The sequence below is a fragment of the Heteronotia binoei genome, chromosome 2 (genome assembly GCF_032191835.1).
Source record: "Heteronotia binoei isolate CCM8104 ecotype False Entrance Well chromosome 2, APGP_CSIRO_Hbin_v1, whole genome shotgun sequence".
In the NCBI taxonomy this organism is placed as follows: domain Eukaryota; kingdom Metazoa; phylum Chordata; class Lepidosauria; order Squamata; family Gekkonidae; genus Heteronotia; species Heteronotia binoei.
Window position 1 is genome coordinate 91884150 of NC_083224.1, and position 120931 is coordinate 92005080.

At 42.7% G+C, this 120931-nt stretch overlaps 1 protein-coding gene across 3 annotated transcripts; it reads left to right on the top strand.

Moving 5' to 3' along the window:
• Window positions 1-24117: 24117 nt before the first annotated feature.
• Window positions 24118-117143, top strand: AHCYL1 (adenosylhomocysteinase like 1). Of its 3 annotated transcripts, none has more exons than XM_060231612.1 (17): window positions 24118-24424; window positions 70497-70608; window positions 74943-75086; window positions 81232-81332; window positions 81749-81851; window positions 94040-94134; window positions 99779-99885; window positions 101470-101586; window positions 101774-101837; window positions 102674-102762; window positions 104925-104995; window positions 105312-105406; window positions 105489-105587; window positions 111681-111749; window positions 112848-112926; window positions 114008-114128; window positions 114884-117143. In XM_060231612.1, the coding sequence occupies exons 1-17, from the start codon at window positions 24314-24316 to the stop codon at window positions 114888-114890; spliced, it is 1584 nt and encodes a 527-aa protein (XP_060087595.1). In that variant the 5' UTR covers window positions 24118-24313; the 3' UTR covers window positions 114891-117143. The 3 variants fall into 3 exon arrangements, with proteins under 3 accessions (XP_060087595.1, XP_060087597.1, XP_060087598.1); XM_060231615.1 differs by lacking the exon at window positions 24118-24424 and adding an exon at window positions 59100-59275; XM_060231614.1 differs by lacking the exon at window positions 114884-117143 and having other exon boundaries at window positions 24150-24424; window positions 114008-114132.
• The last annotated feature ends 3788 nt before the right edge of the window (window positions 117144-120931 follow it).

Consider the following 120931-nt stretch of genomic DNA (forward strand, 5'->3'; position numbering starts at 1 on the left):
CTTCCTAAATTCAATGTGCAATACAGCATACGGAGAAAACTGTAGATACTTCTCCATTGCTAAAGTGCTTGCCACAGGCAGTGTGGCTGAGAAGCTTAGATGCCTACTGGATGTTCGCTGATGTTCCAGGATTACCTAGAGCAATTTCACACTGACTTGCAGCTCATGCTTGATATAGAGTTTGCTTTAGTTGCTGTAGTAATGACCTGCTTGGAGAGAAAGACAGGGAAAATACAACTTTATAGTTTTCCAGAACTTCTTAGCAGCTTTTGATACTATTAAGCATTGTATCCTTCTGGATTAGATGGGAATTGGAGGCTTCCTGTTTTGGGAGTTCTTCTATTACCTGGTGGAATGCTACCAGAAGTGAAGATGGTGTTGGGGGATTGTAGTTTGGTATCATGGCACTTGTGCTACAGGATTCCACAAAGGTCTATTCTGTTTAGCAGCTACATACAAGGAGAATTTTGAAGTGTCATTAAAATGACAATGACATCCAGCTTTTTCTTCTTTTGTGTCAGTGTTAAGGGAGACGATGGCAGTCTTGAGTAGAACACCCTGATACAGAAGCCTGGAATTGGGAATGGACTGAGTTAATAAATAGAAATGAGGTTCAGGGAAGGTTGGGGGTACTGCTGAAGTGCAGTTCAGTGGATTACAAAGTGGCACTTTTAATCAGTTTAAACTGATGACAACCTTTTCACTGTACCTGTGTTTTGGTAAAAGCCAGGTTAGAGTACTGTAGAGAGTTATGGGGCCTTAAATGGCTGTTCAGAATATGACAGCAAGATGGTTAACTAGGACATGCTACAATGAACAACATTTGTCCTGTGTTAAAGGAGCCTCACTAGTTTCTGATATCCTTTCAGGCATAATTCAAGCTGCTGCTTTTGACCTATAAAGGCATCAGTGGCTTGGAACTAGGGGACCTAATGGACTGTCTATTCATAGAATTATATAATCAGCGTTGGAAGGGAACTCCAGGGTCATCTAGTCCAGTCCCCTGCACAATGCAGAAACTTACAAATACCCATGTGAAGTGACCCACCATAACATCTGCTTCTGATCCTATTAATAAGTGAGGCAGGTGGTGAGCCTTAGGACACTCTAAAAGCAAATGTCATGTAATGTGTCTTTATTTTTAAATATACCACCATACACACAATATTTGAATTTACATATAATAAAAATACATTTTAATATTAAGAAATCATTAAGCTGCTAAATCTCTTATTTACTTATTTATTTATTTATTTATTTATTTATTTATTTATTACTTTATATTTATATCCCGCCCTCTCCGCAAGCGGACTCAGGGCGGCTTACAATATCATAAAAACAATCAATTTCATAAAACATATAAAACCATAATACATTTATCAAGTTAAAAACTATTACAATATCTCAGTCTAGTCTGGCGGTATTAGGTTCTGACTATGACCACCAGCTTCTGTAGGATGTCCGGTGGCAGCCCATTTTCAGTCAACCAGAAAAGCCTGCCTGAACAGTTCGGTCTTACAGGCCCTGCGGAACGCCGACAAATCCCGCAGGGCCCTTATAGCTTCTGGGAGGGTGTTCCAGAGTTCTGGTGCTGCCACCGAGAAGGCCCTAGATCTTGTTGCGGATAACCTGGCTTCTTTTGGGCCAGGGGCGGACAGCAGATTTTTTGTCCCTGATCGCAGTGCTCTCTGGGGAATATATGGGGAAAGGCGGTCCCGTAGATAGGCAGGTCCCTGACCATAAAGGGCTTTAAAGGTTAATACCAACACCTTGAAGCGAACTCGGAACACAACAGGCAACCAGTGCAGCTCTCTCAGCACTGGCCGAATGTGCTCCCGTCGTGGTAGCCCCATTAACAGCCGTGCCGCAGCGTTCTGCACTAGTTGTAGTCTCCGGGTTAGCGTCAGGGGTAGCCCCATGTAGAGAGCATTACAGTGATCTATTCTTGAGGTGACCGTAGCATGGATTACCGTCGCTAGGTCGCTGCGGTCCAGGTAAGGGGCCAGCTGCCGTGCTTGCCGAAGATGGAAAAAGGCAGATCTAACAGTGGCTGCCACCTGAGCCTCCATTGTAAGGGAGGACTCAAGGAGCACGCCTAAGCTCCTGACCTTGGGGACCGGTATTAGTGGCACCCCGTCAAGGGCCGGCAGCTGGATCTCTCTCCCCGGACCGCCCCGACCCAGGTAGAGAACCTCCGTCTTCGTCGGATTCAATTTCAGCCGACTCAGTTTGAGCCAGAAGGCCACGGCTTGTAGTGCCAGGTCTAGATTTTCCGGGGTACAGTCAGACTGGCCACCCATCATTAGGTAGAGCTGGGTGTCATCCGCATATTGATGGCAACCCAGTCCATACCTCCTGACTATCTGGGCAAGGGGGCGCATATAGATATTAAATAACATCGGGGATAGGACCGCTCCCTGCGGCACCCCGCAACTAAGGGGGTGCCTCTGGGATGCTTCCTCCCCTATCACCACCCTTTGTCCCCGATCTTGGAGAAAGGAAGTCAGCCACTGCAAGGCAGATCCCTGTATCCCCACATCGGTAAGGCGGTCAGTCAGTAGCTGATGGTCAACCGTGTCAAAAGCGGCTGACAGATCTAGTAACAACAGCACTGCAGAACCGCCCTGATCCAGATGTCGCATAAGATCATCCATGAGGGCGACCAGAACTGTCTCCGTCCCGTGGCCTGGCCGAAAGCCGGACTGGAATGGATCCAGTGCGGAAGTGTCCTCCAGGAATCCCTGCAGCTGAGTCGCCACCGCCCGCTCTATGACCTTACCCAGGAAGGGAAGGTTTGACACCGGCCGATAGTTCGCCAATGTGGCCGGGTCTGCTGATGGTTTTTTTAAGAGGGGACGGACCACTGCCTCTTTAAGAGGTGTGGGAAAGATCCCTTCAATCAGGGACCTATTGATGATATCCTGTAGTGGTTCACGTAGCCACGTTTGGCTGGCCTTTATAAGCCAAGACGGGCACGGATCTAACCTACAGGTCATAGGGCGTACAGCTGCAAGGGTCCTGTCGACTTCCTCCAGACTGAGTGGACTGAAAGAATCCAGAATTGAACCAGAAGACGTGCTCGGTGCCCCAAGTTCATCTACTGTATTAATTATGGCGGGTAGGTCGTGTCGGAGTGACGAGACCTTATCTGCGAAATAGCTCGCAAAAGCCTCACAGCCTATTTCCAATTCTCTACTATTTTGTTTGCCCTGCGGCAGTTCTGTTAATGACCGAATTATACTAAACAATTGTGCTGGGCGCGAGGTCGCAGATGCGATTCTGGATGCAAAGTATTCCTTCTTTGCAGTCCGAATAGCCATCTCATAGGCCCTCATAAATGACCTATATGATGTTCTCGTAGCTTCGTCACGAGCGCGACGCCATTGTCTCTCTAGTCGTCTTAATCGTCGTTTCATCGATCGCATCTCCGGGGTATACCACGGGGCGGATCGTGATCGAGGATGAAGAGGACGTCTGGGAGCGATTTCGTCGATGGCCTCGGAGAACCGGTTGTTCCAGGTCTCCACCAGCCCATCCAACGAGTCGCCGGTAGGCCAAGGGTCCCGCATAGCCATCTGAAGCCGCAATGGGTCCATCTGACTACGTGGGCGAGCCCAAATCTGCTCACCGCCTAAACGGGACAGAGGTGGTATGTCCACACGGGCCTTCAGGACCTGGTGGTCAGACCATGGCACTGCCTCAGCAGATATCTGACCCATTGTTACTCCCGTCGCGAAGATCAGGTCTAGTGTGTGCCCAGCCTGGTGTGTGGGCGCTGTTACATATTGGGAAAGTCCCAGTGCTGCCATGGAAAGCACTAGGTCCGTCGCACGAGTGGAAGCTGCGTCCTCGGCATGGACATTGAAGTCACCCAGGACTATAAGTCGGGGATGCTCCAATGCCCAGCCTGTTACAGCCTCCATCAAGGACGGCAGGGCACTGGCTGGTGCGTTAGGCGGACGGTACACCAGCCAGATTGCCAAACTCTCCCCAACGTCCCACTCCAGGCCCACACACTCCACGCCCTTGATCTCTGGTGGCGGAAGCGTCCTGAAGGAGCAATCCTCCCGCATGAAAAAGGCCACCCCTCCCCCCCGCCCGCTAGTCCGGGCCTGGTGAAGGACGGAGAACCCAGGCGGGGCTACTTGGGAGAGAGCAACTGTCTCCCCCTCCCGCACCCAGGTCTCCGTCACGCAAGCCAGGTCCATGTCCTGCCTGATGAAAAATTCTTGCAGGACTGAGGTTTTATTATTTATGGACCTGGCGTTGCACATCACCAGGGACGGAGGCGAGTGTCTCCACTTGGCCGTCCCGCTTGCCATCCTTGGGATGGGACACAGGCTGGAAGGGGGGCGAGCCCTCTTGTGTCTCGTACTCCTTCCGTTCACATTCTGCCTGTTCCCACCGCTGTACTTTCCCCTCCCCAGGAGCACTGGAATCCCCTGGCCCGACATCACTTATCACGATTTTCCAAAAGCTGGGTCTCTGTCTTAAGTCAGCAACCACACAGCGTGTTCTGTTCATTTGCCCACTCCACCTCAAAATTTCTAACCACTACTAATCATCTCAGCCAATTAAATAATAAGAATTTTAATAATAATTAATTTTTTTTCTTTTTTTTACCCCTTCCCCCTGCTCTCTACTAATTAATTGATCACCCCCTCCGCCAACCCTCTTCTAATTAATTGGCCACTATCCTACCTCGATTTAGTGGATAATAATCCCTTAAGGTCAGATAAAACTATTCAATCAAATTTTAAATCAATTTAAGACCCAAAAATAACCCTAATTAGTAGGTGGGGTGGCTGCTGGTTGCAGCTGGTAGTTTGTTTGCTGGGAGATTAAAGTGCTGGTATGCTGCAGTTCATCCAATGCTGAATAATTTTGACACTAAGTGTTCTTGGTCTCTTTGCAAGGAGAGTTCTCAGTCTCTTTAAGGCGTAGGGTGGCGGTTTTAAAGTGCTGGAGTATTACAGTTCTTACAGTTCTTGACCTTAGGTGTCCTCGGTCTCTTCAAGATGCAGGAAGGCAGATTTAAAGTGCTAATATGCTGCAATTCTTAAAGTGCTGGATAGTATACTGCAGAGATAGTATACTCTAAACCATACTTCGCCATACTTGATCATTATAATGTTCATTTCATCCTCTACTAATCCATGTGGTATATTTAAAACCAATTAAATATTATTTCCCCAGAAAACAGCACTGTTCAATACGCCAAGATCTGCATGTAATTTTTAAAACCAAAATCCTTACAACAGTCTCCTCTCCATTTTATCCCCACAACAACCCGATAAGGTTGGTTAGGTTGAATGTGTGCAACTGGCCCAAGGTCACTCAGCAAGCTTCCATAGGAGCCTGAGGACTTGAAACTGGCTCTCCCAGCTCCTAATCCAGCACTGAATGCCGGATTAAACCCTGTGCAGGCCCCTAGGAAGTCAAAATCTTGGGGGACCCCTTGCAAATTATCTCATTGGAGCATCTGCCCCGCCACCTACGGCCTCTGCTGCAGCCTGCAGGAACCTTCTCAAAAGCCCTTTTAACAAAGCTGTGGGGGAGAAGCAGAGAGAGGCAAACTTGGAGATGAAACCAGCAGTCACACCAGGCACGTTGTGCAAAGAGCAGCTCAATTGCTGGCTGGGTGTGCAGGCTGGGAGGGCTGCAAATGGGGAAAATGGGAGGGGGGAGCTGGCCCAAGACCTCTAAAGATGTGGGGGCCCATAAACCAGTGCCTACTTTGCCTAATTGTTAATCCAGCCTTGCTAGCACTCTAACAGTGTGTGACACTGTAACAGTGTGTGAGCTTTCAGATTTGCTTAATCAGGGTGGGTGGGTAGAGAGAGAGGGAGAAAAATATTCTTTCAGGCCCTTATGTTTAGCAAAGAATGCTTCAAGTTTGTTTCTTAGAGGGGGGCATGGCACTGTGTTGGACATGGCAGACGCTTGATCCCAAAGCTCTCCCTATCCTCCTCCAGAATTCTACCTAGTGTCATTTAAAAAGTGGCCAGACGAACACTCCAATTACCCAAATGAGGAAAAAGCAGGCACAAAGCCCAGCAAAGCAAAAATCAGTCAAGCAGCTTCTAAAAACAAAAAAACCTAACTGAAACGTCAAATCCCGCAGTGACAGGGAAAAACAAAATGGCAGCCACATCGGACACAATGCAGGAGAGCGACAATAAGACTTTCAAATGGACTCCTCTATCTTACAAACTATTCAAGACTCCATACAAGCTTCTATGCGAGACATGGAAGATGCACTGCTTGCTTCAATGATGGAAAAGTTTTCTGCATTATTGCAACCTCTTACCTTACAGCTTAAGGACCTTTCTGACGCACTAAACAAAACAGCACAGCAACCTGATACTGGATTCAACCTAGGCATGGCAAATGAAGATGATTGCATACACATACATGCGGAACTGCAGCAAATCAAGGAGAAAACAATTGTTATGGATTCCTAAATGAAACAAGTTAATTTAAAGTTTAGAGGGATTGCAGAGGGGAAGGAAAATGCCAATGATTTAATAACTTTTATGGGGTTTTGGCTCGCCTCAGAACTTCAAATGATTGAAGGAGCAGTCCCTACAATACGAAAAGCTTACAGATGAGGTGCTCTTAATGTTCCTACTCGAATATGGCTGAGAGACATTTTGGTTATGTTTTCAAATATAAGAGACAAACACTCCATTCTAAATCTCTCCCAGGAAAAAGGTCATCTCACTTATAAAGCAAAGAAAACATACGTGTTTCCAGACGTTCCTGCAGAGGCTCTGCAAATTAGGAAAACTCTTAAACCAGTTACATAGCAACTTCAGGAAACTAAAATATAATACAGATGGTCCATCTCTGGCAACCATACTGTACGACACCAAGGACAACTAAATACAGCTTATGACGATGAAAGTGGAATCAAACTCTTAAAGAAACTGCATATAGATACTCCTTCAGATTTCACCAAAAAATCCTTCAAGAGGAAACTTTCTCTCAGCAACACACCACAGAAGAATAGCAAGGTCCCAGTTTGTCAGGTTTCATAGGACTCTCAATTGTTCTTTCTCTATAATGTATACAATTGCCTTAACTGGAAACTAGTAGGAGATGTTTATCTATCATATGCTGTTAAATTTATATTTTCTGGATACAGAGCAACTGAATTCTGGAGGGGGGGAGAGAACAACAGGGGTCTCAGTTCCTTAAGGAAACTGAAATATTAGAGATAGAATTGGTCAAAATGTAGGTTTACTTAGAACATTGATTTGTTTGTTTTAGATATAGTGATAACTTAAATAGAAAATTATAGGATTGGATAACTTAAGTTAGTTATATAGGTTTAGGAATAGTTATATAGGTTTAAGAATAGTAAATAACATATAGTATTTAGGAGAATATTAAATAAGAGGTATAGTAATTTAATTTGCGTTTTTCTTCCTTTGTCTGTTTTTTTCTCCTTACTGCTAATTTGAGTATATATTATAGCTAAACCTTTGAAAATATAGGCTAAGACTTAATTAAAAGTTTGTCAAGTACAATTATACGGGGAAAATTGGTGTAGAACAGTTCAAGCTTTTATAGCACACAGGTTAGTATAGTAGAAATATTTTATAGGACGTGAGCGTTTAAATGGCTTCAGGATACCATATCACCTCTCTAAATGTGTGAGGCTTAAACAATAAAATAAAAAAAAGAATTTCAACATATTTAACAAGATACAAGCCAGATATTGCACTAATACAAGAAACACATCTTAAAAATCTTACCATCTAATTGGTTTGCCACACAATTTCATTCACCTGGCACCCCATCTTTTCAGCAAGCAAATACAATTTGAGTTGAAACAAATAATTAGAGATCAACAAGGCAGATGTATTTTATTAAAGGAACACTGAATGGACAAGCAACAACAATAGGATCCATCTATGCCCCAAACTCTTTGCAAATTTCATTTTTAGAACAAACTTTTAAAATATTACAAGAATTTTATGAAGGAGCAATTATCTTTGGAGGAGACTTTAATTTCAATACACACAAGAGTCTTGATTGGTCTTCAGGGGAAAAAACACAGTAAAAACCCAATAAAACCTCACATACAGAATTCTATAATACCACCCAACAATATGATCTATGCAATATTTGGAGATATAAGCACGAATCTGAGAGAGATTACACTTATTATTCTGCCCGATTCAAGTCATCTATCAGAATCGATTATATATTCCTGTCACAACCACTGCCAGACAAAGTCATTTCAGCAAACATAGGCATTAAACAATGGACAGATCATGCCCCAGTAGTTTGCCAGTTAACAAGTTTCTCACAAACCAGGACCTCTCCCCCATGGTCCTTTAATTAGTCTATTTTATTAAGGGAAAGCATACAGACAAATATAAAAGGTGATACTGAATTTTTAAAAAATTAACAAATAACAGATATTTTGCAATTAACAAGAGGGGAGGCATCCAAAGCCACGCTTTGTGGACAATTGATATCCATAGCCTCATACCTGAAAAAAAGAGAGAACATCACAAATTAATATGATTCAAAATAGAATTATGAATCTAGAAACACAACATAAACACACAAGAAGCAACCGCATTTACAAAAAATTATTGGCAGAGCATAGGCTCTTAGAATCAATTGGCAACACAAAAATACAAAAGGACTTGTTATTTCTTGAACAATATTGGCGATGCTTGCACAAAACCTTAAAATATCTGGCATGGAAGGTAAAAGAAAAAAGAAAGCAAGACAGGTCTTTACAATTAAAGATCAGAATGGCACAATACAGGCGGACTCCCAAAAAATTATCCAATGTTTTATTTCCTATTATACCAAACTGTATTCTTCCAATCAACCTGATATAAGTGCAATAAAAGAATATTTGGCTACCAATGACTCAATCCCAAAGATAACCCCAGATCATCAAAAACTCTTAGAAGCACAAATAATAGCTAAAGAAGTAAGTGATGCTATTAGTCAGCTAAAAATAAATCAGCACCAGGGATTGATGGTTTCCCTACGGAGTTTTTAAAACTCTTTAAGTCTGATTTAGTTGAACCTCTAAAGGATCTTTGCAATCATATACTAGAAATTGAAATCATGCCTCCTTTGTGGTCAGAAGCAAATATTATTGTAATACCAAAGCCAAATAAAAATCATCTTCAGACATCAGCATACAGGCCAATATCCTTAATAAACACAGATGCTAAGGTTTTTGCCAAGATTTTGCTAATAGACTAAAACAGATATTGCTGTACTATATCAATATGGATCAAACTGGTTTTGTTCTCCACCATAATACGACAGACATTATACACAGACTATTAAACATTATTCAACATTGTCAGAATCAAAAATTAGAAGCCACTTTAATTTTACTGGGTGCAGAAAAAGCTTTTGACAAAGTAGAACTAAATTACCTGAAATTGCTTTTAGATAGCATGGAATTTGGATTAAAATTTCAAACGGCAATGAGTGCTATTTAAAAAACCCAACTGCCAAAATAAAGATAAACAACTATATATCAAACCCCACTGAACTATAAAAAGGAACTAGACAAGGATGTCTGATGTTGCCACTTTTATTTATATTAGCTCTTATGTTTTTAAACAATTTTATTGATAACATATGGTAATAATTTCCATTAATAACTTCTTTTCATCTATCCCATAAGCTTCTTTCTAATCACCCCTCCCCCTGTTACTTGACCCCCGCCAGTGTTATTTACTCAAAATACTATCATTAAAAGGCACCCTTAATTCCTAAGAACTAAAATTAATATTTTTCTTTCTTCTAAAGTTTAATCATTATCAAAAATTGTCCAATGTCCTTTTACTTTCCACTCGTCTTCTACATAACTTCTAAATTTTTTCCACTCCCTTTTAAAATCTTCTAAATCATAGTCTCTTAAAGTTCTTGTTAATTTGTCCATCTCACTCCATGTCATAACTTTTAAAATCTAATCCAATTTTTCTGGTATTTTTTCTTGCTTCCATAACTGTGCATATAGTGTCCTAGCAGCTGAAAGCAAGTACCAAATTATAGTTCTATCTTCTTTTGGAAATTTTTCCATTTGTAATCCCAACAGAAAAGTCTCTGCAGCTTTCTTGAATTCATATCCCAAGATCCTAGAAATTTCTTGTTGGATCATCTGCCAATACTTTTTCACTCTTTCACAAGTCCACCACATATGGCAGAAAGAACCTTCATGTTTTTTACATTTCCAACATCTGTCTGGCATCTTGTTATTCATCTTTGCCAATTTTTTAGGAGTCATATACCATCTATACATTTTAAAACAGTTCTCTTTAATACTCTGACATGTTGAAAGTTTCATAGAGTTCTTCCATAAATATTCCCATGTATCCATCTGTATTTCTTTATTTACATTTATTGCCCATTTAATCATTTGAGATTTCACTACTTCATCTTCTGTAGACCATTTTAAAAGTAACTTATGTGTTTGAAATTAATTTTTCATTATCTCCAAGCAGAACTTTTTCCATTTCTGTTTGCTCTCTTCTTATTCCTTCAGTTTTAATATCGTTTTCCACCAAATTCTTTATTTGCTGCATTTGAAACCAATCGTATTTGTTATTCAACTCCACAGCAGTTTTCAATTCTATTTTACCACTTTGTATTTTTAATAATTGATTGTATGACAGCCATTTTTCCTCACCTGTCTCAGCTGTTATTTTTATCACTTCTACTGGCACTATCCATAATGGTTTTCTTTCATCACCATATTTCTTATACTTCATCCAGGTATTCAACAAGTTATTTCTTATATAATGGTGAGAGAAAAAACTATCCATCTTTTTCTTCCCATAATACATATAAGCGTGCCAGCCGAATTTATTTCCATGACCTTCCAACGCTAAAAGTTTTTTATTCAACAGCGTCACCCAATCTTTTATCCACACTAAACAAACTGCTTCATGATATAATCTTAAATCTGGTAATTGGAATCCTCCTCTTTCATTTTAATCCTTGGTTTCTTCCCAGCCCATACAAATTCTGAAATCTTCCTTTGCCATTTGTTAAATTGTTTACTGTCTTTCACAATCGGAATAGTTTGAAACAAATACATTATTCTCAGCAAAATAGTCATCTTAATTGCAGCTATTCTTCCAAGCAATGACAAGTTAAGCTTATTTCATTTTATCATATCTTCATCCATTTTATGCCATAGCTTTTCATAGTTATTTTTGAACAGGTCAATATTAATTGTTATTTCCACACCCAAATATTTTATTTTAGAGTTAACTTCACATCCTGTTAGTCTCTGCAACTCCTTTTGTTTGTTTACTTGCATATTTTTATATAAAATTTTTGATTTTCTTTATTAACATAAAATCCTGCCAGTTCTCCATATTCTTGTATTTTAGCTAACAACAAAGGTGTTACTTGTGTAGGATTTTCATTTATAAACATTATATCATCTGCAAATGCTCTATATTTGTAAATAAATCCTTTAACTCTCAACCCTTCTATTTCTTTATCATCTTGTATTTGCATCAATAAAATTTCAAGAGTCATTATAAACAACAAAGGTGAAAGCGGACAACCTTGTCTTGTACCTTTGCTGATTATCATTTCATCTGTAAGATCTGCATTTATGCATAACCTTGCACGTTGTTCAGTATATATTGCCTTTATCATTCTTATAAAGTTTTCCCCCAACTCTGTTTTCTCCATTACTGCAAACATAAAGTCCCAGTTCAAATTATCAAAAGCTTTCTCTGCATCCGCAAAGAATAATGCAACTTCCTTCTCTGGATGTCTTTTATAATATTCTACAATATTTACAACAGTTCTAATATTGTCTCTTATTTGCCTTTTTAGGGAGAAATCCCACTTGGTCTTCCTTTATGAAATTTATCAAATATTGTTTAAGTCATTCTGCCAAAATTCTTGTATATATCTTATAGTCATTATTTAGTAATGAAATTGGTCTATAGTTCTTTACATTCGTGACATCTCTATCTTCCTTAGGAATCAAAGAAATTACAGCTTCCTTCCATCTATTTGGTATTTTCCCTTTTATTCTTATCATATTCATTAATTTTTGAAGTTTCGGTACTAATTCTTCTTTAAAAAATTTAAAAAATGTTGCCGAATATCCATCTGGCCCAGGTGCTTTTCCAATTTATATTGCATTAATTGCTGCTTCAATTTCTATTTCTTCAATTGGATCATTCAAATTTTTTTTAATATATTCAGTTAAGGGTGCTATTTTAATCTTTTGCAAATATGCTTCCATCCTTTCCTTCTTTACTTTAACACCTTTAAATAATTTAGCATAGTACTTGAAAAATTCTCTCTTTATTCCTTCTTGATCTACTATCTCTATTCCATCAACCCCAATTTTATTAATAATTTTACTTCCTCTCTTTTTCTTCAGTTACCAGGCCAAATACTTCCAGGTTTATTCGCTTCCTCAAAGGACTTCTGTTGTAATTTTTTCAAATTCCATTCGAATTCCTTATTTAACAAATGTCTCATTTGTGCTTGTAGTATTGTAATCTCCCTTATAATTTTCTTTTTCCCTGGCCTTTTCCTCAGTTCCCCTTCTTTTCTCTTTATTTCATTTTGAATGTCCAACATCTGTTTTCTTTTGCCCTTTTGTCCTTATTGTTTAATGTAATCAATATTCCTCTCATTACAGCTTTATAAGCATCCCACACCATCTGAAATTCTATATCATCTTTATCATTTATTGGGAAGAAAGCTTTAGTTTCATTTTCTAGAGACGTCACTAATTCTTTATTTTGTAGTAAATCTTCATTTAATCTCCATCTTCTCACTTTTTTAGACAATTTTGTAATCCATAATATTGGGTTATGATCTGCACCTATCTTTGGTAAGATCTCTATTTTCTTAGTTATAAGGCCTAAGTCCTTTGTACCCCATAACATATCAATTCTGGAAAAAGTATTATGACTTGCTGGAAAAAAATGTATAATCTCGTACTTCAGGATTAAATTTTCTCCATATATCTTCCAGGTTTTCTTGTTTAACCAGTTCAAAGAAGGATTTTGGCAATTTTCCTTCTTTATTGTTATTTTTTTTCCCCAGATCTGTCCAGTGTATTCTGAATTGTTCCATTAAAGTCTCCCATAATCATGACCTGGTCATATGTCACTTCATCAAGTTGTTTTATAACGTCTTTAAAAAAACATCTTTTGCACCATTTGATGCATACAGTCCCAATAATAAGGTTTTTTTCGCATTTATTATTACTTCTACTGTCACAAATCTTCCATATTTATCTTTAAATATTATTTTTGGGTCCAATTCTTGTTTAATATAAAAAATCACACCCCTTTTCTTCTGTTCAGCCAATGAAAAAAATTCCAGTCCCAATTGTTTATTCTATAAAAATTTATAATCCTTTTGTTTAATATGAACTTCTTGTAAGCAAATTATATTACAGTTTTGTTTTTTAATCCAATGAAATATTGCCTTTCTTTTTTGTGGTGAATTTAGTCCATTTACATTCCAAGATAATAATTTATAATCCATCATGGTGCAAATTCTTTATTCTCTTCAAAAAATTTACGCAGCACCTATGTATTTGTAATTGTAATCCTTCTTCCTTGTAGCTCAAAGCTCAAACCTTCAGGTATTATCCATCTATACCCCATTCCATTGTCACATAGTTTTTCTGTTAATTTCTTATATGTTCTCCTGTCATTTATCACTTGTCTTGGCAATTCTTTCATTATTTTTACTCTGCTTCCTCCCACTGTCAATGTCTTTTCAAAATTTTTATTCAAGATTTTCCCCACCATTTCTTTTGTCATATATCTTATAACCACATCTCTTGGTAAGTGATTTTTCTTGGCATATGATGAATTCACTCTATACATATAATCATACATATTTCTAGTCCCTTCAGGATCTTCCTCCAAGAAATCAGCAATTATTTTTATTACATGTTCTTTTAAGCCTGTCCCTTCTTCTTCAGGTACTCCTCTCAGACGTATTTGTGTCTCCATCAATTTACAGTCATGGATTGTTATTTTTTCTTGCGTTTTTAATAAGGTGGAATCCTGGAGTTGAACTTTCCCTTCTACCTCCTGCACTTTTTTTTGACACCACCACTGTTTCATTTCTAAGCTCTTCCATTTCTTTTTTAAAGTCCTCAATATCTTTTTTAAGTTCTTTTTTGCAAACATTTATCATCTTTTCCACCCCTTTCATCATCCTAGCTTCCATTGCTTCCAACTGATCTTGCATCTTCTCCAATGAGGCAGCCCTTGCACGGGTTACCTTTGACTCTGACATTAAAAAAACAGCGAAAAATTTGATATCATCAAATTAAATTTCAACTTTCAGGTTTGATAGATTAGAAATTGTCCTTTCAAATGAGCCTAATTTCGCCATCCTCTGACCTTCCCAGGCTCAGATATTAATTTTTTTAAAAATTTAGCCTCCCAGTAACGGCCACCGATGTTTTTCTATGGTCATACAATCCTAGAGTAGGTCCACTTCAATAATTACTTCCTGCTTTCCTTGCCCCAAGTCACGTTCTCACTGGTAACAAAGTCTCATGATACTTGACGTATTTCCTGTGTTGACTGTAGAAACTGCAGATCTCTGACGATGGTGCTTTCACTCCATGACTGCAGGTAGACAAAACAATAAATTCCTTTCCAATTTTTAACACTGTCCTTAATTTAACAAAGTCCAAAATTCACCCCTTCTCCTCTTCTTCTTCCAAGCTTGCAAACTTTCTCTTTCCCACCTTCTAATATTATTTTATTTGCTTTAAAATAGTCCCAGAATGGTAGATAGCAATCAGTGCCTTTTTCTAAGGTTATCCAAATCAACACTGGTCTCGTACAGCATCAGATGTTTAGCAGTCTCAAAGAAGATTAGGATCTTGTCAAGCTTATGTCAAATTAATGACTCTGTAAGCTTCTGCAGGTGATGAATATGCAACTCTTCTCCGGGGATCCCTCAAAGCCTCGAAGGAGCTCCTCTCAGGACTCCCCTTGAGCCAAGGTAAATCACCTTAAAGTTTCCTGTGCATATCTTGGACTAATCTCTCACTGAGAAAAGTAGGCAGAAGGCAAAAATTTGCCCTTTACTACCCTGAACAGAAGCTCCAGTCTGCCCCCCTTAGAGAGGCAGGTCAGCTCAGCATTCTCCAAATCCCGGAAGTCTATTTATATTAACTCTTGAACCGTTAGCACATGACATACAACAAAATCTAAAAATACAAGGCATCCCAGTTGGAAACTGAGTAATGAAAATTGGCCTTTATGCTGATGATATAATGCTATCCCTATCTAATCCTATTGAATCAATCACAAAATTACAAGCCATTATACAGAAATTTAGGTCCAAATATCTGGACCTAAATTCAGTCCCAACAAATCAGAAATATACCCAATTGATCTGGAGGTTTTGAGGGCTCTGGGGGTGCTGTTTTTTGAGGTAGAGGCACCAAATTTTCAGTATAGTATCTACTGACTCTCTCCAAAGTATCCGCCAAGTTTCAAAACGATTGGACCATGGGGTCCAATTCTGTGAGCTCCAAAAGAAGGTGCCCCTATCCTTCATTATTTCCTATGGAAGAAAGACATTTAAAAAGGTGTGCAGTCCCTTTAAATGTGATGGCCAGAACTCCCTTGGAGTTCAATTATGCTTGTCACACCCTTGTTTCTGGCTCTGCCCTAATGTCTCCTGGCTCCACCCACAAAGTCCCCAGATATTTCTTGAATTGGACTTGGCAACCCTAGTATACAAGAAGCCTAGAATAAGACACAATACCTTTAGACATCTACCTGCAAGAGGAGGCATAGATCTCCCTGATTTAGCCTTGTACTATGAAGCAGCCAATCTGACACCAATAGTCAGAGCCATACAGAAGGCTACAGATTTGGACTGGGAATATATAAGGAACATGACATTACAGCCTTATAAAATCTCAGATGTACTATAGAATCAATATTTAATTGATAATAATAAACCAAACAAAACATTTTTAAAACACCTTTTTAGAGATATGGAACAGAAGGAAAGCCAAACTAGCTCCAAACATCTCCATTTTAGCATCATTTATTAATAAGCAATTATTTACTGCATGGCGGAGGGCAGGTTATTCAGACTTATTAACATCACAGCTAAAGGAAAAATTCTCACCAAGTAATGGAATGCAAATTAGGACAAAAATAATGTGACATAGATACCTCCAATTAAAACATTTAATAGAATCAGCACAACTGCAACAGACACTACAGAGATCCTTAACTGAGTTTGAGCTTTACATAAAGAAAACAGCAGAACATTCAAAAGGAATATTATCTAATTTATACAGGCTATTAAATAAAGCATTAGAAGAATAATTTCTTCCATATCAAAAGCAGTGGCACAAAGACAGTGTTCACAAATAAGGAATGGGAAGAAATATGGCCTTCAGTTAGCCTATCCTCTAGTGTATTTAGCATACGATATCAAGCTATAAAGGTGCTAATGCGCTGGTACTTACCGCCGATAATAATGCACAAAATAAACAAAGACTATAAACCATTCTGCCATAAGAATCATGGCAATCCAGCAGATTTCATACATTCATGGTGGTCATGTAGTACAATCCAACCCTTTTGGCATAGTGTACATCATCGGATTACAGAAATCACAAATTGGAATTTTAAGCTTACCCCTGAGAATATTTTATTAAACAGAGGCATAGATCAAAAACTGAATAAAGCTAAAGCTGAATTAATTTCAATATTGATATCCGCAGCCGGACTTACCCTAGCAGCCAAATGGATAGACCACTCCCCACCAACTATACAACAATGGCACAAAAAAATCTGAGAACACTTTATAATGTACAAATTGACATATATATACTCGAGTATAAGCCGACCCGAATATAAGCCGAGGCTTCTAATTTTACCCCAAAAATCTGGGAAAACTTATTGACTCGAGTATAAGCCGAGGGTGAGAAGCGCAGCAGTTACTGGTAAATTACAAAATTAAAATACTGGTAGATACCAATAAAACGACATTAATTGAGGCAGTAAACTATTGTTCTGCAAGTAGAAAAGAGGGTCAACCTAAACAATATGGTATCAACAATAACTAAAAAGTACAAAACCTTAGCTCAGGTAAGGGGTCTGAGCCGGCGGATGGGGTGAGAAGCCTCGGGGCCAGCGTGGGCGAGGCTGGGGGAGGCCTAGGCCCCAATCTGTGTGTCCGGGGAAGCCGCGGGAAACCAGCAGCTGCTTTGTAGGCGGGCGGGCAGGCAGGACGGCTTCCTTTCTGCTCCTCTCGGGCTTCCCAGGGTCTACAAGACGGCGCATGGAAAGGAGTCCCCCGCCCACTTGCAAGGAAGGAAGCAGGAGGGAAAGAGGGAGGAAGGAAGGGAGCCCCCGGGAGGGAGGGAGGGAGGCAGAACTCTTGGGGCGCGGAAACAAGAAGCCGGGGAGCGGTTTCCCGGCGAGGCCGGCGTGCTGTGGCTGCTTCACCCGGAGGCCTTCGGGGAATGGAGCAAGCGTACTGGCAGGCAGGCCTCCCCAGCCAAGGAGCTGCAGAGAGGGACAGACGGATTGCCAGCCATTGTCCCCCTCAAGCTCAGTCGGCGGAGAACCACCCACGGCCCCCCGCCTGGGATCCCGCCAGCCACGCTTCTGGCCGGGCAGGCGGCTGATTAATCAATAAAATATGCAGGTGTATGGGCAGGCCGGATAGTGACTCGAGTATAAGCCGAGGAGGGGGTTTTTCTGCCCAAAATTTGAGCAGAAAAACTCGGCTTATACTCGAGTATATACGGTACTTTGACAAACTCTACAGATGTACAACACTAAAACAAAGTTGTAGCAGTATGGTATCCATTAGTCATCCATATGCCAGAACATAATATAATCCCAAAAAAACACTATTATAAAAGCTTGATATATTTCTAAAATGTAGGTTTGGTTATGTAAGAATGTCTAATTTTGATATGATACATTTTGATTGTTACTATCAATAATGTTAATATCAGTATTGTTACTCTTATAGCTAGTATTATTTTTTGGTTTTTCTTTTTATAGGTTATCAGAATACCTTCTGTAAATTTGCAGATTTATAATAATAATAATAATATAATAATAATAACTTTTAATTTCTATCCCGCCCTCCCCGCCAAAGCAGGCTCAGGTTTTAACAATAAAAAAACATTTGAAATTTAAAAAAATTAAAATTTTAAAAAGTTTGCTTATTAGATGGATACATTGTTTAACTTCTGGGGGTGGGGAGCACCTTGATGTTAAGTTTACAGAACAGAAATTGGAGCGTGATCAGAAAAATTATCTAAATTTCATGTGCTAATGAAATTGGCCCTTGAGACATAAAATTTTTTTTCTATTCTCAAATATATATTGTGATTAAAGAAAGAAGATATACTCTTTACTGTTTGCATTAAAATGTCTCCAAACACCAGTTAATCAAAGAGATTCAGTTTTTGCACTACAAATCTTGGTAAAAGTTAGTTAGAAAACTATGTAACTTTTACCAAGATCTGTTTTGCTTCTATCTAAATCAATAAGTTCATTAAAATGTTTGCCAAAAATATTCTTCCGTCAACAAACCATTGGGCCAGTCACACACTCTCAGTCTGACTTCTTCACAGGGTTGTTGTGGGAGACAAAAATGTTGTAAGCTACTTTGTGACATTTGGGTTGGTCCTAATAAAAATATTTCCTCTCATGGATTGCTGCCTTGACGTGGCGAGAGGGCTTGCGCGGTTCAGTGAGACTGTGGGCTATGCGATGCAGGGCCACCCAAGATGGACAGCTGAGAACTCAGATAAAATGCGATCCACTGGAGAAGGAAATGGCAAACCACTCCAGTATCCTTGCCAAGAAAACCCCATGGACAGTAACAAAAGGATGGTGGAAGACAGAAGGGCCTGGAGTGACTTTGTCCATGGGGTCGCAGAGCCGCACTTGACTGCACAACTGAGCAACAACAAATAAAAGTATTACACTATCCAAGGTTGGACAGAAAACCCAATGTTCAGTAACAAAAGGATGGTGGAAGACAGAAGGGCCTGGAGTGACTTTGTCCATGGGGTCGCAGAGCCGCACTTGACTGCACAACTGAGCAACAACAAATAAAAGTATTACACTATCCAAGGTTGATTTTGGACCTATCCTAAATGGCTCTCCTGCTCTGGATCAGTTATAAAGCTGTCACCAAAAAAAAATCAGCCCACACATGCTCAAGGAGGGGGAATCAAGAGTTCCTTAAATCATGGTCTGTGACTTTGAAGCCTTTCTTGCTTGCTACTCCTGGTTATGCTTTCCATATGATCTAGCATGTGTGCTGGGGGGTAGGGGGGTGGGCTCCCTCTGGGTGTCCTGCCCCCCCAGGGAAAGTGTATGCACAATACATCGCCTCTCCTTTCCCAGTGTAGTGAACGCTGCGTGGTCACTGTCTGGCTACGCCTGGCAGATGGTCACTGCAATGGCCTCTCCTACATTACTGCATCCGTGGCAACACCTTCTCGCTGGTCCCCCCCGCTTTTTCACAGAGTTTGCCACGTCATGGTGCGACCGAATGTCCGGCGGTATAACCGGATGGGCAGGCTGGGCTCACCAACCTCGCCAGCCAAGAGAAGGAAAACTCTAACATCAAGCCCGGGCAGACAGAGCTCGTTAATGTAACATCTACCACCTGGAGGACTCGCTGCCGGCGTCCCAGCTTACTGGGCCATGGCAAATGACCCCAAGGTGAAAGGGTGGAGCCAGTACTGCGCACACTGCGCTTTACCTAAAAATTCCTCTGAGCAGACCTGAAGGGTATCCACATCCACAACCCACAACATATCAAGTCCTGCGGCGATGGGCAAGGGGCGAAACGGCAGGTGGAAGATGCCACTGGAAGCCGCAGTCCCGATCCTGCATGTAGGCGGTTCAGCATATTGGTTGCCTGATGCTGACCCGGAGACGAAAGCATTTTTCGGCAGCTCCCTGAACGACCAAGCAGCCTTATTTAGGGACAGCACTGCTTGCTCCGTATGGAGAGGGGCCTAGAAAAGATGGCCTAAACAAAGCTCATCTCCTCCCCCCCCCAGTTGGCTAGCCGTGGTCAACGGGCATCCTTACTTGCGGTCGAAAAATAACAACAAAGAAAAGGCATGCACCTGCCTCACGAAGTGTGCAAAGACTAAAGCTTGCGTGTTGGAACATCAGAACCATGCTTGACACAGTAGATAGTGGTCGCCCTGAACGACGCTCTGCTCTAGTTGCCCACGAACTTCTCAGGTTGAATATCGACATAGCAGCTCTAAGTGAGGTCCGTTTCCATGAGGAAGGTAGTCTTCGAGAACATGGTGCTGGCTATACCCTCTACTGGTCGGGTAAGTCAAAGGCTGAGAGCCGCCTTTCTGGCGTTGGCTTCATGGTCAGGAACTCCATTGCCTCTAAACTTGAAAACCTGCCAACAGGTCACTCAGATTGCATCATGTCCATGTGCCTCCCACTTCAAAACAAGCAGCATGCAACACTCTTCAGTGTGTATGCCCCAACCCTTCAAGCAGATCCTGCAGAAAAGAACAAGTTCCATGCTGATCTACGCAACCTCATATGGAAGACCCCTACAGAGAACAAGGTGATCATCATTGACGACTTCAATGCCAGAGTAGGTAAAGACTCGGAAGCCTGGAAAGGAGTACTTGGCAAACACGGCATTGGCAACTGCAATGATAACGGGCGCCTCCTGCTAGAATTCTGCATGGAGCATCAGCTCACCATCACCGACACTATCTTCCAGCAGAAGAACAGTCTGAAGACAACCTGGATGCACCCACAGTCCAAGCATTGGCACCTTATTGACTACATTCTGGTGCGCCAGAGAGACCTTCGAGATGTCTTACACACCCGAGTAATGCCCAGTGCAGAATGTCATACGGATCATCGTCTTGTACGCTGCAATCTCTGTCTTCACTTTAAATCCACACCCAGGAGAGGCGGTATCCCCCGGAGGAAGGTTCAGGTTGGCAGCCTTCAGGCAGCCAAAGTTAAAGCTGCCTTCCAGGCAAAACTCCAGACAAGAATTGAGGACCCCAGTTGCCCCACAGACCCTTCTCCAGAACCACTCTGGGAACACCTAAAAACTACCATCCTGTTGACCTCTGAAGAAGTCCTCGGGTTCTCCATAAGGAAGAACAAGGACTGGTTTGACGAGAACAATCAAGAGATCCAAGAACTACTGGCGAAAAAGAGATCTGCCTACCAAGCACATCTTGCTCAGCCCTCCTGTCCTGGGAAAAAAGCAATCTTTCGCGCTGCATGTAGCAACCTCCAGCACAAGCTTCGAGACATTCAGAACGAGTGGTGGACCAAGCTTGCAGAGAGAACCCAGCTGTGTGCAGACACTGGTGATTTAAGAGGGTTTTATGAAGCCCTGAAGGCAGTATATGGTCCATCAGGCTCAGAGTCCCTTGCGTAGTGCAGACAGCCAAGTGCTCCTCACAGACAAGGTATCCATAGTGAACCGGTGGTCGGAGTATTTTCAAGTTCTCTTCAGTGCCAATCGTGTAGTTCAAGATTCAGCAATCCACTTCACCCCACTTCAACCAGTGAAAACAGAGTTGGATGAGATCCCCACCCTAGAAGAGGCTGTTAAAGCCATCAAGCAACTGAAAAGTGGCAAGGCAGCGGGAGTCGATGGAATCCCACCAGAGATCTGGAAGCATGGGGGCATAGTACTACATAGCACACTTCACAAAGTACTTGTCACCTGTTGGGAACAAGGCAAACTACCACAGGACTTTCGCGATGCAATCATCATTACTCTACACAAGAACAAAGGGGAAAAGTCAGACTGCTCCAACTACCGGGGGATAACCCTGCTCTCCATCGCAGGCAAAATCCTTGCTAGAATACTCCTGAACAGACTGGTGCCCACCATTGCAGAAGAACTCCTCCCAGAGAGCCAGTGTGGCTTCAGAGCTAACAGGAGCACCATCGACATGGTATTTGTTCTCAGGCAGCTCCAAGAGCAATGCAGGGAACAGAACAAGGGTCTATATGTGACCTTTGTCGACCTTACCAAAGCTTTTGATACCGTTAGCAGGAAAGGCATGTGGCAAATCTTGGAACGTTTAGGATGTCCCCCAAGGTTCCTCAGCATGATCATCCAGCTACATGAAGACCAGCGAGGCCAAGTCAGACACTGCAACAATCTCTCGGAGCCCTTCCCAATAGGCACAGGTGTAAAGCAAGGCTATGTTCTCGCGCCAACTCTCTTTACGATCTTCTTTAGCATGATGCTTCAAAGAGCCGCAGTAGATTTAGATGATGACGATGGTGTCTACATCCGCTATCACACCGATGGCAGCCTGTTCAACCTGAGGCGACTAAAGGCCCACTCCAAGACAATGGAAAAACTTATCCGAGAGCTACTGTTTGCTGATGATGCTGCACTCGTCTCCCACTCGGTATCAGCTCTGCAGCATATGACATCCTGCTTTGCAGAGGCCGCCAAGCTATTCGGCCTAGAAGTTAGTCTGAAGAAGACAGAAGTTCTCCACCAGCCTGCACCCCATGAAGATTATCACCCTGGGTGAATCAGTTTTGAAGACAGTCCAGCAGTTCAGCTACCTGGGGTGCATCATCTCCTCAGACGCCAAGATCGACAAGGAGATTGACAATAGACTGGCAAAGGCAAACCATGCATTTGGCCGACTGCATAAAAGGGTGTGGAGCAACAAACATCTGAAAAAAGGCACAAAGATCAATGTTTACAAAGCGGTTGTGATGACAACCCTCATCTACGGCTCCGAATCGTGGGTTTTATACCGTCATCACCTGCGACTCCTTGAGCGCTTTCATCAACGCTGCCTTCGCACCATCCTCAACATCCACTGGAGTGACTTTGTGACCAACACTGAAGTCCTCAAGCGGGCAGAGGTTACAAGCATTGAGGCATTGTTGTTGAAGACGCAGCTGCGCTAGGCAGGGCATATCTCCAGGATGGAAAACCACCACCTTCCCAAGATTGCCCTGTATGGCGAACTTTCCACTGGCCATCGAAATAGAGGGGCACCAAAGAAGAGGTACAAGGACTCCTTGAAGAAATCCCTTGGTACCTGTTGCATTAACCACCACCAGTGGTCTGACCTAGCCTAAGATCGCAAAGCATGGAGGCACACCATCCACCAGGCTGTCTCTTCCTTTGAGAACGCACACATAGCTGGTCTTGAGGACAAAAGGAGATTGAGGAAGAATCGTACTGCTACAGCACCAACCCCAAATCAGTCTTTTCCCTGCAGCCACTGTGGCCGGACCTGCCTGTCCCGCATTGGTCTTGTCAGCCACCAGCGAGCCTGCAGCAGACGTGGACTACTGCACCTTTCTTAAATCTTCGTTCGCGAAGTCAAGCCAAGAAGAAGAAGAGCATTTATGCTATTTAAGATTTGGTCTATACACGCAGAGGTGGAAATGAGGAAGTATAGCAGAGGCTGAGACAGTAGAACGGAATGTATCACTTTAGCCAGAAGGTCGGGGATTACATTTTTCAAAGTTGCATGGTGAGGGGGGAGGGGATAGCACAGCATCTATTTGGTAAAAGAACTCTTTGAGGCCGGAAGCTAAAGGAAGGGGAGCGGTAGGGGCCCCAGCCCCGACATCTTACAGGGGTGGCCCGGTTCCGGCTGTATTTAAAGAGTCCCCCGACCAGCTGATCGGCGGGCTCTTTAAATGACAAGGAGGGGCCCCGTCCTCTCAGCTTTCACCTCTGCGGCCCTTCGCGCAGCGGCGGCGAGCTGCTAAGTGCCTTTCGACCTCTATACATGCTCGCCGGGACTGAACTCCTCCGATTTTTAAAAAATTTACAGGCCGACTTTGTGTATGGGGCATTAAAAACCTGGTCTCCCCCTTTAAGCTGCCTATTCCATCACCTAATTTTGCTGCATGTATTGGCCAGCTCTTAAACAGGTCTCAGTTTCAAACAAAGCTCTCCGTCGTATTTGCACCGCAACCACCGTCACGCCTACGCCCTTCCTAAACTTTCTGCCTGAAGCTCGTTTCCTCGGCGGCGTTGTCCTGCCCTTCCTCCGGCGAGCGTGCTGATGCCAGCGCCAGCTTCTCGGGCGCCCGGCTTCTGCGTCCTTGTGCAGAGTGAGTGTGCGTGGTGACGCATGTGGTTGGCCGGTCCCGCCCTCTGTTGAAGCGCGGCGGCTGCAGTCTTGGCGGTTGCAGAGCGAGGTCGCGGAGCCGGTGCGGGGGAAGACAGGTAGAAGGCGGCGGCAGCAACGACGATACCAGCGGTTTTCTTGGCTCAGCGGCCTGCCCTTTGCTACTCCCCCAGGATGTCCTCTATGCCGGATGCGGCCGTCGGAGACGAGCTGAAGCAAGCCAAGGAGATGGAGGACGCTGAGAAATACTCTTTTATGTCCACCCTCACCAAGGCGCCCAAGAAGGTGCGGGCCGGCCAGCCGGTGTCCTCACCCGTTGTGTGGGACGAGACGGGGGGCGGGCGGGGGCGGGATCCGTTTCTCAAAGGAAAGAAGAGGTGCTGGAGCTGAGGCGCTCCTGAAAGTCATGCCCTCTGGTTGGCGAGCTTCTCTTCGTGACCCCAGAGGTCGCTTGTGGGTAGGGACTTGGTGAGAGGCGCTCTGCACATGCCTCATGAAACGCCACGTATTTCGTAGGCCCCAGTGCTGAGACCTGACACTGAAAACATATTCCGGGGCTGTAGCCTTATAGACGTGACCCTGTGAGATGGCGAGCGGGGGAAGGAGGAATAAGGCAGAGGAAGGAGTTGCAGAGAGGTGAGACGTGGGAGGGCTGTGGAGCCGGTCAGGGATTTTGCTTTGCTGGCGGCGAGAGCGCTGGGTAGAGGTAAAAAGGGAATGCCCTTTGGGAGGGCTGGCCCAGACGGTTTTCTGCAACTGAAAGGCTTGGTTGGTTTGGAGTTCTCGGTTTACACGTCTCTGCGGATGGTTCTGTTATATAGTAGCTACTGAGAGTTCTGGTTGTGCCTGCTCATGGTGTCTGAGCTACATGCTGGTGGTGCTGTGTGATGGGTCGTCATCCTCATTCCTGCCTAGGATCAATGTGAGACCAGCATTCACTTTGTGATCTGTAGTGTAGGCTTTCAGTTGTGTGCCCCTCAGGAAAGATCGTCTTGCATTTCCTATTCACACTGCACCTTTCGATTGGGGAGAGATGTAAAACTTCAAGACCTTCTTTGGGGAAGGGATCAAAAAGAAAAGCACAACTGAACTTTAGGAAAAGATGAAACATATACCTTATTTACTTTCTTTTCTGCTTTAAAATTACTTTAGTAATTCTAATCTAAAATCACTTTAATACTTAGTACTTAAGTATTACTACTTTAATAGATATAGATGTAAGATGGAGCTGCAAGCTGTTCCTGCTGAGGGCCTTTCACGTATCTTAGTGCAATAATTCCCAGCCTGCACCCTGTTTGCATTTCATGACCCCTTTCTCCTAAACTGAACAAACAAGCTTGAAATCATATATAGCATAATTTTTATTTTGGTGTGTGTGTGTTGTTTTTGTGGTTTTATAATATACACCTCACAATTATATCTAGTCATCAAAAGATACAAAAGGCTGAGCTCCATGTTGAAATGAATTATTCTAGAGAATGATAAACACAGAGCATTTTGCCACAAACTGTTTAACTGTATGACTAAACATATTCTTGAATCCCACATTATGTTAGTTTTATCATTAGCACAATTTCCCAAATTTTCTGATACCAATCTGTAGTTAAAGGTAGGTTAACTTTATGCAATTCATTTCAAAGATTTGTTGTCATAAGTATACGAAGAATCCATAGCTGATTTCACAACTAATCCTTTTTGGTAGCATCAGTTCTTAGGATTAAAACACAGCAAGCATACCATCATACCACATAATAATCATGTGCTAGAAAGTTTGAATTTGAGAACAATTCCAAAAATATGCATTGATATGTACGTAATACTCCATTGACCAGGGCTTTCTTTTTCTGGAAAAAGAGGTGTCGGCACTCTCAAGAGGGAAATGAAGGAGAACCTGGGTGTCCCTCATGAACTATTAAACATTTTTTGAGAATTTTGTTTCCTCAAAGAAGTTCCAGAACGCCATTCAACCATGTTCCCCCAGGAAAATAGCTCTTCCCTTTGCAAACATTATGGAATTAGGTACCAGTGATATTGTACTTTTACAAAACTATCCATGGAGATGGATCCAGGGTTGTTTGGTTAAGACCTTTCTCTCATTTAGACACAAAACTATGAGAGGATCCAAATTAAAGTTGTTTATGATTTTTCCATTGTAAAGAACTCTTGCAGGTTGAAGGTAGGGAACATTGCCTCTTTTCTGTCCTTCCCTCCTACCCCAGCTCTTCATGTCTGTAGCAGCCAGTATTTGTAGGGATATTTTACTCTTTATATGTGGAATGTGGTTCATTGTAATGAGTTCAGATACAATACTAAATCCACGGGTTGAGATTATACAAGTAAGCCCTTTGTTCTTGCACTTCCCCTTCTGGTTGCCTCCCTAATGCTTTTTACTTCTAGTTTGTAAATTTGATCTAATCCAGATCATTTTCATTTTATTGTCTTGTTCTCCCACCCTTTTACTTCTTCCTGCAAGAAGATGAGTTCTGGGGATCTCAAAAGCTTGTTGATTACTTTATGAAACTTTAGCTAGTCCTAATAAAAGATTACACTATGGCTGTTTTTGGACCATTGCTGAGGTTTGTAGTACAGGTGTGATAAATTCAAGACCTGCACAGCAGTTTTGGTTTTATCTGTGTGAATAACCTTTAGATGAAAGTGGAAGGTTCTTTGCTACCTGGAAAATACTCTTGTTTAGCCTTTAGCACTTCACTAAGCTATACCTGACTGGTTAGATTTGAGTTCAGGAGTACCTTAGATCTCAACAGGATTTTCAGAGTATGAGCTTTCTAGAATCAAAGCTCTCTTTGTCTGATACCAGTCTAGCTGTTCTTCTGTAGAACAACACAGCTGTCCTCTGAAAATACCTGATTGGGGACATCTGAGCATGCAGGTCATGGCTTTTACTTTGTGCTTTTGCCTAATGCAGGATTTCTTTTTAAAAGAAAACCTTCATTGACCCTCCTAATAATTGTTGCTGTTATTGGAACAACACCTATGAATTTTGAGTGCATAAATATAACCACATTTTCCACTTTGATTTGATGTGCTGAACTTTACTTAATTTATAATTTGCATTTATCTCTGAAACTCAAGGATGATTACAAAATATTTTTTGAAAATCAGATAATAATACATGCTAATTAGGACTAGCTAAACAATGCAATAGAGTGTTCTGTTCCAAGCAGACTAGTGCTTTTCTTAGGTGAATGATAATGTTTCTGTTGGTAGCTGACAAAGTAGAATTACACTTGTTAAAACTGCCTTTCTTTAAAAACACATTTGAAACTTTCCCCTTCTGCCCAGTCCTTCAGAAGGATTAACTGAAAAGCTGTGATTGGTTTCTGCATAATTGATTTAATCAGCTTGGTGTCAAATTCAAATAGGTAGGAGGGTGAACCTACCCACCAAGCAAGTTCCCAGAGGCTTTACCCATTGCTAAAAATGTAAATTCTTTCTGAGTTTGCTATTAAACAGTCTGAAGTGACTGTTAGAACTGGCTAGAACACTAAAACTTGAATGCTTGGGTCCCCCCCCCCAGTTTTGACATATTCTCCTCTTAAATATGTATAGTAAGAGTGGAATGACAGAAAGAGAATATGTACTTCCATTTGAATTGCTGGTGTTGAAGGGGCCTCATCAACAAACATTTGTCTCCCAATACCAAGTTACCAAAATAAATACAATTGCATGTATACTGTACATACCTAGTGCATGGGGTACACTGGTCTGCACATGATAATGCTGATGCATTTATGTGTGTCACCAGCAGACCCTTTCTTTAGACGCTGTATTTAAGAGAAACACATTTCACTGAAATTCATGAAAACAGCTTTCACAACATGTTTAGTGCTGGAATGAACCCATGTTGATATGGTATAGTAGTTAGGGTGGTGAACTAGGATCTGGGAGGTTTTGGATTTAATACCCACTTTGCCATGGAAGCTGACTAGGCAATATTGGACTGGACTCCCACTCTCAGCTTAATGTACCTCACAGAATTGTTGTGAGGATAAAAAGGAGAACGTAATGATATAAGCTGCTTTAGGACCCTATTTATGGAAAATAAAGCAAATAAGAAAAGAAAGATTGCATTGGACATATTTATTGTAAACTTGTTCCAAATTAGTGAACCATAGTTCACACACTTTAGTTATTATATTTTTATTCTGCCCTGACATCATAGTTGTCCCGCCCATTTTAGTCTCGTGCAGTGAGGTAATTTAGACTGCAAGAGAATTATCCAAGGTTCATACATTAGGTGAGGTTTATCTATTTGAACATTTATTTTGTAATTCTATAATAAGGAAATAAGGATTGAAAATGTGACTGAACGAAGAAATGCTCGAAATGGATATTGTTTTAAATCTTCATTGTATTTTCAATCTTGAATTAAGTATATGTTCCTTATAGAAACAGATGGTTTAAGCTCAACTGCTTTTTTTTTTGAGGACTTCCAAGGTATACATGCTTTAAAAATTGACATAAATGATTGCATCATATAGAAAGTTTCCAGTATGATTTTTCCAAACTGGAGCAGGTTGCAAGCAAACAGGTTAGTGTAGCATTAGTTGAGTTGTTATTTGAGAGACAGCTCTTTATTTGATTTATTAAAAAGGATGTGATCCCTTTTGAGTAATTCATTTCTGATTATCTCATATTCTCCTCCCCCAGCATTATTGAGGAGGGGCTGTGACTCAGTTGTAAAGCATCTGCTTCACATACAGAAAGTCCCAGATTCACTCCCTGGGATCTCCAGTTAAAAAGGAGGAAGTAGGTTAGTGAAACACCTCTAGGTAAGACCCTGGAGAGCCTCTGCCAGTTGGTGTAGGCAGGTTCATGTGTTCCAATGAGTAGTAAAGGCTGAAAAGTGGAACAGCATTATTCAGCAGACTAACAGTATGATCAGTTGCAAGTTTCAGTCTAAAGAAGACAGTGTAAGCAAGCACCACTTGTGGTCATCAGTGTACTTCTTAATTATTGAAGTAATAGGACTGCTCTGAACTGAGGGTTGTAGATCGTCGCCTTTAAGTGGTTGCATAAATTTTATCTGTCTCATAGACACATAGGTAAGCTTCAGAGATTCTAACTGAAAGACAATTATTATTTTGCCCAGGTTGACACCTTTTTAAACCAAAACTGTGTGGAGCTTTTTAGGTGAGATGGTACTTCTTTGCTCTCTTCTCTCCCCTCCACTTTAATTTGAGGCAGAGCTTGCTAAAACTTAGTTCAGAGTACCTTGCTACTAGGGGTCATCCCAAGAAAGTTTTAAATCATAATGGTCTTTGAGCATTAATAAAATGCTTTTTTACTGGTAGAATAATCTTCAGCAGTTTTGCATACCTTCAAATAGACTGTACAAAAAGCACTTTCTTTTAAGACAGACATTTATTGTAAGCTTCTGCAGATGCAAACTTCACATCTTTCTCTGTCTCAGTGCTACAAAAGAAAGATAAATAAAAGTTCACTCCCACAGGACATGGAACAGCTGTGGTGTAGTTGTTAAACAGCTGTGGACTCTAATGTGTTGAACTGGGTTTGATTTCCTACTCTTCTGCATGCAGCCAGCTGGTGACCTTGGTTCAGTCACAGCTCTGAGCTCTCAGCCTCATCTACCTCACAGGGTGTTTGTTGTGGAGAGAGGAAGGAAAGGAGATTGTAAGCCACTCTGAGTCTCCGTATGAACATATGAAGCTGCCTTATACTGAATCAGACCTTTGGTCCATCAAAGTCAGTATTGTCTTCTCAGACTGGCAGCGGCTCTCCAGGGTCTCAAGCTGAGGTTTTTTCACACCTATTTGCCTGGACCCTTTTTTGGAGATGCCAGGGATTGAACCTGGGACCTTCTGCTTCCCAAGCAGATGCTCTACCACTGAGCCACCATCCCTCCAAGTGAAGAGCAGGGTGTAAATCCAACTCTTCTTCCTCCTCCTTCTCCAAAATGCAATTAGAGATGGTTACAACCCCCCCCCCCCCAAAAAAAAGCAGTTTGTTTCAGGGTACTCCTAAACCCCAAACTGATCTGAAAGGTTCCCACCCAAACTGAGCTGGTCTGGTGAGTTTTGGCTCCCCCTGGAAGGGACTTCCCTTTGGCCTTTCTCCCATCTACAGTTCACTGGGGCCAGGAGAAAGGTGGGGGGGAATGCCCTGAGTAGAGTTAAATGACTGGTAGCCATTTAACCTATCAGTTTCACTTCCCCCTGCTTTGAAGGGGAGGAGCAAAGCAGAGAGGTTTAATGGTTCACAGCCATTTAATCCTAAGGGCTGACTCGGTCCACCAGCCAGTGGTTAGATTTAAATGGCCAGCAGCCAATTAATTGGTCAGTTTTGCTTCCCCACCCTTTGAAGGGAGAAAAACCTAGAGGTTCAATAGCTGATAGCTATTGTGTATTTTGTCCCCCCGCCCCCCGAGTAATGGCTTACAACCATTAACCCATCCATTTTGCTTCCCCCTGCTTCAAAGGGGGGAGTGAGACCAAGAGGTTTAATGGCTTTTAGCCAGCTATTTAAACCTAGCAACTGACTGGTGGACCCCACTTCACTCAGCTGTTTAAATGGCTGGTCCTGAACTACTGAACCAGGCAAAAGTCTGGCAAATGCTCAGCAAAGGCACCCTGAACATCAGTTCACCAGCTTCAAACCAGCCCAAGTTTGGGCCAGATTTTGGTTCATGAACCAGTTCATGCCCAACCCTGATGATGTAAAGTCAGAGGAACTGTTCTTAGATTCCAAAAGCGGAATACAGATTAAAGTATTAAATGCCCTCTTCCTATATGGACCTGAGGCAATTGAGGTTGTATAAACCTGATATTAGCATTTTATGGCCAACAAAAACTCATAATTTTTTATAAGGCCTTAAAATGTTTAAATCTATGTTGACCAAGGGGTCAAAGGATTACTGAAGGAGGATAGGAAAATGGCTGAGAAGCTGAATGCATTTTTTGCCTCAGACTTCACTGTGGAAGATGAGAAGTGTTTGCCCGCTCAAGAACCACTAATTTTGGAAGGGGTGATGAAAGAGCTGAGTCGAATTGAGGTGACAAGAGAGGAGGTCCTACAACTGATTGACGAATTAAAAACTAATAAGTCACCAGGTCCGGATGGCATACATCCAAGAGTTCTGAAAGAACTCAAAGTTGAACTTGTGGATCTCCTGACAAAAATATTTAATCTTTCATTGAAATCTGCCTCTGTTCCTGAGGACTGGAAGGTAGCAAATGTCAACCCCATCTTTAAAAAGGGTTCCAGAGGAGATCCAGGAAATTACAGACCAGTCAGTCTGACTTCAATACTGGGAAAGTTGGTAGAAAGCATTATCAAGGACAGAATGAGCAGGCACATTGATGAACACAAGTTATTGAGGAAGACTCAGCATGGGTTCTGTAAGGGACGATCTTGCCTCATGAACCTGTTACAGTTCTTCGAGTGGGTGAACAAACATGTGGACAAAGGGGACCCAATAGATGTTGTTTACCTTGACTTCCAGAAAGCTTTTGATAAAGTTCTTCATGAAAGGCTCCTTAGTAAGCTCGAGAGTCATGGAGTAAAAGGACAGGTCCTCTTGTGGATCAAAAACTGGCTAATTAATAGGAAGCAGAGAGTGAGTATAAATGGGCAGTCTTCACAGTGGAGGATGGTAAGCAGTGGGGTGTCGCAGGGCTCAGTACTGGGTCCCATGCTCTTTAACTTGTTCATTAATGATCTGGAGTTGGAAGTAAGCAGTGAAGTGGCCAAGTTTGCAGATGACACTAAATTGTTCAGGGTGGTGAGAACCAGAGAGGATTGTGAGGCACTCCAAAGGGATCTGTTGAGGCTGGGTGAGTGGGCATCAACGTGGCAGATGAGGTTCAATGTGGCTAAGTGCAAAGTAATGCACATTGGGGCCAAGAATCCCAGCTACAAATACAAGTTGATGTGTTGTGAACTGGTAGAGACTGACCAAGAGAGAGACCTTGGGGTCGTGATAGATCACTCACTGAAAATGTCAAGACAGTGTGCGATTGCAATAAAAAAGGCCACGCCATGCTAGGAATTATTAGGAAGGGAATTGAAAACAAATCAGCCAGTATCAATGCCCCTGTATAAATCGATGGTGCGGTCTCATTTGGAATACTGTGTACAATTCTGGTCACCGTACCTCAAAAAGGATATAGCATTGGAAAAAGTGCAGAAAAGGGTAACTAGAATGAGTAAAGGTTTTGAACACTTTCCCTATGAAGAAAGGTTAAAACACTTGGGGCTCTTTAGCTTGGAGAAACGTGAACTGCGGGGTAACATGATAGAGGTTTACAAGATTATACATGGGATGGAGAAAGTAGAGAAAGAAGTCCTTTTCTCCCTTTCTCACAATACAATAACTCATGGGCATTCAATGAAATTGCTGAGCAGTCAGGTTAAAATGGATAAAATTAAGTACTTCTTCACCCAAAGGGTGATTAACATGTTGAATTCACTGCCACAGGAGGTGGTGGCGGCTACAAGCACAGCCAACTTTAAGAGGGGATTGGATAAAAGCATGGAGCAGAGGTCCATCAGTGGCTATTAGCCACAGTATATATATGTGTGTGTGTATATATATGTATGTGTGTGTGTATATATACACACATATATTGGCCACTGTGTGACACAGAGTGTTGGACTGGATGGGCCATTGGCTTGATCCAACATGGCTTCTCTTATGTTCGTACTGGAGAATGTTAAGAGTCTTGAGTATCTAACCAAGTATAGAATTTCAACCAATGTTTTCTTGCTTCTTCCTTAGATTTCCCAGCCAACAGCTGGGATTAGTCCAACTCCGCTGTTTCCAGAATTTTTCCTACCAAGTCCGTTCTTGTATTCACACCCAACTTATGGGGACCCCATAGGTTTTTCTAGGCAAGAGGCGTTCAGAAGTGGTTTGCCAGTGTTAGCCTCTGTGTCACATCCCTGGTATTCCTTGGTGGTCTCCCATCCATATACTGACCAGGGCTGAGCCTGCTTAGCTTCCAAAATCTGATGAGATCAGGCTAGCTTGGACTATCCAGAATTGAGTACATTGCTTTGAAAAACAGTATTTTTTTCCACAGTGTACTCTGGTTTCTCTTCAGATCACATAAATCTTTTGCCTTTCACAATATTTAATTGTCAAATGCTTACGTAAGTCTTCTTTGGACTTTTGCTATATACATAGTAGGAATTCAGACTGTATTTAAGAAAATAATTGAAATATGTCCTTTTTTCTAAGCCCTTATGGGGGGGGGGGGGTCAAATGAGAAAATGTCTTCTGCAGGGTATTTTTTAAGATTTGGCAAATTCCTCATGGTTTAACTAGCATTTTATCCAATGAGCAGGCATGCTGTGCTTTGATTTAAGGAGTATATGAAGGCTAAAAAGTTTCATTTGTTTCCTAGATGCCTTAGGTTTGCTACCTCTATATGTTGATCATATTTGTATCATATATGGTGAAATTACCCTATTTGTATCCACTGTAACACACTTTTAGAAACATGGTTTTGAAAATGGGTGCTTGCTGCAGCTAAACTACTGATTGGCAAGTGCAGTAGTTTGATGGTTATGAGAGCCCCCTCTTATGTCATTAGTGTAGAATTCATGCAAAATCATACTCGTGACATGGCATTGGGTTGTTGCAGAATTCTTTTATTGCTTCATTCGAGGTTGCACTTTCTGAACTGCAGAAAAATGGCTTTTTTATTGGTGAAATCTAGGGAGCTGCACTGTTCACATAGAAAAAAACCCTGAAATGTGAAAAGATGACAAAATATCACCTCTCACCGAAATTGCACCTTGTCAAAACCCTCTCTACCTTATGTGAAAATAGTAGCGGTTCCCCTGTCCCCCTCACAGAACTACTCACGTTAGTCTGGGTTTGTTCTGCTAATTCTGGTTTTTCTCCTAATATGTCCTGTGGCATTGGCAGAATCCTGCTGAATGGTACATTCAAGATGCTGTGGAGAATGTTGATGTACTGTTATAGCTTTGCATATAGGATTCAGACTAACTCTCTTTTCCTGTGAAATGATTCTTTGTGTTGCTATTGATGCTACAGAGGCTCCTCAAGCTTGCTTCCTCTGCAGAATATGGGATCATAGAATCATAGAGTTGGAAGGTACCTTCAGGGTTATCTAGTCCAACTCCATAAACAATGCAGGAAATTCACAAATACCTACCCACACACATACACACTCACCCAGTGACCCCTGCTCTATGCTCAGAAGATAGGATCCCTAGCCAAATTGGCCAGGAGAAAAACTGGTGATCAGCATTTCCCTGGGTGTGTAAGAAAGGGCCTTGAGAACTAAGCACTGATGCAACCCTTCCTGCCCTCTCTCTCATGATCTGCTTGAGTTCACAGAATTAGCATTGCTGTCATCCTAGATGTTTTGATAAATCTGTACATATCTCTGTGTTCATCATTATAGTTGGTCATAAAAAGTGGAGATTAAAATGCTCTTGTACTCCATTCAAAATACAGGATTATTGTTCTCTGATATCTTCATGTTTACTACTATACTTATTTAGTTTGTTCTAATTCCTGCAACTTTCTTTAATATGTGTTGCTTCTTATACATCTTTCTGATACTTGTAAGTGGTTCTTAGGTCTCCTAGCTCATACTTCCATTATAGCCAACTGCTGTATAAAGATTTTAACTTGCTTCAAAAACAATAGTTGTGTTTGACTGTTTAACAATTGTATAGTATTTAGCAAGATTGAAAAATATGAGGGAGTGAGTTAATGAAAGAGACAATACATCTTTCATTCCCTGTTTTCCTTGCAACTTTGTGTGACAATGTATTTCAATGGAGTAGAGGTAAGGCACTTTTGCTTTTTGCAGCATTTATGGCCAGCTGAAGCTGCTTACAAATAAAGGGTTGATGCTTTGAGCCAGCTTGTTGATGCTGAATGGATCTGAGAACTGGTGCCTAGTGAGTACTCTAACCTCAGAAACCACAGCCATATTACATTGGAGAGCTATTGTCAATCTGAGAAGACCGGCGTGGGGGTGCGGAAGAAGCTTGCAACGCCCAGAAATTTCATGTTTCCTAGATTCAGAGCATTTTATATTTTTAGTTTCGGCTGTGGTTTTTGTGCTTTTTCTTCATGTTTTATTTTAAAAATTGCATTGCCAAATCCCACTACTCCCCCACCTTTCCTTTTTAAACAAAATATCACAAGAGTTTTAAGCATGTTTGTATTTTAAGTTAAAATATCTTTAATTGTGTCTTATATACTTTATAAAGTTTATATCTTCACTATCTCTCATTGCATTTTATGACACATATGGCTCGGCCCCACAAAGTCCCATTTATGTCAGATCTGGCCCTCATAACAAATGAGATTGACACCTCAATCTACATATTGAGCATGCTTTTGTACCTTGTAAGAGTGTTGCTTCCCTCCTCCCACTTGGGCTATCAATAATGCAACAAATGAAGATGTATGTACAAGAAGTCTAGTAAAAATCTATGAGCAAGCAGTGTATGTGAAATTATTGTCAAGACTTCTTCATTGGATTAAATTTTCAAGGAGTCATTTGTGTTCCTTGATCTTTTAATGTCTGCAATTGCTTTGTAATGTGGTAAATGTCTTTTAGAGACTCGGAATGTCATGTGGTACATTTATAGCTGTCTAATGACCTTCAGGGTTTACCAGCATTGAATTTCCAATCTTTGACTGTCCTTTCTTTGGGTTTTCATTGTGAGTAGTTTTAGTCAGAAACTGTTTTAAATGTTCTTGTTGAACAATTTAATTGCTTTCCCCTAGGGTGCAGTTCAGCATACTTTTCTAGACTGACTAAACTGTCTCTGAGTGGCACTATGGGAAATGTCTTGAAGGAAGGAATAACATCACAAAGTTAACCTTTAATCATGCAACAAGCAAGTGCCAAATAACTCTTTTAAATCCCACCAAGCTCTTTAAAAGGAGCCTTTCCTTTGGCCTAGTCAAAGTTCCTGGGGGTTCAGGGACTGCTTTGTCCTACCTTACTGAGCTGGTTGAACTCTGTTGAGTTCTGATCAATACTGTGTCCTTGGTAACCGCCTTACTGCTACTGTAGAATCTGTTCACTTCTGGCTTGTAACAGAACAAGATTTAGCGGGCCAAGGACATGGTGTTCTAATAAATCAGACTGAAAATATGGTGATGCAAAGTGAGAATCCTGGGGGTTGGGGAGGGGCCAAGTGCATTTGTGCTGCTTGCAGGTGAACTGCCTTTAGCTAAACATCTGGTGCTATTACTTTCGTAGCACTTGCAGTATATTTGTGTCTTTGTAGTGGTTTGATTCATTGATGTCTGAACTAGAAAATGGTGTTTTGCTATAAAAAATTGGACATAAGCAGAAATACATGGCTCATATTGTCAGGCATTTTGGAGAAGAACAGATCAGCAATACTGTCCTTTTCCATTGGTTTTTCTCCTTGAAAAATATACTGTATGACTTAGACCTGTGTGTTGTGGAAGGTTTCACCTTCAGCTGTTTTTCCCACACTCACAAGAATTCTGGTCAGAATTTTTTACATTCTTTTGCAGCCCCACGGGGTGAAGATTAATTTGAATCTAGGCAAGCTCCAAATAAGAGCATATTGCCAATTCTTATTAAAGTTGGATTGAGTGACTGTATACATAATAAAGCATGACCTTCTTTGACTCAGTCAAGCTAATTCTCTTGTGTTCTGCTTCCTGCAGCTGTGTGCACTGAGGATTGCATTTTGTCATTCTTTTTATTTTTAAAAATGCCCTGTAACTTGCAAGGGACCATCCAAAAAGTTTATTTTGGAGTATTAGGTTTCAGGTTTCCTCATTAGTTTATGCATAGACCTGACATCCTTTAATTGGCCCTTCTCATAATGGCGACCTCCAAAAATGGGTACCCCATGAAGCTCCAGTGTCCAATTCATATCCAGCCAGGGATAGGAGGAGGGGCCTTGAACAGGGGAGGCTAGAAAAATTGAACATCTACCACCTCAACTAAAAGCTTGGCAGAACAATTCCATTTTACAGGCCCTGCAGAACTGTAATAAATCCCTTAGGGCCCTGATCTCGAGTGGGAGCATGTTCCACCAGGATAGGGCAAGGACCAAAAAAACCCTTTCCCTAGTTGAGGCTAGGGACCAGCAGGAGATGCTGATCAGCAGAGTGTAAAGCTCTCTGGGACTCATATGGGGAGTGGCAGTCCTACAAGTATGATGGTCCCAGGCCACATAGGACTTTAGAGGTCAAGACCATGATGTTGAACCAGATCTGGTATTTGATTGGCGGCCAGTGCAGTTGGCACAACACTGGCTGAATTCAAGCTCACAGAGGCATCACTGTCAGCAGATGTGCTGCTGCATTTGCACTTGTTGCATTTTGCAGATCAGGCTCAAGGGTAGAGTGGGTTACAGTAATCCAACCTGGAAGTGACTGTTGCATGGATCACTGTAGCTACCTAGAGAGTGAGATAGGGAACCAGCAGCCTGACTAGTCAAAGATGATAAAAGACTTATCTGACAATTGAAGTGACCTGGACCTCCAGAGAGAGGGAGGAATCCAGCATCCCACCTAGGCTCATTACCCTTGGCACTGGCACCAGTGGTGCCTCACCAAAGACTGGGAGTCCCCCATGACTCAGGTACAGAACCTGATTCAGGATTCAAATTGAGCACTATTAATATAATTCTCAATCTGCTTTGCCTGAGCCTCCCAGCTGCTTTAGCATCCTGGACAATAGAGCTAATTGCTGTTTCTTGCTATGTATGGCTTGGCTCCATACAGGCATCCAATTCAACTCCTTTGCTCAGTGCAGGATCAGTCTCTAGAGCATTCCTGACAAGTGTTTGTTCAACCACTGCTTGGAGACTGTCAGTGAGGGAGAGCTCAGCATCTCCCTATGCAGCTGATTCCACTGCTGAACTACTCTTACTGTAAAAAAAAAAAATCCGTAATAGCTAGCTGGTACCTTTTCTGTAATTTAAATCCATTATTGCAAGTCCTGTCTTCTGCTGCCAACAGGAACAGCTCCTTGCAGTCCTCTGTGAGAGCCTTTTAAATACTTAAAGAGACCAATCATGTCTTGTCCTCCCCAGCCTCTTCTCCAGCCTGAACATTCCCAAGACCTTCAGCCTTTCCTCATAGGGCTTGGTGTCCAGGCCTCTGATCCTTGCTGCTCTCTTCTGCGCCCACTACATTCTGTCCACATCTTTTATTAAGTGAGTCCTTCAAAACTGCAGAAAGTACTCCACTGATCAATGCAGTGTACAGCAGGATTATGACATCTTACAATTTGGATGTTATGCCTCTGTTGATATACCCCAAGGCCACATTAGCCTTTTTTTGCTGCTGAATCACACTGGCTGCTCATATTTAGTTTACAGTCAACCTATACTTCAAGATCTTGTTCACACACACTGCTACCCAGAAGTGTATCCAGGGCCATAGCCAGCGGCCCTGGCATATCCTCCATCCAGTATGTGCAATTCTCATTTTTGTTACCCAGTTGTAGAACTCTGCACTTATCCTTGTTGAATTGAATCTTGTTCACATCTACCCACATTTCTTTTTTGAGTTTTTTAATATGTATGTGTGTGTCTGCACCTGAAAGTCATGGCAACCTCTGGTTGCTGACCCCTACTGGGGGTATGGAGGATAGTCAGAGAGGCAGCTCCAACCCTGAGGTCTCCCATCCAAGTACTTGCCAGAGTCAACCCTGCTTAGCTTCCAAGATCTGAGGTGCCTGGGCTTGCCTGGGCTATCCAGGCCAGGTAGGGCACATCTACCCACTTTTTCAGTGTGTTCATAGCTCGTTGAATTCTCTCGTATGCTTCCTTGAGGGGTTGCTGCTCCTGCCCCACCCTGTATTGTATTCTTGATCTGAAATGTCCCTAGCTTTGTGTTATTTACGTCATCATGAGATTGTGGTTGAAATGAATGCTTGTTTATTTACTCCATTTATACACACTCTTTCTCTCCAATGGGGATAAAAAGCAGCTTATATCATTCTCCTCTCATCCATTTTATCCCCACAGCAACCCTGTGAGGCATATTAGGCTGAGTTTGTGTGACATGCCTAAGGTTATTCACCAAGCTTCCATGATATAGTGGGGATTCAAACCTGAGTCTCCCAAAGCCAACTGTATAACCACCACACCATGCTGATTCTTGCACTTGCAGCTCCTAGCATGGAAATAACTGTTCTGAGGGTGATGCTGGGTTGGGGAAATGGTGCAAGGGGAAGGCACGAGCCCTTACACACACACACACACACACACACATCCATTAGTGCCCATGCAAATTGTAACGTCCTGCTGCAAGTTTCTGTAATGATCATGTAGTAGATACAACGTGTAGTTTGGTTCCGAGAACAAGGATTAGAAGATCTTTGTCTTTTTGAACTTTGACAAATGCTGTGGGGTTCTAGTGGACAATTTCTAGAAATTTTGAAGGTATAGAACAGTACTGCCTTTTATGGAATAAGTAGGAAATTTAGAGAAATTAAAATATGAAATTTCTTACATTTATGCTTGGCACATAAAATATACTGTGTGGTATATTTATGACATAGAAGTATGAATGCTTTACTTTTTAAAAAAACTGAACATTACAAATTTCTCCACAGATGGAAATAAAGCTGCTGCATCCTCAAGCACCTGAGTGTACATTCTAGCTTTTTGTCATTTGGGAAACAAGGAAAAAAACGAAAGCTGTTGACTAGAAACCATCAGCTGTTCAGTAATCATAGAAGTTTTATTATGATGGCTCAGAACTCTCAGCATTCTAATGCAGCAAAAGGAGCTCCTATTTTAGAAGGCTCAGAAAATAAGTATCTCTCTTACATAATAAAGGAGTGTCAGTATATTTGGATATTGCATTTTGTAATTTTCAATAATATATCACCATTTATAGGAGCCTATGTATGCATTTGTGAAATAAGCATAATTGAATTTAGTGAAGTTTGTTTCTGAGTCAATGTGTGTAAGATTTAGCTGCAAGTGTAGTAGTATCCAGTTCAACAAAATTTGCTGTTTATTAGATCTATATCCTGATTCATCTTGTAGATAATATACCTTTGAAAATGCCAGCATAGTACAGACCTGCAGTGTTGGTCTGCTTTAGCAAAACAAAATAATTCCAGTGGCACCTTAAAGACCAGTAACATAAGTTTCAATATGAATTTCTGAGAATGGTCCTCAGATATGTGGAGGGAAGTCAAACTGAGAGTTCTACATAAAAGTGAAGATTACAAGGGGGCAAGGAGAGGCCAAGACAGAAGTTGGGCATGAATTATTCTTTCAAATAAATCCTCTGTAAATGAGTAGAACAGGATTAGTAGGTATGAAGAAAGTTACACAGTAGAAAGACCTTGCCACTATGTCATAGGAGTAATATGCTTGTTGGATTTATGGTTATTTAATTCATTCCTACCCCTTTCTCTTAATTGGGTCCCAAAGCAACTTACATCATTATCTTCTCCATTTTATTCTTACAACAACTGTATGAAGTGGATTAGGCTGAGAGTACAGCTGGCCCATTGTCATCCAGTGACCTACCATGGCATGAGTAGGGATTCAGATCTGGATCTCTCAGATACTAGTCCAACACTTAACCACTACATCACATTGACATTCTTAGATTATTTGAATACCTGAAGATGACCTGTATTTTGTAACATTTAAAAGTTGCATTGAGCTTAAATTCATATTCCTCATGCCCTTTCCTTTTTGGTGTTCACTTGGGCAGGAGAGAGGAGCAGACTCAACCAATGGCACACAAGTACTCTTGATTGATAGTTTGACAGGACAAAGGCTTGTGCCATACAGTCCCATTGAGCCCCAACAAATCAGGATGGTCAGAATTGCCATCACCAGTATGCTGATCACACCCAGTTCTATCTACTGATGGACGGCTGGCCTGGTGATGTCCCAGAAAATCTGGACCTGATGCTGCAAGCCGTGGCAGGTTGGCTCAAGCTGAGTAGGCTGAAGTTGAATCCAGCAAAGACAGAGGTCCTTTGCTTGAGCCGTGGAGGCCTGGGAAGGGAAATCCCCCTACCAGTTTTTGATGGTGCGCCATTGGAAATGGCGCGCAAGGTCAAGAGCCTGGGGGTGCTACTGGAGCCTTCCTCGTCAATGGAGGCCCAGATAGCAGCCACTGCTAAATACGCCTTTTTTCATCGTAGGTGGGCGAGGAAGTTGGCTTCCCTCCTGGAGCGTGATGACCTGGCAACAGTGATCCATGCAACGGTCACCTCGAGGTTAGACTACTGTAATCCCTCTACATGGGACTGCCCCTGTGCCGAACCCGGAAACTGCAGCTAGTGCAGAATGCGGCAGCCAGACTGTTATTGGGACTCCCTAAGTGGGAGCACATACAGCCCAGGCTACGGGAACTACACTGGCTGCTAATTGTGTACCGGATTCGTTACAAGGTGCTGGTTATTACCTTTAAAGCTCTATATGGCTGAGGACCTGCCTACCTTAGGGATCGTCTCTCCCCATATGTTCCCCAGAGGGTACTGAGATCTGGCTTGCAAAATCTACTGACAATCCCTGGGCCGAAGGAGGCCAAACTGAAAGTTACGAGAGAAAGGGCCTTCTCAGTTACAGCTCCCCACTGGTGGAACCAATTACCAGAAGAGGTATGGGCCTTGCAGAGCCTTAACCAGTTCTGCCGGGCCTGCAAGACCACCCTCTTCCAGCTGGCTTTTTCTTAATGTGGAATTATTTTACGGTCGTAATGTAAAACTGTGTCAAGATGAGTAACATCAAGATTGTAACACCGAATTAATTTGTTGGTTTTAAATTTGATAGTTTTAATTGATGGCTTTAATGTAATAGTATATTTTAATTGAGAAATATAATTGTAATGTAATTAGTGTATTTTATTATTGTATTATTGTAATGTCTGCATTTTATGCCATGTAAGCCGCCCTGACCCTGCTTTGGCGGGGAGGGCAGGATATAAATTAAAAATTATTATTATTAGCTTAAGCCAACCAGCCACGGCTTTCAGCGCCCGATCTAGGCTTTCTGGGACATCGTCGGCCGTCCATCAGTAGATAGAGCTGGGTGTCATCAGCATACTGGGGATAGAACCGCCCCCTGAGGCACACCCCAATTAAGCGGATGTCTCTGGGACGACTCTCTTCCAGTTGACACCCTTTGTCCCCGACCGCACAGGAAAGAGGAAAGCTGCTGTAAGGCTAGCCCCTGAATCCCTGTGTTGGCGAGGCGGTGGGCTAGTAACTGATGGTCTACCGTGTTGAACACAGCCGACACGTCTAACAGCATCAGTATTGCCGAGCCACCTCGATCCAGATGTCACTGGAGATCATCCACTAGGGCAGGGGTAGGGAACGTTGGCTTTCCAGATGGTTTTGCCTACAACTCCCATCAGCCCCAGCCAGCATGGCCAATGGCTGGGACTGATGGGAGTTGTAGGCAAAAAACATCTGGAGAACCAACATTCCCTACCCCTGCACTAGAGCGACCAAAACTGTCTCCGTCCCATGGCCTGGGCGGAAGCTGGACTGGTGGGAATCTAGGACAGAAGCGTCCTCCAGAAAACTCTGTAACTGTAATGCTACTGCCCTCTCAATAATTTTCCCCAAAAAGGGTAAATTCAGGACCAGTCGATAGTGTGCCAATTCGGCTGTGTCTAAGGTGGACTTTTTCAGGAGAGGGTGGACCACTGCCTTTTTAAGAGGCGTTGGAAAAAGCCCTTCCAAGAGAGATCTATTTATGATATCCCATAGAGAATATCGGAGCTCTCCCTGGCTGCACATGTGTTCTTTGTTGTGCCCCTCCCCACCCCCCATGGAAAAGCTTGCTTGATGAGGTCAGGAAGGCTCCCATTCTTCTGGTAGTCTGCAAACAATGCAAAAACTGAAGTATCCATGAGGGCTTTTTTACACAGGTAATATGGGTGTATTGTAATAAAGTGATTCAGAAAGATGCTATGGTTAAATGGATGGGGACTGTGGGCTCTACTACTATGAATAGTACATTCTCTCTGCTACTCTGAGCATGATCCGGCTATGTAATTTTTGCATCATTTAGCATGTCATGTCAATGGTTATGCTTTGTTTCAGTTCTGTTTCAGATTTCTGCAATCCACCTCTTATTGCAGGGATGGCCAATGGTAGCTTTCTAGCTGTTTTTTGCCTACAACTCCCATCAGCCCCAGCCAGCATGGCCAGTGGCTGGGGCTGATGGGAGTTGTAGGCAAAAAACATCTGGAGAGCTACCATTGGCCACCCCTGTTTATTGCGTTGTTTATTGGATGTGCCATCCTGTTAATTGTATTAACACTTTGTAATCTTTTTTGAGTCTCAGTGAGATAGGTGGACAATTAAAAAACCCCATAAATAATTTCAATCATTAGTTCAGCTAAGCTAATGGGACCATCTAAACACAAGTGTTATGTATATATTTTACTGGATTAACAAATATTTTTAAAATGAGTGTGTCAATCACAAATTTATACAATGCTTTCAAAAAGCCATGCCTGCATTCTATAACTTAAGGCATCAGTATGCAAGGTTATCTACATATCCTACTCTTCTATGTGTAGGTTATTTTTTTTTTAGGTGGAAGTTCATAAATTATAGAAATGATTCACCTTTTGTAGTATTGTAAGGTTGTAATTGCGGATGTGGGCAACTCTCATGTTTGTTTAAAGAACTAGCATCAGCTTGTCAGTGTCCTGTCCTAATAGATCAGCAACTTAACTGTATTAAAAGAAGTCTAAATGAAGCCCCAGAAATCGCTCCTCCCATAGCAACTGTGCTGCTTCCCTACTAATTACTTTACCATCTGGCAGCTTGCCTGGCAAATACACACAGAGCACAAATCAACAGGCAGCAGAATCAAACTGTGTAGCTGCCAATAAACTTCATACTCTCCTTTTGATCTTGGTCAGTCAAGGTTATAGGGACAGAAAAGACTGGTATTCTTTTTGGATGCCCTTAGCTCTGACATTGGTATTTATTTATTTACATCATTTATAGTTCGCCTTTCTCACAGGGACTCAAGGCAGATTACACAGAGTAAGTCAGTATAATCAACAAAATGGGACGTTTAATACACAGTGCAATAGGACTAGGGTTTGTAGAACCAGTGAGAAATCTAAAAGATAGAACTGAAGGTTAGCATAAGTATTAACATGATGCATTAAGTCAGGGGTGTCAAACTCATTTGTTGTGAGGACAGATCTGATATAAATGAGGCCATGTGTATACCTATTTAAGATTAGGTAGCAGAGATATAAACTTTATAAATGACACAGGCAAACAATTTAATATATATATTTAAAACTTAAAACGTTAGCACTCTTTGGTCTTAAAGGTGCTTTCTTTGTATTTCTCTCATGGGATCCAGGGAACTGGGCAAAGGAAGCTCTGGTTCTTTTCCCAGGAGGGGGAGGAGTCTCAGCTAATAGAATGAAGAAAGACTTGACTCAGTAGTTCTGCTGTGGGATTAAGAGATGTCACAGCAGTATCAGGACCACGGAGGGAGAAAAAGCTATGGAATTACACAACAACTCTCCGTGTAATGAAACTCAATGAAAATATATTGAAATTGCTCTAATAATCCTAATAACACTATAAATTACCATATAACATGTAATAGGAAAAATACAAAAGGAAAGCCATGTCAGTCAGCAATTTCAATATATTTTCATTGAGTTTCGTTACATGGAGAGTTGGTTGTGTAATTCCATAGTGGAATTAAGAGAGTTGGTTGTGTAATTCCAAAGTGGAAAAACAAACTCTGCCTTCCTCCCCGAGGAATGAGGCTAATCCAATGAAGAAAATAGAGGTTTTGCTCTGTAGCTCCTGTGCGATTGAGCAAGCCTTGCAAACAAGTTGTTATGCAGAAGGAAGAGAGGAAGCAGATGACAGCCAGTCGCTCAGAGGCCTGATTGGAGCCCTCTGGGGGCCTGATTTGGCCCCTGGGCCATATGTTTGACACCCCTGTATTAAGTGGCATGAAGTTACATAATAGGATCCTACTTGCAATAAGCTATACACAGCCATATAGACAATAGTCTCTAATCATTTATCCAAGAAAGTTTGCAAACCATTTTGTGCAGCCCTATTACCTGCATAGAAAAAACCTTTGAATAGTTCAATTTTGCATAGTTTGTGGAAGGCCAGGCAAGTGGAAGCTTTCCTGACCTCCTCAGGCAGGCCATTCTGCAAGGTAGGAGCCACAGCAGGAAAAAGCACATGTATGGATAGTAATTGATAGCCTGTTTGGAGATTGACATCTACAGAAGACCCTGCTCAGGTGATCAAAGCTATTGTGGTAGAGCATATGGGGAGAAATGGTCCCCCCAAAAAGAGAGACCAAAAACATGAAGGGCTTTGTATGTGATAGCCCATATCTTAAAATGATGGGCAGCCAATGGAGCATTTGCAGAATGGGAGTAATATGTATGCTTTGTCTACCTCCTGCTGACAGCTGACCCACAGCATCCTGCACCCTTTGGAGTTTCTGAGCTGGTTTTGAAGGGAAACCAATATACAGTGCATTACAGTAGTCTAGTCTTGATGTTACTGTGGCATGGATCCAAGTGGCCAGATCAGCCATATCCAAGTAAGGGGCCATCTTATGGGCTTGGCTAAGTTGGTAGAAAGTGTTTTTTGCATCTTTTATAACTTGCTTCTCCAGTAATAAGGATGGATCTAGTATAACCCCAAGATTTTTTATTGAATAAGCAAGGATTGAACTCCATCAGAAGTGGGGAGAACAATGTCCTTCAAGACCTTCACTTTCCCAACCAGTATTGCCTCCCTCTTTTCAGGGTTTCGTTTCAGTTTGTTCACTTTTAACAACAGCAGCCAGGCGGCTATTTAGGACCTGTTCTGCATCACCTGGAGATTTGGATAAGGATATGTAGAACTGGTTATCATCAGCATATATATTGGTGACAACCAACCCCCAAATTATGAATGATTTGATCTAAGGGCTTTACATAGAGATTGAAAAGCATAGGGGATAGAATTGCACCATGTGGAACCCACATGATAGATTCCACACCAATTAGAAGTCCTTTTAAGCAGTGGACAGATAATCACCTTTTTAGGGACCAAGGAAAGGTGCCCTGAGTTAGTGACTAATTTATAATAGATGCTAAGGGTTTGTTTATGTGATCCTTACATGACTTTAGTGGTTAGGATGGGCAAGGATTCAGGGTGCAAATAATGGCCTTCACAGATTCTAGGATCTTGTCAACATCCAGCACGAAAACTGATCTATTAGGCTTTTCTTCTGGTGTATCTATGTTGCAACTGACATCCAGATCAGATCAGTATGTATTCTTGATACATCAGCAAAACACTTGGCAAAAATATCACAGGTAATTGTTTGTCCCTGGATCAGTAAAGATTTAGGCATCAGCAGATGCTAATCTATTTTGGACAATTAGAGTGGATGTGAAGTAGCTGATGCTATAATAGTAGAAAAGTAACCATTATTTGCCACCATCACTGTCACTTCTTAGGTCCTTTGGGAAAGAGGTTCTTCAAGAGGAAGGTACAAATTTTAGTCTTGCTTGTGAAGGTAATGCCATTTTCCCTTGCCTAGTAACCTCCACAGTTGATACAATGGATAGTTTTGTAATGTATGTTCTTCATGGACACAAGGGTGGTAAGTCCTAATGATCATGGAAAAAACTATGAGAGCACAGTATTGTCAAAGTAAGCCCTGAGCTATAATGTATTCTGTTTTCCAGTGAACCAAAAGCAGAGGCAAGTACACTGTAGACTAGCAGTGTTTTATCAGCGGAAACTGGCAACAGATGAACTAATACCCACTGTTTGCACCACTGAACTTCGTGACCCTTGCAGCATTGACCTGTAGCACTACAGAGGCCAGTCAGCTTGACCTGCTCCAAGGTCACTTTCACTTCCCATTCTGCTCCTGACTCGACTCTCAATGGTAACTCTTCAGTACTTCAGGCAGAAGCTCTGTTTGACAGGATGCCTTTCAGAATGAACATGTTTAAAATATCTCCTCCTTTTCACTCGCACAATGAAAATTCTTGCTTTGGCAGCCACTACCACCCCAATGCAACTTTTAAAAATCTGCACAGCCAGTCAGAAGCCTTGCTAGGCGAAGGTCCAACCTGGCCTTGCTCATGTTTGAAAAACATTTGGTGGGTGCTGTGGAGTCTGTGAGTCTCATGTTGGGGACCCTGGTGCAATGTCTTTGGTGCAATGTCATTTCCCTTTTAAAGGTTTTCCCGTTAGATGTCTGAAAGTCAAAATCAGCCCAACAGTCTTTGCAAGCTTCAAAAACCAACATGAGGGTACTCTCATGTTGGTTTCTGAAGCTTGCGAAGAGTGTACTTGTATGTTGGATGGGCTGTTAAGCGGGAAGGTTCAAATCTGGTCTTGCAATTGCTGAATTTATTTAAAATCACATATAAATTCATAACCAGGTGAATTCTTCAGAGTTTATAGGATTATAAACTAGGATTATTCAAATGAGGTGCTGTTTTTCAAGCCATAATATTACTTTGAGTTAACTTTGGGACAAGCTGGTAATTTTGTGTACTCAGTGATGTGAAATGAAGCTTGAATGTGGAAACTTGAATTGAGGGTGAAGCACCATTCAACAGAAGACAGGCAGAAATTACCATTGCTGTGACTGCAGACTTCATATAATTCAGTCTTAATAAAGCTGTTGTAAGAGCTCAGTGATAGTGGCTTTTCACACGTGACCAGAATACATGGATGGATGTAATAAAGCAAGAAGTTTCAATTCTCTCTACCATATGAAATATTACAATGGTATTACCCCATGAGAGTGAAATTAAGGAATAGCTTGAGAAGGGCAGATGGACGTGGGCTCACAAAGCCACAAGATGCCATTGTGTGATTGAGCTCCAGTAGAGCTTAAAGAAAGAAGTGAATAGGATTGAAGGGGTAGTCAGATCTATGCCCATGTGTGATGGGACTGGATGGACCATTGGCCTGATCCAACATGGCTTCTCTTATGTTCTTATAGAGTTTAGCTGAAGCCTCAAGCATGATGACAGTTTTTAGTTTTTAACATCATCCTTCTTCCCGATTTTTGGGTAGCTTCCATCACATTTCGGAATTAGAATCTTGGACTCCTGACTTTATATGGGTTTCTGTTTGTTCAACAATGCCTCCAATTCAAATTCCAAAATCTGTTTACTAAAGTCTCAGCCAAATAGCAGTTAAAACACATTCCTACATCTGCATTCACTCCCACTTCCTACATCTGACTTATATACACCTCTTTCCATAACAACAGTTATCTTGAAGAAACATATCCACACCTACACCACATTCCCCCCTACCCCACCACTTTCTTAACCCTTAACATAATCTTTTATCCAAACAGGTGGTCATCTTGTTCTTGCTTCTTTTTTCTCAACCACTACAGCAGATGGTATATCTTGAAATGATGATGGTAATGTCTCTTGAGAAATATCTAAAAGGTGCCAACTGAAGACCTGAATTAACCTGAATTATGATCTGGCCCAACTTCATTTTAGATTACTAGTAACAAAAAATATTTGGCTGAGAACCAGTTACACTCCCACTAGAATATGCAGGTACCAATTGGGAAGTATTCCATACACGGCCATCCAACAATCTGTAGGCACATGGTCCTTTCTTCCCCACAATTCTCAAGAGGTGAGATAAATTCTCCCTTCTACAGGATCCCAAATACTCTAACAAATACTCTAACATTCAGATTTAACACCCTTAGCACCCCTACATTTATCTGCTTCTTGTTTCTGAACTAGGGATGGGCATAAACCAGCACGATGGTTTGTGAATTTTTATCAGACTTCAAAACAACATGGTTGGGGGTGGAATTCTCCAGCCTTTGAACCATCAATACAGGTACTCTAAAGCCTAATAGGCACTGCCAGCTGCTAATAACATCCATTCTGCTCTATGGAACCTGATTGCTATATATACCCTCAGTTCAGTTCTGCAGCCTCTCCTCTGCTGGCTCCTCTGACACAGATGCAGGGAATTCATTAAAAACTGAGTACATTAATTTATTCCTGATTGTGAACACCTCTCCCCTGCTGGGGTTTGGATATGAGGTGGACTTAGAGCTCTAAACCACCCTCTCTGCTCATGTCAAGCAGAGTGGCTTAGCTACTGGGTGTTTCAGCTGAGGATCTACCTTTTATACCCTCCCAGTGGTAAACTCTAGCCAGTTTGGTGTAGTGGTTAAGTACATGAACTCTTATCTGGGAGAACCAGATTTGATTCCCCACTCTTCCATTTACAGCTGCTGGAATGGCCTTGGGTTAGCTATACCTCTGGCACAGCTGTCTTTGAAAGGGCAGCTTCTATTATGGGTGTCTATTATGGGGGAGGAAGGTAAAGTAGATCGTTGGCTTGTAAGCCGAATTGCCCTCAAGAGAGGTTCTCGCTCACAGACTGTTGAGATTCAGGGTGAAGGGCAGGGTATAAATCGAATGTCATCGTCTTCTCCCCTGCTGGAGTTTGGATGTTAGGTGGACTCAGGGCACTGAACCACTCTATCTCTCTGCTTACGCCTAGCAGTGCAGTTTAGCCACTGGGTGCCTTGGCTGAGGACCCACATTTTATACCTTGCTGATTGTGAACGCCTTTCCCCTGCTGGTGTTTGGGTGTTAAGTGGACTCAGGGCTTTGAGACACTCTGTCTTTCTGCTCATGCCAAGTGGTAAGGGCTGAAAATGTCTCTGGACATTGGTAGGATAAGAGAGGAGACTTACAGCCAAGCAAAAGAGGTCAGGCCAGATGGCATCCTTGTGTGACCAGTACTCCAGATGATTGGTATTGGCAGGCTCAGAGATCTTGGTAAGGCACTCCCTCACCATCACCTCTGCCAAATCCTCTTTCATTGTACGCCTGGCATTCCCACTGCTGCTGACCTCCCAGTTCACCACTGACATCCAGTAGTGGGGCTTCTCCCTGGTTGGGCTCTTTGAGACAGAGGTGGTGGGCTCTGGCTCTTCCTGCCCAGCTGCCGTCATCCTCTGTACCCTCGAGCCATGTCGGTTGGCCTGCAGGCTCCACACTTTGCTGAGCTCATGCTTCTACTTTTCTGTGGTCCAAATACATGCAAGTGCTTTCTTTTAAGAATAGAATAGTTCTCAGCCTGAATAGGTGTTATGAATGCAAATATGGCCATCCTTTCCACTTTACTCTCAAGAAACTGTCAACACAGCTCCCAGTCCATAGTCAGAAGCATCAGTTGTCACAGGCAATATCAAATCAAACAATGCCAAAGCTGGACTATGAACACTCAAATCTTCTATAGTATTAAAACTAGTCTGAGTCCCAGGAAAGGAAAGGTCCCCTGTGCTCTGGGGTGATGTTGCTTTCACAACGTTTTCACAGCAGACTTTTTTACGGGGTGGTTTGCCATTGCCTTCCCCAGTCTTTTACACTTTCCCCCCAGCAAGCTGGATACTCATTTTACCGACCTCGGAAGGATAGAAGGCTGAGTCAACCTTGGGCCGGCTACCTGAATCCAGCTTCCATCAGAATTGAACTCAGGTTGTGAGCAGAGAGTTCAGACCACAGTACTGCTGCTTTACCACTCTGCACCACGGGGCCGCTTCTGAGTCACAGGAGGCTATGCCAGATTTGCACTTCCATGTAATAACTAAGTGGTTCAATCTGAAGCATAATTTGGAGTAAATATACCATAATGTCATACTCAAAAAAAGAACACAAATTATGTGAGTCAGTCAGAGGTGGTGCCTGTAAAATTGCTTCAGCATGTTCTAAATCAGGTTTTAACCCAGCTGAAGAGATAATATGTCCCAAAAAGGAAAGTTGTATTTGCCTAAATTTACATTTTTCCATGGTCAATTTCAACCTGTCTGTGCTAACACATCTTAATACAGACTGTAGAATTATCTCATGTTAAATCCCTGCCAAGGCTAGGAGTACCATCAGACACAATATAAAATTGTGTTGGTATACAACATGCACCAAAACTCACTTCAGCAGATAAACAACCACATAAAGGTAGTTGGTTCTATTTAAATAGAATAGCAAACCAGTTGCAGTTTGTGTTCCAACAATGGGACATTCTCAGAATATTGCAAATAAAGTGCCTCAGATAATATAGAGAATGCTGAACCAGTATTTAGCATCAAGTCAATATCCTGACCGTTTCCAAAAGGGGTAGCAAAGATCATAACAGTACACAGACACAGATCTGTTCCTATCCACACTCAGAAACATCAGGCACTTGAAATTGCATGCACATGGTGATTATTCCGTTGGCTATAACAAGCCTTAGCAAAATGTCCAGTTTTTTTGCAAATTGTATTGTGCTCTTTTTTGCAGGACACTTAGGATAGCTTGATGTTGTATAGAACCACAATGAAAACATATTTTTGTTGATGTTCTACAAAAACATCAACTTTTCAGTATATTTCTTCAATTCCTTTGAAGTATCTTGACCACATATAGAAACTTTCTGCAACAAGTCCACATTTTGTATTCTGTCTTCAGTGCCCAATTTTTTTATATTAGTTCATTCAAAGCTTCCTCAGTTTGTATTTCTATAGCGTTCTCCAAAGAGAGTCTTCCTATCTCTGAAAGCAACTGTTCTCTTATGTGAGGCATATTTATCTTTTTAACTAGCTGGTCTCTAATAATCTTATTAGTCAATGCTATAGATTCTCATGAGCCAACTAAGTCTCTCAGAACAGCAATATATTGACTTCATCAGTTTCTATTCATACTGATGAAATTTGTGATAGTTCGCTACAGTATTAACTCTGGGCACAAAAAAATCCTTCAGTGCAGTAAGAGCAGTCTTGTATTTACCAGCAAGGAAATGTGTACAAATATGTTATCCTTTTATCCCAAGGACGGAATAAGCAGCATAAGTTTTCTCTCCTAAGAAACATCCATGCCACTAATTGCAAGCAGATAATTATTTTTTAAAAATGAGTCCATGAAGTAAAAGCAATTGGAGGCTCACAAAAAAAAAAGATTGGAGGCTTTGCAAAAAAGATGCTGGTGGATTTAAAGGCAAAAAAGCCACCCCACCAGAGTAGCCAGTTTATGTCTGTTCAATAATGCCTCCAAGTCAAATTCCGAAATCTGTTTATTAAGATCTCAGCCAAATAGCAGTTAAAACATATTCCTACATCTGCATCCACCTTCCTGTATCTGACTTATATACACCTCTTATAACAACAGTTCTCTTAAAGAATCATACACCTACACCACATTTCAATTAAATTTACTCCCACTCATAGTGAATTTTTTCCTCTTGGGTATTTTTCAGGTAAGTCTTTCATTAAAGCCACTGCAGTTTTATTCTCCCAGTTCCTTAGACTTAAACACCTTGATTTTTCATCCAATAGTAGAAATTTGCTAGTTTTTATAGATTTTCTCCTTCAAGATCTAGCTTACCCTGATCTCTATTCTGAGTAAAGGGCTCGGTCGCTCCAATTTTTTATAAGAACCATATATACAGAACAAATAAATCAGAGAAGCTACATGCAGAGTTCAGATATTGTTCCATTTGTTTGATGAAAAGCAATTAGCTTAAATGACTTCAGTAATCTCAAGTATGAAGAAAATCAGTTCTCTGTTGAGTAGTGATTTGGGGAGGGATGGTAGCTCAGTGGCAGAGCATCTGCTTGGTAAGCAGAAGGTCCCAGGTTCAGTCCCTGGCATCTCCAAAACAGGGTCCAGGCAAATTGGTGTGAAAAATCTCAGCTTGAGACCCTGGAGAGCCACTGCCAGTCTGAGTAGACAATACTGACTTTGATAGACCAAGAGTCTGATTCAGTATAAGGCAGCTTCATATGTTCATATCCTACACAGCTTTCTCTGTGCTTATGAGAACAAAGTAGGAGTCAAGTAGCACCTTCAGACGAGGGGATAAGGTTCAGTGGACTGAAATACCTGATGTTGGTGGGTTAAGAGTGCAAACTGATGCAAAGCTAGGATCACATGGCAAAGGGAATGAAGGAAAGGTCCCCCGTGCAAGCACCAGCCGTTTCAGACTCTGGGCAAAACAGTGTAACAAATTAGAAGGCCATTTGGTCTGGATTGCCATAAAAGGTAATAATAGTTTCCTGCCAATTGGTGTTGCTGCAAGTCTAGGTAAAACAAAAGGACATATATTTCCTTGTTCTTTTCCATCTAATTTACTTCTCAGCATCATTCTATACATTATAAACATAATTCTAGTTTGCCATTAGAAAAAAAAGAATACATAAAATGAAAATAGGTTAAGTATATGTAATGTGATAAACAGCCAATATCCCTTATTTGAGTATGTCAGTACAAAAACCATTATTCTAACCCACCAACTATTATTAAGGAGAAATATTTTGAATGTATAGCTATACTCACTGAGAGTGGGCTTAGCATATGTAATGACATAAAAAACCAATATCCCTGTTCAGTCCTGGGGAGGTGTGTGTTCCAAGTTTCATAATTTGTAATTCAGCAATTTCTCTCTCCATTCTGTTCTTGAAGTTCCTTTGCATTAAAACAGCTGCTTTGAAGTCACCCATTGAATGCTCTGGAAGGTTAAAGTGTTCTCCCACAGATTTCTCAGTTCTGTAATTCCTGATGTCAGATTTGTGTCTATCCTTTGGCATAGGTTTGTCCTGTTTGCCCTATGTAGAGAATTGAAGGGCATTGTTGGCATTTAATGGCATATGTAATGTTGGAAGATGAACAAACAAGTGAGCCTGAGATGGTGTAGTTAATGCTGTTAGGTCCAGTGATTATGTTGTCTGGGTGTATGTGGCAGCAAAGTTGGCACTTGGGCTTATTACAAGCTCTGGTACCGGTGTCCATGCCCAGATGAGAAGCTGTATTGTTGTGGGCGAGGAGTTGTTTGAGGTTAGGGGGCTGTCTGTGTGCAAGAAAAGCTTTACTCCCTCCCCCCAGTACTTTTGAAAGAGAGCTGTCACTGTCCAATAGAGGTTGTAAGTTGTTGATGATACATTGAACTGTTTCCAGTTGAGAGTTGTGTGTGACCACTAGTGGTGTTCTGTTATTGTCTTTTTTGGGTCTGTCTTGTAACAGGTTTTCTCGGGGTATGATTCTGGCTTTGTTAATCTGTGTCCTGACTTCATCAGGTGGGTACTTTGGTTCCAAAAAGGTTTGTTGTAGATCCCTCAGGTGAGAATCTCTGTCAGTAGGATTGGAGCAAATGCGGCTGTAGCATAGGGCCTGGCTGTATACAATGGATTGTTTGGTATGTTTGGGATGGTAGCTGGTGGCATGAAGGTATGTTTGTCGGTCAGTAGGTTTCCGGTTTAAGGCAGTGTTTATGTGTCCATTGTGTATTTTTACAGTGGTGTCCAGAAAATGTATTTCTTGCATAGACTGGTTCATTGTCAGGTTGGTGGTAGGGTGAAAGTCATTGAATGCTTGGTGGAATGCATCCAGCGCTTCTTTACCATGTGTCCAGACCATAGAGATGTCATCAATGTAACGCTGGTATAAGGTAGGTATGAGTGGGTGGGAGACTAGGAAGCGTTGCTTCAAGTCAGTCATAAAGATGTTAGCATATTGTGGGGCCATGCGGGTGCCCATGGCTGTACCACTGATCTGTAGGAAAAGTTCATTGCCAAATCTGAAGTGATTATGGGTGAGAACAAAATGGCACAGTTTGGTGGCAGTCAGCTGTGTTTTTATCAGAGATTATATTATTTACAGCTTGTAATCCATTTTGGTGTGGGATGTTGGTATACAAAGATTCCACATCCATGGTGACTAAGATAATATTCTCTGGAAGGTTGTTCAAAGATTGTATTTTTTTCAGAAAATCTGTTGTATCACAAACATAACTGGGAGCACTGGTGGCATAGGGTCTTAGAATAGAGTCCATATATCCAGATACCCCCTCAGTGATGGTGCCTATCCCTGACACAGTGGGACGTCCTGGGTTGCTTGGTTTGTGTATTTTGAGTAGAAGACAAAAAATACCTGGTCGAGGTCCCTTTGATGTGTCTGATAGAATCTGTTCCTGAATGCTCAGTGGTAATTCCTTTGTAGTCTTGTTAGGTTCTTTTTTATATTCCTGTGTGGGGTCTGAGTCCAGTGGTTTGTAAAATGAAGTATTTGGGAATTGTCTTTGAGCCTCCTTGATGTAGTCTGATGTGTTCATGATGACAACAGCTCCTCCTTTGTCTGCCTCTTTAATTGTAATATCCTATTGATCCTGAGACTGTCTATGGCCTTCCTTTCAGCATGGTTGAGATTTTGCTGTGCATGGTGTTGTTTGTTGATCACATCAGTTTGAACTCTCTGGTGAAAGCACTCAATGTAGTGATCCAGTGTGGCATTCTGACCCTCAAGAGGGGAATCCATGTGGAGGTTTTTTTTCTTGTAATGTTGTTTTGTTGGTATGATGTGGCAAGTATCCTGTTCATTGTTGGGTTGGATGGATGGTAAATGTTCTCCTGTGGAGTGTGTGATGATATATTGTGAAGATGTAGCATGTTCTTCCTTGTTCTGTTAATCTGTATGTTGGAAATATTCCTTTAGGCAAAGATGGCAGAAAAAGGTTTCTATGTCTCCACAGAGACATTATGCTTATGAGAGACCTGCTTGGATGTTTTATTTTTTTTCTCTCTCACACCCTACTCCCTTATTTTTGGGAATTGATAGGCAGTGGATCTTAGGTTTTTCTTCTTCCCCAACCATGATTTATATTGGGGTTTTTAATTCTTAGTTTTATTGCCCTATGGTGGCAGCCAGGGTAATAAAAGACTGCTAGTGGACTGAATAGCCTTCCTTCAGTGAGGAGGAAGATTGTCTCATATTGATGAGGATTGTAATGTGAACCCTAGTAAGTGGGGCTTGGGGAAAAGGGGTATTTAAGATAAGTTTCTTGTTTATATTGCTATTCTTAATTTGTACTTTGCTTTTACAGTTTGTATGTATTGATGGAAATTGTGCTTGGGAGGTTGTTACATAGCTGGGGAGAGAGATGGATGTCTCTCTTGTGTAAAGGCCAGTCGTGGTAGGAAATGGCCTGGTCAATTAGGGAAGGAATTTAAGTGATTGCATGCTATTCCCCTTTCTGGTTTCTTTCATAGATGTGACTATCAACATTGGGTCTTCAGGACTGGTGCTGAACGTTAGGTCAATTGATAATAAAGTAACTGCTATACAAACCAGCTTCTAACAGGGAATTGGTTCAGTTTTTAGCTGAACTGTTGAGTGTGATATTGGATTTGCTGTTTGGACTTGGATTTTTATTGTGCTGGGAAAATGTCAAAGAAAGTTATGATCCCGCCTATACTGACATTTTCAGTAGCACCATGAAATGTATTTTAATTGTTATGTTATTGTTTTAAATTGTAACCTTAAATTGTTTTTAAATTGACTGTTAGCCGCTCTGAGTCTGCTTGTGGAGAGGGTGGGATAGAAAACTAAAGTAATAAGTAAATAAATAATAAATCTGTTCTGGCACATTCACTCATCAATTTTGGCTAAGGATTTCATAGCTGTCACAACTATGGGCCTGTGCTGTAGATAAGGGGTGTCAAACTCATTTGTTATGAGGGTCGAATAAGACATAAAAGAGACCTTGTCGGTCTGGACCATGTGTATCATAAAATGTAATGCCAGGTAGCAGAGATATAAACTGTTTAATGGACACAGACAAACACAATTAAAGAGTTTTTTTTAAAAAAAAAAACTTAAAATAAAACATGTTTAAAACGTTAGCACGCCTTGGTCTTAAAGGTGCTTTCTTTGTATCTCTCTGATATGATCCAGGGAACTGGGCAAAGGAAGCTCTGGCTCTTTCCTTCCTTCCCCAGGGGACCAGGATGGGGATAGCCAATAGAAGGAAGAGAGGCTTGGCTCAGTAGCTCTGCTGTGCAATTAAGAGAGCCTGGCAAAGCAAGCTCTGCCTTCACCCCCCCTTCATTTCCAAGGGAGGAGCCTCAGCCAATGGAGAAGATTGCTCCATAGCTCCTGTGTGATTGAGCAAGACTAGCAAAGCAAGCTGTGATTTAGAAGGAAGCAAGAGAGAGGGAGAAGGAAGCAGATGGCAGCCAGTTGCTTGGGGGCCTGATAGGAGCCCTCCAGGGGCCTGATTTGGCCCCAGGGCCTCATGTTTGACACCCCTGCTCTAGATCCTAAAATGGAAGGCATCTTATGTAAGGATCTGGGTTGATCAGATTAATAGTAGTCTGGTATTGACGGCATTGACATGGACACTACTTGGCAACACTTAAGACAGCTCCAGGAGGGCTGTAACTCTGTGCAGTTTAGCTCTCAGGGCAGACTTCAGTGAGATTAGATTAAATAGGTTGGTTCTAACGGTTGTCCAGAAGGATACTCTTTGAATCTTCTTATACTGAGTCAGACCATCAATCTGTCAAAAACAACATTGTTTACTCTGGCAGTGGTTCTCCAGTATCACTGATATCTAGGTGTCTTTCCCATTGCTTACTACCTGATCCTTTTAACTGAAGATGCCAGGGAGTGAATCTGGAACCTTCTGCATACAAAGCAGATGGTCTGCTACTGAGCCATGGCCCCACCCTTGTCATAACATAGACTCTTCAGATACTTATTAAACAGCAAAGATCAGCCTCTCTTCCAAAACAGGTAAAATGTAGCATTCTTTTGTAGCATTTTCTCCTACATTATTTATGAACAAAGCAGGAGACAAGTGGAACCTTTAAGACCAACCAATTTTTATTTAGAACATAAGCTTTCATGTGCTCTTAAGCACACTTCATCAGATGAGGAATCCAGCACAATGAGCAAAGCCATACATAGCTGAGCAGAGCCATACCAGCCTTGTATGACTTTGCTCACTGCTGGATGAAGTGTGCTTAAGAGCACACGAAAGCTTACGTTCTAAGTAAAAATTGGTTGGTTTTAAAGGTGGAACTTGACTCTTGCTTTGTTCAGCTGCTTCAGACCAACATGGCTGCCTGCTTGGATCTATCTACATTATTTATGTATTCTTCCTTCATTTTCTAAAAAAAAACCCACCCTAGTTAATTATTTAATTGCAGTGTAAATAGCCTCAGGAATAAGTCTCTAGACCTCTGAGAACTTGAGCTTTATACCAGTAAAAGGTAATGCTATATTCTGTGGAACTGTGTAAATTTGGAGACAATAAAGTTTAGTCTGGATTTGTATAGTGAGGTTTTTGAATAGGTACACCTCAGTAATTTTAGGAGATATCAGTCAAAATCTGTGATGGTATTTTGATAATATGGTTTTAAATATTGTTGCCTTTGAAATCCAAGGATTAAAGCTCTAGGCAAGAACTAAAAACTATTTTCCATACTTTGTATTGGAATACTGAGATAAAAATATTTTCTTTTCTGCTACATTGTGCTCCACCCAGTTGTGAAAGCTACTTCCAGCTGTGAAACAAAGATGAGTTCCAATAAAAAGATGACATTATAAAGATTGCTTTTGGCTTCAGAAATATAGAATGTTGATCTGCAGTGAAAAAGAAGCCTTTTTCTGGGTGAATCCAAATCAGTGGGCCCTGAATGTGGCAAGTTGGCTTGGCCGTTCCAAAAACAAGTGCATGGAGGTTTACATTTCGCATCAGTGTGCACAGGAGATACTTTGCAGCAATCATTTTTGGTGTCTGAGATTTCAGAGAGGATTTTCCTTCCAGTGCCAGTTTGAGATTATAGCTCCTTAACAAGGAGTATAGTATTATGTGGACATCAGTTCTGAGATTGCAGATGTTTCTTGTCCTTTTTTTTCCCTAGGACTGTATTGCAGCCTCCTGTCAAACACCTTTTTGATTGCTCGCTAAGTTTGCAATTGATTTAATGCTGGAGTAATTCATTTTGTTAGTAAGCCGCTTGCAATGTTTGATAATATTTTTAGACTGAACAGATTTCACTAAGCTGCAGAGTTCAGATGAGCTCCTTTAAAGCTGGTGCAGGGATTATGATGGTAAATTCAGCAGTTGATTTCATTAGCAAGCAGTTTCCTAGATCCAAATTGTCCTTTTTAGAGCTTAAATGCCAGATTCAGATACAACTTGGTATGCTTCTCCTTGTACTCTGGGCAAACGCTGGTAGACAAAATGAAGCACTGGCCAGCCTGCATCAAGAGAATCTTATCTCTAGATAAAAAAGGGTCTTTTGGGGGGGAAATGGGAATCTTCTGATAATCTGGACTTTTGGGAAAAGGTATGCTTAAGGTTACTATGTAAGAACATAATGCAGACGTATATGAAATTCATAAATGGTGCTGTATTTTAATGCTCATGACCTGGATTATTGGGCTATTGTTGTATGATGCACTGCGACTTTTGCTCTGTGGTGGTCATCTTGAGTTTTTTAGTTTCTTGGCTGATGTTAAGCTTACTGTGATTGCTTTCTGTTTTTATAATTTTATTATGGTTGAGAAAAATTTGAATGGTTGGACATTCTAAGTATGCTTTGTAGGGCTCCTGCGTATGCCAAATGTTTGTTCTCTAGAGTTTCATGTCAGCAATGAAATAGCAAGCTTCTCTGCTTTGGTTCAGGGGATACATTTGAGCTATTCCAGAATGTGCAAATATTACTATAGCTGAAGATTTCGTCTTAATCCTGCAACTGAAAACTTGATTTGGTGTGTATGTCAAAATTCTCTGTATTCAAATATCAACGTTTAGGTTGTCCCAAATGGTTATTGACTGTCCTTGATGAAATGGTGTAAGTGAACAAGCTCTTTTTAACGAGTCCAGTAAGTTCTGCAGTAGGTGATTTTATTATGTAGTCAAGGTCATTTATATAACACTTTGAAATGTGAAACATTTTTGCATATATTCCAAGCAATCCTTACAACTCTGTAGGATAGGTTAGTGTTTTTCCATATTGCAGTTGCTCAGGGATGAAGCTGAAAAATATTATCTTACCTCAAACCACATAGCTACTGGATGACTGAAGAGTCTTAAGTTGGAAGGTCTCTGGGTTCTGCTTTGCTGGCTCTACTATACATCTGTCATAAAGAACAACAGTCTGGGTAGTCATTTGCTTTCTGTAATCACAATTTTAGTTGCTGTAGTCCAAGTTCAAGCCTAAATACCTTAACTGCTTTGATGGTGGTTAATATTTCCAAGTTTATGTATGTGGTTTTAGTCCACTTAAAACTTTTCCATAGTTTGGCACTAACATATCAGCTAAAATATCCCTGCTCATTGGTTCTGCCAATGTCTGAATAATGTAAAGACATTACGTGGGTGGTCCTGAGCAGAGCATCTTTGGGTAAAAGATGGCTTTGGAAGATAACACTCTGACCACCAACTAATTTTACTGGAGGCTTCTCTGAGGAAGGGATGGAAATTGGAAAGCCAAGCTGCTTCCCTGGCCTCAAAGTGGATTGTCAGCAAGTCCCATTGCCACACTATTACTCCCTCCATCCCCTTCTTCATTTCTTCAGAGTTTGGACCAGTTATTTATGAGGAGCTGTATTTGCCCCTGGGCTTCCACATGCTAATCCCTACATGGAGGTTGTTCATGTGTGTGTTGCTAAAAGATTCATAACTACTGCTGCAGATTACCACAGAATGGGGATAGGGAAAGGGGTAACCTTCCAGGAGACTGTTGCACTAGCAGCTGCCATCCGTTCAGCAGCTGTGGGCCTTCACAACATTAGAGTAACAGCTCTAGAACCTTTGCCACCACCTCCTGAAAGAAAGCCAAATCCCCTCACTATGTAGTAGTATTCCAGTTAACTGTTTGTGTCACTAACATAAAGTAAACATACTTTTTTTGTCTCAGCTGCCATCTTGTTCTTGTGTGCTTAAGCAGTGTGTTCTTGGGCTTCCGTGCCTGTCTTAAGTTGCTAATAGATCCTTTATATATATATATAAAAAAGGTTGTCATTTCTTGGACATTGAAGATGTAAGCAACTTGTTGTTTCCCACTAGTATGTTACATGCTTTTATAAAGATTTGCAGTTTATGGGACTTGACAGTGTAGTGCTTTAAATGTCAGAGGCCTCTTAAGCTCTGTCTTCAGAAGAATGAATCCTTGTGTTTCCTGTGGTACAGCTCGTATGATGTGCCAGAAGCCTAACAGAGGGTGATATTTCTGTAGTCCACATGTACTTTCTAAGCTTCTGAATGCCACATCGCTAGAGAGTATCATGGAGGTGAGGCTCAGTAGTCCAACTTATACTTTCAGTCATTCTAAGGGAATAGTACTATCATGCCAGTCATACTGAAGATGATTGCAAAGTTCCAGTGGTGCCTTAAAGACTTGCAAAATTTATTTCAATATGAGCTTTCACAAGTCACAGCTGACCTCAGATATCCAAGGAAGTGAGCTGTGACTCATGAAAGTTCATGTTGAAATGTTGTTAGCCTTTAAGGTGCCACTGGACTTCTGTTTTGTTTAGCCATACCAAAGGACTACTTACATTTTTGGCCCAATGATAACAAGTTCATTGTGGTGGGGTGATGAGGAGGAAGGGCACCTTTTATTTTGTTCAAGGTTATTTTAAATCTATGATTTAAATAACAAGATCTTCTTCGTGGTCTCTGTGCATCACACTGATGGGATAAGGCGCCAGCGCCGATCTCAATCGGTAAACTTGAAAGCTGTGGATTTCCATGCCGACGTCCCAGTGCGCATGCCCAGAAGCCCCACTGCGCATGCCTACTGAGACGGGAGCGGACATCCCGCCAGTTTTTTTCTGACCGCCGCACTGATCAGTCGATCTTTCCTTGCTTCGGTTGGTGAACTTTATTTATTCATAAATCTGGTTAGAATTATAGTTATTGTAGTTAGTACGGTAGTAGTAGTTAGTTAGTTAGAATAGTTAGTTAATATTGTTCGTGGGGGAGAGCGGGGCCTGAAAAAACTACCCGTTTTTCCAAAAACCCCCCCATTCCCTTCTGCCCCAACCCATCCTTTCCTCCATCTTCGCATGGAAAGACGGTGGGGATTTTTCAGAAGGTGCTCCAAGTGTGGGAGTAAAATAGCCCCACCAGACGGGCATTCACTGTGTCTGCTGTGCCTCGGAGAGCTGCATAGAACCGACTCCTGCACGCATTGTGCCAAGTTCTCGAAGCAGACTAAGAAGAACAGAGCAGCAAGGCTCGCTGCAGCCGTCATGGAGCAGACGCTTTCCCCCCGAAGGACGACCGCAGAACGGGCCGAGCAGCCCATCGCTACCGCTGAACCATCAACAGAAGAAAAGGAAGGTTAAAAGATTGGATAAGCCGAAACACAGCAAATCCGTCTCCCAGCCTCTCCGACCTTGCCACCGGACCCGACGGCACCGATTGTCCCACCATTGAAGTTATTTGCTTCACCAGGTCATCGGGCAAGCCCACCGATCGCATCGATGTCGACGGAACTAGTAATCTCGGAATCGGACCAGGAGATTGAACTAGCACAGCGCTCCGGTACCGACAAGAGCCCTCCGGATCGAGCCAGAAGCTTCTGATCTCGAAGCCCACTTCCTCGGTGTCAAGGGAAAGAACCACGGGATCGATCCCCGAGAAGCCGCTCTCCCCAACATCGAGTGGTCGATCTTTCGCCACACCACCGCCCTCCTACTCAGATTCCCTGGGATCAGAGGCAGTGGCAGTATTTGTATGGAGTGTACCCCATGCAACCTTCCTTTCCCTGGCTTCCTCCGCGTCAGATGGACTGAGATCAGTCCTCTGAAGCATCCTATCGGTCCCGCACATCGTACTGACCGCCAAGACGAGCTCCATCGGCTTCGGTATCAAAACTGCCCGAGATCTAACAGATCAAACACCTTCGGGAGCATGGTCAGCAGGTCCTTTCAGAAAGGGCGAAGGTTGGCTCTGCGGGCCCGGCTTCACCCCCAGCTCCATACCTGTCTGAGCAGTCAGACTCACCGGATGCATCTCCTAGATCCCATGAAGAGTCTTCTCTAGAGGAGCAAGAGACGTCCTCACCCGGGAAACCCTCCCCATCACAGAAGACCATGGAGGAGCAGCCTATTTCGTTGCCTGAGGATTTAAAATCCTATGGAGACCTCATTAAGCGAATGGCCCAGTCTTTGTCCCTCACCACTATCCAACCACAACCAGTCATCACAGATAATGTCTTCGACATAGTCCAGATGGACACGTCCACCGCAGTAGCTTTGCCTCTTACCAACGTCATGCTGCACACTGCAAAATCCTCGTGGGACAAGCCGGTTTCCACACCTGTTTTGTCTCGGCGGCTGGACCACATGTACCGCATTCAGGAGGCTGGTGCAGAATTTCTGTACAATCATCCTAAGCCGAACTCTGTCGTAGTATCTTCCAAGGCAAAGAAGATTCACTCTACCCCCCCCCCCCCCCGATAAGGAGGGGAAGAAGTTGGACAACATGGGCAGGAGACTGTATTCAGCTGGGTCGCTGGGAGTCAAAATTGCCAACTATGCAGCCTGTATGGGCCGATATCAATACGCCCTTTGGGATCAGGTTTCGAAGCTCCTACCTAGCCTTCCGGAACAGAGCAGAAATGCTCTTAAGAAGCTCCAAAAGGAGGGAATGACTCTGGCCAAGCAGCAGTTGAATTCGTCCAAACATTCGGGAGACACATGTGCAAAGACCTTGACTACAGCCATCGCCTTAAGACACCATTCCTGGTTGCGTTCCACAGCCCTCCAACCAGATACTCAGGCCTACATTGAGGACTTGCCATTTGATGGCACAGGTCTGTTCAGCTCAACGACGGATACTGTGTTGCAGGAGATGGACAAGAGTATCAAGACGTCCAGAAATTTGGGAGTCTTTACACCTCGCTCCCAAACTAAGAGACAGTGGCCAAAACCATGGAATAGGAAACCATATTCCAAATCGCCGGATCAACCATGGCGTCCAAAGCCTACGTCACCTTTCTCCAAGCCGCCGTATGCAGCCAAGACAAAATACTCTCCGTCCTCAACCCAGTCGTCTCGACAGAAGGGGCCCAAACAGTCTAAACAGGGACTTTGACTGCCCTTTGGCCCTGCTCCCGTGCCAGCCTTCCGCTATGGGCCATACCCGCCTTTCCCCATTTTTTCGGGCATGGTCCAAAATCACCTCAGACCAGTGGGGCCTGTGCATAATCAAACGGGGTTATGTAATAGAGTTCTTCCAGAATCCACCCACTCCCACTTTCGTCTCCACCAGCCCCACAGACACCTTAAAAGAAGAAGTCCAATCCCTTCTTCAAAAGAACGCCATCGAACAGGTTCCTCCAAATCAAAGAGGTCTCGGCTTCTATTCCCGTTACTTTGCAGTTCCAAAATGGGATGGGGGTCTCCGTCCCATCATGGACCTTCGAGCTCTGAATTTGTTTATCACCTACTACAAATTCAGAATGACCTCCTTGCCCAACATTCTCCCTCTTCTAAATCGCGGGGACTGGATGGCTACACTGGACCTAAAGGACGTGTATTTCCATATTTCCATCCATCCTCTCCACAGGAAGTTTTTGCGCTTCACAATTGGAAGAGACCATTTTCAGTACCGTGCACTGCCCTTTGGCCTCTCCACGGCCCCCAGGGTCTTCACCAAGACTATGGTGGTGATTGCAGCCCATTTACGTTTACAGGGTATAACCCTGTTTCCGTACATAGACGACTGGCTCCTGGTGGCAGGGTCAAGCGACACTCTGTTACAGCACATCACCACCACCCTCTCTCTTCTGCGGGAATTGGGCCTGCAGGTGAATCAGAAGAAATCACATCTCCAGCCCTCTCAGAAGGTTCAGTTCATAGGTGCTATTCTGGACTCCCTTGCTTGCAGGGCTTTCCTCCCACCGAACTGGGCAGACGATATAATACATCTAGTCTGCTCGCTCCAGCGCAATCCAACGGTCACAGCCCGTCAAATCCAGTGGCTGCTGGGTCTTATGGCTGCCACCACTTCGGTTCTGGTCTTCGCAAGGATGCGTATGAGAACCCTGCAGCTTTGGTTTCTAACACACTTCAGATGCAATTGAGACCCTCCCTCACGTCTACTGACCATTCCTCCAGAGATCCTGTCGTCCCTCACCTGGTGGGCACAGAAGTGTCACCTGACGGAGGGCGCGCCCTTTCACAGAGAGTCCCCGTCAGTTACAATAACCTCGGATGCTTCTCTGTGGGGCTGGGGTGCCCATATGAACGGTCTATGTGTTGGGGACAGATGGCCCCGGTACCATGCGCACCACCATATAAATTTCTTAGAACTTCTAGCGATTTTCCATGCAATCCAGTCATTCCACAAGTTCCTCAAGGGCAGGACAGTGGCCGTCAGGACAGACAACACTACAGCAATGGCATACGTGAACAGACAGGGAGGTATGGTCTCCTGCAGACTCTGCATGCTTGCCCTGACCATATGGGAGATGTGCATTTCGATGGGGGTGTCGTTGGTGGCTACTCACCTTCCGGGAGACTTGAACGCCTGCGCAGACTTCCTCAGTCGGGGGGGGGGGAGCCTCGATGCACGAATGGGAACTCAATTGGGAGTTCCTGCAACCCGTCTTCCATCGCTGGGGGAGGCCCGTGCTGGATGTGTTTGCCACCCACAACAACAGAAAGTGCGCACTCTTCTGCTGCCGGGGAGGGGTGGATCCCTTGTCCCTCGGGGACGGTCTCCTCGTTCCGTGAAATCATCACCGAGTGTACATGTTTCCTCCTATCCCCTTAATCACCAGGGTGGTACAGAAGATCCTAAGAGAAGGACCGGTGGGCATCCTCGTGACCCCATGGTGGCCCAGACAACATTGGTTCCCACTAGTCCTCTGTCTCGCCAATGGAGTGTTTCACCACTTTCCCCAGGCCCCAGATCTCCTTCTTTTGCACGGAGGTCAGGTGGTACATCACGATGTTCCACATCTAAAGCTAACCGCCTGGTGCCTCCAGTGACTCTTCTTTCTGACAGAGCTAAATTTGTCATGCTGAACAGCAGGAAACCTTCTACACGAAAAGCCTACTCCTATAAGTGGTCAAAATTCGTTCAGTTTTCCTCTGGTTGTTCCAGGGATCCAGTTGTGGCAGGCTTGCCTACAATTTTTGATTTTCTGCTCTCCCTTTTGGATAAAGGGTTAACAGTTTCATCGTTACGAGTTTATTTGGCGGCCATCTCAACTTATCATTCACAGCTTGATGGACATTCTGTGTTTACTCATCCTGATACTAATCGATTCCTTAAGGGTATTACTAGGTTGTACCCAGCGGTGCGACAGCCTACCCCAGCTTGGGACTTGTATTTGGTTCTTCGGGCTCTGTCGGGAAGGCCCTTTGAGCCGATGGCTACTTGCTCTCTCCAATTGTTGGCTTGGAAGACGGCCTTTCTAGTAGCTATTACGTCTGCAAGACGGGTGGGCGAGCTAGCAGCTCTTCGATGCGATGCTCCTTATTTGTGTTTCACCAATGAAGGTGTGGTTCTTCAGCCTGATATCACCTTTCTCCCCAAGGTAGTCTCATCATTTCATTTGAACACGGAGATTTGCTTGCAGGTGTTCTTCCTTAACCTGGCTACGGACAATGAGCGCAGGCTGCATGCCTTGGACGTTAAGCGGGCTCTGGCGTTCTATCTGCATCGCATGCATCCCTCTCAAAAGGATTCCAGACTTTTTGTCTCATATGCCCAGTCTTCTCTAGGGCAGAGGATTTCATCTCAAAGACTGTCTGCAGCTTTCAAGTTTACCGATTGAGATTGGCGCTGGCGCCTTATCCCATCAGTGTGACTGCACAGATGACCACTCGAAGATCATCAGTTACAGGTAAGAAACCTGTTTATAACTAAAGAAGATTTCGTAGATTATGTAAATCTAATGTATCATGTAATTCATACTAATTGGTTTGTAAAACAATTAAAAACATATTGGTTTGCAACTAAATAAAACTCTTTATGCAGTTTAGCAGCATAATCCAAAACCTTTGGATATATACTATGCATGCCTTTTGCACTCAATAATAATCAGCTTACAGACAAGGTGGGTGATTATGGAATTAATGAGTTTCAACTTGGCACTTGTTGTACATAAGCAAGGCACAACATTTACTAAGTAATGAGGAAATGCTCTTTGAAGGTGAGACTAGTACATGTTGGGTAATATAGTGTATTTTCACTAAATAGAAATTAAGGGCATAGTTCAGAATGTTTTGATGTCATTGATCAGTTCCGCAGGGCCTGCAAGACCACCCTCTTTAAATTAGCTTTTATGAACAGCTGAATAATAATTCTACAACGAAGAAATATCCGCCATCAGCATTAACTAGAATATAGCGTCAATGATAATGTTATGGTTTGCTTTAATTAATGCACTAACTGGTTTTTAAGGTTAAATTAATGCTCAGTTTTAATGTTCTTAATGTAATTGTTTTACTAATGTACCATTGGTCATTGTGTTGTTTATTACTGTTCTATTTATTAATGTACCATTGGTCATTGTGTTGTTAGCCGCCCTGAGCCTGCTTCGGCGGGGGAGGGCGGGATACAAATAAAATTTTATTTACTTACTTACTTACTTACATTAATTTCTAAGGGTGAATAAAAACACTGACATTGTCTTATGGGGCTTATGATTGCTATGTGGTTGACAGTTATTCATAGTGTGTCAAAATAGCATATAACCTGTTGATTATGAGAGCCAGTTTGGTGTAGCGGTTAAGTGCATGGACTCTTATCTGGGAGAACCGGGTTTGATTCCCCACTCCTCCACTTGCACCTGTTGGAATGGCCTTGGGTTAGCCATAACTCTCATAGGAGTTGTCCTTGAAAGGGCAGCTGCTGTGAAAGCCCTCTCAACCCCACCCACCTCACAGGGTGTCTGTTGTGGAGGGAGAAGATATAGGAGATTGTAAGCTGCTCTGAGTCTCTGATTCAGAGAGAAGGGTGGGGTATAAATCTGCAGTTCTTCAACTTCATGTTTATAAAGTTTGACAACAGGTTTTTGCTTGATATGTTCAATAGAAACTCTTTTATTCACTTTTAAAATATGCTTATATTTTTAAAAGATATTTAAATAAAAATGAGATCTGATTCTAAAGTGTTATTTTGGTTGATTTTTATCAGTCCTGTGAAAGAGTAGCAACATAGAGCACTGCATGGGGTAACATGTCTCAGTGGTAGAGTATCTGCTTGGTATGCAAGAAGTCTCAAGTTCAATCCATGACATCTCCAGCTAAAAGGATAAAGTGATGTGAAAACAGGTGCTTTTAAAGATCTCTACCTGAGACCCCACAGAGCTGCTGAGTAGACAATACTGACTGAATAAACAATACTGTTATTGTAATGAATTCATGGATTTCAACCCATGGTCACAGGAGGGGACACATAAATAATAGTCCATGACAAAGTTTAATGTTTAATCAAGGTGGAAGTTTCTTTGGGAGTTTTTCATTTAAGGTTTGACTTGTTAGATGTCACTGATAATATCTGAATGCAGTACAGAGTCCTTGTTGTTAATTCTCCAGCTAAGTATAATAAATTGGCATTTCAGTTTAATATCGCTTTTGAACCCAGTTCTTACTGGTTGGTCTTATCTGTAGAAGTTACAGAAATCTATATTAGGCATTATTAAACAAGGGTTAATTGGACATGAAGCAAAGAGTATTACAATGCAAATGCGAATTGATTAATAGAGAAAGAACTTCATCTCAAGCAACAGCTTATTACATCTTACTCAGAACTATATTGCCTAAGGACATAGTGAACAATGTGTTTTTCTTACAGAATTCAAGAACATTTGACACAGTTGATAAGATTGCTTTTATTGAACTTCATTTATCTTCCAAGAACAAGATAAAAGCATGAGTTTGGCAATTTAATCAGAAAGCATATAGCTGAAGAGATTTTCCTCCATTTTTAAAGTTAGGACAGAAATAAATGGTAATACTAACAATGTATTGTTCATGTTTTTTATCCTTGAGTCTATAAAAAGGTTCACACAATTTTTGTGTGTGTTGTGAATGCAAGATAATATACATGATTATCTCCTCTCATTCCTTTTGAGCCTAATTCTCCCAATTTCCAGTCTAACACTCTTCACTACACCACACCACGGCAAACGTTATAACTTCAGAAAGGATCATCAAAGGCATAATGTTTATGTAAATACAGATGAAATATGCAACCTTTTCCCCCCTTTTGTATCTAATTCTCAGCAGTCCCCTTGCTATTGTGCCACCTGCATGGCCTTGCAAGCAGCACATGGGATTGTCAGCTGAAATAGTAGTCAGCTGTATTTTGTTTTCTTATATTGTTGAACTGCTTGCTTCTGGAAAGAAATTTTCCAGTGAATTGTCTGGTTGTGGGTGGGTGTTCAAGACTTGGAAGTATTTAGGGAAGTATGAACACTTTCAGATTATCATCTCACCTGCCATCCATACATGGGCTCCATATATCTGAAGGAAATAATGGCAAGTGATGTAGACTACACATCAGTCTTTCATTAAGAACAATTATATCCTGGGGGAGTGAATGTAGGCCTTTTTTGGGGTTAGTTCCTATGTTCTCAGTTGTACACTACAGTAACTAACGGGATGCTGTTTGATGTCCTCATAAAGCAGTCCTGTTATGATGTCCTCATAAAGCAATCCTGTTACATTCCAACAAAATTCATCTAGTAATATTATGTAGAACACACCAGTTTGTCAGTTTAATTGTTACACTGGACCAATTATATAGTATGCACAGTGGTTTTGACTGATGGTAGATGTGAGCTTCTACCAAGGTTGAATATTGTTGGTGATACCTGAACACAATAGGAAAAAATTGCTTGGCAGAGGTTTATCCCTAAAATTAAGAAATGTTTGGGTTACATTGTAGAGATTTTTCTCCAACTAGTGAACTTTTCATATTGAATAGTATTTGATGTAAATAGTACAGTGATATTCATTTTATGTAATGTGTGATTTTTCTGTTAACATATTTTGTTTCAAATTATGTTGAATAATTTCTTAAGCAAAAATGTGTAATTTATTAAATTGGATTATAAACATATCTTGCAAGTATAGCATGTGCTCTTGTAAGGCACAGTTTGCTCTTATGGAGTTAGTAGGCTAGCTGTTGTCATTCCATTATTTTCATTACTGAGCCAGTATGCATGACTGATTTGCTTTAGTAGCAGTATCATTATCATCATGCAACTTGACTTTGCAGAATACATTAACATAATTTTGTCTGCTACAATGCTATCAACAATTCTTAGTTCCTTTTAAAGAGGGTGATAATGTTGGTGTTTTTATAAGGATAAATGAATTAGTGTTTGCATACTTATGCACCTGATAACACAAGTGAACAGAAAGGGATCCACCTTTGCACAGAGGAACCAGGGTAAAGCAGCAAGCACTTCTATGGGGGTCTAATTTTTAGCACACATAGTTCTAATTTGTAAAGTTCATTTGTGTTGTGATACCTTTAGAAAAACAAGGCAATTGATAAATGATAAAACTTGTCTATTTATGCTTATTCTTTAGCAAATCCAGTTTGCAGATGATATGCAAGAATTCACAAAGTTCCCAACCAAGACTGGTCGCAGGTCCTTATCTCGTTCCATTTCACAGTCTTCCACTGACAGCTATAGCTCTGGTAGGTGTCTACCTCTTTTCTGTATTTCCCATTTGCTTTGTACCTCTATGAGCATTAACCTATGCTACATTTCAGCAGCTGAAAGTGTCATAGCACCAATAGAGCTGGACTGGGTTGCTCACATTTCTTTCTTGATATGGTGAAAGACAGGTACTGGCTTGGTAACAGCCTATGAAGGTGGGAAAATTCTATGCAATTCAGTTTCTTATTCATAGAGGGTATGCTCTGAGCAACTGGTGTTAATTGGGCTTCCTTTTCTTCTGAAGTTAATTATTTCTATCTTGAATTCAGCCCAATACAAACATCTCTGCAGGCAGACATTGCTGCAGCTGCAAAGGTCAGTCATAGTTTGCTTTCTTGCTTTAAAATACATTAGAATGGAAAGAGCCATGTGACTATTACATGCGTCATGTCCCATTCTACCAAACACTCACACAAAATAATATGAGATAAATATATAAGGATTATCTATTTAACAAAGTACCTCTGAGCACGTATGGTTGTCTCCCCCAGCACTGCTGACACTTAGCCAGTCCGTGTATATCTGGAATGAAGGGAAGAGAGCAAGATGGAAATGGAAGTAAAGGGCAATTGGAGTTCTTCTCACTTCAAGAACCTGTTTGGGTCAGGCCATGAGAGTTGCCATGGGAAGCACCAAACCAGTACGGCAAGCCTATGTGCCCTTTACTTCCCTCACTGTTGTCTTACTCTCTGTCCCTGGAACAAGGATCATAGTTCAGATAAGAGTGAGATGGGCAGAGCTACTTTGCCTTGTGCCAGGTAGAGCACCATGGCTACATGGGAATTAAAAGCTGCTTAGCCTTCCTACTGCAGAAGCTCACTCTGAGCCAGTCAGAAGCATTGTGAAGGTGCAAGAAACCTGTGTACCCTCCACTTCCCTCTGACTTCTTGCTCTCTTTCAAGCATGAAGCCACAGGCCACATAGCTGAGAGAGAGAGAGTCTGCCAAAGTACCCAGATGAGAGCATGCTGGCAATGGAGAACAAGATGAAAACCATCACCACCCCTCTGTGGGCAGTTGCTTTTTTCCCTGGTAGCTGCTGTGGTGGTGGTGCTGGTTTTACCCTCTCTTCTGTGTGGCCAGTTTGCTGTCCTCCTGGCAATTGCCCAGTTGCTTTTATGAGCGTATAAAAGCTGTGGAGAAGGTTGGAGGACTGATGGATGGTAGGAACCCTTTCATCCTTGTCACGAGGTCTGTATCTCAGGGGAGGCTCACAACTTGTCTTTCAGTCTGATCTCTCTGTCTGTCTCATCTATCTATCTATCTATCTGTCTGTCTGTCTGTCTGTCTGTCTAATCATACTCCTGGAGGTAGCAGTTCCCAGGTAGGAGCAGAGATGTACATTTCCTGGAAATTTTGAAGCCATAGGAGGAAAATGTATCGGGGCGGGGGGGGGGGGGGGAGACACAAGAAATATATATTTGAGGGGGAATGGCAATACATAGAATGCTTACTCTTCTATGAATAAACTACATTTATTGATTTAACAACATAAAATGCATCCTTTATAACTAGAACTATATTATTTAATATTTATGGAAATTAAAAGCAAACATGAAAGTTTACCCAGTACTTAAGGAAGAGTTGCAGACTGCTGCACCTTAGCACATATTTGTTAGTTTTTGCCATCTGTGACAAAAGATAGAAGTTGAAGGTAGAAAACAAATTCTATAGTAAACAAAGTAAAATATTTTGATAGAAAAACCTTTATATGGTTATAGTAGGTATTTCTGCCAGCATGTCTGAATCTTGTTAAACTTCGTTAACATTGAAATACAAAACTTCTTAATCATGTATTATCATTAAATACATATTTATTTACATTTTAAATAAAAGATCTTGAAAATACTGTGCATATCTACTGTATACACAGAAATTATCATTATTTAATGCTGTAGATAGTTGTGCAGAAAAAAATCATATACATCTGGAGTAAAAGTATCATTTTTCTCATTTGAAAAAGGAAAAAAAAGCATAAGATTTTTCCAGTTTTCTCCCAGTTTCCCATTTTTCAATTAAAATAACTGAAAAGGTCTTCAAATTTTTTCATGCTATGTATTTTGAGTAAGAAATACCTTACCTTCAAGCATTTTACTTATTCTGTAAGAAAAGCAGTTCCATTTTTAAAAATGTTCCCCATAGCTTCCTAAATTGTCCACTGAAAAAACAGAAATGATCCTCAGACTTTTTAATGCTGTATAGTTGGAATAAGTGAAATGTTTTTTAAGACAAGGTTTTTCTCTCTTAAAAATAGAAAATATTTCATGAGGTTTTTTTCCTGGTGCTTCCCAAAATTTCTTATTTTTTTCCATTAGAAAATTGGAACAAATGCCTCCTCTCTAGCTTCCAGGCTCTGAGCAAATGGGTGTTCACATATGTATATGTGAAGGAGTTTGAACCTGCTTGTGAGGAATTCTGGTTCCCTCACCCATTGTTCAAGTAGCATGCCATTGGCCAGAGTAAACTCCGTCACAGTGGTCTGGCTCACTGAAAGTAGTGTGTATGTTGATGGAGTTATTGTTTCCCTTTTACTAAATTTTATAACTTGACTAGGTGTTGAGTATCTAACCATGAACAAATGTTCAGGTTCGTGAATGAGTTTGTGCATGAGTTATGCACAGTGTGAGATCTTTAAAAGGAAAAAGGGTCTTTATTTAACTAGAAACAGTCCTGTCAACTAAGAACACAGAGGCATGGGAATACACATTGGAACCAGGCTTCAGGTGTTGCAGAGAATATGATTGATTACCAGGTTTTACCTTGGCATTTCTCCCAGAGACATGGGAACAAAACAGCTGGGTCTTGTGAAACAGAATATGGCCACTGCAGACTTCAATCAGGCTCCTGTCAGTTTCAGGCTCCTCAGCTTGAGCAGCTTTCACTTAGTGAGCTGAATCTTTTAACACTCTCCTCTCCAGCTAGACGGGTTCGATTTGATCCAACTTGTAATGGAAGCTGCATCCCCCTCTTCCACCAAGTATGCACCTAACCAATGAGATTACATTGTACTCCCTCAGTATTTAGGGTTCTAGGCCAAGATATTAACAGGAAGTAGTCTTGCCTCTTCCTAGCAATGTAGTAGGTGATACCCCTCATTGATAATCATAAATGGGGGTATTTCCTTCCTGCATGTAACAAGAGGATTTTAGGGTTGTAAAACAGACTTGCATGCTTTTCAGGGCACCCCATGTTCCATTGTCATAAAAGTGCTCAGACTTTTTCATATTATATATTTGAGATAAGGGGAAAACTTGCCTTAAGAAGCATTTGACTCATTCTAAAAGAGGGAGGGCAGTTTTCCCATCAGAAAAACTAGGGGAGGGGAGTTTTTTCTCTGAATGATTTCAGTTTTTTTCTGGGCTTTCACATTTCTAGGTGGTAACCACCACCCAACTACAAGACCACCTTGCTCATTTTCTTGAAATGTGGGGTGGGAACTACAGTGGGGAAGGTTGCTCAGCCACAGGTGGCATGTCTAACGGCCAGATATGGCTCCTGAGCCACTGAGTGAGTATCACTGCTTTAAGTCTCCACAGACTAAAGACTTGAAGGAGAAACTAGTCATTTATTTTTAAGGATGTCACTAAGGAACTTCAGAAGCCTAGCATAGCAGTTGGTAAGGTTGACCTTTCAGTTAGAAGCTCTCGTCTCAGCCAAACACCTTTCTATATCAATGGAATTTTGGAATGTTGTAACAGCCTTCCATGGCTACAGAAACTGCATCTTCTTGTCCCTTCACAGTTCTTTTTGTTGGAAAAGTCACTTGATTTGTTCTGTTTTTAAACTTTACAAAAGTCATCTTCCCTTGTCATTGTATATGGATGGTCTGAAAGATCCTTGTTATGTCCTGTGTATTTTGAATATGCAGAGCCAGAACCTTCAGTGCCATGCTGTTTGCTGGGGAGGGGGGTGTTTCTCATATAGTTACAGATTGCTTTACCATAGCGATAAAGCATCTTGAGGTCCTTGTAAGTTTTCTTGATTTACTGGCTTTTTTTGTTTGAAAGGCAGTCAGTTTTTTTTAATAAATAAGGTGCCCTTTCTCTGCCAGTAATCTTTCAAGGATGTCGATATCATGCAGTTTTTGAAACCCACATGGTGCCGCCTTATGCTACTGTATGCAAGTCAAGAAGTGAAATACTTGAAACAGAAAGCAGATTGACCAGAACTTTTTCAGTGTTTAAGATACATTATCAGAATAAAGTTAATGTAGCACAGATGGCAAAATGTCAGTACTGGGTAAGACATCATGATTGTCTTGGTCCTCCTTCATGTATATTCTGTTCTCACAAAGCATGTTTTTGTTCTTGTAGCGGCATCCTACACAGACAGCTCTGATGATGAGGTTTCCCCTCGAGAAAAACAGCAAACCAATTCCAAGGGCAGCAGCAATTTCTGTGTTAAAAATATCAAGCAGGCCGAGTTTGGGCGCCGAGAAATAGAAATAGCAGAGCAAGGTAAAGGATGAGCTTTTGGACTGACTTCCTTTGTTTTTTGAGAATTATCCTCAAAAAAGCTAGGGTACTGTCAGGCAATAGGGACAGGCACATATGTTAAAAAGGCAAGTCATTTCAGGGGTTGAGGCAGCTCCTGAATTAAACCCCAAACTGACCTGAGCCACCTACCCAAACCAGTCTGGAAAGTACAGTTCCCTGTTTCTCCTGGCTGCAGCTAACAGTCACCAGGAGAAAGGCGTTAGTGATTGCCCTGAAAAGGACTTCCTTTCCCCCATTTCCTGGCTCCCTGTGGCAGGAAGAAAGGGGCCGGGAATGGAAGGGACTCCCTTTCACTTTTCTCCCAGCTGAGCCTCCCATGGTATTCCCCACTGTCCCAGCTGTAGGCTCCTTCATGCTGCCCAGTTTAAAGAGAATGTAGGAGAGAGAGAGATTGGATTTATACCCTGCCCTTAATTCAGAGTGGCTTACAAACTCCTTCCCTTCCTCTCCCCATGACAGACATGCTGTGAGATAGGTGAAGTTGAAAGAGCTCTCAGAGAACTGCTCTTGAGATAACAGCTCTGCAAGAAGTGACTGACCCAAGGTCTCCCAGCAGCTGCATGTGGAGGAGTGGGGAGTCAAACCTGGTTCTCCCAGATTAGAGTCTGTGCACTTAACCACTGCACCAAACTGGATCTGAGCCATTTAAATCAAGCAGCTGAGTGGCAGGGAGCTCCCAGCCCTCAGCTGTTTCTTATGAAAAGCAGAATGCAGGGGCAAACCGGTATGTTCTGCTCTTCACAAAGGGTCACAGCCTACCATGAATTGCTTCCCCCCAAAATTTCAGAGAAGTTCATTGTGGTTCCTCAGTTCATGAACCTCGGTTTACAAACTCCAAACCATCCAAACTTCATGACAAACTTTGGTTTGTCAGTCAGTTCATGCCCCTCCCAACCAGGTAATCCTCTTATTAGCCTAGTTTTTTTTTAAATTCCAGCAAATAATTAAACTTTATTGTAAAGAAAACTCTCAGGATCCTCTCAACAAGTGATGTTAATGATACTGTGTTTACCTAATCTTGTCACCAGCAAATAATAAGAACATAAGAGAAGCCATGTTGGATCAGGCCAACGGCCCATCCAGTCCAACATTCTGTATCACACAGTGGCCAATAATTTATATAAATACATACATACACACTGTGGCTAATAGCCACTGATGGACCTCTGCTCCATATAACCCTCTCTTGAAGCCGGCTATGCCTGTAGCCGCCACCACCTCCTGTGGCAGTGAATTCCACATGTTAATCACCCTTTGGCTGAAGAAGTACCTCCTTTTATCCGTTCTAACCCAACTGCTCAGCAATTTCATTGAATGCCCACGAGTTCTTGTATTGTGAGAAAGGGAGAAAAGTACTTCTTTCTCTACCTTCTCCATCCCATGCATAATCTTGTAAACCTCTATCATGTCACCCCGCAGTCGACGTTTCTCTAAGCTAAGCGTTTTAACCTTTCTTCATAGGGAAAGTGTTCCAAGCCTGTAAACATTCTAGTTGCCCTTTTCTGGACTTTTTCCAACGCTAATATCCTTTTTGAGGTGCAGTGACCAGAATTGCACAGTATTCCAGATGAGACCGCACCATCGATTTATACAGGGGCATTATGATACTGGCTGATTTGTTTTCAATTCCCTTCCTAATAATACCCAGCATGGCGTTGGCCTTTTTTATTGCGATCGCACTGTCTTGACATTTTCAGTGAGTTATCTACCACGACCCCAAGATCTCTCTCTTGGTCAGTCTCTGCCAGTTCACACCCCATCAACTTGTATTTGTAGCTGGGATTCTTGGCCCCAATGTGCATTACTTTGCACTTGGCCACATTGAACCTCATCTGCCACGTTGATGCCCACTCACCCAGCGTCAACAGATCCCTTTGGAGTTCCTCACAATCCTCTCTGGTTCTTACCACCCTGAACAATTTAGTGTCATCCGCAAACTTGGCCACTTCACTGCTTACTCTCAACTCCAAATCATTTATGAACAAGTTAAAGAGCATGGGACCCAGTACTGAGCCCTGCGGCACCCCACTGCTTACCGTCCTCCACTGCGAAGACTGCCCATTTATACTCACTCTCTGCTTCCTATTAATTAGCCAGTTTTTGATCCACAAGAGGACCTGTCCTTTTATTCCATGACTCTTGAGCTTACTACGGAGCCTTTGATGAGGAACTTTATCAAAAGCTTTCTAGAAGTCAAGGTAAACAACATCTATTAGGTCCCCTTTGTCCACATGTTTGTTCACCCCCACTAAACTGTAACAGGTTAGTGAGGCAAGATCTTCCCTTACAGAACCCATGCTAAGTCTTCCTCAATAACTTGTGTTCATCAATGTGCCTACTTATTCAGTCCTTGATAATGGTTTCTACCAACTTTCCCGGTATTGAAGTCAGACTGACTGGCCTATAATTTCCGGGATCTCCTCTGGAACCCTTTTTAAAGATGGGGGTGACATTTGCTACCTTCCAGTCCTCAGGAATGGAGGCAGATTTCAATGAAAGATTACATATTTTTGTCAGAAGATCCACAAGTTCAACTTTGAGTTCTTTCAGAACTCTTGGATGTATGCCATCCGGACCTGGTGACTTATTGGTTTTTAATTCGTCCATCAGTTGTAGGATCTCCTCTCTCATCACCTCAATCTGGCTCAGGTCTTTCAACACCCCTTCCAATAGAAGTGGTTCCAGAGCATGTAAACATTTCTCATCTTCCACAGTGAAGACGGAGGCAAAAAATTCATTTAGCTTCTCAGCCATTTCCCTATCCTCCTTCAGTAATCCTTTGACCCCTTGGTCATCCAAGGGCCCCACTGCCTCCCTGGCTGGTTTCCTGCTTCTAACATACTTGATGAAATTTTTATTGTTGGTCTTTATGTTTTTTGCAATATACTCCTCATAGTCTCTTTTTGCCTGCCTGATCACAGTCTTACATTTGATTTGCCATTGCCTGTGTTCCCTTTTATTAATCTCACTTGGACTAGCTTTCCACCGCTTAAAGAAATCCTTCTTACCTTTTACAGCTTCCATTACTTTGTTTGTTAACAATGCAGGCCTTCTCTTATACCTGTTTGTACCTTTCCTAACTTGTGGTATATATTTTATCTGTGCTTTAGGATTGTAGTTTTAAATAGCCTCCAAGCTTCCCCAAGGGTTTTGACCGTATTTACCTTTCCTTTCAGTTTCCTCTTCACATGCCTCCTCATCTCAGAGAATTTACCCCTTTTAAAGTTAAACGTGGTCATGCCGGTCTTTTGGGGCAACTCCCTATTTATACAAATAGTGAAATCAATAACGTTATGGTCACTGCTCCCAAGCTGTGCGATAACTTTTACATCTCTCACCAGGTCTTGGGCATTACTTAGGACCAAATCCAGGATCACCCCACCCTTGGTAGGTTCTGTGACCATCTGCTCCATAGCACAGTCATTGAGAGCATCTAGAAACTCAGTCTCTTTCTTTCGACCAGAACACATATTGACCCAATCAATCTGCGGGTAGTTAAAATCACCTATGACGACACAGTTTTTTCGTCTAGCCACCACCTTTAAGCCTTCCATCATATTATAGTCGTCCTCTGTCTTTTGATTTGGTGGGCGATAACAAACTCCCATAGTTAAATTGCCTTTTGGGTCCTCTATTTCAACTCAAAGCATTTCTATAAGGGAGTCCAATTCTCTGACCTCAGTCTTACTGGACCGTATGCCCTCTCTGACATACAGAGCCACTCCACCTCCAACCCTTCCCTCCCTATCCTTCCGGTATAACGTATATTCAGGAATCACTGTGTCCCACTGATTCTCCTCATTCCACCAAGTTTCTGAAATTCCCACAATGTCTATGTTTTCCCCCAACACTAAACATTCCAACTCACCAATCTTACTTCAAAGACTTCTAGCATTTGCGTACAAACATCTATAATTTCCATGGCAAGCTAGGCTTGCCACCTTCCTCCTGCCGCCTGGGGACTCTTGCAGGCAGTCCATTTTGTTTGTCACCGTCTCAGTGGACAACTCTATTCCATTACCCGTTTAAAAAGTATCAGCTAACCCTTCATCTCTTTGAGATGAGTCTTCCCGAACCAGAGACATTTCATCTCCTGTCGGCTTTCCCCCTAGATTTAGTTTAAAAACTGCTCTGCCACCTTTTTGATTTTAAGCGCCAGCAGCCTGGTTCCATCCGGAGACCGTCTTTTTTGTACAGCTCCCGCTTGTTCCAGAAAGCATCCCAGTGCCTAACAAACTTAAACCCTTCCTTCTTGCACCATTGTCTCATCCACACATTGAGACTTCTTTTTTTTTTCCCACAAAAAAGAATTTTATTTACAACAACAAAAGACAAAAAACAAATAAAAAATTAAACAACAACAACAAAAAGAAAAGCATTATTGATAAACCTATATACATTTATCTAATGGAGCGAAATTACTGAGACTAATACAAGTAATGTTATTCTATCCATTCAAATCCCAATTGTTTGGCCCATTCATACATTGGATACCAAGTTTTCTTACACTCTTCCAAATTACCATCTTTCAACCTATAAGTTACCTTCGCACCAGGCAGGCAAGTCACCATATGGTCAGTACGCGGTTTTGCCACCCAGCTGTCTATTTGCCTAAGGATTGAATCACCAACTACAAGACCCTCCCTCTCTCCCCGCCCAGGGATGGTTCCTTGGCGCAAAAGGATACCCGCTCACCAACCAAAGAAGAGGTCCCTTCTGAGGGTGCATTCCCCTTATCCTCAGCCTGGTGCCCTGTTCCTTCTTGATCCTCAGGCTCCCTGGCAGCAACAGGGCTGCCACGTTCAGAGCGGGGCTCAACTAACACGTCCCCGAGAGTCTTCTGCGAGTGCCTAACTGACTATCTCTGCTTCTCCAGGTCAGTCACCTCAGCCTCAAGGGTATGAACTCGTTCCCTGAGGACCAGGAGCTCCTTGCATCGAGCACACACTATCTGTCCTGTGACACTCAATGCAAAACACTGGAAAGCCTCCACCCCCCTGCTGGCATTCTACCTTCATGATAGCTTTTTAAAAATATGCATCCCCTTTTAAACCCAGTTTGTTTATGTGGCTCCCCGCCTGGAGAGTCTACTTACCTTATTGGGAACACAAGGAATCTGGGTTCCTGGTCCTTACACAGCCCCCAGACTAAGAGCCACAGGCCAAGAGCCCTTCGGCTTGCGCCAAAGGCTCGTGCCTCTGGCAAGGCACAGCTTGATAATGCAAAGAGGGTGGGCAACACAGCCATTGATTAATCAGCCACAATCACCTTCACCTGCAGCCCTTCACAGGAACTCAAAAGTTTTCAGCAATTCCCCAGCTGCCAAGGTTTCTGCAATGTGCTCAGTCTCTGGCAAGGCACAGCTTAATAATGCAAAGAGGGTGGGCAACACAGCCACTCTAATCAATCAGCCACAATCACCTTCACCTTCAGCCCTTCACACGAACTCAAAAGTTTTCAGCAATTCCCCAGCTGCCAGGGTCTGCAGTGGTAAACACCATGTAAAAGCAACCATTTTAATACTAGAGATACATTAACAGGCTGTAACCCCTGAAGTGTGGTGTAGAGTAGACCTGTATGCTGCATGATTTTTGGCAGCATTAATCTTTTTCTGACAGTGTTAATTTGTCCATTGTCATTCAAGATGGTAGGCGCTGCTGGTCTTTTCTTCTTTAGAGTCCCCATTAGCTAGTAAAAAGGTAAAGGTAATCCCCTGCGTAAGCACCAGTTGTTTCTGACTCTGGAATGACATCACATCACGATGTTTTCATGGCAGACTTTTTACGGGGTGGTTTGCCGTTGCCTTCCCCAGTCATCTACACTTTACCCCCAGCAAGCTGGGTACTCATTTTACTGACCTCGGAAGGATGGAAGGCTGAGTCAACCTCGAACTAGCTAACTGAACCCAGCTTCCGCCAGGATTGAACAGGTCATGAGCAGAGCTTGGACTTGCAGTGTTGCAGTTTACCACTCAGCACTATGGGGCTGCCTCATTAGCTAGTGCCTGTTCGCATTTGTATGTTTCTTTGACTTATCTAAATCTGGGGGGACAAGTGGTTTTTGTATATTTCTACTTAATTAAAAATTCTTTATCTTGCTTTCATAGATATGTCTGCTCTGATTTCACTAAGAAAACGAGCTCAGGGGGAGAAACCATTAGCTGGAGCTAAAATTGTGGGATGTACTCACATTACAGCACAGACTGCGGTCAGTATCCCTGTTCTTCAACTTGCATGCAAGCTGGCTTTTCCTTGTAACTGTTATCTGTGCAGGTCATCTGTCCCTTCCAGCAGAGGGAGATAAAAGGAAGAGCTATATAAATACACAATAGTAATCTGACATAATCTGGTTACTGTGCCATCTGTTTCTATGTGTATGTGCTCTACCAAGAAATCTGCATTCTAGCAACACCAGTGTAGGGCTTGTGCTTCTCCTGTCCTGCAGGTATTACAGTTTGTTGCATTGATTATTATATATAATCTGTCTTGAGTCCTTGGAGATGTGCGGGCTGTAAACTTAAATGAAGTAATTAACTTTCTGGTTCTGTGCTTGTTTGTGCCAAACCCCCAGTTAACTACTACCATTGCTCTTCAGGTTGATTGTGCATTTGCTTTGTTTTATAGGTATTGATTGAGTCACTATGTGCATTGGGGGCTCAGTGCCGTTGGTCTGCTTGCAATATTTATTCCACTCAAAATGAGGTGGCTGCTGCATTGGCGGAGGCTGGTGAGTAGAGAACAATTGGAGGAGTCACAAATCCAAAGTATATTTTTATTTACTGCAATGCTTATTAGCTCCATCACACTCTTGAATGTTTAATATTATGTGGATGCGATGCCCCTTTCCCACTCATACAGAGTGCCTACCACCCTTAGCAGCCTCTCTCTCTCAGGTTCAGGGATATCAGTAGGTCAGGATATCACAAACTACCCTTCTCATCTTCTTTAAAATATACAGAGAGCCATATCTCTCTCACTCCCAGAGACATCCACAGACAGGGTAGCTCAGCCTTCTTTAAGCCCTAAGCTTTTGGAGTTGGAGCTCAAACAGTATTCCAGTCAATCATTCCTTTTGTCTGCAGTGCATTTTTGTGGCCTTTTCCTGTCATATTCAGCCTTGTGGTATCTAGCATCAGTGTGAGTTTGTGGCATGATCTGGGGGTTTTTGCATGGTTTGGTTGTGTTACAGTATACTATAGAGTATGTGCCTCAGGATGGCTGTTTTCTGTAGGGGAATTGATCTGACTTCAGCTTTCCATCCCCTCCGCTCTCCCTGCAGCCTCTACGTAGGAAAAGGACAGTCCTTCTCCACAGTGGAGACCAAAGCAGGAGGGAAGTGATCTCAGCAGGTTATAATGACACAAGTCCACCCTGCAAAGCAGCCATTCTCCCTCAGAGGCAGAGGACATCTTGGGTGTTTCTCACCATCCTATCAGGGAGGCAGGTTTTCAAAGAAACTTCCTGTGTGGTGTGGAAACTCCCCCTTCTCAGTTCCTTTCCTGCCTTGACAGGGAGAGCAGCACAGTAGCTTAGGCTCCTGCTTACTTAGCTCTTTTTAGGATTTTTAGTTCTTCCCTTCCTCTTCCTTCTACTTGCTAACCTCTTCAATGTTTTTTTCTTTTTCCTACTCTCCTCTCCTCCTTTCTTCTCTCCTCTTGGGGGGAGGGGAGGTTATTTGCATTGCGATGTCTACCAGCCTCTGGAAATAGCTGTGAAGAGGAGCAAGCAAAGTCATGTCCTCCCACCTCCAGGACGACTTTATGGACGATTCCAGCCCCGGTGCTCTTCCTGAGACCGTGGGACAATCTTCCTCTGGAGCTGACATGACCGGTAGGCTTGTTGAGGCTTCTGGCAACATGCCTTGTATGGGTGACCTGCAAAAGTGCAGGAGGAAAGGACATGTTTCAGCTGATGTAGCGGCCATTTTGGATCGATTTTTTTTGGTGCCAAATGGTGCGAATTGGCAGTGCGGTTCCAATTCTATCTTCCCTTCATGCATGGTGGGTGCCAATCTCCTGGCAGGTGAACAGGACTCACAGGATACTCAGAGGGGCCAGACATCTACAGCTTTGTCTTCACGAGGGTCGGGTAATGTACCAAACACCCGTTTCCCCTTCAGTCCTGAGTTTATGGAGACACTTAATCAAACCATAAGAGCAGAGATGTTTAATGATTACTGTTATGGGTGGGGGTTGTCATGGTTCAGCTCGTTCCAGGTCCCAGTCACGTTCTCCCTTTCCTAAGAGGCCTAGGGTCACCACCTGGCTTACCAAGGCAGCATGGAAGCAGCCTCTTGAGAGGCTAGACAGAGATGGGTCCCCTGAGAGTGGCCATCATGGCAGCACAGGCGCAGAGCCTGAAGAGGGAAGGGGTTTTCTCTCTGATGAAGAGATAGAAGATGTCTGTGTGCCAGAACTTTCAGTGAGGTTCTTCAAAACTGAGCATTATTGGGATTTGTTAGTTAAGTCTTTAGCAGCACTAGATATCTATGACAATCAATCTGAGGAAGACCTTACCAGCCCCCTCACCAATCCCAAAAATAAATCCATAGGGAACACAGAATTTTTCCCTAGATATCTTCCTCAGAGAAAGTTTTTCCTTTTCCTCAGTTCTTTGAGAGACAACTGAAGGCAGAATGGACTAAACCAAATTCTAATCGTCAGGTCCCTCATTTTGTTAAAATGTTATATGATTTACAAGGTACCCCTGGTGGATGGTCCGATCGCTGTACTCCAGTCCTTTGGTCTTCTTTCAGAGGATGGGCATGGCTCGGTTCGTGACAAGCTTGACAAGATCAATCTAGCATTAAAAAGAAACCACGAAGCCACAGTAATGGCTCTCAAGGCAGCTGCGACTAACTCCATTGTCTCCGGGGCAGCCATTGTGTGGATAAGGAGGCTCATCCAGCTTCTTCCAGATGCCAATAAGAAGATCTTGGAAGACACCAGTAGACTATTGAAGGCAGCAGAGTTTTCTGCAGACGCCTCCTTGGACACTCTCACCTTCTGTTCCAGAGCCATAGCTTCAGCCATAGTTGCCAGGAGGGGCATTTGGCTTTGGGTGTGGCCTGCTGACATTCATTCTAAGCGTATAGTAGTTTCTTATCCATTCGAAGGGGAGAAATTATTTGGAGATGCCTTGGATAAAATCCTGGTTGAGACCAAGGATAAAAAGAAGGCCATGCCTAAGAATATCTGTCACACAGACAGGAGGATTAAGGCAACCAGTCCTTTCAGTCGTCCAATTTCTCCACACATACCAGACAAGATTCCAAATGATCTTTGTGGGGACAACCCAAACAGAATTTTCAAAAGAATTTCTCCAACTCCCAAGTTCCAGCGATCTCAGCCCAAGAGATCAGACAAGCAGGACAGGGATGCCAAGTCCAATAAATTATTACTCAAACAGGCTTCCCATGGAAGCCCACCTACTTCATTTTCTCTCAGCTTGGGAGAACTCTCACGCAGATTCCTGGACCTTAGAGGTCTTCTCTCGAGGCTACACCATAGAATTCGAAAGAGTTCCACCAGACCGGTTCCTTCAGTCCCCTCTGTGCAAGAATCCAGCCAAGAGGGACATTACCTTCAAGGTCATCAATCATCTACTGGCAATCCATGCAATCGAACCTGTCCCTCGGAACCAGAGAGGCCAGGGTTCCCAAGAAAAACGGTGACTGGCGGGCAATATTAGATCTGAATTCCTGAACAAATCAATCAAGGTCCATCACTTTCAAATGGAATCGCTAAAGACCATCACAGATGCACTTCAGCCTCAGGAGTTCCTGGCTTCTCTGGATCTGACAGAGGCCTACTTGCATGTTCCCAGCTTAGTCTCTCATCGAAAGTTTCTGTGTTTTTGCATAGATGGAACTCACTTCCAATTCAGAGTGCTTCCATTTGGGCTTGCCACAGCACTGAGAGTATTTACCAAGATCCTCGTGAACATAGTGGCCTATCTGCAGCAGAAGGGTATTCATGTCCATCCGTAGCTGGACAATCTCTTGATCCAATCATTATTGAGGGACAAAGCCCTAGTGGATGTCCAGTGCACTCTTCAGTGTCTGATCCAACATGGTTTCCTAGTCAACCTAGCCAAGAGCCTACTTCAACCCACCCAGCGTCTGAAGCATCTTGGGATGGTTATAGATACCAGAAGAAACTCCCTGTTCCTTCCAGACAACAAAATTCAGAGGACAAAGACTTTGGCCTTGGAAGTCATCCCCAGCAGGACATTCTCACTTCTGACCTTTGCTAAACTCATGGGGGTCCTGATCTCAAATTTGGATGCAGTCCAATGGAGTCGTTATCACTCTCATTCACTACAGTTCTTCCTCAGACCCTTTCCGTTCCAGATTATGGAGAAACAAGACAGGACGCTCAGTGTCCCATGCAAGGTGCGGAATAGCCTTGTCTGGTGGACCAAAGATCACAACCTACGTCGAGGAAAGGTATATTATACAAAGAGAGAGATCCAGATATTTTCAGATGCCAGTCTGTCAGGCTGGGGAGCAACACTGAACAAAAAACCAATTCAGGGTCTTTGGCCCCAGACCAGTCTTCATTTACCAATCAATACCTTTAGCTCTATGTCAGTTTCAGGACTCTCTGTTCAAGCAGCATGTGTGGATTCACACAGACAATGTCACAGCCAAAACCTGCATCAACAACTGGGGGGGGGGGTCCATGTTCTGCACTCTACACAAAGAAGTGGAGAGGCTCTTATCTTGGGCGGAACATCATCTAGCCTCTATACAGGTGGAACATATCAAAGGGTCCAACAATGTCAAGGCAGATTGGCTCAGTCGCCAACGCATTCTTCCAGGCGAATGGTCTTTACACCAAGTCCTGTTTCATCAGATCATTCCACAGTTTTGTCTTCCAGATGTGGATCTGTTTGCATCCCCTCTGAGTCACCAAGTGTCACAGTATTTCACCAGGTATTTTTATCACCAGGCAATAGGGATGGATGTGCTGATGTCCGAGTGGTCACAAGGCCTGATGTATGCCTTTCCTCCAATCCCAGTCTTGCCAAGACTACTCAGAAAGATCAAACAGCAGAGAGCAGAGGTCCTTCTAGTGACTCCATCGTGGCCTTGTCAACTATGGTTCTCATTGGTGCAACAAATGGCGAGATCAGAACCACTTTGTCTCCCGTTCCGTCCAGACATGCTGACGCAGGGACCTATCTGGCATCCTCATCCAGAGTGGTTACAGCTAACCGTGTGGAGGTTGAGCAGAGTTCCTTCTTAAAACTGGGATACTCCTCAGAGGTGACAGACACCATCTTGGCTTCAAGGAGCGTGTCCACTACCAGAACATACAATTCATTGTGGAAGGCTTTCCACAAATGGTGCAGATTGAAGCAAGTTGATTCTCTGCATCCCTCTCTTCTGAATATTTTACAGTTTCTACAGGACAGCTTAAAGACTAGGTTGAAGCCACCAACACTCAGAAGACAGGTCGCAGCCTTGGCATCTGTCCTTCAGCAAATCGATGGAGTGGGTTTGACTACCCACCCTCACATTAGTAGATTCCTAAGGGGGTACCTTGAAATTCCCTCCACAAGTTCACAGATTTCCTACTTGGCGCCTCCACACAATCCTCACTGCATTAACCAAATCACCCTTTGAACCGCTACAATCAGTTCATCTAAAGTGGCTACAAATGAAAACTATATTCTTAGTGGCTGTGACATCTGCTAGATGAGTATCTGAAATAGGAGCTTTCTCAGTAAAGCATGACCTCTGTATTTTTCACAAGGACAAGGTGATCCTCCATATGGATCCCACCTTCCAGCCCAAGATAGCATCTAAGTTTCACAAAGCACAGGAAGTCTATCTTCCTTCCTTCTGCCTAGGCCCCAAACATCTGAAAGAGCACTCTTGGCACACTCTGGATGTCAACTGAGCTCTTAAGATAGATGTCCACCACACAGAAGCCATTAGAAAGACATATTCAATGTTTATCAACATCTCTGTTCCCAAGCTAGGTCTGCATATGTCTAAATCGGCTATCAGCTATGTAATCCGACAGTACATTACCAAAGCCTACAAAGCCTTGAGCGTCCCAGTACCAATTGGCATAACAGCTCACTCAGGAGTGCAGCCCTTGACAAGAATGCATCTGTCAAAGAGGTGTGCAGGACACCACCTAGTCTTCTATTTCAGCCTTCATTCATCACTGTAGACTAAATGTGTATGACTATGCAGATGCAGCCTTTGGACGAAAGGTTCTGCAGCATATCTTACCGGACTAGGGCGATTCCCTCCCTTAACTAACATGCTGCTCTGGGAGCACCCAAGATGTCCTCCGCCTCTGAGGGAGAATGACCCTTAGAACTTACTGTGAGGGGTCCTTCTCGGAGGAAAGGAGGACATCTTGTCCTACCATCTGTCACTCTATCACTGTTCTTTCCTTCTGTTTTCAGATTGGAGCCTGCCATGTTGGCTGGACTGTTACACAGTTACTCTTTCTCTTTTTCTCTCATTATATGTTTAGTTTACCAGTTGTTGTTTTTTACATAGAGTATCCTTATAAAGTGTAGGAACTGCTTCTAGGAGTATCCTAAACTGAGAAGGGGGAGTTTCCACACCACATAGGAAGAGGAAGTTTCTTTGAAATCTGCGTCCCTGATAGAATGGTGAGAAACACCCAAGATGTCCTCCTTTCCTCTGAGGAGGAGAACTCCTCATGGTGAGTAGCAAGGGTCATTTTCTTCAGGGGAGCTGATCTCTGCTATATGGAGAGCAGTTGTAATTCTGAGAGATTTCCAGCCCCTCACCTGGAGATTGGCAATAATGGTTCCCCACTCCTCAAACTCCGCCGTCTCCAGGCCCCACCTCTTAAATCTCCAGGAATTTCCTAACCTGGAGTTGGCAACCCTATTTCCTCCCATTTAACTTCCCCTCTGATTTCAGCTGATTATTGCCTTCACCCTCACTGCAGCCTCTCTGTAGGAAAAAGACAATCTTTCTCCACAGTGGGAGGGGGGAACCAAAGCAGCTAATATCATTCTCCTCTCACTGTCCTGTGCTGGAAATCTGTGACTGGTCCAAAATCACCCAATCAGCTTCCACAACAAGAATCTGTGTCTGGCAGGCCCCACTCTGAAGCCGTGACTCCTATGCCTTCCTCAGACTCCACCACAGAATGTCCACCAACCTAGAACAGGCAACCATAGTTAGGACTGGCCCCAATGAGTGCTTCCTCAGAGGCCTGTAGTGACACCTTTCAGACCAAGATTCTCTTTCTGATAACACTTTTCTCCTTCCAGAGGAGGATAAGGAGTTCTCAGCCAGTCAAGGAAAGCGTCTCTCTGGCTGTGTCCCTCCTCTTCCTGCTCCCTCTCTCAGCCAGTCTAGGTTAGGGTTTCTTTCTCTGCTCTGTGAATCAGTGTGACAAGTGGCTCAACCAGTGGGAGAGTGTGGAGAGCCAGTAAATGCCAGAACTAAAGGTTGGTTGCGTTTCACTGAGAGAATCAGCTTTGCTGGCTAGCAACAGCCACTCTGGCGGAAAAGAGGAGCAGACTGAACCATTGGCATGCAAGTACTCTTGATTGATAGTTTGACGGGCCAAAGTCTGATACCACACAGTCCCACTGAGCCCCAACTAATCAGGATGGTCAGATTTGCCACCACAACAGGAGAATTATTACTAAAAGATGAACAAAACCATGGGGAAAATAAGGTATAAGTAATATATTTCACTTCCATTGAACTTTTGAACTTAAGTTTTGCTACTCCAGCTGGAATCCTTTGGTTACAAATTTTACTATTTTCAGCCTGCTCTAAGCAGCTCTTTTGCGCAGTTCTACTTTGTCAGACATCCTCCCCGTCCACAAATTCTAAACTGCCAACTTCTCTGCTGATCTCCTGTTGTTTTTCAAGTATCAGCATTCTTTCAGTCTCTCATTGGTTGCTCTTAGAGAGAGAGAGAGAGAGAGAGAGAGAGAGAGAGGAAACATAACTTGTCTATCACCATAGTGTACCAGCGTATATGGTTGAGTCAAAATATGTTTAGCTGTTTTTATTTAGGTTCATTTGTCAAAATATACTTAACTCTTGTTATTTATTTTCATATGTTTATGTTATTTATAATTGGCCTCTCTCACTGAAGGCAGATTACACAGTGTAAATCAGTGCAATCAATAGGATGATACATCTAATAAACAATGGAATGGAATTGGGAATAGGAGAAATTTAAAGCATGAAAGCTTTATTATCTGTATTCTGGAATGTGTTATTAACTAGGCAGGCTTGTGACGATCACAAAAAGAGATCTTTTGGACTCCTTATTTCAGATGAAAGTGTAGCCATTGGTTTTTAAATGATGTTTTTTCCAACAAAAATTTGAAGTAAAATCACTCAATGAGTAAATAAGTGGCACTACAAATGAAAGAAATTGGCTTTGAGGTACCCTGGCTATGTGAAAATATCCTTATGAAGATTCTAGTGTCAGGAGGAGCTTATGCTTTATTTGCTGATCCATTTGGTTACTAGATAATAAGACAAAAATATGTACAGATACGGATCTCTATTATAGGGTTGCGTGTTGTAATAATCAATGTTCTTCATGTAGGGAATAGATCTACTATAGAACAGTGATTCAAATTTAGAACAATATATACATAAACGAACTACTAATGCTCACAAAGAAATGAAGATAAACTTACTGTCCCGCCCAGCCCGGGCGAGGACTGCGCGAGGGGGACCCCCCGATGCCTGCCAGCCACTCCCGCCCCCTGTCACCGCCCCAAGAGCCTCCCGCACCTTCCCAAGCCCCCGCGGCGGCCCTACTGCTCACCTGGGCTGACGGAGCGCCGACAGCCGCCCGAGCAACGCCCCACAGCCAACGTGCTCGTCTCCGGGTCCGAGGAGCCCGGCCGGAGCGAGACGTCGGGGAGCAGAAGGGAGAAGCCAAGCCCAGCGCCAGGCAAAGAGGGGGAGAGCCGCCTGACCCATGGCAGCAAGAGACGCCACACCCCAGCACACTGCAGAGGTCTAGGACGCCCGAGGCACGCCCAGGCAGCCCAGCCCCAGCACGCCTATCCCGGGCATCTGGGGCTTTGAAGGGGGGAGGACTGGGACGGGAGGATAAAAGGGAGGGGGGCAGGAGGTCAGGGAGGAAGCTGGCCGGTGCTTATTGAGGCTGCCTTGCGAGAGAGAGAGTGACAGGAGCCGCTGCACAGCCAGGAGGGGAACGGGGGCCTGTGGTGAAGTAACCTGACTCCCACCCCTGTTTCTGAGACCTCCGGGGAATGCCCACAGAGTGTCTGAAGGGGGTCGCCCGGGATAGAGGGGCGACGGCAGCACCAGGAGACCGAGAGGGGCGCCCGGGGTGCGACACTTACTTTAAGGTTAGACAAGAGCAAGAGTCCAGCAGAACCTTTCCAGTCATCTTTCTTACCATATAGAAAGATGATTGGAAAGGCCAGACAGCTTGCTACAAGTCAAGCCCAAGAAAATGACAACAGAACACCACTGGTGGTCATATACAGCTCACAACTCAAGCCAGTCCAACGTATTATTGATCACCTAGAACCCATGCAGGACAATGATACTTCCCTCACATGGGCACTCGGGGGGGTCTGACTTTTTCTTGCTGACAGACAACCTGCTAACTTAAAACAACTTCTCAATTGCAGTGATAAACTACTTAATAGTAACATGGATTCTGGTAAAAAGGCCTGCAACAAACTAAGATTCCAACCTTATTCTTATATAGACCCTAGCAACAGCATCAGTGGACCCAGCAACATCAGCCATACTATCTCAGGTTCATTTTCCTGTTCATCCTCTAATGTGTTTTTTGGCGTCATATGTCAGCAATGCCTTTCCACCCTCTACATTGGACAAACAAGCCAGTCCCTATGACAAAGAATTGGACATAAGTCTGACATTAGAAACCACAATATTCAAAACCCAGTGTGGGAATATTTTAACCTTCCAGGACATTCAGTTGCTGATCTAAGAGTAGCAGGTCCTCTTACAAAGGAATTTCAGAGGGAGATTAGAAAGAGAGATTTCTGAATTGTAATTGATAATGAAGCTTAAGACAATGCATCCTCCTGGACTGAATAGAGACCTAGATTTCCTGTCTCATTACCAGTACTGATTTCTTCATGCCTACTATCTTTACATAGCACACCTAATCTAATCAATCCTGTTGTTGCCTATGTGCTATTGTTATATGCCTGCTCTTGCCATTTGGCATTTGAAATCACTCAACTCTCCAAGTTATAAGAACAGATGGACTCACATTCTAGCTATATATGAAGAAGTAAGCAGCAACTCATGAAAGCTCATACACTGCTGCAACTTTTGGTAGTCTTTAAGATGCTAATGGACTCTTGCTTTTTTCTGCTTCTACAGACAGACTAACAAGGCTACTCATCTTACTGCAGGGTTGTGCATATTTTTTCAAACATTAGTTTTTCAAACATTAACTTTTAGAATTAAAAAAAAATCCTCTAATCATCTATAGCAGGGGTGTTAAACATGTGGCCGAATCAGGCCCCTGGAAGGCTTCTATCAGGCCCTCAAGCAACTGGCCCTTGTCTACTTCTTTCTCCCTCTCTCTTGCTTCCTTCTGCATCTCAACTTGCTTTGCAAGGCTTGCTCAATTGCACAAGAGCTACAGGGCAAAACCTAGATTTCCTCCATTGGTTGAGGCTCCTCCCCCTTCTGGTTCAGTGCATAGGAAAGGGGAAAGGAAAGATCTCTGTGCAAGCACCAGTCGTTTCCAACTCTGGGGTGACGTTGTTTTCACAACGTTTTCATGGCAGACTTTTTATGGGGTGGCTTGCCATTGCCTTCCCCAGTCACAGAAGGTTAAATGCCTTCTGAGTTCACTTGATGAGTTGTGCTACCACAGCAGCAGCAATGCTTTCTGAGTTAACTTGCTGAGTCATGCTGTTGCCACGGTGCAACTCCATGAGTGAACTCAGAAGGCATTAAAATGTCTTCTGAGTTCACTTGTGTGGCATGGCTTCTGCAAGATGTACTGCATCACAAACTATGAACCTTGAACCAGTTCATTAAACTGAAAGGTTCATGGAGGTTTGTGGTTCCTGAGACCACATTAACCTTCACAGACCTTAGTTTTTCCAGTTTGTGCCTATCCCTTGTGTTGGATAAAATTTCTTCTTTTCCCTTGGAATGGTCTGCCTACAGTTACAAGACTCTTTTAAAGAAAACAAACACAAACATACAGATTTTAAAAAAAAGCAAAGTAATTCCAACTAATAAAAACAAAAGTCTGTTTGTGGATTCTTATAGTCATAGCAGGTAGCTTGGAGGAAAAGCTTTGCTATGATAGCTATGATACTATACTTTCCCCTGATTGCTGCAGGGCTTGGGAGGCAAACAACTCTCATTTCTGGCCTTGCTAAAAATGTCACCATAGTGAAATTAAAAAGGTAAGCTGCTTCCTACACATTCATTTTCTTGGCTCTATGGCATATTTAACTGTGGTCCAATAATAGGCAGTCTGTCAGTCTTAATGGGCAGTTCCCCCCACCCAAAATGACCAGCAGTTGTAGGAAAATACCGTATTATTGCTGGGTTTATAATAAACTTGTATGATTTTAATGCTTATCTGTCTGGGTTTCTAAAACTTGGCAGTGAAAAGAATGAAAGTTAAATACAGTTGCCAAATTCACTGTTCTAATATTTTTGTAAATTCTCTACATGACAAGCCTTTTGAATATTCTGTCAGTTTTGTACAAAGAAACATTCCACACCCAGGTGGACTCCCCTGAACTTGTTGGGAGAGTGTAGATTACGCTAATTAGAGCTTGTTTGGTTTTAGATTATTTATCCTATTCTGGATGTATCTCTTGCCTATAAAAACCTCAAGGCATAATACATTTATTTTTTTAAGAAGCCACATTGCTTTGTTTTACTGTGCTCTCTGTTCCTAAATATTCTGGCTAAGAATCCTATCTGGAGGAATGTTAAAACTACCAAGCAAGAAACAGGTATTGGTTTATAGTACTGAAAAAGGGAATCCAAACCATTCCATAGATTGTACAACTGTATAATGCTGTAGTTATATTTCAGCATCTAGAGGCTGCTGCAGATGATCAGGGTCTTCTAATTTATTCATGCTGCTGAGCTAATGTCTCTTCAAATAACCTAGTCCAGGGGTGTCAAACATGCATCCCAGGGGCCGAATGAGGCCCCCGAGCAACTGACTTTTGTCTACTTCCTTCTCCTTCTCTCTTGCTTCCCTCAGCATAACAGCTTGCTTTGCAAGGCTTGCTCAATTGCACAGGTGCTACAGAGCAAAACCTCTGTTTTCTCCATTGGTTGAGGCTTCTCCCCCCCCCCTCCCCAGTCCCCTGGAGAAAGAGGAAAAGAGCCAGAGCTTCCTTTGCCCAGTTCCCTGGGTCCCAGGGGAGAAACACAAAGAAAGCACCTTTAAGCCCAACAAGAGCTAATGTTTTAAGCATGTTTTCTTTTAATTTTTTTAAAAATCTGTAGTCGTGTTTGTGCCCTTTATAAAGTTTATATCTCTGCTGCCTAATCTTAAATAGGTGCACACATGGCCTGACCCGGTCTGGCCCAACAAGGTTTCATTTATGCCAAATCCAGCCCTCATAACAAATGAGTTCAACACCCCTGGCCTAGTCATTCAGATTGTCTAAATGGAAGAAAACAAAAGAAGTGGGCAGAAACTATGCTATTTCCTAGCTCTCAAGTATTTAGTTCAGTAGATTCTTGAATTCTCAGTCTGGTGCTCTAACATACCTTCTTTCAAATATACAGTGCATAGACATGTGTTGGTGCAGATGAAGCTGAAGTGCTAGGGTGAGAGCATCTTGCCTTGGCTACTCTGTATCAGTACTGGCTTAATGCCAAGTGTGCTTTGAATGCTCCTGCTTCAATAAAATGCAGCACATTTTTTTTCTTATTAGGTGTTGCTGTGTTTGCCTGGAAGGGGGAATCTGAAGATGATTTTTGGTGGTGCATTGATCGTTGTGTTAATGTGGATGGATGGCAGCCCAACATGGTAATTTATTTATTTTTATTTACAAAATCTACATTCCACATAAAATCTTTCTGCCCACATAAGGCTCATCAAGGTGGCTAACAATTTAAATCATACATGATCGAATAACATTTTAAAACCATTAAAATAAACCCTTCTCCCAGACATACTTCCCTTTTATTAATCTCATTTGGACTAGCTTTCCACCGCTTAAAGGAGTCCTTCTTACCTTTTACAGCTTCCAATACTCTGTTTGTTAACCATGCAGGGCTTTTCTTATACCTGTTTGTGCCTTTCCTAACTTGTATATATTTTATCTGAGCTTCTAGATTGGAGTGAATCTAAACAATCTGCCTCATCCAGGAAGGCTTGGAGTTGTCCAACCACCATCTGTTTAGTCACCTTGTTCAAGAATAGAACATATGAGACTGGTCAATAATTATTGAGATCTCCTGGATCAAGAGTAGGGTTCTTTAGAACATTCTGTTATCTCTTTTTCCTGCCCTTTTCTCCCCCTCCCCATTCAGTGATTCTTTGTGTTGAAAGAATAGAAAGGTTAATTTGGCTTCTTAACTTGTTGATACTTGTCTCAGCAGAGTGTCGGTATAGTTCAGTACATACAGTGTAGAACCCTGGGGGACCCAAGTTCAAGTATTTTTATAATCAAGGAGCTCACCATGTGTTTTTAGCAGCTCATAAATTCTTATCCTAATATTCCTCATAGGGGGTTGTGAAGATAACATGTAATTTTGTTTATGCTACAAGGAGGGGAGGATAAGAATGTGTTAGATGCATACTTCCTGGGCTGTACTTGAGAAGTCATGTAGACGCAAAGAGAATCATAGAGTTGGAAGGGCCCTCCAAGGTCATCTAATCCCAACTGCCCAGGGAAAGACTGCCTGTTGCTGCACAGCTCTGAACTCTCAGACTCAAACTAGGAATAGTAACAATTACTTTTGTGAGGTAGAACTCACTTCATCAGGTGCATTTATATTACAGGCCAATCCTCTCTGTTGCCTACAACCATTTAATATAAATGCATTAGCCTAATTTGCAAATTTATTTTGATAGGGGATATTTGTGCATTTCCTGCATTGTTCAGGGGGTTGGACTGGATGGCCCTGGAAGTCCCTTCCAACTCTATGACTCTAATCAATGTACATTTCATACATCTAATGAAGTTAGCTCTGATTTCTGAAAGTTTACCCTTATTTCCATTATATATGAGATGGGAGGAAAGCCTTCTAAATATCTGCCTAATGAAGGCAGATTTCATTGGCATCAGACAGAGTGAATGGTAATTCACAAGAACTTATGCTGGAATAAAATGTTGTTAGTCTTTAGGTACCACTAGAGTTCTGTTTGCTTCGCAGCAGACTGTTGCAGCAACCCCTCTAGTGTATCAGAACATATACATTTTGGCTGCTGTTTCCTTACTGCAAGAATTGAGTCTATTGGTACATATTCGTCTTTTTGACTATGTCTCTTATTCAAAACATCTTTTTACTCTTTCTCCTGTACTGGGAATACATCATACACTCTGCTTTCTGGCTTTATCTTGAATGTGCTTGTGGCAAAATGACCACTTAGGCTGTTTTTCACTGCAGGGAATGAGGGATTTTCACTGGTCTTAAACTGTTTAGACCTCAATAAGAAATTTCTCTTCAGGTTTTATTCCACTCCATCCCCTTCTGGTTACTCTCTGCTGCCAATGCAGGCCATAAATAGAATTGCAGTCTGACAGCCTAGGAGCCCTGTGGTGCAGAGTGTTAATGCTGCAGTACTGCAGTCCTAAGCTCTGCTCACGACCTGAATTCGATCCCTGGTGGAAGCTGGGTTTTCAGGTAGCCGGCTCGAGGTTGACTCAGCCTTCCATCCTTCCGAGGTCGGTAAAATGAGTACCCAGCTTGCTGGAGGGAAATTGTAGATGACTGGGGAAGGCAATGGCAAACCACCCCGTAAAAAATCTGCCATGAAAATGTGAAAGCAACATCACCCCAGAGTTGGAAACGACTGGTGCTTGCACAGGGGACCTTTCCTTTTCCTGACAGTCTAAGTGGTCCCCAACCTTTTTGGCACCAGGGACCAGTTTTGTGGAAGGCAATTTTTCCATGGACCAGTTGGGGGCGGGAGGGGGGATGGTTTCGGGATAATACAGTTGTGCACTTTATTTCTATTATTACATTGTAATATTAATGAAATAATTGTACAACTCACGGCCCAGTTGCTAACAGGCCACAGACTGGTACTGGTCCTTGTCCCGGGGGTTGGGGACCCCTGGCTGAAGTGACACTCTGCTAGTATTAGGATCCTTTCCTCTCCCTCTCTACACTTTTTTGGGAGGAAGGAGCCAGATTTGGCAGAAACTGCCAACTATGCAAAGTATCTTTTACCTAGGTAAACACGAACACAAAGTATGTGGCTTTGTTTGTAGTTTCTGAGACCCAATAATTCCAAATTCAGAAAATAAGACTTTATGCATAAGTATATAAGCATTCTCTATATTCAAAAGTAAAATATTACAGCATCTGTGTGTAGAGAACATCAAATAAGTTTAAACATGCAGTACTATTTCCTTAAAACTATACTTACTTCTGCAATGAGAGAGATAGGCAGATATTTCGTATAGGTGCTAGGTTAGTTGTGCAGGCTCTGTTCAGTTCAGATACTTCTTTTTATCCATTGATTGTGTCTCTTTTCTAATGACATCTTAGACATCTACTTAGAATGTCAGCTTCTCAGCTGTCTCAAAGAAAGCAACATCTAGTTTGAATATGGACACTGGTGCCAGAGCTTGCAATAAATCCAGATACCAACTTTGCTGCCACATACACCCAGACGACACAATTACTGGACCTAAAAACATCAACTTCACTATCTCAGGCTTATTCACAGGCTCATCTTCTAACATTGTGTATGACATTAAATGCCAATAATGCCCTTCAGTTCTCTACACAGCGCAGAGAAATCAAACCCTATGTGAGGAAATGACCCCTCTTTCCCCAATACTATAGTCTCAAGCATGGTTGCCAGGGCGCCTGGAGAAGTGAGCTTGCACCCATCTGGCCAGAGAGTGCGAGTAAAGCCATCCAGGAACTGAATGGGACTCATGTGTACAAGCAGCCTAAGTGTATAAGTGTTCTAAACAGGCACAGAGTGCTTGCCAACATGCACGGACGTTTCCCCGCTACTGCGTGGAGTCCGCCATGGTGGGGAAGAAGCTGCACCGCCACGGAGCTGTCCAGGCGACCGGTGTTGAAGCGCTAAGCATGGAAGCCACTGTGTTTCGCTAACACCACTTGTAGCCATCTTCCTGCCTGGCTGGACTTCATTCCTTCTCAATGGGAACCTCACGTACACACCTTGAGTCATTCCTAGCCCGCAAGCAACCCATCCGTTTTATGAATGGATTAATAGCTCGACTGTTGATCCTAATTGCTCAGTAATATCCTGAGCAGTAGCTCTGGTCTAGAAGATGATGAGAAAAGAGGAAGGATCTCTCCTGTCACATCCAAGCCTTTTGTCTACACCGGGGATACCTAGGTCAATATCTGATTCCCTATTGTCACATTCCCAGATAATCCCATCTCATCCCAAGCACCCAGCCATTTCCATACTGATATCACTGGAGCCGCCCCAGGCCCTGTCGCAACCTGGAAGTTTCCAGGGTGCCCAGGACAAAGGTGAAGTTCATTGGTCAAAGCATACACCCAATCAGGTGTCACCAAAGACTCACCATTGGTTCAGCCGAGGTCCAGCCTTCGTGGTCATCAGCAGAACCTCCCATCTCCCCTCCCAGTCACCTCCCATCCCCTCGGGACTTAGGTGACTCTTTATAACCTGTGGACTAGCTACCCACAGGTGTGCTTTCTATTCAGCAACCCCCATTTCCCGCTGTGTAGATACATCCCCGATTCCTGATCAGTTTCGGGTCCTCCCCCATTCCCTCACTTGTCGCCATCGGAGTCTTCCTTGGAGTCTGCGAGAGGTAAATATCGCCCTGTCTGTTTATCCATATATGTTCCCCTATCGATCTATCTATATATTTCTTTAGACCTGTGTGAATGTGTGATTGTTTTGTATTTTTACCTTGTATGAAAGAACTATTTTTCACAATAAATTACAATTGGTTTTTATTAAATTAGAGTCCATTTTATTGAACATTTACTATCTGGATGGTTGAGCCTGGTATACATTTGGTAAAAAGATTCCTATTAAGCCGGGTGTCCACCTAACTAATTCCCCAACCTCGTTTTGAGGGCATTTGGCTTAACACCTATGCCAAAGGATAAATGGACACAAATCTGACATTAAGAATCACAAGACTATACACATACACTGATAATGTATAATATTAAGATATGGTAGTGCTTTGTGAGTTAGTTTATATTTTATTTAATTATAAAATATAATTATATTTTATTTAATTATAAAAAGTTTTATTACCACTGTGACAAATAACTGTGAAGAAGATAGTTGTTGTAATTGTGTTGTATATTTTTGAAAAATTAATAAAAAAATATGTAATAAAAAGAATCACAAGACTGAGAAACCTGTAGGAGAACACTTCAACTTTTCAGGACATTCAATGGGTGACCTCAAAGTAGCTGTTTTATTGCAAAGGAATATCAGGAACACTCTGGAAAGGGAAATTACTGAATTACAAATTATTACACTTGGAACACCCCCTCCCCAAGACTTAATATTGGTTTCTCATCTTACTACATATGCCAAATTCATTCAGTCCTTATATCTATATTCTCACCAAGAAGGGCTATATATTTTCTTTATTTTAGTGTATTTCTTATTTGGAATAGATTATAACAGCAATTGTAATGTAATGCAATGAACGGTATATTGGAATGCATTTATCTGGCCTAGTAACAGAGGAGACGTAACACTACAAATCACCCCACCTCAAAGAAAAAGATGCTATCGTTACCTCCATCCTTGAGATGAAACAGATGGAGCGCAACAGGGTCTCAGTCAATTACTCTTACCACTCCACAGTTAAGAATGATAGTTACACATCTATCTCAATTTCTGACATATTTATTTGTTTTTCCCAGAAATGAAATCCAAACAATTGTGACCTTATAAACATAACTTGTTATTCCTATTTGCAGTTGTATGCTAATTTGCTGTTCAGTCTCTATGGATGGGCTGGTAAATTCCATTTAATTGTATCTGAGGAAGTGTGTGTATACCTTGAATAAAACTTCGTTGGTCTTAAAAATGCCACTGGACTCAAACTTTGTTCTGCTGCATCTGACCAACATGTCTACCCACCTGGATCTCTCTTTTGACCAAGCTACATGTACTGGCAGTTTGAGCTTAACCCCTGAACAGAGTAAACTCAACATTTACAAAGAAAAGTAGAAAATCCTTACACAGATTATTGGGTGAAGTGTCATTTCATCACAGTGTTCACTTTAGATTTAATAGCACTGTGCATTTGAAAATCAGGCCACATACATTGCTTCCATAATGCATTGCATCTTGTTAATGACATAGTAAGACAATCAGATTTCTTATTCTTAACTTATATATGATTCGCTCATTAACTGCATGAGAGAAACCGTGGCCTGTGCTTTAAAGTGAAGTTAGCTTTATCATGGTTAATTACTACTAGAATGTTTGAACTGATTATATATTCTGTTTTCAGATCTTGGATGATGGGGGAGACCTGACCCACTGGGTTTATAAGAAATATCCAAACGTATTTAAGAAGATCAGAGGGATTGTAGAAGAAAGTGTGACGGGTGTGCACAGGTAGCCTGCAAATCTGGCACATTCTTTGGCTGTTCTTTGATTTGAAGTTTTGAGCTCTTTTATAGCTCCTTCCCTAATTCACAAAAGATTTTTAAAAATCAGTAAAGTTGATTGTTGTGTCATAGTTAGGCATAGTTTAGGGAAAGTGCCTTAACAAAGGCCAAAAAAAATCGTGTATAGCTGATTTAAGGTTGAATATCTTATCTGCTAAACCATAAGACTTCAACTTTGGAATTTAAATTAATGTGAAGAATACTTCCAGCCAGTCACCATTTCTCTCTGGGCTTCCTCTTGATGCATTTTATGTTAATAAAAAAGAGAAAATTAAATAAGGTGAACCGCTGCTATTTCTCTTGCCTTTTCATCAATATTTCAGCACACATACAGAAAAAGCTTTGTTAAAGAACACTCGTGGTCAATGGAGGTTGCTGGTCAGATGTGCCAGATACTCAAGCTTATTTTTCTGCCCCACCCACTACCCAGAAGAAACTGCAGCAACCAAACCCCACTCCATTGGGAACTCTAAGGCAGTATTCATCTGCCTGGCAGGACCCTTCTCCTCAAGCCTAAGAGCTGTCCTGTGCGAGACACAAGTTGCCCAGCTGCTTGGGGTGCCCTCCAACATTGCTGTCTCCTAACAACTTGAGGCAGGCTGAGGGAGAAGAAAGCACTCGGGGATCATGCCAGCTGACACAACACTAGCTGTCAGAAGCCTAGCAATGACAAGAGACATCAGGCTGGTTGTCTGGAGGGATGAGAGTTGGGTATAGCAGGTTTGAAGATGTATGGGTATGGTGGCTTGCTCTTTGGGTGATGTTAGATAATGGATAATTCTTGGTAGTCAAGTCCCAGGTAACAGAGCTTTCACTGTACTTGTATACAAACTTTTTTAGTGGTTAAAGCTTCCACTGGCCATAGTGTTTACAGTTAACTCAGTTGAGTTAAACCCATTTCTTAGCTAATCTTTCCAGTGCATGCTGCTCTATTTCTGTACGTTTACTTAGAGTAATTTAGGAACACTAGTAAGCTTACAGTGCAATCCTAAGCAAAGTTGAAGCCTTCTAACGCCATGATTTTAATGGAGTTGAAAGGATATGTTTAGAATTGCACTGTTAGCCTAATAATTTATGGAGATAGTGATAATTAGGGCAAATTATCTCTGCTAATCTCTTGCCTTGAAAACTCTATGAGTTAGAGCTTTATGGGGTTGCCCGGAGTCAGTTCTAACTTGATGGCACATTTTACCTTAAACTTGACCCTAGTAATATGAGAAAAAGCCAGTTGTTTTCTAATTTTTCTTGATGTGACGAAATGGCTTTCAATAAGCACTGTATGATTATCAAAGGCTCTACCTACACTGAACTTAAACATATCTTCTAACTGCAGATTTGCCTCCTTTTATGTATTTTTTTAAAAAACCTACCAGGGATACAAAACTCTTATATACTCTGCTACCATTTAGAGAAAAAATGTAGAGCTTTGTTTATAGTCCAGGTCACACACAGTGCCCCCCTCTCTTAATTATCATGTTCTTGTCAGATATTTAAATGAGATTCTCAAATCCATCTCTGTGTCTCTTTTCAGATTATACCAGCTGTCAAAGGCTGGGAAACTGTGTGTTCCAGCCATGAATGTCAATGACTCTGTCACTAAACAGAAATTTGATAACTTGTACTGTTGCAGAGAGTCCATCTTAGATGGGTGAGTCTGCTATAAAGTGTTGGGAGGAGAGAACAACCCCAGGCTTCCATCTTGTGCTGGTGCACCCATTTCTACAGTGTTAATCAAAACCTTTCTATGATGTTCATTTGTATAAAGGTAGTGTGTTAAGTACATGCTTATCATTACAGCTAACTTAGTTCAGTGAGAGTCTCTTTCTGTCCCACAGCCTAAAGAGGACAACTGATGTGATGTTTGGAGGGAAGCAAGTGGTAGTGTGTGGCTATGGTGAGGTGAGTTCTAAAAAGTGATCCAGCAATAGCCTGGTTGATTTAGCAGCTCTTAGCAAGTTACCCTTGCATAGGATTCATTGTCTGCATAAATTAGTAATGGCTTCTTAGCTTGGTTAAGAAAGTGAGCATTTGGAAGCAATTGTGTCTTATCAGAACATTGTGTATCTCGTAATGGCTGTCATGGGTAACTGCAAGCTGCTGTTAGCAGTTTTTGAATTGCACACCATTAGATGAAAATATCCAGCCTTGTTCAATAAATATATCACCCTATTAAGCTCCCTGTCTTTTAGGACCAAACTAGACGAAGTGGCAGTTCCATATGCTCAAGGTGGAATTGCCACAATTCTATAGAAAGAAAGTTTGTCCATTTTAATGGCAAAACTTTTGTCCTGCCTGTGGCTTACCTCTGTGCAGTCCCTCCTCTAAACATTTTCTTAGACACAGCCCATTACTGGAAGTGCTGTTTGCTGGTAGAAAAGCCCTTGGGCAGAGGGTATGCAGAGAGGTATATGTATGGATGAGGAAAGGGTTGTATGGACATCTTGCTTGTGTGCCCCTTTTGCTTTTAAAATTGGACTTCTTTGCCTGTCTCCCTACCCTAACTGGACTAACAGTTATTCTCCTCCTCTCCACTGGAAGTTTGTCCACAGGAAGTAGTCCAAACTAAATGAGGAAACCTGGGGAAAAACAGTACCCTTACTGGTTTCTAATTGACTGTCTCTGTAGTTATTGTGAGGAAGTAAAAGGATTATCACACTAGAGTCTAGTTCATGTGGGGGGAATTTCTGTGCCCTTGAATAAATGCTTTGATTTGTTGGTGTTTTTGTGTATTGCAGGTTGGAAAGGGATGTTGTGCAGCTCTGAAAGCTCTAGGAGCTATAGTTTACATCACAGAGATTGATCCCATCTGTGCTCTTCAAGCTTGGTAAGAGATGAGGTATTACAAATGCTGCTATCTGAGAGCACTAGCCTCTTCTCTTACTGTTTGCCGTTCTCTTGAGCCACTTCAGAAGGCTGAAATGAAATCAGTCCACTTAAAAAGAGCCTTTCTGTACTCAGAGCCCTCATAAACCAAGGCTCTCATTAAGGTATTAATCTTTGGTGGAATCTTCCATCCCTTGTGATCAGATAGTAGGACCTCTTTTGAGATTGTCATCAGTATGCATCGTTGAATCGTGCCGACATAGCTTTACTTCATAAATTGCAACATGTGCTAAGGAAAAGTTCACTCAAACTTCTGTCAACAGGTGATGAATATTAAATGAAAAGTTACAACAAATTCCTGGAGTGTCTCCTCATAAAAAGAACTGTGGTTAGCTAAGTATAAAGATAGCACTGAAGAGCTATACTGCCAATTTGCTGTCTGACCAAAGATGGAATAGGAGGCAACATCCAATGATTTAGAAAAGCAGTAAAATCTAACTGGATAACTGGAGTAGCCATTTAATATTTAAACTGGATTAATTTATCTTTGCTGTTGAATTCTTAAAGTAGTTAAAACATGCTGTTTTTAGTGTATTTTACATAGTATGTGCTCAGCACTCAGTTTATTTTTTGTCCTTTAGAATAACTGCTTCTCTTCAGACCATCACACAGTCTATTTGTACTTTTCAGGAATTCAATCAATATCAGGAAATGTGAATACTGTTTCTCTGTTATGTATTTGCAAAGCATAGCAAAACTTTAGTGTACAATAGGGAAACCTGGGACTTAACATGACATCTGTTCAGGATATTGACTTATACAAAGGTGAGGCATTACCACAAAAAAGGCTCTGTCCATGGTTGTCATGTGTCTCACCTCTGCAGGTAGGAGCCTAAAGAGCAAAGCTTGGAAAGAAGATTGTAATTGGCAGGCTGCCAGTGGGAAGGAAGTGATCTACAGAAAATTCAAGATGATAGTTTTATCCTATAAAGCCATAAATGGTCTGATACATATTATCAGAAATATCAGTTGATTCTGTATGAAACTGTCTGATGGAGGCCTTGCTCTGAGTGCCCCTGCCTTTAGAGGTGAGGTAGGTGGCAGCCAAAGATAAGGCTTTCTATGATGATAGTCCAGCTTGGAACTCCCTCGTCAGAACAGTTTGCCAGGCTTCATTACTAATGGTATTGTAATGTGCAGGGCTAGACATCCCAGAAGGCCAGGTATGTGGCTGTTTAGGGCACTACCTGGCCTCATGGTTCATTGGTGAGCACCCCCTCCCCATACAAACCCCAGTGCCCCTTCCCTGCCACACTCACCCTTTCCACCTGTGGGCGGTGGAAGGTCACTGGGGGCAGCGGAGCAGCAGGTGCACTCGGCGGCATTCAGTGCCATGCCGCCTGCTGCTGCTGTGCTCACCACCACAAGGGGGGCGGGCGGGAGGCCTAGGATGCCAGAAATCCTAGTGCCAGCCCTGGTAATGTGCCTTATTAAAACCTTTGCCACCTTCCCCAGCATTTAATTATTAAGTACTAATTAATTTTCTTCCATGGATACTTATTTTTGCTTAACAGCTTCTGATGGTTATTTTTATATTTTGTTACTGTTGTGTTTTATAAGCCACTGTGAAGAGTTCATGGTTGCAAAATGGAATAAAATGGTTTAAATAAGTAGACAGGAAATGTCTGAATGAACAAACCTTGAAGATTCTGACTAGTTTGCTTTTCCAAGGAGTCAAATAAGTATATACTTCAACAGCATTTTGATTCCAAATAGATAGATTTTTTCATTGCTGATGTTATAATTTAACAAGTTTTATATTAATTTGACTTGCAGTCCAAAAAGCAGAGCAGAACATAAATGATCTAGTGCTTCAAAGCATTTAAAGCTAGTATCTCTTCAAATCTCAGTGGCCATCAGTTATGAATTATAATTTGGTGAAAACCTCAACTGCCTTATGAAACTGGAGTATCAGATAGCATGTGGGAATACTTGTACATGATCACACTGTGATACTCCCAGTAGATTCTCTAAAGCTGCATCAAATTTGAGGGAATGGAGTTCTATTTGATTTTAATTGTTTAGTCGCCTGACCATTCCTGTTTTATCTCATGTTGCTGCAGTCAGTCATGTTCCTTTACTGTGTAACCTTCCCTTTGGCAGCATGGATGGGTTTCGTGTAGTGAAGCTCAATGAAGTCATTCGTCAGGTGGATGTGGTCATAACTTGTACAGGTAAAGCAGTCTGGAAAGGGTAAGGGAGAATGTGGGTATATGTCTGCCTGCGCTTTTTTTCTCCTGTTTGCAGTCCAATTCTGTCATGCTAGTAAACAAAATAATGTTGATACATTGTCAATAAGCACTTCTCCACTCAGTTCTGTGTTAAAACAGGACATTAAACTTCTCAGGATGTATAAGGAATACATACAGTACTACTGTCTGACTAGTTTGAAGCTTTTATGCTGCTTCGAAGCTTTTATTGTGGAATGGGAAAACCTGGAAGTTCAGTCTTTTCCTTTCCGTTTGATTTAGATGCCTCTCTTCATTTTAGGAAATAAGAATGTGGTAACTAGGGAGCACTTGGACAGAATGAAGAATAGCTGCATTGTGTGTAATATGGGTCATTCCAATACAGAAATTGATGTGGTGAGCATCCTTCAAGTTTATTTGCTCTTACAACTCTGTCAGCAAGGTCTGATGTTTCAACTCCGAATCTCTTCTCTCCTAGGCTAGCCTGCGTACCCCCGAGCTGACCTGGGAGCGTGTGCGTTCTCAGGTAGATCATGTAATCTGGCCTGATGGCAAGCGCGTTGTCCTTCTAGCTGAGGTATGTCTGGGAAGACACAAATAGAACCTTCTCTAGAGGATGATATCAGGAGTCAACTTTCTGCTTGTGAAGTCCAGGGTATTAGAAGATGATGGAATAGATAACCAGTTTGTACAGTGCAAGCAAGAAGAAACGTACTAAGAATGTTATGGGGAGGCTTCAGGGTTTCTGCTAAGCAGTTCTTAACACCTTTCTTACCTGCATGGATTCTGTACAGATTTCAGTAACTGGAAATAAATCTTTTCCTGATTTTAAAAAAAAAAGTTCATCCGATAATCTTAATAGTTTAAAAGTCTTGGATTGGAGCTACACTGTTCCTGGCCTAAATGATATTTGTGACGTATGTAATCTTCTTCATGGTCTCTGTGCATCACACTGGTGGGAGTAGGCGCCAGCGCCGATCTCGATCGGTAAACTTCAAAGCTGCGGATTTCCACGCCACCGCCCCAGTGCGCGTGCCCAGAAGTCCCCACTGCGTATGCCCACTGGGACAGCCGCGGACATCCTGCCAGTTCTCTTCTGACCGCCGTGCTGATCGGTTGATCTCTCTGCTACGGTCGGTGAACTTTGTTATTTCCATTTTTTGGATATAGCTAGTGTAGTATAGTTAGTTGTATATAGTTCTTAGTATAGTTAGTGTTAGGTTATAGTAGTTTTGTAACTGCGGGAGAGTGGGGTTTGTTTTTCCCGCCCTTCGGGGGGGCCCCCTCTCCCTTCTCCGTTTTCCCGCCGTTTGCTTTCCTCGTATGGAAAGGCGGTGGGGATTTTTTCGCCTCTGCTCCTCATGTGGGAGTAAGATTGCCCAACCAGACAGGCATTCGCTGTGCTTGCTGTGCCTGGGAGAGCGACATAGGCCTGATACGTGCGTGCATTGTGCCAAGTTCTCTAAGCAAACACGAAGGAACAGGGCAGCACGACTCGCGGCAGAGCTGATGGAACGAGCACTTTCCCCGCGTGCTGAACAGGCCGAATCGTCGACTGGCCAGGCGGACCTGTCGACGTCAATACCGATCGCCCCACCTCCGACGCCGATCGCCCTCGGAAGCGGTCCGGTTCGGCTGAGGCCTCGGAATCCTCAGTGCCGGCAAAGAGGCACAAGGAGGACAAAGGGATGCTCTCGGAGAAGGGGAAGAAGCATAAGAAGTCTGAGAAGCCGAGACGTAGCCAATCGGCAACTCAGTCATCCCCTGCATCCCCGGCGGATCCGACGGCGCCGGTCGTCCCGCCGCTGAAGCTCTTCGCCTTGCCAGTCCGGCGACCGAGTCCTCAGCTGGCATCGATGTCGACTCAATTGGTCATTTCCGACTCGGACTCCGAGATCGAGCCGGCCCAATGCTTCAGCACCGATGGAAGCCCGCGCGACCGATCGACTTCACAGGTTCGAAGTCCCCCTGTTCGGCATCGAGACCAGCATCGGGATCGATCTTCTAATAGCCGCTCCCCTCGCTACCGGGAAGGTGATCGTTCGCCGCGTCGCTCTGCAGCTCAGATTCCCTGGGACCAGAGGCAGTGGCAGTATTTGTATGGGGCCTATCCCATGCAACCTCCCTTCCCATGGCTTCCGCAGAGGCAGATGGACTGGGATCAGGCCTCTGATACATCGTATCGGTCCCGAACATCCTACCGGACACAACGACGTGCTCTGTCGGTGTCGAAGCCTCCCGAGGGAGAACGTCTTGCCCGCCAGAAGGAGCCTGAACAGCGCACTCCTTCGGTTAAAGAGTCTACTGCAGCTGATGTGCAGAGGTCCCCAAGACTGCAGCGTCAATCCGAACTTTCTGACACCCCAGGGGCTTCCCCGAGGTCCTTTGATGGTTCCTCCCCTGACAGAGAGGCATCTTCCCATGGTGAACCTTCCCCTCCGGTGAAGACATCTGAAGAGCAGCCCATCTCGCCATCGGAAGACCTCAAGTCTTACGGTGACCTCATCAAAAGGATGGCCCAGGCTCTTTCACTCCCCACGGTGCAGCCGCAGCCCGTGGTGACAGATACAGTCTTCGACATCGTCCAACAGGACACTTCCACGGCAGTAGCCTTGCCCCTCACGAACGTGATGCTACAGACCGCCAAGTCCTCTTGGGACAAGCCAGCGTCCACGCCTGTGTCCTCCCGCAGGCTGGACCATATGTATCGGATCCAAGAAGCTTCGGCGGAGTTCCTGTATGTCCACCCAAAACCTAATTCCGTGGTAGTGTCGTCCTCCAAGGCGAAGAAGACACACTCCACACCACCTGATAAGGAGGGCAGGAAGTTAGACGCGATGGGCAGGAGGTTGTACTCCGTGGGTTCCCTGGGTGTCAAGATCGCAAATTATGCGGCATGTTACGGAAGGTACCAGTATGCACTCTGGGACCAAGTCTCGACCATCCTAGATTCCCTTCCTGAGCAAAGCCAAACTGCCCTCAAGAAACTCCAGAAAGAGGGCATGACCCTGGCGAAGCAGCAGTTGAATTCTGCGAAACACTTGGGGGATACCTGCGCAAAAGCAATGACGACCGCCATCTCCTTGTGTAGACACTCCTGGCTGAGATCTACGGCCCTTCAGCCTGATACGCAGGCGTATGTGGAGGATCTCCCATTCGACGGTGCGGGCCTCTTCAGTTCAAACATGGACTCGGTCCTCCAGGAGCTGGATAAAAGCATCAAAACATCCAGGAACCTGGGGGTCTCCGGGCCGCGTCCGCAACCCAAGCGACAGTGGCCTAAAACTTGGCAGAAGAAGCCTTACTTTAAATCACTGGACAGGCAGTGGCGATCGAAGCCAGCTTCCTTCACTCAGCCTCCTTATCAGGCAAAGCCAAAATACTCTCCGCCTTCCACCCAGACGGCTCGCCAGAAGGGTGCAAAGCAACACAAGCAGGGCCTTTGACTCCCTTCCAGATCTGCGCGGCCCTGTGGACTCGGACCTTATCCGCCTTTCCAAGTTCTTCCCTGCCTGGTCCCGTATTACTTCGGACCTCTGGGTATTGTCCATAACCCGGCTGGGTTATGGAATAAAGTTTTGCCATCCCCCACCTACCCCGAGGTTTGTCTCCACTGCACCCTCACAGACCCTCCGGGACGAGGTCCAGTCCCTCCTCCTCAAGCAGGCCATCGAACGGGTACCTATGAACCAGAAGGGCCTAGGATTTTACTCCCGTTACTTTGCGGTTCCCAAACGGGATGGGGGCCTTTGGCCCATTATGGACCTTCGGGCCTTGAACGTCTTCGTGAGGTGCGACAAGTTCAGAATGACCTCGCTGCCCTACATCCTTCCTCTTCTGGAACGCGGGGATTGGATGGCGACGCTAGACCTGAAAGATGCTTACTTTCACATTTCCATCCATCCCCGCCATCGGAAGTTCCTGCGCTTCACGGTTGGAGACGACCACTTCCAATACCGGGCCCTGCCGTTCGGGTTATGCACAGCCCCAAGGGTATTCACCAAGACCATGGTGGTCATCGCCGCCCACCTGCGGCTGCAGGGAATAACACTCTTCCCGTACATCGACAACTGGCTCCTGGTGGCGGAGTTGAGGGAGAAGCTGTTGCGGCACATCACCATCACCCTGGCTTTGGTAGACGAGTTGGGGCTTCAGATCAATCACAAAAAATCCCATCTTCACCCCTTCCAGAGGGTACAATTCATCGGGGCGATCCTAGATACGCGCGCCTGCAGGGCGTTTCTTCCTCCAGATCGGGCAGACGCCATCGTTCAGATGGTATCCTCACTCCAGCAGAACCCGACTGTCTCCGCCCGTGGCAGTGACAACCTCTGTTCTCACCTTTGCGAGACTTCACATGCAGACTCTGCAGCTCTGGTTCCTCCGGAGCTTCCGGTGCAACATCGAATCGCCTTCGCACATGCTGACAGTGCCAACGGAGGTGCTGTTGTCCCTCGCTTAGTGGGGGCAGAAGCGTCGCCTGATGGAGGGGGCACCCTTCCACAAACTGGAGCCGGCTCTCACGCTCACCACGGACGCTTCCCTTTGGGGTTGGGGGGCCCACATGGGGGGCCTGTGTGTGGGAGACCGCTGGCCCAGCCATCATGCACACCAGCATATAAATTTTCTGGAGTTACTGGCCATCTTCCATGCAATCCACTCTTTCCAACCTCTCCTGGAAGGCAAGTCGGTGGCAGTGATGACAGACAACACCACAGTAATGGCATATATCAATCGGCAAGGGGGCACAGTGTCCCGCAGACTCTGCCAGTTGGCTGTACTGATTTGGGAGATGTGCAACTCTCTGGGGATTTCTCTGCTGGCAACCCACCTCCTGGGGGACCGGAATATGCAAGCGGACTTCCTCAGTCAAGGGACTGAGGTCGTGCAGAAGCTTCTGAGGGAACGGCCACGGGGAATCCTGGTGACGCCGTGGTGGCCGCGGCAGCACTGGTTCCCCCTGGTCCTGCGCCTGTCCAACGGGACTTACCACCAGTTTCCCCAGGTGCAGAATCTCCTGCTCTCCCATCAGGGGCAGGTCTTGCACCACGACGTCCCACATCTGCGTCTCACCACTTGGCGTCTGGAACCTCCCGAATCTCGGATAGGGCTCAGTTCATCATGTTGAATTGTAGAAAGTCTTCTACGAGGCGGTCGTATGCATCCAAGTGGGCCAAGTTCGCCAAGTTTGCGGCGGACTATTCCTCGGAGCCCGAGACAGCAGGCTTATCCGTAATTTTTGATTTCCTGCTCGCCTTGCTGCATAAGGGCTTGGCGCCTTCTTCAGTGCGGGTTTACCTGGCTGCCATCTCATCAGAACATGTACAGATAGATGGCCACTCGCCCTTTACTCATCCGGACGTTAAGAGGTTCCTCAAGGACATGGCAAGGCTGTACCCGGCAGTGCGGGTGCCTGCTCCAGCCTGGGATCTTCCGTTGGTCCTGAAGGCCTTGGCGGGGAAGCCGTTCGAGCCGATGGCCACTTGCTCGTTTCAGCTCCTTGCGTGGAAGATGGCCTTCCTAGTGGCGATCACTTCTGCAAGAAGAGTCGGGGAGCTGGCAGCGCTTAGGTGCGATTCTCCCTATTTGGTCTTCTCCGCTGAGGGGGTGATGCTACGCCCTGACATCACCTTCTTGCCCAAGGTGGTCTCGCCGTTCAATCTCAACACTGAAATCTATCTGCCAGTTTATTTTTCCTCTCCGGCTAATGACTCTGAACGTTCTCTACATGCGTTGGACGTGAAGAGGGCGCTCTCCTTTTATTTACATTGCACCAGCCCTTCGAGGACGTGAGATTGTTTGTGTCCTACGCTACGTCCTCTCTGGGACAGCGTATTTCGTCCCAACGTTTGTCCAAGTAGATTACAGGGACTATCCGTTTGTGCTACCTTCTACGGAAGACACCTCTTCCCGGGCCGCTGAGGGCCCACTCGACGAGGGGGGTGGCGACCTCAGAGGCATTTATGAAGGGAGTTCCCCTGCAGGACATCTGTAGGGCTGCCACATGGTCCTCAGTGCACACCTTCGTGGCGCACTACGCACTGGACCTGAGGCGCAGACAAGCTTCTTCTGTGGGCCATGCCGTACGGCAGTCGGTTTCCTCTTGATGGACCGTCGCACCCTCCACCAGGTAGGCCTTGAGCTTGTTAATCTCCCACCAGTGTGATGCACAGAGACCACGAAGAAGATAAACAGGTTTCCTACCTGTAACTGATGATCTTCGAGTGGTCATCTGTGCAGTCACACTACCCGCCCGCCTTCCCCGCTGCTGACGGTCCCTCTGTGGGGCTGACGCGGCGGCCAGAAGGAACTGGCGGGATGTCCGCGGCCGTCTCAGTGGGCATGCGCAGTGGGGACTTCTGGGCATGCACACTGGGGCGGTGGCGCGGAAATCCGCAGCTTTGAAGTTTACCGATCGAGATCGGTGCTGGCGCCTACTCCCACCAGTGTGACTGCACAGATGACTACTCGAAGATCATCAGTTACAGGTAGGAAACCTGTTTTTTAAAGCAGCTGAGGTACTAGCATAGCATCGTAAATCCAGGTCCTACATGGGTCTGTTGACTTGTAGGGTTTTGAAGATGAAATACTGTGCACATTTTTTTCATGGTTCTAAGGTTGCATGCACTAGTAATTTATCACATATTTATTTTCTGTCCTATCTTTCTAGGGGCGACTTCTCAATCTGAGCTGTTCAACTGTTCCTACCTTTGTTCTGTCAATCACAGCTACCACTCAGGTACATGACTGTGACATCCCTGGCCTCTGTATCTTGTACCATATTTAGAATGTTTTGTGTTCTTGGGATTGCAAAATATATGTAGCTATTATCCTAGTTCTTTAACTTAAATCTGAGCAAAAGTATATTTAGCATATTTCTTTGAACAATATTTTGCATGTCATTTTAAAGTTTTAAACAGACACATAGTTTTAAATATTATTACATAAAGAATACTAGTGTGCAACTAACCATACTTTCTGCGTACAAATATACATTGCTTGTAATCCTGCATGATTACTTTGCAGCATTCTTTAATTTTAAAAGTTCATCAAACATTACTTTTGAGGAACAAGGGCTTTGAACTAGAAGTGAAGTTATACAAATAAATGAGGCAACAAATAGGAAGATAGGAAATTTATTCAGAGTAAAGACATTCCATGGGTTCTGAACTTTTACTCTGCCCTGCTCTTATGCATTGCAAGCTTTTATCTACATCATTAAAGGCACTTGTATCATAAAGAAACAATCAAGATTGTCTTCTGTTCTCACACAGTGAATTTGCAAACAAGTGAGATACATAGCTTCTGCAAACCTCTCACTTCTTAATATGTCCATCCTGCCTAATTTTTAAAAAGCATAATGACTATCTGCTACTAAGTTTGGGTATGCATTTGAAAACTTTATTCCCAATCAGAGCAAGTAAAATACAGAGGAAGTAAATGGATTGATTATATGTTTCAGCGGCTGAACAGCTCTAGTCTTTAATGAAATACCATTATGCATTTATTCAGGTAATTAGAGTGTGTTTAATTATTTTTAGCATATTCGCATCTTGAAACCAGCAAAGAGATTCTTTTCATTAACAAATATTATCCTGTACAAAAAACACCACCACTTCACTGCAGTTTGGTAAACTACTTCAAAAATTTGAAGCCTCAGAACTGTTTTTGCCCCATTTTTCTTAACTAGAGGTTCTAAAATAAACAGACTGATTAGAAGCTAATTGATTATTCAAGACATGTAAAATCCCATTAAGATTAATTTTACAGTGTGTGAACAGCATGTGTTGGGAAGAATAACTAGAATATACTTTCAACATCTCTCTAATATTCACAGGCTCTGGCTTTGATTGAGCTTTACAACGCTCCTGAGGGACGATATAAACAAGATGTGTATCTGCTGCCTAAAAAGATGGGTGAGCCAAAGCATGACTGAATCTTTAGCAGTAGCTTTCTGACTAGTGAGAAGGCATTTCACATTTATGTTTGCAGTACATTTAGTTTCTTAATAACCACAAGCTTGTGATGGGCAGCCAAGCTTCACAAATGTGGAAAAAGCATTGAAGAAATCTGGTGTAATTTATCTGAAGACTTGAGGTGTACCTAACCCATGGTGTTTCATGCCACACCCCTGGATACTGACTCCTTTGTGTCTAAAATTGTTCATGTTCATTATTTTTTATCTGTTGTGTATTATTGATATGACTGTAAATCAGAGAATATATAATTGGAAAACTATTATCAAAAGACAGGCTATAAATCTAAAAATAAATATTTGGGTCTGCCAGCACCAAAATGTGAAAAATTCACCAGCATTTTTGCATAGGAACATAGTAGTCTTGTAAAAGGTGTCTGTCTGAATTGTGTATTGGTTTCTAATCTACTGGTTTCTGTTTCTGCCTACAAGCCTATTAGTGGGATACTTAAAATATGAAAAACAAAAGGTAGAATTATCTGCTGTGCCCCCTTTCTAAGAACTGTAAAAATCAAAGCATCCTTTAAATATTAAGCTTGCAATGAGATATTTCAAGGTCCTTCCACTGCATAGCTCACTTTCAGGGTAGTGGTGATTTTTCTGTTCTGAAGTTCCAAGCTTGAGAATGAAGGAACAGCGCAGAAGTGAAATACTTTATGAATAAAAAGTCCTTCTTAGTATTCATATAATCTTTTTTGATCCATAACAGAAGAAGTTCCAAAGTTGCTATGCTGGACTTGCAAGTTGGCTTTATATTTAATCTAGTGGGAATAACTTCCAGTATTAGCTGCTTCTCAAAGATGTGTCTGGATACCCTAAAGCAGGGATAGTCAACGGTATCTCTCCAGATGTTTTTTGCCTACAACTCCCATCAGCCCCAGCCATTGGCCATGCTGGCTGGGGCTGATGGGAGTTGTAGGAAAAAAACATCTGGAGAGCTACCATTGGCCACCCCTGCCCTAAAATATTCTGGAAAACTCTTTTGGTAATCTCAGCCATTCTTTATCTTTTTATTTTCCTAGACGAATATGTTGCCAGCTTGCATCTGCCTTCATTTGATGCCCACCTGACAGAACTAACAGATGATCAAGCAAAATATCTGGGTCTCAATAAAAATGGGCCTTTCAAACCAAATTATTACAGGTAACTATAGCCATGAAGGAAAATGGGACACAACTTGGGTCTTGTGAAGAATTGGAAGATCTAACAGCATGGATTGTAGATTTCTTTAGTTTCCTTGGTGTAGTGATGAGAATAGATGCAAAAACAAAATGTCTCATGGCACCTTAAAGATAAACAGATATATTGTGGTGCAGACTTCGGTTGACTAAAGTTTGTCATAATCAGTCTGTCTTCTTTAAGGGTACCACAAGACACCATGCTGTGTTTCCTGCAACAGATTTACATGGGACTTGACTGTAGGAAACTCAGGGTATCAGCCTCCAGGAGGAGCTTGGAGATCTCCTAGGATTACAACTGATTTGCAGATGACAGAGATCAATTCCCCTAGAGAAAACGGCTTCTTTGGAAGGTGGACTCCATGACATTTTACCACACTGAAGTCCTTCACCTTCCCAAACTCCACCTTCTCTACCCCTAAACATCCAGAAATTTCCCAACACAGAGTTGGCAACCATAAGGAAACTCAAGTATATAAAGTTCTACTGGTAGCTATGGCAAGAGTACAGGTCAGGGGTAGGGAACATTGGCTTTCCAGATGTTTTTTGCCTACAACTCCCATAAGCCCCAGCCATTGGCCATGCTGGCTGGGGCTGATGGGAGTTGTAGGCAAAAAAACATCTGGAGAGCCAGTGTTCCCTACCCCTGGTACAGATGATCAACTACTGTGACTTAGTGAGGTGCCTAATGCTTAATTTTGTATGTCATCTCTGCTATAGGTACTGATGGACCATATTGCTGAAGGACCAGACCACATACTGAACACAAGAGCTTTAGCAAGAATATTTTTAAAGAACATTTTTGTTTTACTTTCTGAAATGTTTTTTATTTCTTCATGTGATCTTATTATCCCTTTTCATTCTGGTTTTTAAAAAATATTATTTCCATGTCTGTGTCTGACCTTGCAGACAACTTGGACTTCCCTGCTGCATCACCACTGAAATAGTGTGGTTTTATCCCCCTGCCTCTCTTGCTAGTGAGAGGATTTCTTTTGGCAATGAAGGGCGTTCATTTCCTGTGGTGATTTTCTTTATTTTAATTTAAACCTTTCCAGTGCACCTTAGTTCTAGTTAATATATCTTTAAAAATATTAAGAGGACTATTTTTTTCTGTGTGGAAAATTTGAAATTGCCTTAATGAGCCCCAATTTATTAGCTGCTATATCAGAGCTCCTTTTCCTGCACTGGAACAGAGTTGACATCTTGTGGCCACCTACGATACAAACATATATTCAACAAATGCCTAACCCTTGTCCTAACTGTGTTATCTGAGAGAGAGCAGAATCCTTTTAATTTCAGTGGGACAATTTCAAATACAATCAGTTATACTGGGGGGCGGGGGTTCCTTCATGAAACTTCTAGTTGCATACATGGTTACACTAAGCCTAGGTGGATGCTAGTTCCTTTTTTTGAGAAGTTAGGGTGCTAATTTGAAGGGATATTGCCTATCTACTATGTTTGCCTTTCTATAACCTAGATTTTGGATTTCTTTAAGCCAAGGTGTGTTAATATCCTATTTTAAAAGGTAATGGGGTGAGGATTTATTTTCTTCAGGTTGGGATATTTTTAAGTAGAACATGTCAGTAATTGCATAGCAGAACTGTTAGTACCCACTCCCATCAAGCCCTTTTGAGCTGAAATGGTACCTCCTGTAGGCCAGCCCTTCACTTGCATTGCACTGGCAATGTTTAAATGATGTAGCACTACTAGTTTTTCAAGTCTTACAAAGAATGATTCATTGTGTAAAGCAATCCCTCCATCTTCAAGGCTCCATTTGTAGCAAATGAATATTGAAGGTGGAATTCCTTTCCATTGGCACTGCTACTCTAAGTGCTCTGCTGCTTTTAATTACCTTATACCTGTAAGCTAGTATAGTATGTTGAATTAATGTGATGCACTGGTATCTCTCCCGTGAAGCCCAGCTTTCATATTTTAGTGCCATAAAAAAGTGGAAGTTTCAGCACCTTGGAAGCACACAATCAGCTAAGAGTGGTTCAGGTGAGTGTTGTTTAGATAGGTCTGACTGATTCACACTTGTGCTGAAATCTTAGTGGGCAGCAATGTCAAGAGAGTACTATGAAGCATGGTAAATACATGACCAACCTTGAACTTTCTGCCTTTTTCGTAAACTCTGCAGAAAACTTGATGTAAATATTGAATATAACATTCCTAACTCCACCTTAATATAATGTGTCCCACAATTGTATGACCTATGCTAGGTTAGGTAGGCTGTGGTCTCTCTGATTGGTCCTCCACTGAGAATAGTATGTGATTTGGAGAGTCTCGTAGCCACTAAAGCTTTTCACGCTCATAATGCCTGCTATACAATTTACTGATCACTAAATTACCCTTATTCATAACCAAATAGTTGCACATTGGCAACTAAGCCTTTTCCAGTATTCCAGACCAATGATTCTGACTTGAATACAGGGGCTCCCTCTCCTTTCAGTTTCCCAGAATTGGATTTGCTTTGTTTTAAGTTTGGCCGGGCCAAATTACCTCTTCTTTCTTAGTATAACAAGCCCAGGACTCACTCTGTGTATGTTTGTTTCCTTTCTGTTCTTTTAATCTTAGTTTGCCACACACCAGGGTGGCTTGTTTTGTTTTTTCCTTTTGTTAATTGCACAGCTCTAGTACCACAGGCTCTGATCCCAGAACTGGCTTGGATCCCCCTAAGCCAAGCAGCATATTCCCAAAAGTCCTCCATGAAGCCCATGAGGGACCTTTCATTCCATTTGTCTGCCTCTGTGTTGCAGTGTCAATAGATACCTTAGCTAAGGGCTCCATCTCTATATAAGCCATGAAATAAATTCTCATGCCTGGCAACACCTCAGTTCAGTTAGAGGGAGCATGTTATAGCATCAACCCAGGTGGGGATAGGTTTATTTTGTATATGAATGATTTTTAATGAACGCAATATTAATCCTTGCAAATGAGCAATAAATCATTACGCAAAGTCTAAATAAAATGATTAGAAAAACTCATTGGCTTGAGATCTGTTTTTATTACAGGGCTCTTCTGGGTACCTAGCTGGGTTTTTAAAAAAACATCTTTATTGAATGAAGCAACAGCATACAGAGTATGGCAAAATGGTAAAAGTGTGTGTGTGTGTGTATATATTTACAGTATGTTTATGCTTTCAAGATTTTTTATATATGTATGTATACACACACATACAGGGGTCATTTTGTAGAAAAAAAGGTGCAGGAGCTCAGTAGCATATCTCATTTGCATATGCCCCAGGATCTATGTGCTGCGGGGAGAGAACTCCCCACTGCATACAGACCCTAGCTGGAGGTTTTTTAAAAGGGTGACCATTTCTCCATAATATCTGAGCGTTGAAGGGGATTATCATGGTTTGGCAAAGCAGCAGTAATCTTGTCTAAAATTAAATAGTCCCAGATTGTTAAATACCATGCACATACCAAAAGGGGGTTTTCATCTTTCCATTTATTATTATTATTATTATTATTTGGCTGCTGCAAGTAGAATCATTATCAGTTCTCTTTTAAGTTTTGGAATAGTGCAGTGTTCCCAAAGATTTAGGAGGATCAGTTCTGGTGAGAGCAAAATCCAAAACCCCATGAGGTTGAAACTTCCAGTAATAATTTGTTTCCAAAAGTTGGAGATTACAGGGCACGTCCACCAAGTGTGGATTAAAGTGGCTTGCAACCCACAGCATTTCCAACGGAGGGGAGAAATATTAGGAATGGAGTGTGAAAGTTGAGCAGGGGTCAAATACCACTTGAGGGTTACGTTGAAGTTTTGGAGCTGAATGTTAAGGGATAAAGATGTATAAACAGGAGTATGCCAGACAGAAAACCATTGGTCTTCAGAAAGATGTCTGTTTAGAGCTTTATGCCAGGCTGTTGGGTAATGATGCAAAAATTCAGTTTTCAGACTGGCTAAGATAGTAGAGTGTGTGTGTGTGTGTATTAATGAATCCTTTAATGGGGGTTGCATCCAAATATAAAAATTTCTCATAGTCAGAAAGTAATGCGCGTAAAGGAATGGCCAGTAAGCACTGCAACTATAGGTATTCTAATGTGAGTGGCCAGTAAGCACTGCAACTATAGGTATTCTAATCACGGTAAGGTAATAAAGTAATATGAGTCCAATTTCATTTTTTCAAGAGCACCTTTCAAAAGTACATTAGCAAATCATGTAATATTATGTTGCCTCCAGATGCAGAAGGCAGAACATGAGAAACCAACGGGCAACCATTTTTGATTAGTGAATGTTGTCAATAAAGATGTTGGTGGGGCCAAAAAATTTTGGTTTCTTCTCCAAACTTTTTCAGTGGCCTCTAGAAAGAGAGTAGGATATGCTTTGGATGGACGGTGATGAGACATGGACCATAAAATTTTGGAGAAATAATAAGGTAATATTCTGAAGCAATTGATAAATTTCCAGTCTTCCCTATAAGATTCTCAATATTGTTTCACTATATTAACTAAAATGATAGACTCATAATAAAATTTCACATCAGATACAGCTAACCCACCTTCATGTACCTAGCTGGAATGATGTAAGGAAGGAAAAGGGGAAGAAGCAAGTGGCTTCTTACAGTAGAGGTTGATTTCAGTTTTTATCCCTGGCAAGCTATTTATCTTCTTGGTAGAGTTGGCTGGATGACAGGTGCTTGAGCACAAGAAAAGACTTCATTCTCACATCTCTTAATGCCCTAAGTGGACTTTATAGAATGGAAATAACTTCTAGCATTAGTCACTGATAGCAATTCATTGAAAGAAGGCCCTACATCCATACTTCCACAAGGAAACTCATATCTAGCAGTTTGAGATGCAGAAAATTGGGTTGGTTCCAGTTGCCTCTCAAAGTACACAGAAGTCTGCAGATTATAATTGTCATTGCAGCCAGTGTTCATACTACTATCAGAGGAAACAGGTGAACTAGCATGTGGAAGATCAACTATATCTGATGTGAACCAGAAATTATGAGGCCACTGGAACCTTAGTCATAAACTGAAGTCATAATTCCTGCCAGTTTTCTTATAAGCATTAAATACAAGACACTGCAGAAAAATTCTAACTATAATGTTAGAAAAAAGTAGAACACCATATGATACCACTTTGCCAATATACTTATCAAAGTTGCTATATAGTATCAATTTTGTTACAGAAGTTAGAAACCCATTAGATTACAGGGAACTGCTACTGTTGCCCATTTCTGTCCTCCTTTCATCAGGTCTAAAAGGCTTAACAATCTGTATACTTTCATGAGATCTAAAAAGCTTCACAATCTGTATGGTGGGGTTCACAATCTGGCTACTCTCTCTAAACATATAAAAAGTCATTGGTCCTGCTAGTAAGTGTCCTAAATGTAACAACTGTATAGAGCCTTTTAGACCTGATAAAAGGTGAACAGAATCAAGGGACTACAGTTCAGAGGCACAGACCTGTTCACACCAACACGGATGAGGTCCATCACAAGATGCAAATGGAAAAGCTTACAGCTAATATTCTGAAGGTAATCCCCTCTGCTACTAAGCCTAGACCCTATTACAGGCCGTACTACTTTGCTTACAGAAGAAGCCATTCCATACCTCATCCTTCATAGCATAGCAGGTCTCCCTATATACCTACCTGACAACAACTCATCCAACAGAGGATGAAGTCCCCCACTCCAAGAGGCATGTTGCAGTCACCCCAAACCCATCAACCTGACAATTACAGCCCACTTCCAGTATGTCAACTAACAGAGGACTGGCATCCTTGCCACCCCATTTGGCAGGGCATTTTGCAAGATCAACAGGCACTCAGAATCATAACAAATGGATATGTGATAGAATTTGCCTCCCTACCAGCCTTCTCTCCCCCATTTTCCAACTCCCGTCCTCTCTCCAGAATTTCTTGTGGAGGTTGACACCCTCCTTGGCAAGAAAATAATAGTAGAAGTACCTGAAAAAGATAAGATACTTTCTGGTCAAAAAGAAGGGAGGGGATGAGACTTGTCCAAGACCTGAGTGGCCTTGTTAATAAAAATTTCAGAGAGTTACCTGTTCCTTTGTCCTTCCTCTGTTACACTTAAGTGTATAGTTTGCAATGCTAGACACATTGGGTGTATACTTGCATGTAAAGATAATCACAAATCTCTGCTTCAAGTGCTCTTCCTTACACACTTCCAATACACAGTACTCTTTAGCTCTCAAAGTGAGATCTCTCCCTCTCACAGTTGATCTCCAGATGACCAAAATCAGTTCCCCTGGAGAAAATGGCTGCTTTGCGGGATGGGGTTTGGACTGCTGGGGTCCCTACTCTGCCCAAGCCCCACCCCAGGCTCAACCCCCAAAATCTCCAGTTGACAACCCTACTCCCCTTTAAGAGGGGATTAGATAAAGATATGGAGCAGAGGTCCATCAATGGCAATTAGCCACAATATATGTGTGTGTGTGTATATATGTATGTACACACACACATATATTGGCCACTGTGTGACACAGAGTGTTGGACTGGATGGGCAATTGGCCTCATCCAACATGGCTTCTCTTACTTTCTTATGTTATGTTAAACACACGGGTACACCTCATGAAAAATAATTTTGCTTCCATAAAGAGGTTCCGGGCCTGCATTCCCCCGAAAAACCCTGGTTATAGGAGCTATATTAGATTCCACTCTCGCTAGAGCCCTCTCACTGTCAGAAAGTCCTGGCTACTACTGCCGAACACACGTTTCCAGCCAGCCATTATCCAGAGGCTGTTAGAATAACATTACATCAGTGGAACCCTATGCAAGATAACACGTTTCCTTA

What these genes read in the sequence shown, in the direction of transcription:
- AHCYL1 (XM_060231612.1), top strand. Translation starts at nt 24,314, where the DNA reads ATGTCCTCTATGCCGGATGCGGCCGTCGGAGACGAGCTGAAGCAAGCC. An exon ending in AATAGAAATAGCAGAGCAAG is followed by an intron (nt 75,087 to 81,231) that starts GTAAAGGATGAG and finishes TTGCTTTCATAG; the next exon opens with ATATGTCTGCTCTGATTTCA. An exon ending in TAGTGTGTGGCTATGGTGAG is followed by an intron (nt 101,838 to 102,673) that starts GTGAGTTCTAAA and finishes TGTGTATTGCAG; the next exon opens with GTTGGAAAGGGATGTTGTGC.